The sequence below is a fragment of the Pongo pygmaeus genome, chromosome 18 (assembly GCF_028885625.2).
Source record: "Pongo pygmaeus isolate AG05252 chromosome 18, NHGRI_mPonPyg2-v2.0_pri, whole genome shotgun sequence".
In the NCBI taxonomy this organism is placed as follows: Eukaryota; Metazoa; Chordata; class Mammalia; order Primates; family Hominidae; genus Pongo; species Pongo pygmaeus.
Window position 1 is genome coordinate 24,388,760 of NC_072391.2, and position 144,179 is coordinate 24,532,938.

General features: G+C 47.2%; 1 protein-coding gene across 2 annotated transcripts; it reads right to left on the reverse strand.

Moving 5' to 3' along the window:
* Positions 1-6,367: 6,367 nt before the first annotated feature.
* Positions 6,368-116,307, reverse strand: LOC129016290 (amiloride-sensitive sodium channel subunit beta). 2 transcript variants are annotated; one of them, XM_054455592.2, is made up of 13 exons: positions 92,087-92,230; positions 41,120-41,438; positions 36,879-37,152; positions 34,456-34,646; positions 22,056-22,159; positions 18,634-18,797; positions 18,226-18,333; positions 14,569-14,686; positions 13,198-13,273; positions 13,052-13,109; positions 11,556-11,617; positions 7,509-7,584; positions 6,368-7,252 (listed from the first exon to the last, which is right to left on the reverse strand). In XM_054455592.2, exons 2-13 carry the CDS (start codon positions 41,428-41,430, stop codon positions 6,872-6,874), a joined length of 1,923 nt encoding a protein of 640 aa, XP_054311567.1. In that variant the 5' UTR covers positions 41,431-41,438; positions 92,087-92,230; the 3' UTR covers positions 6,368-6,871. The 2 variants fall into 2 exon arrangements, with proteins under 2 accessions (XP_054311567.1, XP_054311568.1); XM_054455593.2 differs by lacking the exon at positions 92,087-92,230 and adding an exon at positions 116,282-116,307 and having other exon boundaries at positions 6,379-7,252.
* Between the last annotated feature and the right edge of the window lie 27,872 nt (positions 116,308-144,179).

Genomic DNA, 144,179 nt, shown 5'->3' on the forward strand with positions numbered 1-144,179 from the left:
CCCAGGCTGGAGTGCAGTGGCACAATCGCAGCTCATTGCAGCCTCAAACTCTTGGGCTCAAGCAACTCCCCCGCCTCATCCCGTTAAATAGCTGGGACTGCAGATGGGGGCCACCATACCTGGCTAATTTTTTGAAACATTTTTTGTAGGAACGGGATCTTGCTTTGTTGCCCAGGGTGGTCTCGAACTCCTAGGCCCAAGTGATCCTCCTGCCTTGGCCTCCAAAGTGCTAGGATTACAGGCATGAGCCACTGTGCCTGGCCCACATTTTTTCTTTTTTAAAATGTGTGGTGTATGAACGTCAGTGTTAAGATTATATTTGGCTATAAGTAATGGAATAACGTAATTTGAGTGACTTAAACAGAAATTAATTTTTCTTGATAACAAGAAATAAAAAAGAAGTAAAAAGTGGCTGGGCATGGTGGTTCACGCCTGTAATTCCAGCACTTTGGGAGGCTGAGGCAGGCAGATCACCTGAGGTCAGGAGTTCGAGACCAGCCTGGCCAACATGGCAAAACCCCGTCTCTACTAAAAATACAAAAATTAGCTGGGCATGGTGGTGTGTGCCTGTAATCCCAGCTACTCTGGAGGCTGAGGCAGAAGAATTGCTTGAACCCAGGAGGCAGAGGTTGCAGTGAACCCAGATCGCGCCACTGCACTCCAGCCTGGGTGACAGAGTGAGACTCCATCTCTAAAAAAAAAAAAAAAGGTGGTGGCTATAAGCACTGATTTAGTGGCTAGTTGGAGTCAGGCCCTGTGATTTGAAACTTTGCCCCATGTGCTGGAGGCCTCATCGTGGCAGGTGACTCTTGCAACTGCAGGTACTGCATCTGCATTCAGGGAAAAAGGAAGCAGAGAAGGTAGAGCAACAATTCTGTCCCTTCTGTTATGCAAGTGGCAGCTTCCCTGGAAGCCCTGGCCAACCTTCTCCTAGCCCTCACTGGCCGTTTCTCAGTCATGAGGCGTCCCCGCTACAAAGGAGGCGGGAAAGCCCAGGCTGGCTTCTACCAGCGTTTCAGCCTTAGCTACTGACGTTTTGGGCTGTACAGCTCTGTGTTTGACGCTGTTCTGTGCGTTGCAGGCTGTTTAACTTTCCTGACCCACTAGATGCCAGTAGTATTTTCCTAGTTGTGAAACCAAAAATGTCTCCAGAAACTTCCTCCAGTTGAGAAACACTTGCTTAGACCAATCAGGATTTATAGCCTGAGCTTGGGCTTATTGGCTGCCTTGATTGGGTTTCTGTTAACAAGAAAGAAAAGGGATGGCAGAGGTGCCTGTCACAGGGGCTGTCATTGGAATTGAGCCCTGCCTGGGTCTCAGGGGCTGGGCTGAGCTCTGCCTCTCTCTGGGATGTCTCACTTAAACCTCACCACGGACTGGGCATGGTGGCTCACGCCTGTAATCTTAGGGCTTTGGGATGCTGAGGCGGGAGGATCGCTTGAAGCCATGAGTCTGAGACCAGCCTGGGCAACATAGTGAGACTCTGTCTCTACAAAAAAAATACAACAATTAGCCTGCAGTGGTGCGCACCTTTGGTTTCAGCTACTTTGGAAGCTGAGGCGGGAGGATCGCTTGTGCTTGGGAGTTTGAGGCTGCAGTGAGCCAAGATTGCACCATTACACTTGAGCCTGGGTGATAGAGCAAGACTCATCTCTATAAAAACTTTCTAAAAATTATCTGGGCTTGGTGGTGAGGCACCTGTAGTCCCAGCTACTCAAGAGGGTGAGACAGGAGGCTCACTGGAGCCCAGGAATTGGAGGTTGCAATGAGCTATGATCTCGCCACTGCCCTCCAGCCTGGGTGACAGTGAGACCCTGTGTCAATCAATATATAAATAAATAAACAGACCTCACTCTAGCCTTGGGAGGCAGGGTGTCTTATCCACAGTATGGCGAGGTTTAAGGACTTTCCTAGAGCCATTCAACTACCACGTGGCAGGGCTGGAGTTCAGAGTGAGCCTGGTGACCACGGCTCCTGTACTCTTGCCCGGCTGTCAGGCAGCCTTCCTCATGTGGGACACAGTGGGCACGTGATGGGACACCTCATCCCAGCGGACCAGCAGGTCACCCAGGCCAGCCCTCTGGAGTGACCCTGCCATCCCCAAGGCTGGTTTTTTTTTTTTGAGATGGAGTCTTGCTCTATCGCCCAGGCTGGAGTGCAGTGGGGTGATCTCAGCTCACTGCAACCTCCGCCTCCTGGGTTCAAGTGATTCTTGTGCCTCAGCTCCCCGAGTAGCTGAGATTACAGGCACATGCCACCATGTCTGGCTAATTTTTGTATTTTTGGTAGAGACGGGGTTTCATCATGTTGGCCAGGCTGGTCTTGAACTCCTGACCTCAGATGATCTGCCTGCCTTGGCCTCCCAAAGTGCTGGGGTTACAGGCATGAGCCACTGCACCCAGCCTCCAAGGCCACTCTTGAACCAGCCCCACTGGCCTGCCAGGGCCAGTGTCCCACTGGCTCTGTCCTCACAGGGCTTCCCACACATGCCATCCTCACATCCTCAGAACCAGTTTGGCTGGCCCCGACAGCATCAGCTTCAAACCCACACGAAGAAAAATATTTTGGTTTCTCATGTGGTGGATCACAGGCTGTTCCTGGCAGGGTTTGAGCCTGGCTATTGCCTCGAAGAAGCGAGAGCCAGAAACCTGGAAGGTGACACATGCTGTTCGAAAGTGGAAGCTTTGTGGTGAGCTTTGTGCTGGGCTCATGAGAGCTACTGGGCTGTGGAGTGGGACAGGCTTGGGCTTGATTCAACGCTTCGCCACCTCCCAGCTGCTGTGTGACCTTGGAAAAGTCACCTCACCTCTTTGCGCCTCATTTCCTAATCTGAAAGCTAGGAGTCAAAATGGTACGTAACTCATAGGGTTATTTGAAGAGCCACTGAAATACAGTGGTGGTGGCCACATGTACACAATGTTCATTTCTTTTTTTTTTTTTTTTTTTTGGAGACAGAGTCTCGCTCTGTGGCCCAGGCTGGTGTGTAGTGGTGTGATCTCGGCTCACTGCAACCTCTGCCTCCCGGGTTCAAGCAATTCTCCTGCCTCAGCCTCCCAAGTAGCTGGGATTACAGGCATGCGCCACCACATCTGGCTAATTTTTGTATTTTAGTAGAGATGGGGTTTCACCATGTTGGCCAGACTGGTCTCAAACTCCTGACCTTAAGTGATTCGCCCACCTCAGCCTCCCAAAGTGCTGGGATTACAGGTGTGAGCCACCGTGCCCAGCCCACAATGTTAATTTCATAGTCTTCTGGCATCTGTAACCCACCTTTCCTTTTGGAGTAGAGTTGGGAATTACAGAATGCTGTTTTTGGGCAATTTGGATTCTGCCAGCCTAAGTTTCCAGCTGTAAAAAAGGGATCTCAGAGTAGGAGCAGGACAGCATTCCTCTCTGCTAGCTCCTGAGGGCAGGGGAATGACTTGGAGCCTGCTTTTAGCGATGAGGCCGTTGCACCACAGCCTGGCCCTCACGGCCCCCTGAGAGCAGGGATGGCAAGCTGATGCTCACCCTCAGCCTGGTCCTGACTTCACAATCTACAGGCAGCTCCACAATGTCTCTGGACAGGACCTCTTACAGGTGTCTGTAAAGGGCCGCCCTCCATAGATTCACTCAGGGCCAGCCAGGCAGCATCTCCATCCATTCCCTGTTGCCGTGACCTGTTCAGGATGATCGTGGGCCCTGGGTGGGTCCAAACAAGCCTCGTTCTTGGGGCTATTCCTGGGAAAATGTTCAGGAAGAGCTTTCTTCCCCCTGGGATTGCTGTGCTGAGGGGACAGGGCTGCAACTGCAGGTGTAAAGAGATATTCAGAAAGAACAGCACATGGAGGAAACCTTTCTAAGAAGGATGGCAACACAGAATCACCAGATAGGGCCAGGCATGTTGGCTCACACCTGTAATCTCAGCACTTTGGGAGGCCGAGGCTGGTGGATCGCTTGAGCCAAGAGTTCAAGACCAGCCTGGGCTACATGGGAAGACACCCTCTCTCCAAAAAATACAAAAATTAGCCAGACGTGGTGGTGCATGCCTGTAGTCCCAGCTACTCAGGGAGGCTGAGGTGGGAGGATTGCTTGAGCCCGGGAGGTCCAGACTGCAGTGAGCCGTGATTGTGCCACTGCACCGCAGCCTGGGCAACAGAGTGAGACCCTGTCTCAAAACAAGAAAAAAAGAAACCTTAGGCCGGGCATGGTGGCTCTTGCCTGTAATCCTAGCACTTTGGGAGGCCGAGGTGGGTGGATCACCTGGGGTCAGGAGTTCGAGACCAGCCTGGCCAACATAGTGAAATCCCGTCTCTACTAAAATGTAAAAATTAGCCAGGCGTGGTGGTAGGCGGCTGTAATCTCAGCTACTTGGGAAGCTAAGGCAGGAGAATCGCTTGAACCCAGGACGTGGAGGTTGTGGTGAGCCGAGATCGCACGATTGCACGCCAGCCCGGGCAACGAGCAAAACTCCAACTCAAAAAAAAGAAAAAAGAAACCCCAGATCTAGGCAAGCCCCTGCGTACAGCCATGCCTGAAACCCTTTTACTACAAGAGCTAATGAATTCCCTTTGTAGCTTAAGCCTGTTCAAATTGACATGTAACTGAAGAGCTGTCATGCGGGCTAGATAATAATGCCCCATAGCTTCAAATAAGACAATAAATACGAAAGCTCTGGGCTCCTGTAAGGGACTGGTATTGTTATGACCATTGGCACCCACAGGGTGAGGCTGGGGTCTCAGCTTTGTCACGTAAAAACCTCGAGTACCTTACTTCACCTCTTAAGCCTCAGGGTTCTTACCTGTGCAATGGGATGCTATTATACTATTTCTCAGTGGTTATGAGAATGAAATAAGATTTAAAAAGTTATTGGCATAGTGCCTGGCATATGATAAGTACTTGATCCAATGTAGTCCTTGTTTAATAACAACAAATGGTAACAGTGATTGTGGCCACAACTACTACTGCTAGTAATAAAAGTGGTAATCACAGTAGTAAGTGTGGTAACCACCGAGAGTTGTGGGCCCAGCCTGTGGACTAGCCAAGCCCAAGCTGGGAAACCCGGTTTCCTACTCAGCCCTCCCTACTCAGCCCCTAGCAACGTTGCCTTTGACTGAAGTGGCACCGACTCTGTGGCACCTCCTTCTTCCACAGGTGCCATCCTGAGCACTTGATGGGAGGCCAGCTTGTTTACCTTCCCGACCAAGGGATGCAGGTGACCTAGGCCAGGAAGGCTGGGCCCTCAGAGGCTCAGGCTCTAAGTCAGCCTCTTCTTCATCACCAGGGGCCCGGTAGGTGACAGCAGGGTGCTGCAGTGCTGTGTGTGCACCTGCCAGACCGTACTCTGGTGACAGCTCCCTGATCTCTCTTTGGGGACCTTAAGATTTTGGGGGACTGTATTTAGCAATTAAAAATACAGAATAAAAAAATTAAAATTAAATGTTTATTTAAAAAAATTAGCCAGGCATGGTACTACACACCTGTAATTCCAGCTGCTTGGGAGGCTGAAGTGGGAGGATGGCTTGAGCCCAGGAGTTTGAGGCTACGGTGAGCTATGATCATGCCGTTGCACTCCCACCTGGGCGACACAGTGACACCCCATCTCTATAAAAATATATATTATAAAATGCTCAAGAACAACAACAAATGATTTATTTGTATGTGTCTCTAGTATTGCATGGATGTACATATACTAAAAAATCAGTTTTTCGGCCGGGGTTGGTGACTCATGCCTGTAATCCCACCACTTCGAGAGGCTGAGGCGGGTGGATCGCCTGAGGCCAGGAGCTTGAACCAGCCTGGCCAACATGGTGAAACCCCGTCTCTATTAAAAATATGAAAATTAGCTGGGCATGGTGGCATGCACCTGTAATTCCAGCTACTCGTGAGGCCAAGGCACGAGAATCACTTGAACCCAGGAGGCAGAGGTTGCAGTGAGCCAAGATCGTGCCACTGCACTCCAGCCTGGGCAATGACAGTGAGACTGCATCTCAAAAAAAAAAAAAAAAAAAAAAAAATCAGTTTGTCTATCTGAAATTCAAATTCAACCAAGCAGCCTGATTGTTATCTGGCAACCCTGGGTACTGTGCCCCCAACCGCCCTTGGACCATGTGATTCTCCTGGGGGCCAAACTGGCTTCAGGTCTGGGCAGATGAATTCAGGTGTGACCAATCAGAGCAGCTTATCTAACTGGCCACACTGACTGGGTCAGAGATGGGCACACAACCCAGGCAGGGATCAGTGAGTGTTGGCCTGGGAGCTGGCAGTGGAAGGAGGGGCTTGAGACCCTTTCCCTTAAACCAGTTTGGGTCTCTCTCAAGCCACTATGGATGCCCTTCCACCATCAGGGCACCTCAGCTGCCCAGTCAAACAAACAACACAGCTGGACTCAGTATTTTCTACTTTTATTTTCTAGAGTAAATCAGGTACCACTTGGCAGGGTCACCACACCTGATGCCCTTCCATCTCTCCACCACCCCTGCCCCAGAGGCCAGCCAAGGCCAGGAAGGAGAAAACCACATGGCCCACCCGCCTGTTCCTCTCTGGGGTGGATGGAGACTGGCACTGGGAGGGAAGTGGCCTGCCACCAGGAGAGGGTGTTCCGAGGGGTCTCCAGGGCCTGGCCGGGACCAGGATCAGGACAGGTAGGGACGAGGGTAGCAACCAGGTGAAGATACAATTAATTCCTGCATCCTGTACCAGCACCGTGATTCTACACAGCCCTTGGCCAGGAACGGGCCAGTTGCTGCTGGCCTCTCTGTTGAAGGACGCAAGCTCTGGCCTGGAGAGCTCCCCTCCCAACCCTTCGGAGAGGGCACCATACAGTGAAGCTTCGGGCAACAGTCTTGGCTGCTCAGTGAGTTCGAGCCGCCCGGGATGGGCAGGAGCAGGGTTAGATGGCATCGCCCTCACTGTCAGACTCGATGACGTCCAGCGGCTGCAGACGCAGGGAGTCGTAGTTGGGGGGCGGGGTGCCCGGGATGGGCAGGGCCTGCTCACTGGGGTAGGGCCCGGTGTTGGGGCTGCGGGGGGCCATGTCAGGCTGGAAGCCGAAGTTGGTGTGGGCCTCCACCAGCTCAGCCACGGTGGGCGGTGGGCCGGTGTAGCTGGCTTGGGCTCGCCGCTGCCGTAGGCTCTTGGCCAAGGCCACCAGCTTGATGATGGTGATCCACACAAAGTCGATGATGATCTCCCCAAACTCGATGAGGCACAGCACAGAGCCCCCCATCCAGAAGCCAAACTGGCCACCCAGATTCGAGAGCAGCCAGACGATCTGTGGGGAACGGGGAGCTGGGGTGGGCTCAGGCCACACATTCTTGCCTCTAGCCCAGCCTCACAGCTTCCTGGGAGGTGATTCTTGGGTGGGAACGGGAGGGGGTGACCATCTTGGCCCAGGGGAATAACTTGGGACTGCCTTAGGGATCTTCCTAATTCCTCCCTAGGGCTCAGAACCCTTCCCCCACCCTCAGGGTGCAGGGGTCAGGGCAAGGCAGGGCAGGGCTGGGGTATCGGGAGCCTCCTAAACTCACGTTATTGGCTGCTGATTCTTCAATGGTGCGATAGTTAAATTCTTGGAAGTAGATGTTGAGCTTGACAATTCCCTTCCTGCAGGAGGCAGTGAGAAGGGCCAGGACTAATGTATCCCCCTTCCAAACAGACAGACAGACACACACACACGCACATAGACACATGCACACACATGCATGTGCACACACCCACATGTATGCACACACATGCACCCACACACCCGTGCACACATGCACATGTGCACACACGCCCACAGGAAGGCAGCCAGGGATGGCCGCCCCAGCCCTCCTCTGTCCTGAGCTTCTCTCATGCATGCTCCCATGAGTGGGGAAGTCCAGACGAGAACTGCAAGTGCAGCCCTTCCCAGCCCCTCTGGGCATCTCTGCCCAGCACCCATCCTATGGCCCCCTTTCTCCATCCCTTGCCTACCAGTTCCCTACAGGACACTCTGGCCTGGGACAGCCCCAAAGATCTGCTCTGAGCTCCCCACTTTGTACCCTCAGGGTGGCCTGGGCTATACACAGTGACTCTGCACAGAGCTCTTCACTGAGCCTTGAGCACCTTCACTGCACCTGGGACAGAGAAGGGTGGCAGTGTGGGCTTCCGCTCCCACCTGGTGGTCCTCAGAAAGGCTGTGCTGTCTCGTGCCTCCAGACTTTCAAGCTTTGTCTTCTGCCTGGACATTGGTACCTCTTCTTATTTGAACAGTACTTACTCCTCCTTGGAGAGTTCACTCAAAGCCACCTCCCTACGCAGACCTCCCTTATCTCTCAGGCAGACTGAGGCTCCTTCCCTGCTGTACTCCTAGAGTAGGGGGCTTGTACAGACCCTCCTCTCCTTAAGCCCTTTTTGCATATGTTTGCCCCCTAGACTCCTGCCAGCTTGGACTGTGTGTCTTTCTTGTGCTCAACTAGTGTTTGTGTTGAGTGGATGGAGAGATTCATGAATAAACAGAGGATGGCTGGGTGTGTGGGTGGGAGAATGGAGGGGTGGATGATGGAGGATGAATGGGTGGAGGATGGCTGGGTGCGTGGGTGGATGATGGAGGATGAATGGGTGGAGGATGGTTGGGTGTGTGGGTGGGAGAATGGAGGATGAATGAGTGGAGGATGGCTGGGTGTGTGGGTGGATGATGGAGGATGAATGGGTGGAGGATGGCTGGGTGTGTGTGGATGATGGAGGATGAATGGGTGGAAGATGGCTGGGTGTGTGGGTGGCAGAATGGAGGATGAATGGGTGGAGGATGGCTGGGTGTGTGTGTGGATGATGGAGGATGAATGGGTGGAGGATGGCTGGGTGTGTGGGTGGGAGAATGGAGGATGAATGGGTGGAGGATGGTTGGGTGTGTGGGTGGATGATGGAGGATGAATGGGTGGAGGATGGCTGGGTGTGTGTGTGGATGATGGAGGATGAATGGGTGGAGGATGGCTGGGTGTGTGGGTGGATGATGGAGGATGAATGGGTGGAGGATGGCTGGGTGTGTGTGGATGATGGAGGATGAATGGGTGGAAGATGGCTGGGTGTGTGGGTGGCAGAATGGAGGATGAATGGGTGGAGGATGGCTGGGTGTGTGTGTGGATGATGGAGGATGAATGGGTGGAGGATGGCTGGGTGTGTGGGTGGGAGAATGGAGGATGAATGGGTGGAGGATGGTTGGGTGTGTGGGTGGATGATGGAGGATGAATGGGTGGAGGATGGCTGGGTGCGTGTGTGGATGATGGAGGATGAATGGGTGGAGGATGGCTGGGTGTGTGGGTGGATGATGGAGGATGAATGAGTGGAGGATGGCTGGGTGCGTGTGTGGATGATGGAGGATGAATGGGTGGAGGATGGCTGGGTGTGTGTGTGGATGATGGAGGATGAATGGGTGGAAGATGGCTGGGTGTGTGGGTGGGAGAATGGAGGATGAATGAGTGGAGGATGGCTGGGTGTGTGTGTGGATGATGGAGGATGAATGGGTGGAGGATGGCTGGGTGTGTGGGTGGGAGAATGGGGGATGAATGAGTGGAGGATGGCTGGGTGTGTGTGTGGATGATGGAGGATGAATAGGTGGAGGATGGCTGGGTGTGTGGGTGGATGATGGAGGATGAATGAGTGGAGGATGGCTGGGTGTGTGGGTGGGAGAATGGAGGATGAATGGGTGGAGGATGGCTGGGTGTGTGTGTGGATGATGGAGGATGAATGGGTGGAGGATGGCTGGGTGTGTGGGTGGATGATGGAGGATGAATGGGTGGAAGATGGCTGGGTGTGTGGGTGGGAGAATGGAGGATGAATGGGTGGAGGATGGCTGGGTGTGTGGGTGGATGATGGAGGATGAATGGGTGGAGGATGGCTGGGTGTGTGGGTGGATGATGGAGGATGAATGGGTGGAGGATGGCTGGGTGTGTGGGTGGATGATGGAGGATGAATGGGTGGAGGATGGTTGGGTGTGTGTGTGGATGATGGAGGATGAATGGGTGGAGGATGGCTGGGTGTGTGGGTGGGAGAATGGAGGATGAATGAGTGGAGGATGGTTGGGTGCGTGGGTGGATGATGGAGGATGAATGGGTGGAGGATGGCTGGGTGTGTGGGTGGATGATGGAGGATGAATGGGTGGAGGATGGTTGGGTGTGGGTGGGAGAATGGGGGATGAATGAGTGGAGGATGGCTGGGTGTGTGTGTGGATGATGGAGGATGAATGGGTGGAGGATGGCTGGGTGCGTGGGTGGATGATGGAGGATGAATGGGTGGAGGATGGCTGGGTGCGTGGGTGGATGATGGAGGATGAATGGGTGGAGGATGGCTGGGTGCGTGGGTGGATGATGGAGGATGAATGGGTGGAGGATGGCTGGGTGTGTGTGTGGATGATGGAGGATGAATGGGTGGAGGATGGCTGGGTGTGTGTGTGGATGATGGAGGATGAATGGGTGGAGGATGGCTGGGTGTGTGGGTGGATGATGGAGGATGAATGGGTGGAGGATGGCTGGGTGTGTGTGTGGATGATGGAGGATGAATGGGTGGAGGATGGCTGGGTGTGTGTGTGGATGATGGAGGATGAATGGGTGGAAGATGGCTGGGTGTGTGGGTGGGAGAATGGAGGATGAATGGGTGGAGGATGGCTGGGTGTGTGGGTGGATGATGGAGGATGAATGGGTGGAGGATGGCTGGGTGCGTGTGTGGATGATGGAGGATGAATGGGTGGAGGATGGTTGGGTGCGTGGGTGGATGATGGAGGATGAATGGGTGGAGGATGGCTGGGTGCGTGGGTGGATGATGGAGGATGAATGGGTGGAGGATGGCTGGGTGCGTGGGTGGATGATGGAGGATGAATGGGTGGAGGATGGCTGGGTGCGTGGGTGGATGATGGAGGATGAATGGGTGGAGGATGGCTGGGTGTGTGTGTGGATGATGGAGGATGAATGGGTGGAGGATGGCTGGGTGTGTGTGTGGATGATGGAGGATGAATGGGTGGAGGATGGCTGGGTGTGTGGGTGGGAGAATGGAGGATGAATGGGTGGAGGATGGCTGGGTGTGTGTGTGGATGATGGAGGATGAATGGGTGGAGGATGGCTGGGTGTTTGTGTGGATGATGGAGGATGAATGGGTGGAGGATGGCTGGGTGTGTGTGTGGATGATGGAGGATGAATGGGTGGAAGATGGCTGGGTGCGTGGGTGGATGATGGAGGATGAATGGGTGGAAGATGGCTGGGTGTGTGTGTGGATGATGGAGGATGAATGGGTGGAAGATGGCTGGGTGTGTGGGTGGGAGAATGGAGGATGAATGGGTGGAGGATGGCTGGGTGTGTGGGTGGATGATGGATGATGAATGGATGGCTGGTTGGATGGACAGTGACAGAGGGAAGCACAGGCTCCTCCTTAGCAGGTGGTAGACTCAGAGTCCCCGTGGCTGCCTTTCCTCTCTCTCACTCCTAGTGCCTCCTCCTCGAGACTTGCTCCTGGGTCTGACCCATGTGAGAAGTTGTCTGAGGAGCTGTCCTGTGTCCAAACTCCTGCCCCAAGTTTCTGGACCCTTCCCTGTCTTCCCCAGCCCCGCCCAGGCTCAGGCTCACCTGCTCAGGGTGATATTGGTGCTTTGGTCCCGCTCCTGAGACAAGACGTGGAAAATCCAGTCCTGGAACCCAAGAAGGCGGCTGCAAAAGTTGCCATCTGCAGCATCCCTCCCAGTCGTGGCCCTGCTCCCTGGGGGAGGTAGACCACAGCCCTGTCCCTTCCCGAGGCCCCCGGGGGAATCACAATTTGGATGAGGAGCAGGAGGAAGGTCATAGTGGAAGCTGTGGCTGCTGTTCTAGGGAGAAAGGACTCGGGCCTCCAGACTCTTCCCCGGCGGGCCTGGCCACCCTGCCCGGCTCTCTCCCGCCTCTGGTCCTCACACTTCCTGCTCCGTCTGCCCAGAATCCTCCCCAGCTCTGCCCATGACGGCTCAGCGTCTGCCTCCAGGTGTCAGCCCCAAAGTCACCTTTTTAGAGAGGCCTTCCCTGACCACTCTACCTAACATGCTTTCCCAGAAGCTGGGCACGGTGGCTCATGCCTGTAATCCCAGCATTTTGGGAGGCTGAGGTGGGAGGATCGCTTAAGGCCAGGAGTTCAAGACCAGCCTGGGCCACATAGCGAGACTCCATCTCTACAAAAAGTGTAACAATTAGCCAGGCCTGGTGGCATGTGCCTGTGGCCCCAGCTGAGGCCCACAGCTGAGGCAGGAGGATCACTTACGCCCAGGAGTTCGAGGCTTCAGTGAGCTGTGATCATACCACTGCACTCCAGCCTGGGCGACAGAGGAAGCCCCTGTCTCCAAAAATAAAAAATAAAGTAAAAATACAAAAATAAAGTAGTTTCCCCCAGTTACTGTCTCCCATAACCTGTTTATTTATTTCACAGCCATAATCAGACTTTGAAATGATTTTATTTCTGCTTGTGATCTTGGCCCTCTCCTATTAAAAGGATTATGTCTGTCTAATTCTGTGCTGTGTACATAGCACAGTGCCTGGGAGAATACTGGTGGAAGGAAAGAAGGAAGGAAGGAAAGAAGGGAGGGAGGGAGGAAGAAAGGAGGAAGGAAGGAAAGAAGGAAACAGGAAGTGGGGAGGGAGGAAAAAAGGAAGGAAGAAAAGAAGGAAGAAAGGAGGAAAGAAGGAAGGAAACGAGAAGGGAGGGAGAAAAGGAAGGAAGAAGGGAGGGAGGAAGGAAGGGAGAAGGAATAAGGGAAGGAAGAAGGAAGGAAGGAAGGAGGAAGGAAGGGAGAAGGGAAGGAGGGAGGAAGGAAGGGAGAAGGAATGAAGGAAGGAAGAAAGAAGGAAGGAGGAAGGGAGAAGGGAGGGAGGGAGGAAGGAAGGGAGAAGGAAGAAAGGAAGGGAAAAGAGAGGAAGGAAAGAAGATGGAAGGAAGGAAGGAATAAAGCAGAGAAGGAAGGAAGGAGGGAAAGAGAGAAGGAGGGAAGGAGGGCGGGAAAAAGGCACCCCCTCCAAATTTCCAAATAGCCCACATCTTATGCCCAGACTTGTCCCCAGCCAAAGGTGGGGGCCAGGAGCTTGGCCCCCAACTGTCTCACCTCGGAGGCCTCAGAAGGCCAGTCAGCCATGGAGATGGTCATCTTGTACTGGGTGTCACTGAAAGAGAAGGCCAGGCCTGTTGTGATCCCTGTCAGTGATGTCCCTCCATGCCTGCCCGCTGCTGTGCCCGCCCACCCGCACTCACTTGCAGGACTCCTTGCACATGCCAATGCAGGTCTCTCTCTGCGCCACGCTCATCTGCAGATCTGAGTAGCAATGGGCTGCGCAGGAGACAGAGAGGCGGCCAAGAGATTTAAGGGGGCTTTCTAGGTGCCCCTGTCCCCTGCTGAGCCTCTGGCTGGCCCCTCTGCTCTCCTGGCCTTGTGGTTAGGTGGCGGGAGGAGGTGTCATGAAAAATCACGGCTCCCCACCCAGCTCCCGACCTCCAGCCATTTCCAGCCTGGCCTGGGGCCCAGCTCAGGGGGGTCAGGAGGCTCAGGGCTTTCCCTTTGCCGGCCATCCCCATCCCTGCCTGGTGGACAGAGTTATGGGGTCATGAACAAAGGGGGGGTGACTGGAAGGAATAACGTTTTCCCATTTAGTTTGTGTTGGTTGTAAGTGGTGAGTCTCTTGCTGACAGCATTCTTTTTATTCTCTCTCTCTTTTACTTTTTTTTTTTCTTTCTTTCTTTTTTTTTTTATAGACGGGGTTTTGCCATGTTGACCAGGCTGGTCTCCAACTCCTGGCCTCCAGTGATCTGCTCGCCGCAGCCTCTCAAAGTGTTAGGATTACAGGCATGAGCCACTGCACCCTGCTGACAACATTCGTCGGTGGTTGGACTCCAGACCGCCAGGGCTCCCAGGCCCCAGCTCCAATTGGTTGTGAGCCCAGCAGGGCTCTTCTTCCTGCTGTGACTCCAGGTTTCGAGTCCTTGGAGGCCACCATCATGCTAATGTCTTCCTCACCCTCCCCTCCCACCCAGCGCCTTGCAGAGAGACCCAGTGAGCCCACATAGACATGAACACACCTGCTGAAGATGGACACGTGGCCTTATACATACATGCGCGTGCACACACACACGCAAAGTGCCCAAAAGCCAAAGTGCACAAATGCAGACCCTGGAAGTGATTTGTGCCTGTGCATAAACTACATACAGCAACCCACCGCAGTCACGAACGGCTCCTCTGCATTTGGACGCAAGCATGGAAATGCCTTTGCACTTGTGCACTTGGAAACATGAGAGCAGGCGCACACTCGCCAGTAGCCACATGCCCAGGGTTGCGCATGTGCGAGCATTTGTGTGGCACACAGACACAGGCCCACAAGGACACGTGCATCCTATGCCTATGTGTTTCAAGCCCATGCTTCATGAAATTGAGGAGCAGAGAGAAGGCTGGGTTCCTGCAGAAAGGAGGCCTGGGTTCCTGCAGTAGGAGGGACCTCAGACTGTGGAGGAGCCACCCTGGGCACATCTCTGGACTCTGCTGAGGGCACTGAGCTCTGTCTCCTCCTCTGTGGTCAGAGCCTCTGTGGCCCCAGCTGGCTGGAGTGCCGATCCCCCTGTGCCCCTGCTCACCCCAGTCTGGGAAGTCCCGGTTGTTGCAGTATTTCTCCCCACGGGGCAGTGGGTACAGGTAGTGGCCACAGTTGCAGTTACGGATCATGTGGTCTTGGAAGCAGGAGCGAAGACAGGCCTGGGGAGGGTAGGGGGTTCATAAGGAGAGAACACAGGCATGGTCAGTGATGTCCCCATCCCAGCACCAGGGGTGTCCAGAGAAGTGATGCCCAAGTTAAGGGAGCTAGGGGAGCTGGCGGAGGTGCTCCAGGGCTGAGAAGTTGTGGTGAGATGACTGGCTGCAGCTACAGACCCCACAGTCCTGGATGCTTTTGGGCTTCCCAGCAGGTCCCTGGACCCCGCAGAGCGACCCAGGCCAGACCGCGGTATCCCAGGTCCCACCATTCAGAGCTGGAGTCCTCACCCTTCAACATGGGGAAGAGCGGCTTGCCCCTAATAATAAAGCCAATGCTCAGAGAGCTCTCACTATGAGAATGCCAGCCTCCATCCAAGCACTTGACACAGAAGCACCCTGACAGGCCACCGAGGAAGCCAGGCAGGCTGGCTCTGTGCTCCTTCCTCCCAGGGGGAATTGCCCAGGGAAAGCCAGGAGAAGGATGATCTCTGAGCTTCCTGACGCACAGCCGATGACAGAGGAAGTGAGTGGCCCGCTGGTCTGCAGAACATCTCCTGGTGGGGCGAGGAAGAGGAGGGCTCCCGGGCAGCCTCCAGGAGGCTGGACGTGATGAGTCTCCACTCACTCGGCCCCAACATACTGGGCTTTCAGGTCATTCTGACCTGGTTTCAGTCCACTCAGAGACCAGCTATGTGGCCTAGGGCGAGTCATGACCCTCCGGGGCTCAGTTTACTCATAGGTGAAACAGGGTGCTGAGGACACCTGTCTCCTGAGGTTGGGAGGGAGGATTCAGGGCCGCATCAGGTGCTCAGGAAGCGCTGCATGGATGGAGGCAGTGGTTCCTGGTGTTTCATTGCCTATCCAGTTTCCTAGGTCCTGACTACCCTGGGCTCCTGGATACAGCCCTGGCCAGCTCCTCCCTACCTCTCTCCACTCGGCCCCGCCCCTCCACACCTGCGCCCCCGAGTCCTCTTCTGTTCCTCCTGTGGCTTCGGGCTCCGTCTCAGGTCCCCGTGTCCTGCCTTTCTATCACCCCTAACGAGTCTGTGGCTCTCTGAGGGCAGGAAATCAGGGCTGGAAGGCAGATTAAATGGCATGGCCAGGAGGAGCCAGAGCTGGGTTTCGGGCAAGTGTTTTACATTCTTTTTTTTTTTTTTCTTTCTTTTTTTGAGATGGAGTCTTGCTCTGTCGCTCAGGCTGGAGTGCAGTGGCATCTTGGGCTCAAGTGATCCTCCCGCCTCAGCCTCTGAGTAGCTGGGACTATAGGCATGCACCACCACGCCCCACCAAGGCGTCTTACATTCTTGCAGACCTCTCTGTCTCATCTGGAAAGTGCGAGTCCTTCCAGGCCCTGTGATGGAGGCTGGGGTGGGCTCAAGCCTGCTCCTGGTTGGGGTGGCCGTGGGGATGGGCAGAGCAACTGATCAGGGCCTGGCTCTTGGCTAAGTTTTCTGGCCTGGGTGGCTACTGCACTGGAAGAAACGAGAGGCGCAGTTTTTCTGGAATGAGGTTTCTGGGGCTGGTACCTTCTTCTCTGTGTTTCCCACCTCCCTGTACTGCCCTGTCTGTCTGTCTGTCTCTCCAGAGGCTCAGATAATGGCTAGAGTTCTCCATAATGGGCAGAAGTCCCTCCAGACTCGAGGTGGCCAAACCAGCCAGGCAATGGGTGGGCAGCTGGGCGCCAGGAGGGTCATTTCCTGTGACTAAGGGGAAAGGGCAAACCATGCCATGCTCGGGCACCCAGACACTGAGGCAGGCACTGGGCTGCCCTCTTGTTATGCCTCAGTGCACTGATGTGCCAAGGCAGACTGGGCTGGAGAGGAAGTATCAGCAAGTGGTCATTTTTATCACCTTCGCAAGGATTCAATCTGCCCTCTCCAAGGGGGCCAGGACTAGAGGCAGGTCTGGGTTAACTCTGGAGATCAGGACGAGAAGGAAGCCTCCAGCTACAGCAAGGGGGATTGAGGGCAGATACAAAGAGGGACTTCCAGTGGGCGCAGTGGCTCATGCCTATAATCCTAGCACTTTGGGAGGCCAGAGTGGGAGGACTGCTTGAGCCCAGGAGTTCAAGACCAACCTGGGCAACATAGCAAGACTCTGTCTCTGCAAAAAAATTTTAAAAATTAAGAAATTAGCCAGGCACAGTGGCTCATGCCTGTGGTCCTGCTTACTAGGGAGGCTGAGGCAGAAGGATTGCTTGAATCCAAGAGTTTGAGGCTACAGTGAACTATGATGGCACCACAGCACTTCAGCCTGGGTAACACAGCAAGACCGTGTCTCTCTTTTTTATTATTTTATTTTTTTGAGACTAGAGTCTCACTCTGTCACTCAGGTTGGAGTGCAGTGGTGTGATCTCAGCTCACTGCAACCTCTGCCTCCCAGGTTCAAGCAATTCTCTTGCCTCAGCCCCTTGCAAAGCTGGGACTACAGGCATGTGCCACCACGCCTGGCTAATTTTTTTTCTTTTTTGTATTTTTAGTAGAGACGGGGTTTCACCATGTTGGCCAGGCTGGTCTTGAACTTCTGACCTCAAGTGATCTACCCGCTTCGGCCTCCCAAAGTGCTGGGATTACAGGCGTGAGCCACCATGCCCAGCAATCTCTTTTAAAAAAATAATAATAAAGGCCGGGTGCGGTGGCTCATGCCTGTTATCCCAGCACTTTGGGAGGCCGAAGCGGCTGGATCACGAGGTCAGGAGTTCAAGACCAGCCTGGCCAACTTGGTGAAACCCCGTCTCTACTAAAAATACAAAAAAATTAGCCGGTGTGGCGGCGGGCGCCTGTAATCCCAGCTACACAGGAGGCTGAGGCAGAGAATTGCTTGAACCTGGGAGGCGGAGGTTGCAGTGAGCCGAGATCATGCCACTGCACTCCAGCCTGGGTGACAGAGCGACAGAACGAGACTCCATCTCAAAAAAAAAAAGAAAAGGGACTTCTCAGGTAAACTGATGATGCATTTGAACTGGGGTCTGTCAATTCCAATTTCCTCATTCCCAGAATGGGAATGATAATAGCATCTACATCTTAGGGTTGTTGTGAAAGTTAAATGATGCAATATATATGTAAATTACTTACAACAGTGACTGCCTAACACATGATAAGCCTGCTATTATTAGTTTATCAATAAATGCTGCTGTCATTACTATATTATGGATTCGTGGGGGGAGGGGGTTGAAGGATTAAATGACGATGGAATGTGTTCCAGCCCTTAGCACAGCATTTCACACACAATGAAAGCTAGATGGTGTTAGCTGCTATTTTTTGTTTTCATCTTGGGAAACTCTGGAGTAAGATCCCCATAATCCCCTGGGCTTCCCCAAGGGTACACCTGCCCATGTGGGGATGAGAAGTGGCCAGCCCTAGGCCCTGGTGAGAGAGCCCAGGAAAGTGACTGGTCCCACAGGACCAGGGGTGCCCCATGGCCACCTACAAAAGCCCAGCAGAGCCAGCCTTGCTGGGGCCAGTTCTCCCGGAGGACTGAGGCCTCGGCCACATAAACCCAGACAGGGGCCCCGGGGCATGAGGCGTGCACTGCCTTCCCACCTGGATGGAGTAGGTCGTGTTGTAGTCACTGTAGAAGTTTTGGACAGGGACCTCGGAGCCGTTCACGGTGCATGGGCTGTAGGGTTCCCCCATGCGCTGAAGCTTGTCCTGTGTTTAGAGGGGTTGCTTGAGGGGGACTCTGGTCACCCCAGGAAGCCCTTTCTGCACCTCCCTTCCATCAAGCATTCAGGGATAGAGGGCTGTGGACCCCTGCAGGTGCCAGAGGGGGCGCCAGAGGGCTCACCTTCCCCTAAAGCTTGGCCACTCTGGGGGGGTTCCAGCCAAAAGGAAGGAAGGCCAGGGCTGGGGGGCCCAGATCCCCTCCTCCCAGGCCAAGGGAAGTTGGCCCTGGACAGGTGGGCTCCCACCCTCAGACCCTCTAGGACTGCCCTTGGGCTCCGGCCATACCACGAGTACCCCGATGGACGTCTCCGTCCCCGACATAGCATAGATGCCCTCATCTCTGATGAAGGGGTATGACCTCTGCTCGTGAAGCATCAGCCTGACCCCGGCTGTGGACGCGAGGAAGGGGACGTAGTCTTCCTGTCCTATGTCCAGGATCAACTTCAGGCCTGTGGGGAGGGTGGGGTGAGGGCTGCCTGAACTTGCTCCTGAGGCAGAAAGGAGACCCCACTACCCACTTCTCCAAGCTCCCTCCAGCCAGGGGACCTCCAGGGACCGCCAAGGAGGCTGGCTCCACTTTGCAAAAACTCAGTCCTCAAATATTGCTTGCCTTCTGCAAAGCTCCCATCATCTCCAAGGCAGGCTCTGACGTAGCCTCCTCCCTAGGTGTCTCTTGCCTCCCGTGATCTCTTTTCTGATCAGGAGGTAGATCTAGAAGGCACAGCACGGCCACAGCCCACCCATGCCACCCCGCCTCACACCACAGGTGCCCTCGCTGTCCCCGTTCAATGCCTCCGAGCTTCTGCACACCTTCTTCCTGCTGTGCCTTTGCAAATGCTATTCCCTCACGTGGAATGCTGTTCCCTCACGTGGAATGCTGTTCCCTCACCTGGAATGCTGTTCCCTCACCTGGAATTCTGTTCCTCGATCTGGAGTGCTATTCCCTTGCTCTGGAATGCTGTCTCTGCCCCTTCCCTTCCCCTAGAAACACATTCTCTTCCTTCAAATTTCAACCAGCATCACTTCCTCCAGAAATCTTCCCTGATGGCTCAGACGCGGTGTCAGGGTCTTGGTTGGACACTTTCCTAGCCCCGGAACTTTCCTTCTGAGTACCTGCCTCATTTGTGTGATTGTTCTTTTATTGTCTGTCTTCCTTCCCCACTTGACTGTTCTCAAGGGATGGGACTGGACCCAGTCTCCCACGCACCACGGTTCTGAGCTATGTGGAGTTGAGTCCCTCTGGTTAGGACAATAAGGGCTAGTTGAGCACTTGCTACCTGCTGGGTGCTGTGCTAAGGGCTTCATTAAACATGAGCTCCTTGGCCGGGCACGGTGGCTCACATCTGTAATCCCAGCACTTTGGGAGGCTGAAGCGGGCAGATCACTTGAGGTCAGGAGTTCAAGACCAGCCTGGCTAACATGGTGAAACCTCGTCTCTACTAAAAATACAAAAATTAGCCAGGCATGGTGGCGGGCACCTGTAATCCCAACTACTCGGGAGGCTGAGGCAGGAGAATTGCTTGAACCTGGGAGACAGAGGTTGTAGTGAGCCAAGATTGCACCACTGCACTTCAGCCGGGACGACAGAGCAAAACTCCATATCAAAATAGAGAGAAAAAAAACACAAAAATTAGCTGGGCATTGTGGCGCATGCCTGTAGTCCCAGCTACTTGGGAAGCTGAGGCAGGAGAATCACTTGAACCCAGGAGGCGGAGGTTGCAGTGAGCCGAGATTGCGCCACTGCACTCCAGCCTGAGCGAGAGTGAGACTCCATCTCCAAAAATAAAATAAACATGAGCTCCTTGGATGCTCACAAGGGCCACATGATGGAGGTACTAGTATTGTCCCCATTTTACAGATGGAGAAACTGAGGCACAGAGAAGTGAAGGGACTTGTCTGAGGTCTTCCAGTGAGGAAGTGCTTTTGCTGGGCTTCTGATACAGCAGCTGGCTCCCTGACTATAACCATCTGCCTCTGGGAGTAAGTTGACTGGCACCTCTGTGGCAGTGCTCTCAGCAGCATGGGGGCTAAGTGAAAGGCACTCAGCTCACCTGCCCCACTCTTGGCCAGCGGCCCCGATGGTCGCTGAATGACAGCCTGCCTCTTGGTGGCTGCAGAGGTCAGAACCTGAGAGATGGGAGGAGGGATCCACTCCCACCTGTGCCCGGCTCACAAGCCCCAAAACCACAGCCAGCCTGAGTCCGCCAGCTCCTCTCTAGGGGTCAGTGCAACACATGAGCCCCAAGGGAGGGGGATCTGTCATCCACCATGTCCCACTTCCTCACTTCCATGGACTCCTTCAGCTTCTCTCTGTGTGTCTCTGTCTTTCTTTAAGAACTGTACAGCCGGGCGCAGTGGATCACATCTGTAATCCCAGTACTTTGAGAGGCCAAGGAGGGCAGATTGCTTGAGCCCAGGAGGTCAAGACCAGCCTGGGGAACAGGATGAAACCTCATCTCTACAAAAAATTAGCCACCTGCAGTCCTAGCTCCTCAGGAGGCTGAGGTGGGAGGATCACCTGAACCCAGGAGGTCGAGGCTGCAGTGAGCCATGACCGTGCCACTGCACTCCAGCTTGGGTGACAGAGTGAGACCCTGTCTCAAGAAAACAAACAAAAAAACAAACGAAATGAAACTGTCCACCAGAGAGGCAGAGAGACTAAGAGACTGTTATGTATTTCTTTTCTAATTTGTATAAACGTAAGGGGTTCAAGCGCAGTTTTGTTACATGGAATTATTTTACAGTGGTGAAGTCTAGGCTGTTAGTGTAACCTTCACTGGAATCATATATACTGTACTCATTAATTTCTTGTCCCACATCATTTAGCTCCCACTTACAGGTAAGAACATGCAATGTCTTTTGGCCCATGTATTAACTGCGTGATCCTGGACAAGCTGTTTAAAAACTGCTCAGAATACTCAGCGTATATGGAGCAGGTCCTACTTCCTAGGCAGGTGAAACAATTTACCACATTACCTCGTACTGATTCACAAGGCCTATACTATTTACTCACCATTATGGCTCACAAGGTAGATACGATTTACTATACTAAATGCTCTGCTCTGCTACTATATACTAATCTTTGAATGGGGAAGCTAAGGCTTTGAGAAGGTTGCTCTGGAGCTCAGGAACACCACGCAAGTAAATGGTGGAGCTGCAGTGGTGTGATCGTGGCTCACTGCTGCCTTGATCTTCCCAGCTCAAGCGATCTTCCTGCCTCAGCCTCCTGAGTAGCTGGGACTACAGGTACGTGCTATCATGCCTCGCTAATTTTTGTATTTTTTTTTTAAGAGATGGGGTTTCACCTTGTTGCCCAGGCTGGTCTCCAACTCTTGGGCTTGAACAATCCTCCCGCCTCGGTCTCCCAAAGTGTTGGGATTACAGGCATGAGCCACCACGCCTGGCTGAAGCTTGAGCTCTTGACCACGAAGCTGTGCTGCTTCCAAATCCTCACTTTGCTCATCAGCAAAATGGGAACACCAGTTGCTACCCCAGGGATTCTGAGCATTGTGGGCGGGAATGGCTGAGGAAGCGCCTGGCCTGGCCTCCCCTGGCACACAGTAGAGCCTCAGTAGCGGCCACTCCTCTTGATGCTGGCCTCGGTCCCGCCTCAGTCCCACCCTGCAACAGCTGATGGTCTTTCAGTCCCACATCGTGGGGGTGGTTAAAGCCTCGTGGCTCTGGCCCCAGGATAAACCAAAACTCACCAAATTCAGTTCCAGGATTGGCCGAAGGAAGTGCCTTCTCTGTCATGCCCCAGTTGAAGATGTAACAGTTGCCATAGTGAGGGTAGAAGACGGACGTGAAGTTCCTAAAAGAAACAGCATCAGCTGCAGGGCAGGTTCCACCACAGACAATGCCTCCCCCGGCTGTCTGCTGTACACCCTTCATTTCCTCCTTGGAGGGGCTCCGAAAGGGAGAGGCGAGCAACAGGTCATTCTGTCCATCCTCTGGTCCAAACCAGAGGGGGGAATTCCCAGGCTCCCTTGGGAAAGCAGGGGAAGAGAGTTTCTCTGGAGTTGGGGCTCAGGCTCTCTGGTTTAGCCATGAGTTATGAAAAAGAACTTTCTGGCCGGGCGTGGTGGCTCACGCCTGTAATCCCAGCACTTTGGAAGGCTGAGGTGGGAGGATCGCTTGAGGCCAGGAGTTTGAGACCAGGTTGGGCAACATGATGAGACCCTCATCTCTACAAAAAATACAAAAATTAGCCAGGTGTGGTGGTGCATGCCTGTAGTCCCAGTTACTTGGGAGGCTGAGGCGGGAGGATCACTTGAGCCCAGGAGTTTGAGGCTTCTTGAGCTATGATTGTGCCACTGCACTCCAGCCTGGGTAACAGAGTGAGACCCTGTCTCTAAAAAACAACAAAAACAACAACGACAACAACAACAAAAACAAAAAAGAACTTTCTTAGATGTTTGCATCTGTCTCACATAAACCCTAAAAGAGGCACATCCGTGTCCTCACCCCTGGAACCTGTGAGTGTGACCTTATTTGGAAAAAGGGTCTTTGCAGATGTGACTAAGGATCTCGAGATGAAGTCATCTTGGATTATCCAGGTGGGCCTGAAATCCAATGACAAGTATCCTTAGAAGACACAGAAGAGAGACAGATACAGAGGAAAAGCTCATTGAAGACTGAGGCAGGGGCCTTCAGACACAAGCTGAGGAACGCCTGGGCCCACCAGAAGGCTCAGGGGAGAATTCCTCCTTGCCTCTTCTGTTGACTGGTGTGCTGGAGTTCATCAAACTCTGTTTGGTCAATGTGCATGTTCTGAAGTCTCCAAAGTAAGCAGCTTTAAAAAATATCTCTTGATGTTTTTGTGTTGTTCTTTTTTTATTTATTAAAAATAAGAGGAGGTTGGGAGTGGTGGCTTATGCCTGTAATTCCAGCACTTTGGGAGGCCAAAGCGGGAGGATCACTTGAGCCCAGGAATTTTGTTTGTTTGTTTGTTTGTCTGTTTTTGAGACAGAGTCTCACTATGCTGCCCAGGCTGGAGTACAGTGGTGTGATATCACTCCAGGCTGAGGAGAATCTCAGCGATTCTCCTGCCTCAGCCTCCTGAGTAGCTGGGATTACAGGCACCCGCCACCACACCCGGCTAATTTGTGTATTTTTAGTACAGATGGGGTTTCATCATGTTGGCCAGGCTGCTTTTGAACTCTTGACCTCAGGTGATCTACCCACCTTGGCTTCCCAAAGTGCTGCGATTATAGGAGTGAGCCACTGTGCCCGACTGAGCCCAGGAGTTTGAGACCAGCCTGGCCAACGAATTGAGACCCCGTCTCTACAAAAAATAAAAAAAAATAAAAAGCCAGGAGTAGTGGTAAGTGTCTGTAGTCCCAGCTACTTGGGAGGGTGATATGGGAGGATCACCTGAGCCTGGGGAGGTTGAGGCTATAGTGAGCTGTGATTGCACCACTGCATTCCTGCCTGGGCAACAGAGTGAGACTCTGTATCAAAAAACAATAATAATTTGTAAAAAATTAAAAATAAAACCAGGAAGGAATGAGAGTAAGTACATCAAATAATGCACACACACAAAACGTCACCTGCCATGCAGTATTGTCTTTGAAGCCTTATGATCCACAGCAAACATTCACTGAGTGACTTTTATGGGCCAGGCCTGTGCTGAATCTTTCTGTATTCATGATCTCACTTAATTCTCAAAATAACCCCATGAGGGCAGGTGTTATTTTCCCATGTTTTCAGATAAGAAAGCCATTTCCTGTATCTTTTGTCTCAGCCGGTGGACTTGCAGAATGACTTGGGTCCAGGGCAGGCTGTGAAATGGGATATGGGGGCCGACCCAAGCTCTGCCACTGTCAACAGATTTGAGTTGCTTATTCAACCTCTGAGCTTGGGTTTCCTCAACGGTGCAAGGGGAAGCAGGAAGAAACCACATTTTTCCACCCAATAAATGTTTGTTGAGGAGGGTGCTAGGCTAGGCACACCGAGCAAAACAAGACAGGGCTGCCTTTTGCAGCTTCCAGAGTGGCAGAGGACAGAGAGTGGAATCCTATCAACCCCCCTCTCCTTCCAAGATGTGACCTTTCTTCTTTCTTTCTTTCTTTCTCTCTCTTTCTTTCTTTTTCTTTCTTTCCTTCTTTCTTTCTTTTTCTCTCTCTCCTCTTCCTTCCTTCCTTTCTCTTTCTTTCTTTCTGTCTCTCTTTTCTTCCTTCCTTTCTTTTCTTTCCTTTTCCTTCCTTCCTCCCCTTCTCTCTTTCTCTCTTTTCTTTTCCTCCCTTCCTCCCTTTTTCTCTCTCTCTTTCTCTCTTTCTTTCTTTCTTGACAAAGTCTTGCTCTGTTGCCCAGGCTGGAGGGCAGTGGCGCGATCTTGGTTCACTGCAACCTCTGCCTCCCGGGTTCAAGCAATTCTCCTGCCTCAGCCTCCTGAGTAGCTGGGATTATAGGCAGGCACCACCACACCCAGCTATTTTTTTTTGTTTTTGAGATGGAGTTTCGCTCTTTCACCCCAGGCTGGAGTGAAGTGGTGCCATCTCAGCTCACTGCAACCTCTGCCCTCCGTGTTCAAGCGATTCTCCTGCCTCAGCCTCCCGAGTAGCTGGGATTATAGGTGCCTGCCACCACAACCAGCTACTTTTTGTATTTTCAGTAGATACGGGATCTCACCATGTTGGCCAGGCTGGTCTCGAACTCCAGACCTCAGGCAATCCACCCACCTCAGCCTCCCAAAGTGCTAGAATTACAGGCGTGAGCCACTGTGCCTGGCCTAATTTTTGTATTTTTAGTAGAGATGGGGTTTCACTATGTTGGCCAGGCTGGTCTTGAACTCCTGACCTCAGGTGATCTGCCCACCTCAGCCTCCCAAAGTGCTGAGATTACAGGTGTGAGCCACCACGCCAGGCTCCAAGATGTGACTTTAGTCTGTCCACCTGTCTCCACCTCAGACACTCCCGCCCTGGCCCAAGTCACCAGCATCTCATGTCTGGATTCTTGCTGGAGCCTCTGCCTCTGCTCATCGTTAAAGTCTTCCTTCCGCACAGCGGTCAGGGTGATTGTTTTAATTTGTGAGTCAGACCATAGTACTCCCTTTCTGAGAACCCTCCAAAGGCTTCTTGTCACTCACAGAATAAAGTGCAAAATCCCTATGCTGGCCTTCTATGTCTCGTTCCCTACACTCCAGCGACACTCTAGATGTTTCCAGGCTCAAGGCTTTTGCCTCTGTTGTCCTTTGTGCCTGGAATATTCTCTAACCAGCTCTTCAGATACTGGCTGCTCCCCATCCTTCAGCTTTTATCTGCTCTGAGGCCTCCCCTGAACACCTATGCAAAGTGATGGACTTGAACTATTAGTTAATAGTACTTTATTACTAACAGTAATAGACTTTTCTACCTAGTTACTCTAGATCTTTTCCACCAGTTTATTTTTATTTATTTATTTATTTATTTATTTATTTATTTATTTATTTTGAGATGGAGTTTCACTCTTGTTGCCCAGGCTGGAGTGTAGTGGCACGATCTCGGCTCACTACAGCCTCTGCCTCCCCGTTCAAGCGATTCTCCTGCCTCAGCCTCCTGAGTAGCTGGGATTACAGGTATGTGCCACCACGCCCAGCTAATTTTTGTATTATTAGTAGCGACAGGGTTTCACCATGTTGGTCAGGCTGGTCTTGAACTCCTGACCTCAGGTGATCCACCTGCCTTGGCCTCCCAAAGTGCTAGGATTACAGGGTGAGTCACTGCACCTGGCCCTTCCACCAGTTGATTATCTTCTTTATCAGATACATCAGAATCTGAAATCATCTTCCTTTTTTTTTTTTTGTTAGAGACAGGGTGTCACTCTGTTGCCCAGGCTGGAGTGCAATGGCATGATCATAGCTTACTGCAGCCTCAAACTCCTGGCCTCAAGATATCCTCCTGCCTCAGCCTCCTGAGTAGCTGGGACTACAGGCATGTGCCACCACACCCAGCTAATTTGTAAAATTTTTTGTAGAGATGGAGTGTTGCTATGTTGCCCAGGCTGGTCTTGAACTCCTGGCCTCAAGTGATCCTCTGGCCTCAGCCTCCCCAAATGCTGGGATTACAAGCATCCACCACTGTGCCTGGCCTGAAATTATCTTCTTGATTTAATTGCTCACTTAGCTGTCTCCTGCTTAGAACATAAGCCCGGGGAAGGAGCATGACCTTGTCTGTCTGGAAGGAGAAGAGCTCGGAAGGAGAAGAGCTCAGAGGTCAAGAGCACAGGATGCAGAGCCAGCCTGCTTGATTTCAATTCTGGCTGTGTCCCTTAGCAGCTGGTGAGCTTTGGGATGGTTACTTCACCTCTCTGTGCCTTTCCCCATTTGTAACACCAAATAATACTGGCACCCACCCTACATAACTGCGGCAAGGGGTGGATGCCTAGCATACTGTAATACTCAAAAAATCTTGGCTGCTACTGTTCACAGCTCCGTGCCCAGCGTCTGGTACAGAGCACACAGACACTCAGTAAATATTTGATGAATAAATTACAATAGGCGATAAGAGCATCGACAGAGATAAGCATGGAGAAGTGACACCCAAGTTCCAATGGAGAGTGGGGAGCGAGTCAGGGAAGGTTTCTTGGAGGAGGGGAGGCCTGAGCTGAGGCTTTATGAACAAGTAAGCGATGGCCAAGTCTACAGGGTGGGGAGGAGAAAGGGCTCACCAGGCAGGGACACAACACACGCAAAGCCCCAGAGGGAAGAAATAGCTCTGGGCGGGCACCATGGAGTCTATAAACTGTGTGGGATCAGGGCTGTGGCCACAAGAAAAGAACAGAGCAGAGCAAACCAGCTCAATCCAGGCCCTGCTCTTGAAGGAGAGACCTTGCCCCAGGGCGTGGGGACACAGTGTTCCCAAGGAACTGTCTTGGTCAGATGCAGCCCAGGATCGGGAGGCTGCATGGGGCGTGGCCGGGTCCCCTCCTGCCCGCACCATGCTCTTGGTCTCCACGTGCGTGCCAACTATTTGCTTGTTGATAATACTCTTCACCCAGAGAGGCTGCTCCCAGGACTGGCTGCCTCTGATTCCAGGGCCAGGTGTTTCCCTACAGAAATCTCTGCTGGGCTGGGAGCCAGGCATGCAGACAGAGACCAGTGAGCCTCCAGAAAAGACTGGGAAATAGAGCATCCTAGCGGGAAGCAGTATAACCACTGTTGTGTGGTCAGAGGTCAGGAAAGACTTTCCAGGGCAGAAACTAGTTGGATAATCCCTGAAATAACAACAACTATAGTAATAATAATGCTTATATATGCCCAGATCTTGGTTTCTTTATTTTTAAATTTTATTTAACTTTATTTTTTTTAAGATTGCCCAGGCTGGAGTGCAGTGGCATGATCTTGGCTCACTACAACCTCTGCCTCCCAGGTTCAAGTGATTCTCCTGCCTCAGCCTCCCTAGTAGCTGGGATTACAGGTGCATGCCAACACACCCGGCTAATTTTTGTATTTTTAGTAGAGATGGGGTTTCACCATGTTGGCCAGACTGGTGTCAAACTTCTGGGCTTAGGCAATCCTCCCACCTCGGCCTCCCAAAGTGCTGGGATTACATACATGGGCCACCAGATCTTGGTTTCTAAATACCATTCTTCAATTTAAAAAACCAGAGCTTGGGCGAGGCTTGTTGGCTCTCTCCTGTAATCCCAGCACTTTGAGGGGCTGAAGTGGGAAGATTGCTTGAGCCAGGAGTTTGAGACCAGCTTGGGCAACATCGGGAGACCCCATCTCTACAAAATAAAAAAATTAATCGGGCATGTGATTGTGCCACTGCACTCCAGCATGGGCAACAGAGTGAGACCCTATCTCAAAAAACAACAACAACAACAAAAAAAAAAACCAACCAGAGCTCTTTAGAGAATGGCTGATTCTAGGATGGGGGCATCCTGTAGTGCCAGAAAGTAGGCAAAAGTTAAAAAACCCACACAGGTGAGGACATATCAAAGGCACACAGGCGCTAACTGACAGAGTGGCCAAAGCTAGAAGAATTTAAGTAAGAGAATAGATAACACGGAACTGGATTGCAATCTAAATCTATAGGAGTCCATACTGTGTCAATAAATGATGGAATAAATAAATAAATGGAGGAGAAGAGATAAATGTTCCTTTACAGAAGAATTCCAAACAATATATATTCTTCTCTCTAGGAGGGGTGAAGCTCAATGCTCCTTTCCCGCTGGCCACTCCCTTCCCCTTCCACTGAGCGTAGTCTGAATTTAGTGACTCCTTTCCAAAGAACAGAGCAAAGGCCAGCACAGTGGCTCACATCTGTAATCCTAGTACTTTTGGAGGCTGAGGAGGGAGGATCACTTGAGTCCAGGAGTTGGAGGCTGTGGTTTTTCTGTAAATCTAAAACTATTCCTAAATAAAAAGTCTCTCTAGGCCAGGCGCGGTGGCTCATGCCTGTAATCCCAGCACTTTGGGAGGCTATGGCAGCGGATAACCTGAGGTCACAAGTTTGAGACCAGCCTGGCAAACATGGTGAAACCGTCTCTACTAAAAATACAAAAATTACACCAGGCGCGGTGGCTCCTGCCTGTAATCCTAGCACTTTGGAAGGCCGAGGCAGGTGGATCATGAGGTCAGGAGATCAAGACCATCCTGGCTAACACAGTGAAACCCCGTCTCTACTAAAAATATAAAAAATTGGCCAGGCATGGTGGCGGACGCCTGTAGTCCCAGCTACTCGGGAGGCTGAGCCAGGAGAATGGCGTGAACCCGGGAGGTGGAGCTTGTGGTGAGCCGAGATAGCACCACTGCACTGCCGCCTGGGTGACAGAGTGAGACTCTGTCTCAAAAAACAAAACAAAACAAAAAACAAAAACAAAAACAAAAAAACAAAAATTAGCCAGGTGTGGTGGTGCACGCCTGTCATCCCAGCTACTTGGGGGGCTGAGACGTGATAATCACTTGAACCCGGGAGGGAGAGGTTGCAGTGAGTGGAGATCACGCCATTGTATTCCAGCCTGGGGGCAAGAGCAAAACTCTGTCTCAAAAACAACAACAACAACAACAACAACAACAACAAAGTCTCTCTCTATATATTTTAGTCTCACTCTGTCACCCAGGCTGGAATGCTGGAATGCAGTGGTGTGTTCTTGGTTCACTGCAGCCTCAAACTCAAGTGATTCTTCCCCCTCAGCCTCCAGAGTAGCTGAGTCTACAGGTGTGTACCACCACACCGGGCTAATTTTGTTATTTAAAAATTGTTTTTTGTAGAGATGGGGGGGTCTCACTATGTTGCTCAGGTTGGTCTTAAACTCCTGGCCTCAAGTGATTCTCCCTCCTCGGCCTCCCAAAGTGCTGGGATTAAGTGAGCCACCACACCTGGCCAAAAGCCTTTTTATTTATTTATTTATTTATTTATTTATTTATTTATTTGTTTTTTTGAGATGGAGTCTCGCTCTGTCTCCTAGGCTGGAGTGCAGTGGCATGATCTCAGCTCACTGCAGCCTCTGCCTCCTGGGTTCAGCCTCCTACCTCAGCCTCCCACCTCAGCCTCCCGAGTAGCTGTGATTACAGGCGTGAGCCATTGCACCCAGCTAATTTTTGTATTTTTAGTAGCGATGGGGTTTCACTATGTTGGCCAGGCTGGTCTCAAACTGCTGACCTCAGGTGATCTGCCTGCCTCGGCTTCCCAAAGTGCTGGGATTATAGGTGTGAGCCACCATGCCCGGTCCAAAAGCCTTTTTTAAAAAATGCTCCCATCATGTTTACTGTGTGCCAGGCATTGCACCTGGTACTTTGCATATGTTCTCATTTAATCCCCCAATAATGCTATGCAGTTATTTCACTGTCCCCACTTTCCAGATGAGGAAACTGAGGCACAGAAAGGCTAAGTAGCATGCTCAGTCAGTCATATACTGAGCTGACATTCAAGTCCAGGCAGTTTGGTATTGGGGTCCACATGCGGCTCATATTTTCCTAATTCTGCAGCTGCTGCTTTTACAGCGTTTGTCGTGTTAGGAGGGGGACAGGATGGAGTCAGAGAGAGAGGGAGGAAGCAGGGGCCACAGTGTCCGGGGCCCAGCACCGGGAGAGCAGAGAGAGGCTGTGTCCAAGGCTGTGTCCAAGCTGTGTCCAAGGCTGACTCAGGAAGGCAGGTGACCAGTCAACTGTGGGAGTGAGGAAGAGCTCAGAGAGCAGCTGGCTGAGATCTCTATGCTAAGGTGCCTGGGTGGTACCTTTCACTGGGACCTGCCGAGGGCTGGGGAAATAGGCTTGGGAGAGGTGGGTAGGGAGGGAAGATGACGATCACCATGTCTGATGAGGCAATAGAGTGACGTGGGGTGGGCCTGGCCCAGACTGCTAGCTCTGCCACTCACCAACTGTGTGACTTCAGAGATGTTACTTAACCTCTCTGGGCAGGTTACAGCAACTATAAAATGATGGGGAAGGCTGGGCGTGGTGGCTTATGCCTGTAATCCCAGCACTTTGGGAGGCTGGGGTGAGAGGATCACTTGAGGCCAGGAGTTTGAGACCAGCCTGGGCAACATAGTGATACCCCATCTCTTAAAAAAAATAAGGGGAAAATAACAGTTCCTTTCTCATGGCTTTATTGCCAAGGTTAAAGCAATTTTAACACACAAAGTGCTTAGAATAGTGCCTGACACCTACAGGGACGAGAAAGGTCCAGTAAATGTTGGCATAATTAATTGAATTTCATTCCTTGTCAAATGGGAGTTTTTGTTTTTGTTGCTGTTTTTTAAGAGAGTCTCCCTCTGTTGCCCAGGCGGAAGTGCAGTGGCACAACCCCGGCTCACTGCAACCTCCACCTTCCAGGTTCAAGTGATTCTCATGCCTCGGTCACCTGAGTAGCTGGGATTACAGGCACGCGCCACCACACCTGGCTAATTTTTGTATAGTTAGTAGAGATGGGGTTTTGCCTTGTTGTCCAGGCTGGTCTCGAACCTCTGGCCTCAAGTGATCTGCCAGCTTTGGCCTCCCAAACTGCTGGGATTATAGGCATGAGCCACTGGGCCCAGCCTAAAATGTGGGTTATAAAAGTATTATAAAAATAATAGTTATAACTATTATTTATTGAGCCCAGTAGTAGGGTCAGTTACTCATGCATATTAATTCACTTAATATTCAAAGTAACCCTGTAGGGTAGGTACTGTTCTCTCCTCTATTTTACAGAGGAGGGAAACTGAGGCACAGCAAAGCTAAGAAACTTGTTCAAGGTCACACAGCTTGTAAGATGGAGCCAGGATTTGAGTCTAGGTGGTCTAACCCCAGACCCCAAGCCTTGACCCTTTCATTACACTTACCCCCTACCCCTCGCTACGGCTACATGGCAGAAGTTATGTGGCCAATATTTGGGGGTTTTAGAGGCCCATCAGCCAGCTATTTTTCCCTGTTTCTGCTAACAGTTCTTTAGCTTCCCTTGGGGGACCACCCGTCCCTCACCCTCAGCCCGTATGACTCAAATGGGGCTCCTTTCGGAGGGCGCCATGTTGACAACAGGCCAGCTATACCCAGCCCAGTCCAGCCCAGCTACCCATGAGGTGGCCGGCACAGCTTTCGGGGCTGGGCTGTGTGTGGAACACAGGCCCTTGAACACTGGGATCCCGTTGGATGGGTAGGGAGTTGACAGCAGGTTCACTTTCCTGTCCCACTCTCGCTCCCAGGTGTGTTCTCACTGAGCAGATGGGCCATGCATTTGAAGTTGTAGTGTTACAGCTCTCTTTCAGCTGAGTGGGTGAGATGAATGTGCTTGTGGACGTTACAGTAGTCTGTTTGGTATCCCTAACCTTATGGCAGGTGTGGTTGGCGGGTGTGCCCTGAGCAAAGGACACTGGCCAAGAGAGTGAGGTTGAAACACAGACTGTGACCAGCTGGCCATGGGGTGGCCCTCAAGGAAGAGGGTATCCCATCAGCAGGGCGCCATCAGTGAAATCTTTCACCTATGGGAACCACCTTTTGCTAATCTGTTCAATGGGACATATGTGCTGCTCTGCCCTGCTTAGTGGCCTTGAATTATTTGACATTGTGTGCAAGAGCCCTGCCCATGTGTGCCTGTGCATTTATTTTTTTCTTTTTAAGACAGAGTCTCGCTCTGCTGCCCAGGCTGAAGTGCAGTGGCGCGATCTCTGCTCGCTACAACCTCCGCCCCTGGGGTTCAAGCGATTCTCCTTCCTCAGCCTCCCAAGTAGCTGGGATTATAGATGTGCACCACCACGCCTGGTTAATTTTTGTATTTTTAGTAGAGACAAGGTTTCGCCATGTTGGCCAGGCTAGTCTCGAACTCCTGACCTCAGGTGATCCACCCACCTTGGCCTCCCAAAGTGTTGGGCTTACAGGTGTGAGCCACATGTCTGGTTGCACCTGTGCATTTTGAGGGGACAGAGGCCCCAGAGCTTTCTGAAGATTCTCATTAGAGATTCTGGAAGGTTCTGAGTTCAGAGAGCTGCCTGCAACCCCAGTCCCTGGGAGGTGAGCTTGGAAACCTGTCACGTGCCCATAGCATTAAGATTCAGCTAAAAGCTCTTTTCCACAGAGGCCTGAAGTGTGAGCATTGGAGGCCCCAGATCAAGGAGGATACCATCAAATCTCAGAAACAGGACTGGCTGAAACCCGGGGTGGGGCCGAGGTGTGTGTGGCATACCCCACGCCTGGAGGCTGGGTCAGGAGGCCCACGAGGGGCTCTGAGGCCTCAGCAGTGTTCCTGCTCATCCTCAGACCTCCTTCCCACGTGCTTCTGCCAGCTGAGCTCTCTGGAGGCTGTTAGGAGGGGACAGAATGGAGATTCCCCCCCACTTTCTGGTTGTCCTAGAGACTGGGACAACACCTGATGCTTAGACCCAGGGTTGGTTTGCCAGGAGCTGGGAGGCCAAAGAGGTGGGAATCTGTGAGTCAATTGCAAGAAGACCTAGACCTCCAGAGTTAACATTACCCTCATTCTGCCAGTCTCTCATATTAAAGGTTGTTAGGGAAAAAGAATATTTACAGGAAACACTTACATAACCTTTGGGTTTTTTTTTTTGTTTTTTTTTTTTAGAGACAGTGTCTCATTCTGTCACCCAGACTGGAGTGCAGTGGCGTGATCATAGCTCACTGTAGCCTTGACCTCCGGGACTCAAGTGATCCTCCCTCCTCAGCCTCCTGAGTAGTTGGGATTACAGGTGAGCACGACTATATCTGGTTGGTTTTTGATTTTTTGTAGAGATGAGGTCTCGCTATGTTGCTCAGGCTGGTCTTGAACTCCTGGCCTCAAGCGATCCTCCTGCCTTAGCCTCCCAAAGTGCTGGGATTTCAGGCATGAGCCACCACGCCCGGCCTCATAGCCTTGTTCTAGGTGCTGCCATGAACCTACTCATTTACTCTTCTCAATGACCCTATGAAGAAGCTACGATTATTGTTCCTGCTTCAGAGATGAGAAAACTGAGGCAACAGATGCCTGGGTGCCCACCCTGATCCCCTCATCGGGCTGGTGCACCCACCCCAGCTGCTAGGAGTGAGGTCCGGGAGGTTAGGACACCCCTCGTCAACCTGTTGGGAATGACCCACAGCCAGTGACCAACTCACGGGGCACGCAGAAAGGCCGGTCCCCTCCTTCAAATGAGGACCACTCTGGTTCAGTTTATGCTCCAGATTCTCCCACAGATCAAGCTGAGCCTAGACTTTACCTGAGACCACATCCTTGTTTAACTTTTTCCTCCTTCCTTTTAAAATTTAATTTATTTTACTTTTTTCTAGAGGCGGAGTTTCACTATATTACCCAGGCTGGTTTTGAACTCCTGGTCTCAAGCGATCCTCCCGTCTCCGCCTCACAAAGTGCTGGGACTACAGGGGTAAGCCACCTACCCACCACGCCCAGCCTTTCCTTTTTCTTTTTCTATTTTCTCCTTTTCCTACATGTTCCAAATCCTCCTTCCTTATCCCACTTTCCCTGCAGACTTTTCCTAACACAATCCTCTCAATGTTTCGCGAGCTCTTCAATGCATCCCTGCCTCAGGCTCTGCCTCCAGGAAACAGGACCTAAAAGACACCGAGGCACAGAAAACTGTGCTGCAGATAGCCGATAAGTGGCCAGGCAGGATTTGAACCCTGGCAGGCTGTGCTCCCAACTGTAACACACCACTGCCTCTCGGTGCAGGGGCCTGGCCGGGTGGGCTTGGGGTGGCTCTCACCGGTAGTTGCAGGGCTCAGCTCCGAACAGGCAGGCCAGGATCATCTGCTCGCTAGGGTAGCTCATCTCCACCAGCTCCTGCTGCGGCACCTGTGCAAAGATGTTGGTGGCCTGCAGGACATACCACTCTGTCACTGCCTGGGTAGCGCTGGTGAAGTTCCGGAAGGTGCACTGGGTCCCGTTGAGGCTACACTGTGGAGGCCAAGAGGGGTTTTTGTGGGTGGCGTGGGAGCTGCTAGCAGGACCCCAGCCACTGCTCGAGGGCCCTAGCAGGGCAAGAGCTGTGTGTGCTTTGCCAGCCGCCCTTCTGGCTGCAACTTGGTGGTGAGAAACGTTCACATCCATGCTCACACTTGCTCAAGGGCTGCCGCCTCATACACAGCTGCGTGCTGATCACAAGATCCCCTCATCAGGCTGGTGCACCCACCCCCAGCTGCTGGGGGTGAGGCCTGGGAGGTTAGGAGACCCCTCAGCAACCTCTTGGAAGTGATCCACAGCCAGTGACCCACTCATGGGCATGCACAGAGGCTGGTCCCCTCCTTCAAGGGAGGGTGACTCAGTGTCTCAGTTTACAGCCACCAGCCTCACTCCCACTCGTACCATTATGCATGAGCAAAAACACACACACATGGTCATGTGTGCAGAGGCATACACAGAAGACGCCCTCTGACCTCCACAGCCTCATGTCACTGTAACACACGTCCATCCTAGCCCTGAACCCCACATACATAGATTCACACAAGTGGCCGCAACACTTATGCTCACATACACACCCACACACACACACACACACACACACTTCTGATTCCTTTTCCAGCCTCTGCCAGACTTCCAGATGCAGCTACCCTGGAGGCCATGAAAACCAAGAAGAAACTCAGCACACAGGAAACGCTGCCTCTTATCTGTCCTGGGAAAGACACAGACCCAGTCACCCTGAGCCCACCACAGGGTGCAGAGTGCCCTTCCATCCGGTCACATCTGGCTTCTCATGACATCCAAGTCATCGCACAGGCATGTGACAGACTTGGCCCTGGGACTCTGGCCTTGGCCATGAGGCTGCTGCTGGTTCTCCCTGCTGGAACCCGGGAGGCTGGATAGAGAAGCTTCCCCTGGCATTCTTACACCACCCTTCCCAACACGCCTGGCCAGCCCACTCCTGGGGGCCTCCCTGCCTCCCCTTGGGGAGGTAATGGCAGCCCTTAATCCTTACCCTGTTCTGGGCTCTGTTCCCAGTGTCTTACATCTATAATCCCATTGAAGCTTCACAGCAATGCTAGGAGCTAAGTATCATTGTTATCCTCATCATCATGAAGAAATTGAGGTCCAGGAGGTTAAGGAAGGTGTGACCACAGCAGATCCCCCATATGACGTTGGCTAGTTTGTGTGAAGGGGTGGGGACAAAGCAGTTGTGGAAGTCATAATGCCATGAGTGTGAGCAGCAAAGCAGTGGCTCCCCCTCTGGGGAGTGTATGGTCCCCTCCTGGATCCCCATCCAAGACTGATTATCAGAATCACCAGGGAGCCTGTTGTCAATACAGATTCCTGGGCCTGGGCCCAGAACTGCTCACTCAGATTCTCCAGGAGTGGGGCCTAGGGATGTGTATTGTGACAGAGCTCCCAGGAGATCCTGAGACACGGGCAGGGGACCTTCTCCCCACTTCTAGGCTTAAGAACTAATGGCATACCAGCCTCCCAGTGCAGGGCAGTTGTTTCTTGGCATGTGACTGTACTGCACAGCTGTGGCTTTTCACCTGCCCAATATTTATGCCCCTATCTTTTGATAACAAGACTTGATTCCTCCCTCAGGGAACCACCTTCCCCCTTGCTCAGTCCATGTGGTCTCACAGAGGCTGACATCACTCCCAATTCCAGGGCACATGGCCCAGGACTGGCCAATCATGAGAGCCCCTGCTGTAGCCCACAGTGATTGGTTTAGGGGTGAGCATGTGACCTAAAGAGTCTTCTTAGGACCTTTGCTGGGACTATAGGGAAAGAGCTCTTTTTCTGGGACCACTGCTAAGCAAGGGCACTGAAGGGACCCTCCACATGGAGAGATCTTGCCTGAGAGTGAAGTCGCCTGACAGAAAAGTTGAACCAAGATGGAGAAAGATTCCTGATGACCTCATTAGAATACCTGGATCCAGCCTTGCCTGAAGGCATTATACCTCTGGACTTCTTAGTTATGTGAGCCAATGAATCGCCTGTTTTGCTTAAGCTAGTGTGAGCTGGATCACTTATACCAAAAGAGTCTTGACTAACATGCCAACAATTTCTATTTTTTTAAAATCTCTGCAAACAAGCAAAACAGGCTCTGGCTTTCATCTTGTCTTTCCCCAGCGAGACTCAAATTACTACGGAAAAGAAATACCCATCAGCCTCACTGAGTGGGGCCCATTGCTTGATATGTGCCCAGGGACTACTTACTAGTCTCATGGCCATTTTGCACCCCTGGGCATTACAGATCTTTTCTGATGCTGAGCTGCTTGTTAAGCCATTGTGGTTGTCTCCAAAGAGATCGAGGACCATGGGGTGGTGGGGGTTCCGTTCATCAATAAGGACCAGGGGTGTGTGGTTCCAGATGGAGAAGTTCAGGTTCCTGGTGGCACTGGCATGGCTTAGCTCAGGAGCCAGGATCCTCTCCAGGACAGCTTCCATCAGCTCATCAAGGTCCTTCAGCAAATGCTTGATTTTGGAATACCTGGATGGGGAGAGGGCTGGTTAGCGGGGAGGAATGAATATCTGTAAAGCAGAGCAACTGAAATCTGGGACCCACTCCGTAGTAGTCTGTTTTCACACTGCTATAAAGATACTACCTGAGACTGGGTGATTTATAAACAGAAGAGGTATAATTGACTCACAGTTCTGCATGGCTGGAGAGAGGTCTCAGGAAACTTACAATCATGGTGGAAGGTGAAGGGGGAAGCAAGGCATGTCTTACATGGTGGCAGGAGAGAGAGAGAGAGAGAGAACACAGGGGAGACTGCCACTTTAAAACCATCAGATCTTGTGAGATCTGATGTTTCACTATCACGAAAACAGCATGGGGGAAGCCGCCCCTATGATCTAATCACCCACACCAGGTCCCTCCCTCGACACATGGTGGTTACAATTCAATATGATATTTGGGTGGTGACACTGAGCCAAACTGTATCACACTGTTACTCCAGCATGGCTGCCACTATGTATAAGAGGAACACCCCACCTAAGCACCCACCTCTCCATCCACCCACCCACGCATCCGTCCTTCCACCACCCATGCACTCATTCATTCACCAAATTTTAATGAGCACCTACTATGTACCAGGCACTGTGCAAGGCACAGACGATACAGTAGCAAACAAGAGGGATCTGGTCTCTTTCCTCATGAAATTCACATTCGAGTGAGGAAGAATTGTAATGGCTCATGGTTATTGATAGCTTACCATGTGCCAGGTGCTAGGTGCTTTCCAGGTCTTATTTACTGTTTGCCACAAGTCTGTTACCGTCCCCATATGTAGATCAGGAAACTGAGGCTCCAGGAATTGGTGTGATTTTGCAAGCTCATTCCACTGATAAAGGGCAGAGGTGAGCTTAGAATCTGGGTTTGGTGGGCTCCAGTGGGTATGTTTATGGGGGTTCTGAGATCTCCATCCCAGGAGGGAGCAACTTTGGGAACAGGAGCCAGTTTCAGGAGAAGGAAAATGGATGGGACTGTGAGGCTGGCTCCAGTGTCTTCCCTCAGCCTTGTGGCGCTCCCATGTTGGACGTGGTGGCCAGTGAGAGATGGATCTATCAAGAAGTATCTCTGCCAGGCCCCGTGGGGGCCCGGGCCCTGCACCCGAGTCACTTCATGTCCAATTTACCCAAGACCCTGCCTCAAAGTGCGGTAATTGAGGCCACAAGTGCCAACTCTGGCTGGAGAACTTCCTGCAGGAGCATTAAATGCTGGACAGAGGCCAAGGTCCTGGTACAAAGGTGTACAGCAGCCGGAGCTAACATTGGCCTTTGATGCCAGTTCCCTGACCATTAAATCTGTGTACACAGGAACAGGAGGATCGGGAAGGGTGGCATCTGTGCAGGTGGTGGTGTTATTACAGCCTAGATGTCTACAGCTTCTGGGAAGCTTGATGGGGCACTGTATGGGCTCCAGGTTTGAATCCTGGCATGCCACTTAATATCTTGGGCAACTTAACCTCCCTGAGGCTCTGTTCTCTCATCTACAAAACAGGGGGATAAAAATAAGTACCCCAGAGAATCGTTGGGAAGATTCAGTGAGGTGCTGCTTATAAAGTGCATGGATCAGTGCCCAGATGGAGTGCTGTCGTTTCTATTATTATTAAAGGTTCTCTTGAGCAGCTCTAAGAACCCACCAAGGCAGGAAGAACCCTATTAATAGAAAGAAGGGACTTTCTGATAATTGGGAAAGTAATCACTGTGTGAGAATTCCCTTCCAGGACTTTTGAAAACAGAGATGCTATCTCACCATGTTGGCCATGCAGACCTTGAACTCCTGGCTTCAAGTGATCCTTAAGCCTCGGCCTCCCAACATGTTCTGATTTCAAGCCTGAGCCACTGTGCCCGTGCCCAGTCAGGACTTTCTCTTTCTTTCTTTCTTTCTTTCTTTCTTTTTTTCTTAAATTGAGACAAGGTCTTGCTCTGTCAACTAGGCTGGAGTGCAGTGGCGAGATCTCGGCTCACTGCAACCTCCACCTCCCAAGTTCAAGTGATTTTCCTGCCTCAGCCTCCTGAGTAGCTGGGATTACAGGCATGTGCCAGCACACCCGGCTAATTTTTGTATTTTTAGTAGAGATGGGGTTTCACCATGTTGGGTGGGCTGGTCTCGAACTCCTGACCTCAAGTAATCCACCCACCTTGGCCTCTCAAAATGCTGGGATTACAGGCGTGAGCCACTGTGCCCGGTCAGGACTCTCTTTTGGATAAAAATGTTTTCTGTGACTCAGCCCTTCTTTCAGTTCCTTGAATGCACCAAGCTTCTCACCAGCTGCACCTGCTGTGTCCACCACTGGGGGCACTCTCTTCACTCTACCTGGCCAACTTCTACTCATTCCTTAGGACACTTTTTTTTTATTTTTTGTTTTTGGACTGACTCCCTGTCTCTCCACAACCCTGACTAGGTTGGGTCTCCTCATGTGTCCCCTTCACAGGCCTTGGTATCAAGTGGAGAATGGAGAACAGGCAACCTGGAAGAGCTACTTAAAAAGTAGCAGCTCTGGGATCACGTCAGGCCTGGGTTCAAATCCCACAGTCGTCCACTGTGTGTCTCCAGGCAAGCTCACTTACTTCTCTGAACCTCCATCTCCTCACCTGTGAACTGTAAACTCCTCACCTGTCAACCTAGGAGTTCCCAATCCTAGGGTGGTTGTGTGGATTAGAATGACAACAGTTACCCAAAGAACACTGAACACAGTGCCTGGCATATCGTAAGCATTTGTTGAAGAGTTGTTTTATTTATTTATTTTTTAATTTTTGAGACAGGGTCTTGTTCTGTTGCCCAGGCTGGAGTGCAGTGATGCAATCTCAGCTCACTACAACTTCTGCCTCTCAGGGTCAAGAAATTCTTGTGCCTCAGCCTCCTAAGTAGCTGAGATTATAGGCATCGCCTGTATTTTTAGTAGAGATGAGGTTTCACTATGTTGGCCAAACTGGTCTCAAACTCCTGAACTCAAGTGATCTGTCCACCTCAGCCTCTCAAAGTGCTGGGATTACAGGTATGAGCCACGGTGCCTGGCCGAGTTGTTTTATTTTTTATCATCATAATGATAATGAATTTGATATTTGTGGGGACAACTTTGTGGGGCCTGTTTTCTCTGGCAGGCTGTGAAGAGGACAGGGACTGTGTTTTGTTCACTGTTGTATTTGTGTTGCCTAGAACAGTGCCTGGCACATAGTAGGTGTTCCATAAACACGCGTGGAATCGATAAATAGGCACCAGCCTGCCTGAGACACGCGTGGAATCAATAAATAGGCACAGAGGGTGCCCAAGGTTCTCTCTAAGCCTAGGACACTTATGATTTTTTTATTTTTAAGAGACAGGATCTGTTACCCAGGCTGGAGTGCAGTGGCATCTTCTTGTTTTTATTTTTAATTAATTATTTTTTCTTAGCCTTGACTTGAAACTCAAGTGGCGCCATCTCAGCCCACTGCAGCCTCGAGCTCCTGGGCTCAAGCAGTTCTCCCATCTCTGCTTCCTAAGCAGCTCAGACCACAGACATGTGCCCCCACGTCTGGCTAATTAAAAAAAAATTATTATTTTTTTAGAAGTGGGATCTTGCTATGTTGCCCAGGCTGTTCTCCAACTCCTGACCTCAAGGGATCCTTTTGTCTTTGCCTCTCAAAGTGCTGTTATTACAGGCCACTGCACCTGGCCAAAAGTTTATGAAGTTTGAATCTTAGTTGCTGCAAAAAGATGAAAGCAAATGGAAAGACAGAGAGGAGGAGAAAGAGAAAGAAGGAAGGAAAGAAAGAAAAGAAAAAAGAAGAAAGGGAAGAAAAAGGAAGGAAGGAAAAGTAATAAACAGAGAAAGGAAGGAAGAAAGGGGAGAAAGAAAGAGAAGGAGAGAAAGGAGAAAGAAGGAAAGGAAGGAAAGGAAAGGTAGAAGGGAAGAAAAGAGAGGAAGAGAACTGCCCGTCTGCTGAGGCCAGCTGTGCGCTCCGGGGCCACCTACTTGAAGGGGCTAGCATTGCAGATGGTGACGGCGGGGAAGTCCATGGTCTTGAAGCCTACGGAGAGGGAGACGCTGACCTCCCAGCTCAAGTAGGTCCTGATGAAAATGCCCCACTGCCAGCAGACGAGGGAGGCGAAGAGCAGGGTGAGCAGGAACCACATGGCTTTCTTCTTGGGCCCCTCACAGATGATGCGCTTGGGGCCGTGGGTGTTGGTGTTGTCGCAGTACCACACCAGCAGCTCCTTGTACGTGTAGCCGGGGCCCTTCTGCAGCCGATGCAGGCCCTTCAGCAGGTACTTCTTCACATGCATGGTGGCACCTGCAGAGAGGCATGGGGACGCACATCAGCTGGGACACCAGCCTTGCCTGCGAGGATGTCCCAGTCACGTCCAGGAACTGGTCGGCAGTACGTCCCCGTTCTTCCTCCCTCTTTACCTTCCTTCCTCCCTCCCTCCCTTTTTTCCTTCTTTTCTTCCTTCCTTTGGCTATCCATCATCAATCCATCTATCCATCTAATCAACCAAAATGCATTTATTGAATGCCTACTATATGCCAGGCACTCAAATGGTCCTTCTGGACTCAATGAGCAAAATGGACAAGGTTTTTTGCCCTTTGGGAATTCATAACCTAGTGAACAAGTGACTTAAACTCTCAACTCAGGTTCTCTGTGCATAAAATGTGGTATAGCAAGTCCTCAAACGACATCGTATTGTTCAATGTTTCATTGTAACGTTGATGAGAAAAGAAAGTAGATTTCCAGCCAGGGCCACTGTCTATGGAATTTACATGTCCTCCCCATGATGTGTCTGCATGGTCCCAGGTGAGGGAGTGTGACTGTGTGTGAGTGCTCTGCAGTGGAACGTGTCCTGTCTAGGGTGGGTTCCCGCCTGTGGCCTGAGCTGCGGAGATAGGCTGTGGCCACTGTGACTTTGAACTGAGTAAGTGAGTAAATAATGATCTTACTTGTTTTTTATTAATCTTTCGTTTTCTTTTTCTTTTTTCAGATAGGGTCTCACTCTCTTACCCAGCCTGGAGTGCAGTGGCGCAATCATGGCTCACTGCAATCTCTACCTCCTAGGCTCAAGCGATCCTCCCACCTCAGCCTCCTAAGTAGCTGGGATTACAGGCATGCACACCACCATATCAGTGAATTTTTGTATTTTTAGTGGAGACAGGGTTTCACTGTGTTGTCCAGGCTGGTCTCAAACTCCTGAGCTCAAGTGATCCACCCACCTCAGCATCCCAAAGTGCTGGCATTACAGGCGTGAACCACTGCACCTGGTCTTAATCTTTCTTAAATGTATGTATAGCTCATATTTATTTCAATGTTTAATATTAGAAGCATTTTGGTCTTTACTTAGAAATTTGGTGACTTTTTTTGTGACCAGAAATAGGCCGTAGGAGCTTAACTCTTGTGGATATCAATTAGCCTATGGTGAAACTGATTTCATTAGACATCTTTTAGCCTAGAGTTGCAGTTTCCAAGAACATATCAACAATGTTAAGTGAAGACTTACTGTAACAATTACATGTAACTTACAGGATTGCTGAGAGGGTGAAATTCGGTGATGCACAAAAAGTGCTATATACTGAGCCTAGCACAGGCCAGGTCCTCAGTATGCCAGTTTCCATTGTCACTAGCTGTCAGTGGGTAAGACAGATGTTAAGCAAAGAATCCATCAAAAATGCAGAGCTATGAAACATGACAGGAAAGATTGGGACCCCATGCCCTGAGATGCTAGAGGCATTAAAGGGTGGTGGTTTAGAATAAGGATTCTGTAACCAAATTTTCTGGCTTTTTGTTTGTTTGTTTGAGACAGGGTCTCACTCTGTCGCCCAGGCTGGAGTGCAGTGGCATGATCATGGCTCACTGCAGCCTCGAACTCCTGGGAAATTTCTGGCTTTGACTCTCAGCACTGCTGCTTTCTAGCTGTGTGACTTTGAGCAAATCTCCTTCTCAGTCCTTCAGTTTCCTCATCCATAAAATGGGGATAATTACAGCTTCCATCTGATAACAGTGTCATGGAGGCTGGCTGCATGAAAATATGGAGAGGGTAGATTCATGCCTGGCACCTAAGTGTCAGCGATTTTTATTAGAAAACGGAGGCCTGACCGGGTCTGAGAGTCCTTGGAGAAGTGATGGAGGAGCTGAGGTTAAAGGATAGGAGAGGGGAGGGGAAGGGGGAAGGCTGAAGTGGGGAAGGAGCCTGCAGGGGTGGGGAGGGAGCCTGCAGGGGTGGGGAGGGAGCCTGCAGGGGTGAGCAGGGCCAGGCCACACAAGGGCTTGTGGACTGTGTTACAGATTAGGGTTTCAATCCCAAGAGAACTGGAACCTTTGGAGGCATGAGGGTGTGATGCCATCAAAGCTGGGATTTGAAAAGGGCATTCCAGCCAGGTGCGGTGGCTCATGCCTGTAATCCCAGCACTTTGGGAGGCTGAGGCAGGAGGATCACCTGAGGTCAGGAGTTTGAGACTAGCCTGGCCAACATAGTGAAACCCTGTCTCTACTAAAAATACAAAAATTAGCTGGTGGCGGGCCCTTGTAATCCCAGCTACCCGGGAGGCTGAGGCAGGAGAACTGCTTTAGTCTGGGAGGTGGAGGTTGCAGTGAGCCGAGATTGCACTGAGCTGAGATCGCACCACTGCACTCCAGCCTGGATGACAGAGTGAGACTCCGTCTCAAAAAAAAAAAAAAAAAAAAAAAAAAAGAAAAGAAAAAAAGGATGTTCCATGGATACGAATTCGAATGGGGTGAGGTTGTGTCCGGAGCATTGAGGTTGGAGAGTATGGGTCGTGGATGAAGAATGCCAGAGTTTTCTGAGACTCTGCTTCCCATATGCATGAGAGGGCAGGTTCTTGTGAAGATCACCAGGTATTTGTTATGGCACGTGAGGGTTTCTAAGGACATTCCTGCTTCCCCCTCCCTTCTCTCTGGACACAGAGCAGGAACCTGCGGCAGGAGCATCCCAGCTCTATTCCTGGAGCCCCAGTTGTATTTGATCTTTAAGGTCCAGATCAAAGGCCACTTCCTCCATGAAGCTCTCCTGACTTCAGGCTGGACCCTCACCCCCTCTGAGAGCCTCTCCCTTCTGGGGGCACCATGCTGGGCAGTGTGGTTCCTCTGTGCCCAGCATACTATCCCCCTTGCTCTGAGGTTTCAGGTGAAGGTATCCCGCTGTCCCTTTCATCTCAGTTGGTGTGAGTTGCCAGGCTGATCTCTCCTCTTAGCTCTGGGAGATGTGCATGTGACTCAAACTGGAACATTAGGACTCAATTCTATTAGTTTATATTGGAATAACTGAAGGAGAGACCTCACTTTTAACTAAGCCTACTAAGCTAGTGGTATTTGGCAGCCCAAATGGGAAGGCTGCCTGAGAATAAAGCCAATACAGAGGAAAGAAGAGGCACGAGATGGAGAGAAATTTCTGACCGCCATTTGAACACCTGGATCCAGCCATGCCTGAAGCCATTCATTCCTGGCCCCATCAGATATGGAACCAATACATTTTCTTTCTTATTTATGCATATCCAAATTGGATGCCTGCCATTTGCACCCATAAGAAGCTTAACAGTAAAATAAATTGACCCTTGTTTTATCCTGTGTTCTAGTTTCTTGTGCCTGTGGCTTCTCCCAGGAGATCGCAAGCCCCTTGAGGGCAGCAGCTCTCTGTCCCTGACACCCCACAGTGCCTGACACCCCACAGAATATCCAGATGTATAAGGTCAGACCTTCACGTCTAAACAGAGATGTTAAACCTGCCCAAGCATATTCACTCCTGATCCAATTATCTGACACAGTAACATCTCTCACCTTCCTTCCCCAGAAGAGGTCTTGGCCAAAGCATGAAGCGCTTTCTTCTCCAACTCTGTTCTCTCTCTCTCTCTCTCTCTCTCTCTCTCTTTCTCTCTCCTCTCTCTCGACAGGCTCTTTCTCTGTTGCCCAGGCTGGGGTGCAGTGGCACCATCTTGACTCACTGCAACCTCCACCTCCCGGGCTCAGGTGATCCTCCCACCTGAGTAGCTGGGACTACAGGTGATCCTCCCACCTGAGTAGCTGGGACTACAGGTGCATGCCACCATACCCAGCTAATTTTTGTATTTTCAATAGAGACAAGGTTTTGCCATATTGCCCAGGCTGGTCTCGAACTCCTGGGCTCAAGCCATCCACCTGCATTGGCTTCCCAAAGTGCTTGGATTACAGGTGTGAGCCACTGCACCCCACCTCCAACTCCATTCTCTGATAGAAATTAAACTCTATGTGCCTGCCCAGGCCATCATGGCTGTAAGAGGATGTTCATAGACTAACCCCACTCCCAACTTTCCCCAGAAGGTCTAATCATTGCTCTGAAATAATAAAGTAATAACAGTTATTATAATAGCAACCACAAGAGCAACATCAAAGTACTAAATGTTTGCCATGACTCAAGCATATGGGAAGAACCAGGGCTTCGTCTGCCTTGTATAGTCTAGCACCCCAAAGCCACATACGTGAACATCACATTAGGTTCCAATAGGTAGTCGTAGAAGAAATAAAGGGCCTCTAGAATGTCTACCGTTTTCTATTCTCATGTAATTATTCTGATTTAGTCAAGGAGAAAGTCTCAGCTTGGTACCAACAGGTCCTTAACACCTCTCCAACCCTTCTAATCTCCAGGTTTAACAATGAGGCCTCGGGCTCAGACAACAGTATCTGGTTAGAATGGGTAACATTCTGTTTTCACTGGGCTTATTTTTAAGAGCCACCTTCTACTTATGGCAAGAGATACTGACTTTTGCTTTATGTTCATCAACGCACTTAAGTAAAAAAAGGGAAATTGATTTAAAGAAAAATGTTTAAGTAAACAACAGGACTACATGTAGCAAAGTTGTTACAATGGTAGGCAAATAGCAGAAGTGTGTTGAGTACTGGCTGAGCATCTAACTAGTCTGGCCCCTTGGGTCATTAGCCAAATAAAACTCAGTAAGTGCTGCAAACAACTTTATGATGTTCTGGTCAGATTTCACCCCCACGGTGATAGCTGGTCTGTGTTTGGAATGTATACACAGTTTATGGAGAAGGGATTGAATCAGTGTACAGCTTATCCCAATCCAAACAAGTAAAGTAGAGACTGAGTCCATGTGTGCACACAGAAAAGAGACACCAATTGTCATGCTTCAGAGTCACAGATTGCTGACTATACATTGGCCCTGAACTCACGGTAAATGTTCCTGGTAGCAAATGCAAAAACAATAAATGTGGAAAACTCTTTCTTTCTTTCTTTCTTACTTTCTTTCTCTCTCTTTCTTTCTTTCTTTTCTTCTTTCTCTCTTTCTTTCTTTCTTCTTTCTTTCTTTTTCTTTACTTCTTTCTCTCTCTTTTCTTTTCTTTCCTTCCTTCCTTCCTTCCTTCTTCTTTTTTTTGGCAGAGTTTTGCTCTTGTTGCCCAGGCTAGAGTGCAATGGTGTGACCTCGACTCACTGCAACCTCCACCGCCCGGGTTCAAGCAATTCTCCTGCCTCAGCCTCCTGAGTAGCTAGGATTACAGGCATGCACCACCATGCCCGGCTACTTTTATGTTAGTAGTGACAGGGTTTATCCATGTTGGCCAGGCTGGTCTCGAGCTCCCAACCTCAGGTGCTCCACCCGCCTTGGCCTCCCAAAGTGCTGGGATTACAGGCGTGAGCCACCGTGCCCAGCCCTGTTTCAGTTTTCTTATGAGACAGATTATCTTCTATGCTTTCTTCTGAGTGTTTTATAGTTTTATTAGGTCTATGAACCACTTGAAGTTAATTTTTGCATATAGCGTGGGGTAGGAGTTAAGATTCCCTTTAAAAAAATATGGACAACTATTTGTTTTAGCATTTTTTGTTGTGTGTTCATTTAAAGTGTAGAATTCACTGGATTTCAGTATATTCACATTGTTCAACTATCATCACAATCAATTTTAAAACATCTTTATTTCCCCTAAAGAAAACTCCATGCCCATTAGGAGTTATTTCTCATTCCTCTCTCCACCCTCCTCCTCCCCATCAGAAACTACTTATCTATTCTCTGTCTCTCTAGATTTGCCTGTTTTGGATGTTTCATATAAATCAAGCTTTTCCATCCTGCGGCCCGCAGGCCACAGGCAGCCCAGGATGGCTTTGAATGTGGCCCAACACAAATTCATAAACTTTCTTAAAACACTATGAGATTTTTTTTTCTTAGCTCATCAGCTATGGTTAGTGTTAGTCCATTTTATAAGTGGCCCAAGACAATTCTTCTTCTTCCAATGTGGTCCAGGGAAGCCAAAAGATTGGACACCCCTAATAAAAATGGAATTGCAGGCTGGGCACAGTGGCTCATGCCTATAATTCCAGCAATTTGGGAGGGTGAGGTGGGTGGATCACTTGAGGTCAAGAGTTCAAGGCCAGCCTAGCCAACATGGTGCAACCCTGTCTCTAGTAAAAATACAAAATTAGCTGGGTGTGGTGGCATGTGCCTGTAATCCCTGCTACTCAGGAGACTGAGGCAGGAGAATTGCTTGAGCCTGGGAGGCAGAGTTTGCAGTGAGCAGAGATTGTGCCACTGCACTCCAGCCTGGGTGACAAGAGTGAAACTCTGTCTCAACAAACAAACAAAAAACGGAATTGCACAATATGTGGTCTTTTCTGACTGGCTTCTTTCACTTAGTGTGTTTTGAAGGTATGTTGCGGCATGTATTAGTGCTTCATTTCTTTCTATTGCTAAATAATATCTCATATTATGTTGAGACTATATTTTATTTATCCATTCATCAGTTGATGGACAGTTGGGTTGTTTTTACTTTTTGGCTGTTATGATAATACTGCTATGAATGATCATGTATAAGTTTTGTGTAGAAATAGGTTTCATTTCTCTTGGTTATATATCCAGGAGTGGTCTCGATCTCCTGAGCTGAGTCCGATGGTAATTCTATGTTTAACCTTTTGAGGAACTGCAAGACTGTTTTCCAAAATGGCTGCACTACTTAACAATTTCACCTGGTGTGTGAGAATTCTAATCTCTCCACATCCTCTCCAAAACTTATTATCCATTTAAAAAAATTATTACAGCTACCTTAGTGGGGTGTGAAGTGATATCTTATGTTGGTTTCAATTTGTGTTTTCCTGATAGCTATGATGTTGAACTTCTTCTCACAGGCTTGTATATTGGCCATTAGATCCATTATATGGCCACTATAACTTCTTTGGAGAAATGTCTATTCAGATCCTTCATCATTTTTTAACTGGGCTATTTATCTTTTTATTACTGAGTTGCAAGAGTTATTTATATATTCTATACACAAGTCCCTTAACAGACAGGACTTGCAAACATTGTCTTTCCTTCTCTGTGTGTTGTCTTTTTACTTTCTTGATGGTGTCCTTTGAAGAACAAAAGTTTTTAAGTTTGATGATGCCGAATTTCTCTATATTTCTTTTTTGTGTGTGTGCTTTGGTTTCATATCTAAGACTCTACTGCCTAATCCAAGGTCCTGAAGATTTGTTTCTATGCTTTACTCTAAGGACTTTATAGTTCCAGCTCTTATATTTAGGTCTTTGATTCATTTTGAATTAATTTATGTATATAGTGTGAGATAGGAATCCAACTTCATTGTTTTTCATGTAGATATCCACTGGTCCCAGCACCCAGACTATTTTTTCTCCCATTTAATTGTCTTGGCACCTTGTCGGATTTTTTAGCATTTAAATGAAAAGAAAGCTTAGATAAATGGAGAGCTATACCATGCCCATGGATTAGAAGACTCAATATTGTTAAGATGTCAATTAACCTCTAGAGTCAACTCACTCCTAACCTCTAGAGTCTACTCAATTTCAACCAAAATCCCAGCGGAATTTTTGTAGAAATTGACAAACTGATTCTAAAATATATAGAGAAAAGCAAAAGAACTAAAACAGCAAAAACAAAACAAAATCAGACACACATGCATGTGTACACATGCACACACACACACTTCAAAACAAAATTTTAAAAAACTTATGAAAAATAAAAACAAGTTGAAAGACATTTCTATGTGATATCAACACTTACTGTAAGTTGCATTTATCAGGACAGTGTGGTATTGGTGTAATGATAGATCTACTGATCATTGGATTAAGGAGCTCTGATAGACCTACAAACTTGCCAAGGTAATTCAACGAAGAAAGTGTAGTCTTGGCCGGGCATGGTGGCTCACACCTGTAATTCCAGTTCTTTGGGCCAAGAAAGTACTGGGATCACTTGAGCCCAGGAGTTTGAGACCAGCCTGGGCAACGCAGTGACAACCTGTCTCTATTTAAAAGAAAGATTAAAACGTAAAAAAATTAAAAGTGTAATTTTTTCAACAACAAATGCTGAAACAAATAGTTGTCCATATGAAGGGAATCTTAACTCCTACCCCACACTATATGCAAAAACTAACTTCAAATGGTTCATAGACCTAATAAAACTATAAAACACCCAGAAGAAAGCATAGAAGAAAATCTGTGTAACCTTAGGATATGCAAAGATCTTCAGATAGGACACTAAAATCATGAATCATAAAAAACTTATAAATTGTACTTTATTAGAATTAAAATCTTCTGCTTTTCAAAAGACATGGTTGAGAAAATGAGAGAGCAAGCTCCTGGGAGAAAATACTTGGAATACGTACATCTGACAAAGAACTTCTATGCAGAATATATAAAGAACTCTTACAACTAAATAATAAGACAAACAGTTCAACAAAAAATGGGCCAATGATTTGAATAGACACCATAAAAGAGGAAATATGAATGGCCCATAAGCACGTGAAAAAATGCTCACCATCATTAGTCACTGGAGAAATGCAGATCAAAACCACCCACAATGAGCTATCACTTCACACCCACTAGAAGGACTGATAGTATCTAGTGTTGGTGAGGATTTGTAGCAACCGGAACTCTCCTACACAACTGGTTGGAATGCAAAATGGTACAGTCACTTTGGAAAGCAGTTTGATATAGTTTCTTATAAAGTTGCCAGGTGCGGTGGCTCACACCTGTAATCCCAGCACTTTGGGAGGTCAAGGTGGGTGGATCACTTGAGGTCAGGAGTTTGAAACTCTGTGGCCAACATGGTGAAACCCTGTCTCTACTAAAAATACAAAAAAATTAGCTGGGAGTGGTGCCACATGCCTGTAATCCCAGCTGCTTGGGAGGCTGAGACAGGAGAATCGCTTGAACCCAGGAGGTAGAGGTTGCAGTGAGTCGAGATTGTGCCATTGCACTCCAGCCTGGGTGACAGAGTGAGACTCCATCTCAAAATAATAATAATAATAATAAAAATAAAGTTAAGGAAGCCAGGTGCAGTGGCTCACGCCTGTAATCCCAGCACTTTGGGAGGCCAAGCCAGGAGGGTTGCTTGAGCCCAGGAGTTTGAGGCCAGCCTTGGTAACATAGTAAGACCCTGTCTCTATATTAAAAAAAAAAAAGTTAAATGGACACTTATCATATGACCCAGCAATTCCACTTTTACTTATCCAGGAGAAAAACATACGTTCACACACAGACTTGTACATATATGTTCACTTATTCATAATAGCCCCCACCTAGAAGCAATCCACACGTCCACCTACAGGGGAAGAAATAAATAAATTACGGCATATCCATAATGGGATTCCATTCAGTAATAAAAAGGAACCAACTATTGATACATAAAACATGGACGTATATAAAAATATTATGCTGAGTAAAAAGCTAAACACGTAAGAATACATACTATAGAATTCCATTATATGAACCCCTAGAAAATATGAATTAATCTATTGTGACAGAAAGCAGATTAGTAAATATCTGGGCCTTGGGTGAATAGTGGATTGACTAAAAGTTGTACAGGGAGCCTTTTGGAGACGATGAAAATATTCTAGATCTTGAATGGGATGGTGGTTCATTAAATACATACACTTGTGAAAACTCATCAAACAATATGCTTAAAAATGATGCATTCTATTATATGTAAATTATGTTTCAATAAAGTTTTAACAAAAGACTTTAATCCATTGCCATTTCAAAATGATGAGATTTCACATTTTTTTAAAAAGTGGATTTTCTTCATCTTTTGAAAAGTCAGAAAGATGTGACAGTTGTCCCCGCATGACCATGTTCTGCTAGATTTGACTAGCAGCTGCTCTCCTTGGATGGGTAATGTGTTCCCAGTTCACCCCAATTCTTCCCATTCCATGCTGTCTTATACCCAGCCCTCTTTACTCATTTTCATTAGCTGCTCTGGCTCATGTGGACATCTGACTTTGTGACTCCTGTAAATTGCAGGTCAGATGCTTTCATTAAAATCCCCTGTACTTATTTTTGTAGCAAAACCTCAATTATCCAAGATTACTGGGGAATACGGTTTCTGGTAGCTGGATTTTTAAAGTTAATTGAAGGTTAACCTGAAAGTGGATTTGACTTTGGTTATTGAAAAATCTTGCATGTTTCTGCCTCTGCAAGGGCAACCAGAGGACATGATTGACTCTTTATTCTCAAGCACCTGGCCAGGTGTAAGAGCCACAGGTGAGGATTAGTGTCCGGGCCAGAAAAAGTGAAGAAGAGTTTTAGGGGACCTGTCAGGATCTCTAGAGAAGCCAGGGCATACCTTGGACACAATTACTATTTATAAATTCAAATATTATGTGCATTCCCAGCACCAAGATTTTGGTCTCTAAATACCATTTTTGACTAAAAGAACCAGGGCTTCTTAGAAAAATGGTTGCTACCAGCTTTGGTGCAGGAAATGTATAAAATGAGCCTCTCTTTTTTGTTGTTGTGGTTTTTTTGACACAGAGTCTCACCCTGTCATCTAGGTTGAAGTGCAGTGGCATAATCTCAGCTCACTGCAGCCTCAACCTTCTGGACTCCAGCGAACCTCCCACCTCAGTGTCCTAAGTAGCTGGGACTACAGATGCGTGCCACCCGGCTAATTTTTGTCATCTTTTTTTTTTTTTTTTGGTAGAAATGGGGTTTTGCCACATTGCCCAGCTGGTCTTGAACTCCTGGGTTCAAGTGATCCTCCTGCTTTGGCCTCCCAAAGTGCTGGGATTACAGGTACGAGCTGCTATGCCTGGCCTATATGTTTTAAATGTTTAAATATTAACCATCTGGTACTTTAAAGAAGTTTGCTGATCTCTGATTTACTATGTCATATATATTTGCACTAAATAAGAAGAAACCTGGGGCCAAGCACGGTGGCTCAAGCCTGTAATCACAGCACTTTGGGAGGCCAAGGTGTGTGGATCACCTGAGGTCAGGAATTCGAGACCAGCCTGGTCAACATGGTGAAACCCTGTCTCTACTAAAAATACAAAAATTAGCCGGGCATGGTGACGGGTGCCTATAATTCCAGCTACTCGGGAGGCTGAGGCAGAAGAATTGCTTGAACCCGGTAGGGAGGTGGAGGTTGCAGTGAGCCGAGATCACACCACTGCACTCCAGCCTGGACGACAAGAGTGAAACTCCATCTCAAAAAAAAAAAAAAAAAAAAAAAAAAAAAAAAAAGAAAGAAAGAAAGAGAAAGAAACCTGGCCACTCCTGGTAGCTCATGCCTGTAATCCCAGCGCTTTGGGAGACTGAAGCAGGAGGATCACTGGAGTCCAGGAGTTTGAAACCAGCCCAGGTAACATATTGAGAGCCTCACCTCTACAAAAAACTTACAAAATTAGCTGAATGTGGTGGCATGTGCCTGTGGTCTCAGCTACTGGGGAGGCTGAGGTGGGAGGATTTCTTGAGCCCAGGAGTTGGAGGTTGCAATGAGCTATGATTGTATCATTGCAAGCCTAGCCTGGGTGACAGAGCAAGACACTGTCTAAAAAAAAATAAATAAATAGTAAAAAGAAATATTTCAAATGAGTATTTCATATAAATATTTATAAGTTTGATTTTGTTATTTCCCTCTAACTACCTGCTAATTCAATACTTTCCTAAGCATTGATCATTTGTATACCACTTTTGCAATTTTTGCTAAATCCATGTAGCACTTGTATCATTATTTGCTTACTAGATAATGCCACATCATCTCACTTTTTTATTTTTGGCTAAAATAAACTCAACTTCCTCCTAGGCACTACTATGAATACAAAGCAATATTACACCTGTGAAATAACAGGTTTGATGTGCTGAGCCATTTTTTCCTAATACACATGAACATACTTTCTTAACTATTCAGAAAAAGGTTCCTCTGAGAATCATTAAAAAAAAATCATCTTGGCCAGACGTGGTGGCTCATGCCTGTAATCCCAGCACTTTGGGAGGCCGAGGTGGGCAGATCATGAGGTCAAGAAATCGAGACCATCCTGGCCAACATGGTGAAACCCCGTCTCTACTAAAAATACAAAAATTAGCTGGCCATGGTGGCACGCATCTGTGGTCTCAGTTACTCAGGAGGCTGAGGCAGGAGAATTGCTTGAACCCGGGATGGGGAGGCTGCAGTGAGCCGAGATCGTGCCCCTGCACTCCAGCCTGGCGACAGAGCGAGACTCTGTCTCAAAAAAAAAAAAAAAAAAAATCATCTTGCTTACCACCCTTTGGGAAATGCCCTGTTAATTGTCTTTCACGGGCTGAAGCATGTACTGGTCCAAGGACATATGCTCTCTTCCAAGGCATTTCCTGGTGTGGCTTCATGCCATCCTTTTAAGTATGTTGGGGTGGGCATAATTATGCCCATTACACAGAGAATTTAGAGCACAGAGGGACTCAGAGGGACTTACCCACAGTCATGGTGAGTCAAAGGGCAGGTCTGAAAATAGAAACCAGATTGCCTGGCTTCCGGCCACCTCTCATCTATTAGCTCAGATGGGACACCTGACATCTTGCACCTGTTCTGGTGGGTGTTGGAGAAATCTGAAGTGGAGCCATGCAGCTGCCCACGTCCTCTGTGTGCACCTATGAACCTCCTTTGCCCAAGGCTGTGGTTCCCCGACATCTAGGGGGGCTCCCAGAAAGCCAAACACAGCATGACTAATGGAGACAATAGGAAAAGTGGCTTCCTCCACAGCCCTCTAAGATAAAGGTCTTATTTGAGCTGATCAGAGCCAGTGAATGTTGTCAACATATACAATTAAGTGAGAGCAAAGAAAGGGTAGGACAGCATATGAAGCCCGCATGCATTTATGTTTTAAAAAAAACAACCCAGGCCAGGCACGGTGGCTTACACCCGTAATCCCAGCACTTTGGGAGGCTGAGGCAGGTGGATTACCTGAGGTCAGGAGTTCGAGACTAGTCTGGCCAACATGGCAAAACCCTGTCTCTACTAAAAATAAATATTAGCTGGGCATGGTGGCGCACACCTGCAATCCCAGCTATTGGGAGGCTGAGGCAGGAGAATCGCTTGAACCTGGGAGGCGGAGGTTGCAGTGAGCCAAGAGTGCCCTCCAGCCTGGGCGACAGAGAGAAACTCCGTCTAACAAAAAAAAAAATAAAAGAGAATACAGGCTGGCACGGTGGCTCACTCCTATAATCCCAGCACTTTGGGAGGCTGGGGCAGGAGGATCTTTGAGTCCACGAGTTTGAGGCCAGCTTAGGCAACATAGAGGTATTTCCTTGTGTCTCTGCAGTCCTTCTACCAGGTCACACAAGAAAGTGGTAATATGAGTTGCCCTCAAGAAAGGAACTGAGTGGCTGGGGGAACAGGCAGAAAAGGAGACATAAAAAAATTATTTACTTCTTTTGCACCTTTTGAATTTTGCAGCATATCAATGTTTATTCAGTCAGCAAATATTGATTAACCATCCATTGTGTACTCCGCACTGTTCTAGGTGCTGGACATTCATCAGTGAACAAAACAGTCAGACAATGAATCTCTGCCTTTGTGTAGCTTACATGTCCACAGGAAAGAGAAAAAAAATATTGAAAAGAGCAATTAAAATTTAAAATGTGGACTGATTGGAGTTAGATCCAAAAAATTTGCATAGCAGTGATTAGATTTGCAAAGATTAAACTGTTCCGTAATACTAAGTATGGGCCGAGCTCTGGGGAAAAAAACACGTTTATGTGCCAATGGGGTTGAAATTGGTGCAGTCATTTGGACAGCAATCTGGCAGTCCCTACTACATTTAAAATGTGACAGCCCATGACCCCACAGTTCCATTTCATGTAGTAAGCGTGCTTTGGTGCATTGGTGCATGCACACCTGTGTGCACAGTTTAAGGATGTTGATTGCAACACTGTAATACTCTCAAATGGGAAACAGCTTGACCACTTAGAATGAGAAGGTTGCAGAGGGGTGAATGCGGTGCAAACAGCTTTACCACAAGAACTGTGGAAGCAAAGCAAAGCAAGGAAGAACAGCTGCTGCAGGTTAAGGCAGGACTAGGGCAGTCTGGACGGGTGTGCCTCAGGGTTTCAGGTGAGCCGAGGTGTCGATGTTCTAGACCTCTGGGTGGCTGGGGCACCCCTGTCCCCCACTGCCTGCCCTCCACTGCTGTTGGTCACATGCCACCTTGTCTCTTTACTGTAGCGTGAATTCTGCGCATACAGTATGCACGTATATACTCCATGACTCAAAAAAGGCTGGAAAGCACTGGTTTAGAAACACTTGATCATTCATTCCAGCCCTGAAATGCTAAGAATTTACAGCAATGTCATGCTGATGTCAACTCTGAGTTCTCCGGGGTGGGTCATGGGAGGTTCACTGTAAGGCAGTGTTGAGGCTGTAGCCACACTCCCACACCATGTGGAGATGTCCTCTGGGGTCGCCGCCCCATGTATTGGGTGGTGTCTGGGGGATGTGGCTGTCCACCCTGTTGGGGACATGTGGGTGGCTGTCCCATAGTTTCAGTCCATGGTGTGGCAATGGCAGAGTCACCCTCTCATTCTATGGGGCAGGGAGCACTCTTACATGGTGATGAGTCATTCCCATCCACATCTCAGGCAAGCACAGCACATCTGGGCGTTAAGGACCTGGATGTGACTAACATTCCCATTCAAGGGCAGACAGGGTAGGGTTTGGGAGTTAGGCCCCAGTTAGGGTCTGGTTCTGCCATCTCCTTAAGGAAGGGGCTCAATCCATGACATAAACAGGTCGGTCTCTCTGTGTCTTTATTTTTAAATTTTAACTTAATTTAATTTTTAAATTAGAGATGGGGTCTTGCTGTATTGCCCAGGCTGGTCTCAAACTCCTGGGCTCAAGCAATCCCCCTACCTTGGCCTCCCAAAGTGCTGGGATTACAAGTGCGAGCCATTGCATCCAGCCATGAGCCTTAATTTTTATCATCTGCAAATGGGAATAATAGTACCTGTGCCTTCTAGGTTGTTGTCAGGATTCAATAAGATAAGGCATGGGAAGCAGTTTACACAGTGCCCATCACAAAGTAAGTGTTCATAAATGGCAGCTATTGTTATTTTTAAAAATTATTATTCTTGTTATTAATATTTTATGGAAGGTGTAGAATTATTCAAAATGGCCCTGGGTGTTTACCATGGGTGGTTGGAACTGTCATTCACAGAGAAATGGCCAAGCAGAGAAGAGGTCTCCAGGCTCTGCTTCTCGTGGGACTGAGTCACTCCCTGGCAGGGAAATCCCACACTCCCCAAGGTCTCTAGTTGTCCCGAATTCCTCAATGGCTGGCAGCTGGCTTTCCCAGACAACAACTGCAAACAGCTGCATCTAAACCCAGCCTGCCTGGCCCTGGTGGCCATTTATGCTTCAGTAACAAGGCCTTTTTTCTTCCTTCCTTCCTTCCTTCCTTCCTTCCTCCCTTTCTTATTCTTCTTTTTTTTTTTGGAGTCTCACTCTGTTGCCCAGGCTGGAGTGCAATGGGGCGATTTTGGCTCACTGCAACCTCTGCCTCCCAGGTTCAAGCGAGTCTCCTGCTTCAACCTCCTGAGTAAGCTGGGATTGCAGGCTCCTGCCACCGCGTCCTGCTAAGTTTTTGTATTTTTAGTAGAGATGGGGTTTCACCATCTTGACCAGACTGGTCTTGAACTCCTGACCTCGTAATCCACTGCCTCGGCCTCCCAAAGTGCTGGGATTACGGGCATGAGCCACCGCGCCTGGCCAACAAGGCCACTTTTCTACACTTGGCTCCTTTGAAGGAAGACCTGTGAGGCTGGGGTCACTCCACTAGGATGGAATCCTCACCATGTCAGCAGGTGCCCTGGCCCTGGCAATGCCTATCTGTGGGATTACAGGGAGCCTAGGAGACAAAAAACATCTCTGACCAGGCATGGTGGCTCATGCCTGTAATCCCAGCACCTTGGGAAGCCAGAGCAGGAGGATCACTTGAGCTTAGGAGTACGAGATCAGCCTGGCAACATAGTGAGATCCTGTCTCTACAAAAAATAAAAAATGAGGCCGGTGCTGTGCTTTACTCCTGTAATCCCAGCACTTTGGGAGGCTGAGGTGGGTGGATTACCTGAGGTCAGGAGTTCAAGACCAGCCTGATCAACATGGTGAAACCTCGTCTCTACTAAATATACAAAAAATTAGCTGGGCATGGTGGTGGGTGCCTGTAATCCCAGCTACTCGGGAGGCTGACGCAGGAGAATCACTTGAACTCGGGAGGCAGAGGTTTCAGTGAGTCGAGATCACGCCACTGCACTCCAGCCTGGGCAACAGAGTGAGACTCCATCTCAAAAAAAAAAAAAAAAAAAAGAGCTGGGCATGGTGGCATGTGCCTGTGGTCCCAGCTGCTCAAGAGGCTGAAGTGGTAGGATCATTTGAGCCCAGGAGGTTGAGGCTGCAGTGAGCTGTGATTGCACCACTGCAATCTAGCCTGGGAAATAGAGCAGGACCCTGTCTCTAAAAACAACCCAAAAAACAAAAAATAAGAGATCCCATTCCTCAGAGCTCAGCACACCTTATCACAAACAAACAAATAAACAAACAAACAAAAACCCACCCCCACACAAAATAGCCCTGTGGGTTTCCTTATAATGCCCTGTCCTTAGCTCACACTTTACATGGCCAGTGTTGATCCTACTAAGAGGCCCCTGTTGAGACAGAACTCAGACCTGGAATAGATGCCCCTCTTCCTGTGCTAATACTGAGCTATGCTGGTGCTGTGGTCTGAATGAATGTGTCCCCCCACTAAATTCATATTTTAAAATGAATTCATATGTTGAAATGAGGCTGGCCTTTGGGAGGTGTTGAATCATGTATCATGAGTGGGATTAGTGTACTTATAAAAGTGACCAGGAGGCCGGGCGTGGTGGCTCAAGCTTGTAATCCCAGCACTTTGGGAGGCCAAGGCAGGTGGATCACCTGAGGTCAAGAGTTCGAGACCAGCCTGGCCAACATGGTGACTCTACTAAAAAAAATACAAAAATTAGCTGGACCTGGTGGCGGGTACCTGTAATAGCAGCTATTTGGGAGGCTGACGCAGGAGAATCACTTGAACCCAGGAGGCAGAGGTTGTAGTGAGTAGAGATTGCACCACTGCACACCAGCCTGGATGACAAAGTGAGACTCTGTCTCAAAAAAAAAAAAAAAAGTGACTAGGAAAAGCTCCCTAGTCCCTTCCATCATGTGAAGACATAGCAAGAAGGTGTCATCTATGATCCAGCAAGTTGGCCTTCACCAGACACTGAACCTGCCAGTGCCTTGATTTTGGACTTCCCAGCCTCCAGAACCATGAAAAATATCACCCACTCAGTTTATGATATTTTGTTATAGCAGCCTGGATGGACTAAGATAGTGGCATGGGTTTCCTATAAAAGGCTGGTTGCAACAAGCTGAGGGGCAGGGGGACCCCATCCTGTGTGCACTCCTCCCTGTACTTTTTTTTTTTAAACTTCAGGACATCCTGCCGATGACTCAGGTGCCAGCACTTTCTCTTCATCCCCAAGCAAAATGAAACCATTTCTCCGAAGAGAAACCTTGAACTTTGTCATCTGGGCTGTTGGGAAAAGAAGGGAGTGCTTTAGGCCAAACTTGCAGGTGCTACACACCACCCAGGAGGGCTGAGAAAGAGGGGAGTGATTCTGACAGGAGCCAGTGGGGAGTGTGAGCAAGTTGTGTGGGGCAGAGACCTGCCACCCTCTTCAACACAGCCCTGCCCTCCTGTGGGCTCAATGCAGCTCGGCTGTGCCCATCTAGCTGGTCCTGAGATGGAAGATGAATCATGGCAAGTATCAGATAAGAGCTCAGATGAAAGCTGCTGGCTGGTGATAAAGAACGCTGGCCACACCTTTCAGGGAGCATGTGCCAGGGTCCTTGGAAAACCTTGTCTGGTCTCCAGATGTGAAGCCATAACCCAGGTTATCTCCATCTCCTGCAGCTAGTTCCAGGGAAGCCTCGACTGCCCTTAAGAGATCTCGGCCGGGCATGGTGGCTCATGCCTGCCACTTGGGAGGCTGCAGCAGGAGGATCGCTTGAGGCCAGGAGTTCAGGAACCTGGGCAACATAGCAAGACCCCATTTCTAGAAAAAATTTACAAATTAGCCGGGTGTGGTGGCGCATGACTGTAGTCCCAACTGTTCAGGAGGCTGAGGAGGGAGGATCACTTAAGCCCAGGGGTTGGAGGCTGCAGTGAACTATGATCGTGCCACTGCACTCCAGCCTGGGCACCAGAGCAGGACCCTGCTCTAAAACAACCCAAAAAACAAAAAGACAAGAGATCTCATTCCTCAGAGCTCAGTACAGCACACATCCCTGCCCCTCAGGCACTGCACAGAGAGCAGGCTGCAGGATCCAAAAGCGAGGCGCTGGGGGAAATGCCCCTCAGAATCCTGTCTGGCCTCTTTCCTGTTCCTTCCAAGGCCCTCATCTCTCTTAGCCTGCTTTTGTCAATCCCAACCCCACACGTGGGCCAATGCTCCGAGCAAAACTGCTATAGCCTCAGAACAGCTGCCTGTGCCTGCTTTTCTTCCTAACCATCAAGGGAACAAGGGAATTGCTCAGGTTGGGCGCATCCAGGTTGGAGGATGCCGGACAAGAGCTGAAGTCCAGCCCATGCTCCACCTGCTGAGTCGGGCTCCCCGGGCGCTACAGCCACACAAAGAAGTAACTTTTCCTAAGGCCCTCAAAGGCGACACATGCGTAGCTGCAAAACATGGGCTTCTGCCTGGAGCCACAGTCAACAATGTTTGGCTGAGCTGGGCCATATTTTCTTTTCTTTCTTTCGCTCTCTCTCTCTCTTTTTTTTTTTTTGAGACAGGGCCTCACTCTGTCACACAGGCTGGAGTGCAGTGGTGCAATCGCAATTCACCGCAGCCTCCAACTCCCTGGGCTCAAGTGATTCTCCTGCCTCAGTCTCCCATGTAGCTGAGGCCACAGGCACATGCCACCATGCCCAACTAATTTTTAAAATATCTCATAGAGACAGAGTCTCACTATGTTGCCCAGGCTGGCATATTTTCAAAAGAAGAAAGCCTTCTATCGCTTGGTTAGAATGTGAGTGTGCATGACCCCCAGTATGGAAAAAAAGATGCAATAAAGATACAGTTTGAAGGAAAGGCTTTACCATGATTCCCCTTACTGGGGAGTTGGTCAGAGCTTGGTTGCTGGAGCCAAGCTTTGGGTGTGAATGCTCAGCTGTGCCATACAACCCTGCACAAGCTACATGGTATCTCTTTGTCTCTGTCTCCTCATCTGCATAGAGAGGACAGTATTACACCTACCTCCGAGGGTGCTTAAAACAATGTGTAGTTCACAGCACTATGGGCGTATCAGGTCTTATTAGCTGTGGTTCACTTCATTATACAAGTAGAAAAATTATTGTCTTCTAAATACAAAAGGAAAACTGTAGCGTTTAAAATAAACAGGCCGGATACAGTGGTTCCCAACTGTAATCCCAGCACTTTGGGAGGCCGAGGTGGGAGGATCGCTTGGGCCCAGGAGTTTGAGACCAGTCTGGGCAATACAGTGAAACCATGTTGGTAAAACAAAAAAATACAAAAATTAGCCATGTTTGGGGCACATACCTATAGTCCCAGCTACTCAGGAGGCTGAGGTGAGAGGATCCCTTGAGCCCAAACCGATGAGGCTGCAGTGAGCCAGGATTGCACCACTGCACTCCAGCCTGGGCGACAGAGCAAGACCCTGCCTCTAATAATAATAATAATGATAATAATAAACAAGCTAGGCATGGTGGCTCATGCCTGTAATCCCAGCACTTTGGGAGGCCAAGGTTGGAAGATCGCTTGAGCCCAGGAGTTCAAGACCAGCCTGGGCAAGACAGCGTGACCGTCTCTCTACAAAAAAAAAATCTTAAAAAATGAACTGGTTATGGTGGTGCATGCTCGTAGTCGCAACTACTCAGGAGGCTGAGGTGGGAGGATCACTTGAGTCCAGGAGTTCAAGGCTGCAGTGAGCCATGATCATGCCACTGCCCTCCAGCCTGGGTGACAGAGACAGACCCTGTCTCAAAAAACAAACAAACAAAAACTCACTTCAAAAATAAACGCTCAGGGTATAGCATGGGTGGCGAAACCACCACCCTCGATTCAGAGGCATTTAACCAAATTGCTGCAGGACAGGACTTCCATGTTTGAAACTGACCTGACCCACTTCCGGATTTGAGGAACTCAGATGTTGCATCTGTGCTGACTGCCTGTTTCCAGTACCTCCTGGGTTCTTGAGTCCAGCCCATGCTTGTTAAGAAGCTCTGAGAAGCTGTCTCTGAAAACAGAGGCCTCTTGTAGCGAAGGCAGACCAAGGATTGGAGCGAAAGATTGCTGGCTGTCTTTCTATTCTCAGGGACTAAGTACTTAATGCACAAGGGCTGACTTTGAGATGTACAAGGATGGACTTTGTGCCCATTATGATCTGGGTTGTCCCTGGGAACCAATTATACTCTCATTTACTTAATATCTTTCTTTAAGTTGACTCACTCTTGTTTTTTACTTAAATACCTACTTTAGTTTTGTCCTAAGCAAGAATGTCCACAAAATCACAGGTTGGATGCTACTAATTGTATGTTTTCTAATATCCCTCAACATAAATAATTACTAATGAGATGAAAAGCAATTGTCTGTGCACTATCTAAAAGCCATCTGCACATGCCACTCTGCATGGGGTGACAGATTCAGCAAAGATCCTTTCTTGTCTTGTAAACTCACCAGATTAGATAAAACACCTTCCCACTTGTGACTCAAAGACAACTGGCCCTACTGACCCCTCAGCCCCAGCTGCCATGCCTGGTGTCTTCCTTATAAGACTCGTTCTGTGGGTTTCTCCACTGCTGGCTCTAGGATGATATAGGCCTCCATCCCAGCAGCCTGATACATGTCTTGCCAACTGATCCAGAAGACCCCAAACTCTAAGACAGAAAAAGTGGTCATAGCTGCGAGGAAAACCTTCCTGTTTATTCTTTTCTTTGTGAATGTCCTTTTCAAGGAAAAACAAGTATGCATCTGGCCTTTGGAGGACCCATCTTGTCATGAGGCCAGAGGGGCTCCTGGTTTGTCATTTTCTTGTTCACCTGCTAGCCAAGCACCACATTTTGGTTTGAGAGGTGACCACATTTTGCGATGGCTAAATACCCTCTGCCCGGCTTCTCTGTATGGATATAGACGCTTATGGCAAGAAACCTTAAACATGTAAGAGCAGAAGGGTTCCACAAACTACGATACAGGCACACGATGAGGTATTGGGGAGCCATTAAGAAAAATGGTTAGTTATTATTATTATTATTATTATTAATTATTATCATTTTTGAGATGGAGTCTCGATCTGCCTCCCAGGCTGGAGTGCAGTGGTGCAATCTTGGCTCACTGCAACCTCTGCCTCCTGGGTTCAAGTGATTCTCTCTGCTTCAGCCTCCTGAGTAGCTGGGATTACAGGCGTGCACCACCATGTCCGGCTAATTTTTGTATTCTTAGTAGAGGTGGAGGTTTCACCATGTTGGCCAGGCTGGTCTTGAACTCCTGGCCTCAGGTGATCCGCCTGCCTTGGCCTCCCAAAGTGCTGGGATTACAGGCGTGAGCCACCATTCCCAGCCGATTATTTTTGTTTTTTAAAAAAAACTATGTTAGGCCAGGCATGGTGGCTCCTGTCTGTAATCCCAGCGCTTCGAGAGGTCAAGGGGGGAGGGTCACTTGAGGCCAGGAGTTTGAGACCATCCAGGGCAATATAGCGAGATCCCATCTCTACAAAGAATAAAAACATTTGCTGAGCATAGTGATGCATGCCTGTAGCCCCAGCTTCTTGGAAGGCTGAGGCAGGAAGATTGCTTGAGTCTGGGAGTTTGAGGCTGTGGTGAGCTGTGATTGCACCACTGCACTCCAGCCTGGGCAATAGCAATAAAAGAACATAATAATCACTGGAGACTTGAGAGAGTAGGAGCGGGGTTAGGAATGAGGAATTACCTGATGGGTACGCTGTACACTACTGGGGTGACAGTTACACTGAAAACCCAGACGTCACCACTAGGCTGTATATCCATGTAGCAAAACTGCATTTGTTCCCCATAAATTTGTAAAAATAAACAATAATGACTGAGTGTGGTGGCTCACACCTGTAATCCTAGCACTTTGGGAGGCCGAGGCAGGTGGATCACTTGAGGCCAGGAGTTCAAAACTAGGCTGGCCAACATGATGAAACCCTGTCTCTACTAAGAATACAAAAAAATTAGCCGGGCGTGGTGGCACACACCTATAATCCCAGCTACTCAGGAGGCTGAGGCAGGAGAATCGCTTGAACCTGGGAGGCGGAGGTTGCAGTGAGCCGAGATCACACCACGGCACTCCAGCCTGGGTGACAGAGTGAGACTCTGTCTCAAAACAAACAAAGAAACAAAGCAAAAAAACCAAAAAACCATGTGGGTTTATATGCATCTATGTACATAGGAAAAATAATACAGATGGCATTAACCAGAACGTTTATAACGATTATCTCTGGGTAGCAGGATCTTGAGTTATTTTTAAGAAATTGTTTTTAGTTTATCTGTGCTTTGTAACTTTCCTACAATGAACATATATTCCTTGCATCATAAAAATAATAAATGAGAAGATAATTTTTAATAGCAAAATGGAAAAAAGCTTATAATAGAATGCTGCTTGAAAAAAACCAAGATTCTAAGTGTATGAAAAAATTGATCGTTAGGCAAAGATAGTTGTAGGGAAGCAGGAAATACAGACTTAAAAAAAAAAAGTTAAGCTTCCAAGAATTTTTTTGTTTTGTTTATTTTAGAGACAAGGTCTTGCTCTGTTGCCCTGGCTGAAGTGCAGTGGTGCAATCATAGCTCACTGCAGCCTCAAACTCCCTGGCTCAAGAGATATTCCCACCTCAGTCTCCTGAGTAGCTAAGTAGCTGAGACTACAGCTGTCTGGCTTTTATTTATTTATTTATTTATTTATTAGAGACAGGGTCTCACTATGTTGCCCAGGCTGGTCTCAAACTCATGGGTCTAAAGAAATCCTTCTGCCTCAACCTCTCAAAGTGTTGAGATTACAGGTGTGAGCCTCCATGTCCAGCCTCCTTCCTTGAATTTAGGTACAACCCTGGTGTAAGGATCTGGGGAGATGCTGGATGGTTTGGAATTAAGTTTCTACTATTTGGCAGAACAGGGGTTTGTACAAGAAGTTAAGATCGGATGCACACTTCAACTTGCATTCTGATATTTGTACCTGTTTTCCAAAATTGTATTACTTTTATAGTTTAAAAAAAAAATTCAGAAAAGAGGCTGGGCACGGTGGCTCATACTTGTAATCCCAGCACTTTGGGAGGCTGAAGTGAGCAGATCACTTGAGGTCAGGAGTTTGAGACCAGCCTGGCCAACATGGTGAAATCCCGTCTCTACTAAAAGTGCAAAAATTAGCTGGGCGTGGTGGTGCAGGAAGGTAATCCCAGCAACTCGGGAGGCTGAGGCAGGAGAATCACTTGAACCTGGGAGGCGGAGGTTGCAATGAGCTGAGATCGCGCCACCGTACTCCAGCCAGGGTGACAAAGTGAGACTCCAGTCTCAAAAAAAAGAAAAAGAAAAAAGAAAAATGCATAAAAGCAACCAAAACGGAGAGTGTTCAATCAACTAGAAAAATCTGCCTTGGGTCTCTAGCAGCCTGACAACTGTTTTCATAATTTCTAGACCTGTCCTGCTGGGGACAGAGTGAACCAAAGAGGGATTTCAGAGGAGGTGGCTGCACCAGAGCTTGCATTTCCTGAATGGCTCCTTTCTCCCATACCCTTGTTGACAGAGTCTTATTGCTGTGTTTGCTTTCCTTATTGCCAGAGCACTCAGCTGCACCGGGCTTTATCCTGTACAAGTACAATTACACAGGAAAACACCCCGCCCACCAGGCCCCATGCCAGGAGCCATGTCATTGTGTCCCAGTGGACAAGGAGGACTTGGGGGGGTGCCAATGGTGAGCACCTAAGCCCATGGCCCTGCCCATCCCCAGAAATGGAAGTGGCCACTTGCCCAGGATGGGTGGTGTGTGTTGACAGCCAGCAGGGAAGAGTGTGATCAGTTTCATCTGCTCCCTCTCTGCCAATGCTGGAGGCAATTTGGAGAGGGTAGTTTCTGCCAAGCCTTGGAAGATGCCAGGGGCGTGTGTGTGTGGGGTGGGGTGGGATGGGTAGAGGTGGAGAAGGGAGGTGGTTATTCCACTGAGGATAAAATGCGGTCTTCCAGAATAGAGTCAGAAAAGTAAGGTCAACCTGATAATGTTTGGAGGCTCATGTAGGAGGACAAGCTATAGTTTCTCTTTCTCTGTTTCACTTTGGGAAACAGGAATGATCCTATTATTATTAAAAATGTGCCAGGGGCCAGTGGCTCAGGCCTGTAATTCCAGCACTTTGAGAGGCTGATGTGGGAGGATTGCTTGAAGCCAGAAGTTCCAGACCAGCCTGGGCAATATAGTGAGACCACCATCTCTAAAAGCAACAACAAAAGAAAAAAAAACCAAAAACAAAAAAAAACAAAAAACAAACAAACAAAAAAACCCAAAAGAAATTAGCTGGGTGAAGTGGTGCATGCCTGTGGTCCCAGCTACTTGGGAGGCTGAGGTGAGAGGTTCACTGGATCCCAGGAGTTCCAGGCTGCAGTGATCTATGATTGTACCACTGCACTCCACTCTGGACAACAGAGCGAGACCCTGACTCCAAAAAAAAAAAAAAAAGTGAGCTTTTGAGTTAGACAGACTTGAGTGGCATCTTCATCACATCTTTTACTGGCTGGGTGGCTGTGTGATCTTGGCAAAATCGCATCACCTCTCTGAGCCTCAGTTGTCTCATTTGCAAATGAGGCCAGCAATAGTACCTCCCTCCTTGGGTTTTTGTTTTGTTTTCAGTGAGGGTTAAAATGCATATAAAGCGCTCAGCATCCTGTTGAATGAATGTTGGCTACTGTAATTCATTAGGGAGAAAGAAGGATGAAATGTGTAGGTGGTTGCTGAGTTTAGATACTTAATTGCAAGACTGCCTTAGAAAGGACTGATGCTGGAAGGGGAATTTCCCAGCTTGGTAAATGAAAGATTCAGTCTTTGGCCTGCACTTCCCTGAGGCTTAGCTGTCTATGTCACGCTCCTGTCAGAAACTTTCAAGGGCTACTGGTGTCTATAGAATAAAGGCCCCTCAACCCTTAGCTGGCTTCCAAGACACCTTGCAACCCGGTCCCAGCCTAGATGTCTCCTTTAATTCCTTGCACTTTCCTTTACAATGGGGTAGTGGTTAAGAAGTTGGGTTCGAACCCCAGTTGGGTCACTTACTCACTGTGTGACCTTGTGGAATTTACTCACCCTTTCTGTGTCCTGGTTTCCCCATCTGTAAAATGAGGGGAAAATAGTACTGACTTCATTGAGTTGATGTGAAGATTAAATTGTAAATATGAAGCACCTAGCACAGTGTCTGGCATGGAGAGAGATCAGTGCCTATGAGAGGCTTCTTACTTGCATATACCCATGCAACCACGTGCTGGAGCCCATGGGTACCGTGGGAATTCCCACCACCACACTTTCACTCATTCTGTTACTCAGTCCTGGAGTGCAAAACCTTTACCTCTACCCACAAATCCTCTACCTTTTTCCAGGCCCAGCTCCACTGCCACCTCCTCCAAGAAGTCCTCTGTGAATGGAGGTCATCCTCCCTCCTCCGTAGCCCCAGTTTTTTTTTTTTTTTTTTTATTGAGACGGAGTTTCACTCTTGTCACCCAGGCTGTAATGCAGTGCTGTGATCTCAGCTCACTGCAACCTCTGCCTCCCAGGTTCAAGCGGTTGTCCTGTCTCAGCCTCCCAAGTAGCTGGGATTACAGGCATGCACCCATGGTGATGCCCAGCTATTTTTTTTTGTATTTTTAGTAGAGATGGGGTTTCACCATGTTGGCCAGGCTGGTCTCGAACCCCTGACCTCAGGTGATCTGCCCACCTCGGCCTCCCAAAGTGCTGGGTTACAGATTACAGGCGTGAGCCACCGTGCCCAGCCCCCAGAATATTTTTTGAGGACCAATAATGTGGATGGAGTTAAGACCACTGAACTGCACACTTAAAAATGATCACAGTGTAAATTTTGTTATACACATGTATTTTCCACAATTAAGTATTTTAAAAGACATATTGAATATTTAAAAACTCACAAATCATTTTTAATATTGATTATATGTTGAAGTAATATTTTGGATATATGGGTTCAATGAAATATATTAATAAAATTAGTTTGATTTTTACTAATAATTAATTTTAATAATTAATAAATTAGTTTGATTAGTTAGTTTATTTTTAGTTTTTAAAGTGTGGCTATGACAATTTTACATTGCTGGACTGGGCACAGTGGCTCACTCCTGTAATGCTAGCACTTTGGGAGGCCCAGGCAGGAGGATCACTTGAGGCCAGGAATTCAAGATTAGTCTGGGCAACATAGCAAGACCCTGTCCCTACAAAACATATAAATTAAAAAAAAAAAAATTAGCCAAGCCTGGTGGTGTGCACCTATAGTCCCAGCTACTCAGGAGCTGAGGTGGAAGGATCGCTGGAGCCCGGGAGGTCGAGGCTGCAGTGACCCATGATCGTGTCACTGCACTCTAGCCTAGGTGATAGAGTGAGACCTTGTCTCAAAAGAGAAAATAAAAAAAATTTAAATTGCTTATTCCATTCCGATCTGTGGCTTGTGTTGTATGTATGTTGGATAGTGCTGACCTAGACCAATGGCCGGCACACTTTAGGCACTTAAATGTGGGTTTAATATGGGAATGAATACAGTTGCAGCCAAATAGGTGCTTTTCAGGCATAAAACAAACAAACAAACAAAAACTGTTGTATCTGGAAGGCTCCAAGGGAATGGGAGAGAGTTTTGTGTCGGGGTAGTTTACATAACCAAATCATCATAATTAATATCTATTATTATTATTTGAGACAGGGTCTCACTCTGTCACCCAGGCCAGAGTACAGTGGTGCTATCTTAGCTCAGTGCAACGTTTGCCTCCCGGGCTCAAGCGATCCTCCCACCTCAGCTTCCTGAGTAGCTGGGACTACAGGTGCACACCACCATGCCCAGCTAATTATTGTATTTTTTCTGTAGAGGCAGGGTTTTGCCATGTTGTCTAGGGTGATCTCAAACTCTTGGACTCAAGCGATTCTCTTGCTTTGGCCTCCCAAAGCGCTGGGATTACAAGTGTTAGGCACTGCATCTGTCCAATATCTATTATTATGCTGATGATAGCAGCCACCATCCGCTGAGTACCTAATGTGCCAGGAACTGTCACGGCACTTTAAGCCGTCATCTCATTTAATCCTTGAGTCAATGCTCCAGGGGGTCATTGCCTCTGCAGCATAGACAGCTGCCCAAGGTCACCCCGCTGGAGAGCGGAGAGCAAGGGTTTGCCTGAGGGCTGGTCCAAGCCTCCTAATACCCCTGCCTTTCCCAGGGTCCAGGCTCTGTGTGCTGTCTTGTCCTATGGGACTTGATGGCAACTGCCTGGGATGGAGAGCAGACACCAGCCCTGCTCACACACCCACCCACAGGTGGGGCCTTCAGAGGAACAGGGAGCCCCAGCCAGAGGCAAGCAGATGATGCTGTTGACAGTCTAGGAAAAAGGCCAGGCGCTGTGGCTCATGCCTGTAATCACAGCACTTCGGGAGGCTGAGGCAGGTGGATCACTTGAGGGTAAGAGTTTGAGATCAGCCTGGCCAACATGGTGAAACCCTGTCTCTACTAAGAATTCAAAAATTAGCTGGGCATGGTGGCATACCCCTGTAATCCCAGCTACTTAGGAGGCTGAGGCAGATTAATCACTTGAACCTGGGAGACGGAGGTTGCAGTCAGCTGAGATCATACCACTGCACTCCAGTCTGGGCGAAAGCGCGAGACTTTGTCTCAAAAAAATAAAATAAAATAAAAGTCCAGGAAGAGAATTCAGCAATTCATAATCTCTGATCTCCTTAAGCTCACTCATCCAGATCCGGCCACCACCACTCTCAAGTTCAAGGACTCCGGGAAACCGGCTGGGGCTTGGGTGGTCATTCTCGTTCAAGGCAGTTGAGGAGATGGCTCTGGGCCCAGCCTGACCCAAGAGAGGGCCCTGCCCCTGTCCCTGACGCTGCAGCAGCCACAGCTCTCTGTGGGGGTGTGGCCTTTCCCTCCCATCCCTGGGGCTCCAGGCCTGAAGCTGAAAGCCAGGGCCTACCCAAGACCTCATACCTGGGGCTCAAATTTGTTTGTATAGAGGCCCACGGTGGTGTCTAATGTGCGAGCTCCTCAGGGGGCGCCTCGGCTGTAAACTGCATAGATCAGAACCCCCTGGAATGGGGAAGAGGTTTGCAACACATGGACGAGAACTTCTGCTGTCTCACAACTCCAATCATGTCTGTAAGTCGTGGGTTTGAACTTGAGGAAACCCCTTGAGTCTGGTCAGAGACAGTTGACTGAAGAAGCCAACTGAGACCTAATTCCCTCAGTGAGAACTGGGTGTCAAGGAGTCTGGCCTCAGAGAGAGTAAAAATCCCACCTTGTGTGGACTGTGGGCCCCCCCCCACCCTTGAGGAGAGTCAGTGCAGAGCTGAGGGCAGTGGTTCTCCAAGTCTGGTCCCCAGACTGGCTGAAACAGCATCACCTGAGAGCTTGTTAGAAAGGCAAATCCTCAGTCTTCCCCCGAGGCCTCTGGGTTTTAACTAGCAGTCTGGGTTTTAACAGCCTTCCAGGAGGCTCTGGCCATGCTAAAGTTTGAGAACCACCAGCCCGCCACCTTACTCTTCCAAGTTGGGCACCAGAACCAGCAACACTGGCATCATCAGCCTGTTAGAGACACAAAAGCTGGGTCCCACTTGACCTGCTGAATCAGAATCTGTATTTTAACAAGACCCCTAGCGACTCATGTGCATGTTAACATTTGAGACGTGACCGGGCAAGGTGGCTTATGCCTGTAATCTGAGCACTTTGGGAGGCCGAAGTGGGAGGATCACTTGAGCCCAGGAATTTGAGACACCCGTCACTACAAAAAAATACAAAAATTAGTCGGGCATAGTGGCGTGCGCCTGTTATCTCAGCTACTCAGGAGGCTGAGGCAGGAGAATCGTCTGAACCCAGGAAGCGGAGGTTGCAGTGAGCCAAGATTGCACCACTGCACTCCAGCCTGGGCGACAGAGCAACACCCTGTCTCAAAAAAAATAAAAAATAAAATGTTTCCTAGATAATTTGTTAATATGTGCAGCAGAGTTTGGGAGCCACAAAGCTAGAGCAAGTCAGCAAACTTTTTCGGGAAAGGGCCAGGCAGCAGTATTTTAGGCTTTGTGTGCCATACAGTCTATGTTGTAGCCACTCAATGCTGCCATCATAGTGCAAAAGCAGCTGTAGATAACATGTAAATGACTGGGCATGGCTATGGTTCAACCACACTTCACTTATGAACACTGAATTTTGAATTTCATTTGATTTGCATATGTCATGAAATGTGATTTTTTTTCCAACCATGTAAACCATTCTTAACTCACAAGCTGCACAAAACACAGCTGGTGGATCAAACACCGGCCTTTGGGCCATAGTATGCAGACCCCTAGGCTGGAGGAATTAATTGAGGGCAAGGAAGCCCAGATTGGGCTGAGTGCAGTGGCTCACACCTGTACTCCCAGCGCTTTGGGAGGCCGAGGCAGGTGGATCACGAGGTCAGGAGATTGAGACTGAGACCATCCTGGCTAACATGGTGAAACCCCATCTCTACTAAAAATACAAAAAATTAGCTGGGTATGGTGGCACATGCCTGTAGTCCCAGCTACGCAGGAGGCTGAGGCAGGAGAATTGCTTGAACCCAGGAGGCGGAGGTTGCAGTGAGCCGAGATCGCGCCATTGCACTCCAGCCTGGACACAGAGTGAGACTCTGTCTCAAACAAAACAAAACAAAACCAAACCCCCAAAAAACAAAAAACCAGATTGCAGGCCTCCTCCTCCTTCCTGGTGTTTGCACATAGAATCGCCCCTGCACAGTCTCAGAAAACTTAGCAGCACTTGATTATGAAAAGGTTATGTTGACAAGGCCCAATCAAGTACCAACTTGATCTGGCCCTAGGCCAGAGACTTCAGGTTGGGCCCCAAATCCTCCATCATGCTGGCAGGATTTCAGGGAGCTGCCTTCCTATGGGTGACTCTGCGCCCCACCTTTCTGGCTGGCTATTTCGTTGGCCCTTAGTGATCTTTTACTGTGCAGCAGGCACTGTGCTTAGCTTTACTCACATTATCTCATCTCCTTCTTATAGCCACTCTGAAAGACAGGGAGAGCTAGAATACACTCATGCATATTATTGTAGTCTTTATTTTATTTTATTTTATTTTATTTTTTTCTTTAGACAAAGTCTCACTCTAACACCCCGGCTGGAGTGCCTTGGCGCAATCTAGGCTCACTGCAACTTCTGCCTCCTGGGTTCAAGCAATTCTCCTGTCTCAGCCTCCTGAGTAGCTGGGATTACAGGCATCCGCCACCACATTCGGCTAATTTTTGTATTTTTAGTAGAGACAGGGTTTCACTATGTTGGCCAGGCTGATCTCAAACTCCTGACCTCAGGTGATCCACCAGCCTCGACCTCCCAAAGTGCTGGGATTACTGGCATGAGCCACTGTGCCTGGCTGCATCTTAGTATACACCTGTTTTTTAGATGAAGAGACGGAAGCACAGAGAGGTCAGGTGATTTGCCCAAATCACACAGTGAGAGTAAGTAGCAGAGCAAAATTGAAACCATGTCTGTTTGCTCCAGAGCCTGCTCTCATAACCACTTTGCTATATTGTCTCCTGATAATCTATATTAAGGACAATCAATAATCTACCACCATCACCAGTCACCACAATGCCCAGACACAGTCGTCTCCAGAACAAGCCCTGGGCAGCAAACTTGGGCCATTTGCATCTTGATTGGCATTTACACTCAACCTTTCTCTGCCTTGAGCTGCAGCTAGAGCTGAGGCACTCAAAACAGTTCTGTACCTTCTGCAGGAAGAAGGAGGCTGGCAGGGCAGCCCTGTGTGGTTGTGCAGGCTGTGCCCTATACAACCCCAAGGAGCATCCTTCATCATGTATGTAGTCTGTGTGATTGACAATGACATCCCTGGAGTTGGCAGCACACATACCCCACAGGCATTTATGGCAGCCCTAGAGGCTGGAGGCAAGACACTCAGGATTCCCTGGCATAGCATTGCCCTTCGGTGCCCACCTTTACTGCTATTTAAAAGCAAATCATCAAAAAGGGAGATGAGCCCACAAGGAAATGCCATCATGCATGGTGGAGGTGTGTGCCAGCAGCTCTGGGGAACCCTTTGGGACAGGAGCAGGAAGGAGTTTTCCCTGAGAGCTCCTCCATGCAGCCTGGAAAAGGATCCTGCTCCCTGCTCTCTCTCAGACCGGATCGGCGGCAGCATCAGCTCTGAACTCTCGACCCTGTTCCACACAAAAGCTCCCCTCCCATCCCTCCACACCCTGGCTCCTTGAGAAGAAAAAAAGGCCCTTGAGTGGTCTCTCCAGTCATGTCCCCACACTGCTCTCCAGTGCCCGTTCTCACACTGGGCAACACCTACTTCTTGCAATCCGAAGATTGAGCTGCTGGGAACTACCAACCAGACGCCCTGAGTGATTCCCTTAACTGCTGCCCCCTTTGCAGAGTGTTTGTTTTTTCCTTTTATGATTTCAGCCAGGCCCTGTGCCAGGGCCTCACAGGCATTAGCTCATGTACCTCTCACCACAGCCCTGTGAGGAGGAACTGTGATCATCACCATTTTACAGACAAGGCCGCTGAGGTTCAGAGAGGTTAGGTCAATTGCCTGAAGTCACACAGCTCAAAAGCAGCAGAGCTAGGAATCAAATTTAGGTCTTTCAGGCTTTAGAGCCGAAATTCTTAGCCATCTTTCTAGGGGATGATGTGTCATCATGTCCTTTGGGTCTGTTACCCCATCTGTGGGCTGGGTCTTGGGTCTGGGAAGCCATGTGGGTGACCATAATGTTGCTGCTGGTGGTGATGGTGATGATGGTGAGAATGGTGATGGTGATGGTGATAATAGAGGTGATGGTGAGGGTGATGGTGGTCATGATGCTGATGATGGTGATGATAATGGTGATGATGGTGCTGAGGATGGTGATGGTGATGATGATGGTGATGATGGAGGTGATGGTGAGGGTGATAGTGGTGATGGTGATGATGATGATGGTGAGGATGGTGATGGTGATGATGGAGGTGATGGTGAGGGTGATAGTGGTGATGGTGATGATGATGATGGTGAGGATGGTGATGGTGATGATGGAGGTGATGGTGAGGGTGATAGTGGTGATGGTGATGATGATGATGGTGAGGATGGTGATGGTGATGATGGAGGTGATGGTGATGGTGGTGATGGTGATGATGATGATGGAGATGATGATGATGGTGATGATGGAGGAGATGGTGAGGGTGATGGTGGTGATGGTGATGGTGATGATGATGATGGTGATGATGATGGTGATGATGGAGGAGATGGTGAGGGTGATGGTGGTGATGGTGATGGTGATCATGATGGTGATGATGGTGATGGTGGTGAGGATAGTGATGGTGGTGATGGTGAGGATGGTGATAATGGTTGTGATGATGGTGGTGATGGTGATCCTGATGGTGGTGATGGTGAGGATGGTGACGGTGATGACGGAGGAGATGGTGATGGTGATGGTGGTGAGGATGGTGATGGTGATCATGATGGTGATGATGGTGATGGTGGTGAGGATAGTGATGGTGGTGATGGTGAGGATGGTGATAATGGTTGTGATGATGGTGGTGATGGTGATCCTGATGGTGGTGATGGTGAGGATGGTGACGGTGATGACGGAGGAGATGGTGATGGTGATGGTGGTGAGGATGGTGATGGTGATCATGATGGTGATGATGGTGATGGTGGTGAGGATGGTGAGGGTGGTGATGGTGAGGATGGAAATGGTGATGGTGATGATGGGGATGATGGTGGTGATGATGATGGTGGTGGTGATGGTGAGGATGGTGATGGTGAGAGGTGATGAGGGGGATGGTGGTGATGGTGACTATGAGGATGGTAATGGTGATGATGATGGTGATGGCAAGGATGTACCTACTTGATAGGGTTATTATGTGCAGATTAACTGAGAGGACTCAGGCAAAACATTGCTCCCTATGCCTGTACTTTGTTTAAGACACAGGGACTCACTCTGTCACCAAGGCTGGAGTGCGGTGGCACGATCATGGCTCATTGCAGACTTGAACTCCTGCCTCAAGTGATCCTCCCACCTCAGCCTCCCAAGTAGCTGAGACTACAGTTGCCACAACATGTGGCTAATTAAAAAAAAAAATTATAGAGACAGTCTCACTATGTTGCCCAGGCAGGCTGGTCTCAAACTCCTGGGCTCGAGCAATCCTCCCACGTTGGCCTCCCAAAGTGCAGGGATTACAGGCATGAGCCACTGCACTAGGCTCCCATGCCTGTTCTATAGTAAGCACTTATAGATGCTGGGTCAGCTGGGCTCCCTGTGCCCTCGGCCTCCAGAATGGGTTCCAGGGCATCGCAGTTTATTAAATAAACATGTTCTTTGCCAAACACCAGGTGGAAGGCATGAATCAGAGACAAGAAAGGGAAAGAATGGTGACTTTTTTTTTTTTTTTTGAGACAGAGTTTCACTCTTGTTGCCCAGGCTGGAGTGCAATGGTGCAATCTCGGCTCACTGCAACCTCTGCCTCCCAGGTTCAAGCGATTCTCCTGCCTCAGCCTCCTGAGTAGCTGGGACTACAGGCATGCACCATCACACCTAGCTAATTTTATATTTTTAGTAGAAACGGGGATTTCTCCATGTTGGTCAGGCTGGTCTCAAACTCCCAACCTCAGGTGATCCGCCTGCCTTGGCCTCCCAAAGTGCTGGGATTACAGGCTTGAGACACCACACCCAGCCGGTGACATGTTTTTCTCTTAGCCCCTTCTGTTTCCTGCTCTGTTTCCATTTCCTGCCAACCTCTGAAATCCAGCTTTGTCTTTCCAGGCCCTAGTCTGGTCCACGCGTTCCCCACCTTGTGCCAGAGTTGGGCTGGCATAGTAGCTGGCCTTGGATCCAAAACCTTGGGAGGGAGGCCCAGGGTCCATGGTCCCCTCAGCCCCTATGAAGGCCATCTGCCTGTAGGAAGCCAGGCCTCCAGGGAAATTTGAAGGCTGGGAATGTGGCGCCCTGAAGGCAAGGGGCTGAGTATCCTCTTTGTTGGGGGAGATTAGAATCTTCACCTGCACAGTGACCCAGGGTGGTTCCTGGCATTGTGAAAAGCCGAAACCTTACACTTGGCTGTGGGTGAACCAAAGGCTTCGAGAGCCATGTCACAGAGAAAAAAATTCCCCTCCTCCTCCACACTCACCTCTCAGATGACACCAAGAAGCTGAGGAGAGGCAAGCTGAGGTGAACAGAGTGGGATCTACAGTCAAACTGCTTGGGTTTGAATCCCAGACACACCATTTGCTAGCTCTGTGTGACCTTGGGCAAGTTACTTAAGCTCTCTGAGCCTATTTTCTTTTCTGTGAAATGCAGACAATTACATTATCTGTTTCACTGGATTGTTGTAAAATACATCAAAATCCTGCAGTGAGAGAGCTCAGTTTCTCTGTGTGTAAAAGGGGGATAATAATTGTACCTGGCCGGGCGTGGCAGTTCACACCTGTAATCCCAGCACTTTGGGAGGCCAAGGTGGGAAGACTGCGTGAGCTCAAGAGTTCGAGAGTAGCCTGGGCAACATGGCCAAACTGTGTCTCTACAAAAACAAACTGAATAAAAAAGTTAGCTGGCCGTAGTGGTGTGCACTTGCAGTCCCAGCTACTGGAGAGGCTGAGGTGGGAGGATCGCTTCAGCCTGGGATGTTGAGGCTGCAGTGAGCTGTGATTGAGCCACTGCACTCCAGCCTGGGCAACAGAGTGAGACCCTGTCTCAACAAACAAGAAAAATGTAAAAATAATATTAATAATTAAAAAACTGTACCTACCCCATATGGTTGCTGAAAGAATTCAATGAAAGAATGCACATGCCTGGCATGTAGTCATACTTAAAAAATGCTGCTGGCCAGGCGCGCTGGCTCATGTCTGTAATCCCAGCACTTTGGGAGGCCAAGGTGGGCAGATCACGAGGTCAAAAGATCAAGGCCATCCTGGCCAACATGGTGAAACCCTGCCTCTACTAAAAATACAAAAATTAGCTGGGCATGGTGGTGCGCACCTATAGTACCAGCTACTTGGGAGGCTGAGGCAGGAGAATCGCTTGAACCCGAGAGGCAGTGGTTGCAGTGAGCCGAGGTCGTGCCACTGCACTCCAGCCTGGTGACAGAGCGAGACTCTATTTCAAAACAAACAAACAAACAAACCACACACAAAAAAAAGGTGCTTATTTTTATTATTATTACTGTAGAGGAGAGAGCCATTTGGGCCCCATCAGAGTTGATTTGGCAAATGATAGCATGTGTTGAAAAAGAAACTGAGTCCAGTTCGGTCCTTGTATGTAAGGCAAACAAAACAACAGGGTTCCCAGACAAGGTGACCACACCTCCTCAAGTGAATGAGATCCTTTGTAGAGGGGTCTTCAGGACAGGGTTTTTAGCCAGCTGGATCATAAGATCCAACAAGAATACAGCCCTGCCCATTTCAGGACCAGCCACCATTGGTGGGGCCCTACTGGGAGTTCAAGATTAGGGGTGAAGATGGGGAGGGGACCAGAGAATGGGGGTCCATGGAGTTTCCTGGAGGATGAGAGATGTGGCTAGGTCACCACTGTATTTTTAGTGGCTAGCCCAATGCTGATATGCATCCATCCATCCGTCATTCATTCATTTATTCATTCAATAAACGTTCACTGAGCATCTACTGGGAACTCGGACGATAGCAGTAAACAAAACACATAGAACCTTGCCTCTAAGTGTTTCAGTTCCTGTGAACTAGTGTTATAGCACTCAGGAAACACTCCCTAAATACTTTTTGAATGAATGAATGAGTTGCAAAGAGAACTGCTTTGTATTGGGAAAGAAAGCATCTTCTCCCTTCCCACCCAAATGTAGGAAAATGTGCAGCCTCCTTCCCCTCCACCACAGCTCTCCTCCAGGTTCTGCTTTCTGTGAGGGTTGGGGAGGGGAATCTGCCCAGTGGGTTCACCATCCTGTGGCCAGGATGGCGCCACTCTCTATCATCTGGTGCCAAGGGATTGGGGGAGGTGAGGCCCAGCTAGGCTCCCATTCCAACAGCCAGCGACTTGTAACCAACCAGATTGTCATCCACTCGGACATCCGCCCTCCCTCCACTCACCCAAGGCCCTGATTCTGAGATTTCAATTTTCCCTGAATTCTGCAGATAAAGCCGTTTCTGGCTTCTTAGCCCAGAGCTCTCCCATCATTGCCCTACCCTCGTCCCTTCTCCAAGCAGGGCAGGAGCAGCATAGCAGCCATTTGGAGGTTATCAGAGCAAAAGCCAGGGTGGGTCCAGTGCCTGGGGGTCAGCATGCTGTGCACTTGGCTTGCTAATGCCTCATGATCCCCCCAAATTCCCCCCACCAAGTTATCCTGTGGACAGGTGGGGGTCCACCTGTCCCGCAACTGAGCTCCAACTCCAGCCTGCCTGACTCCCAAACTCTTAACTGTTAAACAAATAGCCTGTCCCGGTACAGCTAAACAGACTGGGAGACTTCAGCACCCAAATCTTGCCCTTAATGCTTTAAGGAGCCAGGCGAGGTGGCTCATGCCTATAATCCCAACACTTTGTGAGCTCAAGGTGGGAGGATTCCTTGAGCCCAGGAGTTCGAGACCAGCCTGGGCAATATAGTGAGACCCTGTCTACAAAAATGAAAGAAAGGAAAGAAAATGTTTTAAGGACAGGAATCGACTCCCCAGACAGCCTGGGGTAAACCAGAACTCTCCTGGTCCCTTCTCCTAGGGCAGGCAAAGCTCTGCCTCCAATGTAGTGGGGTAATGAAGGCCTCCGCCTCCCTACATCAGCCTCTGCTCCCCCACCGCATCCCCAAATGCAACCAGGGAGGGAGGGTGGGTGTTGGGTGCTGGAGGCAGGGGTCTCTGCCGTGTACAGGCCCATGGACATCTCTTGGGGCTTTCTCTCTCTTCCTAAATCTCCCCCTCTTCCCTATCTCCTTTCCTCTCCAACACTCCCCTCCTGGCCCCATTAATGAGCCAGGCATGTACCAGGCATGTTTCTAAACATTTCACATTTCTCCCTCAATCTCTAAAACAATCCTTGAAAGCCTGCATTGAAGTCCACAGCCTCAGACCGCAAGCCTCCTCGTGGTCTCTCTCCCTAACCCAACCTGCCAAAGCCTCTCTCCAACTCCTTCTTGCTGGGGTGCAAACTTAGTCCTTGAGAAAGACAAAGGTAATCCCCTCCTGGGGTGGGGGTAAGGTGGGGTGGTGGTGGTGTTTTCCAATCAGGATTCAAATGTTGAGCTCAATTAGAGAATCAACAACCTCCACACATAGACGTAGGTGAGACACCCACCTAGGAATTTCAGGAATCAGCCGGTGGGTGAGACAAAGCTAGTTTTGGGAGGGTGCAACCCAGCCCCTGCTTAAGGTCCTCAAATGAGTCCAATCAGGAGTAGCTCTTGAGAGAGGCTACAGAAGACTTTCCAGATCTTAGTCCTCCTTCCAGACCTTGGCTAAGGAATGAGCTCCCTAGCATGTGGAGGGGAACAAGGCGGCCTACATTGATCCTGGAGGTCTGAAAGGAAAGGGCCACATCTGCCAAGGGGCCACCAGTGGCCCCAATCACCAAGATTTTCCCAGCCAGTAGGAGGCCAAGGTGGGCGGATCACTTGAGATCAGGAGTTCGAGACCAGCCTGGCCAACATAGTGAAACCCTGTCTCTACAAAAAATACATAAATTAGGTGGACATGGTGGTGCACACCTGTAATCATAGCTACTCGGGAGGCTGAGGCAGGGGAATTACTTGAACCTGGGAGGCAGAGGTTGCAGTGAGCTGAGATCATGCCACTCCAGCCTGGCAACAGAGTGAGACTCTGTCTCGAAAAAAAAAAAAATTCCCAGTCAGGGAGGCACTGGGGAAGAGAGAGTTGAGGTTGAAACTCAGGTTCTGTTTTTGCTGTGTGTCCCCAGGGCAAGTTTCTGAACCTCTCTGAGCCTCAGTGTCTTGTAGCCTCACCTCATCAGCTGAGCATCCCTTCCCTGTTTTTGGCCTCCTCAAGCCACCTCTCATCCAACCTCCAGGTTCATTTCAGCCCCATGACTATATTTTGGCTAGGACACTGTTTTCTTCACGTAAAAAATAAATCACTGTTTTGAAAACACAAATGCTAAGACTTTCAGGGTTGGTCAGGTGCAGCGGCTCATGCCTGTAATCCCAACACTTTTTGAGGCCGAGGCGGGCAGATCAGTTGAGGTCAGGAGGTCGAGACCAGCCTGGCCAATGTGGTGAAATCCCATCTCTACTAAAAATACAAAATTAGCCTGGTGCAGTGGTGGGCGCCTGTAATCCCAGCTACTGGGGAAATTGAGGCATGAGAACTGCTTGAACCCAGGAGGCAAAGTTTGCAGTGAGCTGAGATTGTGCCACTGCATTCCAGCCTGGGTGATAGAGTGAGACTCTGTCTCAAAAAGAGAAAGAAAAAAACAAACAAACAAAAAGCCCCAACTTAGGCCAGGCGAGGTGGCTCATGCCTGTAATCCCACTTTGGGAGGCCGAGGCGGGCGGAGGTCCAGAGTTCAAGACCAGCCTGGCCAACATGGTGAAACCCAGTCTTTACTAAAAATACAAAAATTAACTGGGCGTGGTGGCACGTGCCTGTAATCCCAGTTACTTGGGAAGCTGAGACCTGAGAATCACTTGAAATGGGAAGGCAGAGGTTACAGTGAGCCAAGATTGTGTACTGCACTCCAGCCTGGGCAACAGAGTGATACTTTGTCTCAAACAAAACAAAACAAAACAAAACAAAAAGACTTTCAGCCTTATTTGATGTTCATTTATTTAACACATTTATTTAGGCCTTACTGTATGCTGGGCACTGTTCTAAGCACTTGACACATTTAATCCTCATAACATTCCTAATGAAGTGAGAATCTTATCATTTCCCATTTACAGATGAGAAAACTGAAGGACAGAGAAATTAAGTAACTTGCCTGAGGTCACCCAGCTAATAAGTGGCAGAGCCAGCAGTCCAGGTTAGCAGCCCCCAGGTAAAGAATCGCTGCATCTTTTATGTACTCCCATCAGCCAACAAGATTTTGTTCAAATCTACATTTTGCAATTTACATTATGGAAACACAATTTCTTTTTAATTTTGTAAATACAAAGTGATAAAAAAAATCCAGACTTGATCTTTTTTTTTTTTTTTTTTTTTTGACACAGGGTTTTTTTACTTCTGTTGCCCAGGCTGGAGTACAGCAGCATGATCTTAGCTCACTGCAACCTCTGCCCCCGGGGTTCAAGTGATCCCCCTGCCTCAGCCTCCCAAGTAGCTGGGACTACTACCACCACACTTGGCTAATTTTTGTATTTCTTGTAGAAACAGGGTTTTGCCATGTTGCCCAGGCTGGTCTCGAACTCTTGGGTGCAAGAGATCAATCCACTGCAGCCTCCTAAGTGCTGGGATTACAGGTGTGGGCCATTGTGCCCAGCCCAGACTTGATGCTTTTACAGATTCGCTAGGTCCCTGCTCCACTCGAATCTGCTGGCCTTAGTATTTGGTCCAATTGCTGATTCCAGCCTCCCTACTCTCCTAATCCTGACCTCCTACAAGAGCCTCAGGCATGCAGAGAGAGTATTTTGTATGGATGAAGTAATTGAATCCCTGCAGGATTTTTGTGAGGCCAGCACTGTTAGGCAGCCCCATTTCACACATGGGAAAACTGAGGCTTAAAGAGGTAGAGCCACTTGATCAAGTACACACAGCTGAGAAGTGATAGAACCAAAGAATAGAGCTCAAGCATTCTGATGTCAAAGCCTCCAGTTGTTTGTTTTTTTTTTTTTTTTGCATCTCCCAATTTTTTTATTGTGGCAAAATATATAACATAAAATTTATCATTTTAACCAACTGTAAGCATACACTTCAGTGGCATTAAGTACACTGCAACCATGATCACTATCCATTTCCAGAACTTTTTTTTTTTTTTTTTTTTTTTTTGAGATAGGGTCTCACTCTGTGGCCCAGGCTGGAGTGCAATGGTGCTATCTATCATGGCACACTGCATCGTCAACCTCCTGGGTTCAAGCGATCCTCCCTTGATCCAGCCTCCTGAGTGGCTGGAACTATAGGTGCACACCATCACATCTGGCTAATTTTTTTGTACTTTTTTGCAGAGATGAGGTTTCACCATATTGTCCAGGCTGATCTTGAACTCCTGGCTCAAGTGATCCGCCCACTTTGGCCTCCCAGAGTGCTGGGATTACAGGCTTGCATTTCCAGAACTTTTTAATCATCCCAAACAGAATGAGACTGTGTACCCATTAAGCAATAACCCCCCCATCCCCCAGCCCTCATAACCTCTATTCTATTTTCTGTCTCTATGAATTTTCCTATTCTAGTTACTTTATATAAGTAGAATCATATAATATTTGTCTTTTTGTGATGAAAGCCTCTACTTTTTAAAAAGCTAGTATTTTTAAATTTGAAAGCATAATGTATAATTTGAGTGGTGTCAAAAGGAACTCATCTTATTTCTTTTGTCTTTTTTTTTTTTTAAAGACATAGTCTCACTATGTTGCCCAGGCTGTTCTCAAATTCTTGGCCTTAAGCAATCCCCCCTCCTTGGCCTCCCAAAGTTTGTTGGGATTACAGGCGTCAGCCACCACACTCAGCCACCTTGTTCCAACATTATGCTTGTTTTATTTTTATTTACTTATTTATTTTTATTTTTTTGAGATGGAGTTTTGTTCTCATTGCCCAGGCTGGAGTGCTGGCATGATCTCAGCTCACTGCAACCTCTGCTTCCCGGGTTCAAGCAATTCTCCTGCTTCGCCTCCCAAGTAGCTGGGATTGCAGGTGCCTGCCACCATGCCCAGCTAATTTTTGTATTTTTAGTAGAGATGGGTCTTCACCATGTTGGTCAGGCTAGTCTCGAACTCCTGGCCTTAGGTGATCCACCCGCCTTGGCCTCCCAAAGTGCTGGGATTACAGGTGTGAACCACTGCACCTGGCCATTATGCTTGTTTTAAATAAGAAGGTGTGTGGCTAAAATTTATAAGTATAATATAATAAACATATGGGGCAAAAAAATATGAAGAATGCCAAATTGTATGTAATGAAAGATTAGTCTCCTTTTCACCTAAGACCCACAGTTTCACCTATGCAAAGGCAAACACTATTACCAGCTTCCAGTGTGTACTCCAGATTTTAATGTGCATGTATATATACACATTCTCTTTTAGCAATACATCTGGAAGATTGTTTCACATCACTTTTTTTTTTTTTTTTTGAGATGGTGTTTCACCCTGTCACCCAGGCTGGAGTGCAGTGGCACGATCTCAGCTCACTGCAACCTCCGCCTCCCTGGTTCAAGCGATTCTCCTGCCTCAGTCTCCCAAGTAGCTGGGATTACAGGCACCCGCAACCATGCCTGCCTAATTTTTGTAGTTTTGGTAGAGACGAGGTTTCACTATGTTGGTCAGGCTAGTCTCTAACTCCTGACCTCAGGTGATCCACCCATCTGGGCCTCCCAAAGTGCTGGGATTACAGGTGTGAGCCACCGGGCCCAGCCTCACATCACTTTATAGAGAGCTACTGTTTTCTTTTTAATGGCTGCCTCCCAGTCTTTTATGTAGCTGTTCCAACACTTACAGTATTTAGTTCCTTTCTGGTGGATATTTTAAATAGTTCCAATTGCTTGTTCTCACAGTGCTGAATATCCTTGTCCTAATAAGTTGTGCCCAATGCAGAGATAACCACTGGGTCAATTCCTGCAGGTGAAATGGCAGATTCATAGGGTATGTGCATCTTCAGTGTTGACATGTTTGCCTAACTGCCCTCAGAGTTAGGCCAAGAGCTTGCACCAATTTGCACCCTGACCACTGGCCTAGGCCATTCACTCCCTGGGCTCCCTCATCCGAGGCTGGGCCATGGTGTGAGTTAGGCCAAGAACTTGCACCAGTTTGTACCCTCACCAGCTGAATTTGAGAGTCCTGGTTTTCCCGCATCTTCATCAACACTGAGTGTTACTCGACAACCTGACAGGTGGAAAACAATCATTGTGGGTTTCTTTTTTCAGGGTGCAGTTGAGAATCTTTTCATCTGTGTGAATTCAATATATACTTCTTTTCTTGTGATCAACCAAATTATAGCCTTTGCTCTTTAACTTTTTGGATGGGTATTCAGTCTTTGATTTGCAAGAACACATTTCTTTTTCTCCCGAGACAGGGTCTCGCTCTGTTGCCCAAGTTGGAGTGCAGTGGTGCAATCATAGCTTGCTGCAGCCTCCAACTCCCGGGCACAAGCCATCTTCCTGCCTCAGCCTCCCAGGTAGCTGGGACTTGTGCCATTATGCCTGGCTAATCATTCTTTTTTATAGAGAGGGGGTCTCACTATATTGCCCAGGCTGGTCTCAAACTCCTGGCCTCAAGCAAGCAATCCTCCCTCCTTGGCCTTCCAAAGTGCTGGGATTACAGGCATGAGTCACTGTGCTCAGCCTGCAAGAACCCTATCCATAACATAATTCTTGGTCATAACAGTGGCAAATATTTTAACTAGCTTGGAATGCCTAAGTTTATGTGGGTTTTTTTTTTTTTTTTGGTCATGCAGAACATATTAACTTTTATGTAGTCAGACCCAGAAATCTTGAAGGCCTTTTATTATTTTTATTTTTAAAATAGAGACAGGGTCTCACTATGCTGCCCAGGCTGGTCTCAAGCTCCTGGCCTCAAGCAATCCTCTCGCCTCAGCCTTCCTGAGTGCTGGAATTACATGTGTGAGCCACCGTGCCTTGTCCTTCTGACTCTTAATCAGTGCTTCAAAGAGGATGTGTGGAGGGGCGTGCTTCTTGATTTGAAGTCATCTGCAGGATATGACTGTCCCCAACCTGAGCTTGACCTGGGGCCTCCTTAATAGTCCTCTTGTAGAGTTGAGATCATTCCTCACTGCCTAGGACTTGTGCCTTGACACATGCTCTCATGGGGGCCAAGAGAGAAGGCCCACAGGCACAGAGGAGCCTCTAAGAACAGGCTCTTTATAAGGTGGCTGTGATGGTTAATACTGAGTGTCAACTTAATTGGATTGAAGGATGCAAAGTATTGATCCCGGGTGTGTCTGTGAGGGTGTTGCCAAAGGAGATTAACATTTGAATCAGTGGGCTGGGAAAGGCAGACCCACTCTTAATCTGAGTGGGCACCAGCTAATCAGCTGCCAACACAGCTAGTATATAAAACAGGTAGAAAAATGTGAAAAGCCTAGACTGGCCTAGCCTCCTAGGCTACATCTTTCTCCCATGCTGGACCCTTCCTGCTCTCAAACATTGGACTCCAGGTTCTTCTGTTTTGGGACTCAGACTGGCTTCCTTGCTCCTCAGCTTGCAGACAGCCTATTGTGGGACCTTGTGATCATGTGAGTTAATACTTAATAAACTCCCCTTTAGCTATCTATCTGTCTATTATCTATCTATCTATCTATCTATCTATCTATCTATCATCTATCTATCTATCATCTATCCATCCATCCTATGAATTCTGTCCCTCTAGAGAACCCTAACTAATACAGTTATAGTGGGGTGGAAGCAGGTCTTCAGCTGTCAGGGGCAGTCCTCACTAGAAAGCAGCTCCTCTAAAAGTCAAGTTTGCCCCAGGCCCTCAAGTGGGGGCAGACTGGAAGCTCTAAGTATAGGATGGTGAGCAAATTTGGAAGAATAATAGTTTAGGAACTCCACCAGCTCCCTTAGCAACTTTTCTATCTGAAAAAAAATGGTTTCTTCCAAGCTCCAGGACCAAGAGGGACATGCTTTATCTTATGATACACCCTCTAGATTATGTCTTTGCTGAGGACAGAACTCTGCACCATCCACCCTCCCTTCTAGTGCAAGTCGGACACAGACGGCTGGAGGAGTTCTCATTTGAAGTTTTATGCTAGGCCAGTGATTCTCACACTTGACTGTCCATCAGAATCACTAAGAGAGCTTATTAAAATACAGATTGTGGCCAGGCATGGTGATTCACACCTGTAATCCCAGCACTTTGGGAGGCCGAGGCAGCCACCTGGCCAACATGGTGAAACCCCATCTCTACAAAAAATACAAGAATTAGGTGGGTGTGGGGGCAGGCACCTGTAATCCCAGCTATTTGGGAGGCTGAGGCAGGAGAATCACTTGAATCCCAGAGGTGGAGGTTGCAGTGAGCCAAGTTCGTGCCACTGCACTCCAGCCTGGGTGACAGTCAGATTTTGTCTCAAAATAAATAAACAAATAAGATAAGATAAGATGAAATAAAATAAAATAAAATAAAATAAAATACAGATTGCGAGGCTCATTCTGAGAGTCTCTGATGTGGGAAGTCTGGGATGGGTGTGAGAATCTGCATTTCTGTTTTTTAGAGACAGGGCCTTATTCTGTCACCTAGGCTGGAGTACAATGGCATGATCATGGCTCACTGCAGCCTCAAACTCCTGAGCTCAAGCAACCCTTCTGCCTCAGCCTCCAGAGTAGCTAGGACTACAGGTGTGCACCACCATGCCTGGATAATTTTTAAATTTTGTACAGAGATGGAGTCTTGCTATGTTGTTCAGTCTAGTCTTGAACTCCTGGCCTCAATTGATTCTCTCACCTCAGCCTCCCTGAGTGCTGGGATTCCAGGTGGGAGCCACCGCACCCAGCTTGTACTCTGCATGTCTTTCTTTCTTTTTACTTTTTTAGAGACAGAGTCTTGCTCTGTCACCCCAGGCTGGAGTGTAGCCTGATGATCATAGCTCACTGCAGCTTCAAACTCCTGGGCTCAAGCAATCCTTCCACTTCAGCCTTGTGAGTAGCTGGGACTACAGGCATGCGCCACCACACCTGACTGAGAATCTGCCATTTCTTTCTATCTTTTCAATGAATTCATTATTTTTTGAGAAAAGGCCTCTCTCTGTTGCCCAGGCTGGGATGCAATCAGGTGATCAAAGCTCATTGCAGCCTCAACATCCTGGGCACAAGCAATCCTCTCATGTCAGCCTCCCAAGCAGCTGGGACTACTGGCATGTGCCACTATACCAGGCTAATTTTTGAATTTTTTGTGGAGTCTTGCTATGTTGCTTGGGCTGGTCTCAAACTCCTGGGCTCAAGTGGTCCTCCTGCCTCAGCCTTGCAAGCAGTTGGGATTACAGGCAATAGCCACTGCGCCTGGCATTTCCAACAAGTTCAGGTGATGATTATGCTGCTGGTGGGGGGACTACACTTTGAGACCCACTGGCTTAGGTCATTCACTCCCTGGGTTCCCCCGTCTAAGGCTGGTCTACCAAGTGAGTTAGGTCAAGGGGCCTAAAGGAGCACAGGGGGCCAGGCGAGGCGGGTCACACCTGTAATCCCAGCACTTCGGGAGGCCGAGGTGGGCAGATCACCTGAGGTCAGGAGTTCGAGACCAGCTTGGCCAACATGGTGAAACTAGCTGGGCATGGTGGCGGACTCCTGTAATCCCAGCTACTTGGGAGGCTGGGGCAGGAGCATTGCTTGAACCTGGGAAGTGGAGGTTGCAGTGAGCCAAGATCACACCATTGCACTCCAGCCTGGGTGACAAGAATGAAACCCCGTTCCCCCCACCACCCCACAACCGCAAAAAAAAAAAAAAAAAAAAAAAAAAAGGGAGCACAGGCTTCATTCCGGTCAAAATAATGGCAGCAGTTGCTGTGTGCTAGATTCTATGCTAGGAACTGTGCAATGCATTCACTCTGTCATTGAACCCTCCCAGCACACCTGTGGAGTGGGTTTTTTAGTACTAGTTCCACTTTACAGTGAGAAAACTGAGGCTCAGCAAGGGCTCAGGGGCTTTGAATCAGACAGATTTGGTGTCCAACTCCAGCTGTACCACTGACCCACTGCAAGATTTTGGGCAAGTGGTTTACTCTTCTTGAGCCTCAGTCTAATTCATCTGTAGAACAGAGATCACAAAACTTGACTCGCAGGGCATTATGACGACTACAGGGGTGATGATTACAAGAGAACCTGCACACAGTAGTTACTCAAGAAATGCTCATCCCTATTCCTGCCTCACGCCCCATCACGGCCTCAAGTTCCTTTTCTCACTCTCCAGATACATCTTCCTATCTTTCCTCCTACTCACCCTACTACAAAGTGACAACAGACTACATCACTTCTTAAACATACTTCCTTTGGTCATTCCTCTAGACTTTTGTAAAGGCTGTTTCCTCTGTGTGGAATGCTTTTCTCACTCCACTGTTCCAGAAGAACTCCTATTCATCCTTTAAAACCCACCTTAAAAATCCCTTCTCTTTGAACCTTTCCTTTAAATGTTCCCTTCTTGTCCTTGGCCAGAAAACATATTGCAGCATCTTACTTGAAGAAGGGGCTCAAAGAGTTACTTTCCTTCCTTCCTGCCTCCCTTACCTGTGTTCCTACCACATTTTATAAGGAGTATAATTGGAGTATAAATCCACTGTTACAGGGGCCAGGCAGGTAGGTAACACCATCATTATTAGCGTCAGCATCAGCAATGGTTAGAGAGTGTTTACTTGAGTCAGGCACTGTGCTAAGGGGTTCATGTATGTTGACTCATTTAATGCCCAACATAACCATTTGAGGCAAGTGCTATTTATTATGCCTGGTTTACACATAAGGAAATGGAGTCACAAAAAATGCTAAACAATTTGCCTGAAACATAGGTTTCTTTTCTTTTTCTTTTTCTTTTTTTTTTTTTTTGACAGAGTTTCGCTCTTGTCTCCCAGGCTGGAGTGCAATGATGCAATCTCGGCTCATCACAATCTCCGCCTCCTGGGTTCAAGCGATTCTCCCACCTCAGCTTCCCAAGTAGCTGGGACTACAGGCACCCACAACCATGTCCAGCTAATTTCTGTATTTTTAGTAGAGATGGAGTTTCACCACGTTGGCCAGGCTGGTCTCGAACTCCTGAACTCAGGTTATCCACCCGCCTCAGCCTCCCAAAGTGTTGGGATTACAGGTGTGCACCACTGCACCTGGCCTGAAACTTGTAACTAATCCACTCCATAGCTGGGAGCTAGAGACTGACTGTGGAGTCTGTGGTGTTACCTTTTATATTAGCTGCTCTTTATGAATGAGGGGTGGGCCAGGTAGGGACTGTCATGCCCTGCAGGGTGCCTGCTCCATGTAAGGGGGCAGCTGAATGTCCTGCCTGAAGTTGTTAGCTTTTCTTTTCTTTCTTTCTTTTCCCTTTTTGAGGCAGGGTCTCACTCTGCTGCCCAAGCTGGGGTACAATTGTGTGATCACAGCTCACTGTAGGCTCAACCTCCTGGGCTCAGGGGAGCCTCTCACCTCAGCTTCCCCTGTAGCTGGGACTGTAGGTACATGCCACCACACCCAGCTAATATATATAATATGTGTGTATATGTATATATGTGTATACATATATGTGTGTATATATATGTGTGTGTATATATATACATATATATATACATATATATATATTTTGTAGAGATGGGTTTTTGCCATGTTGCCCAGGCTCGTCTTGATCTCCTAAACTCAAGCAACCCATTGGTCTTGATCTCCTAAGCTCAAGCAACCCACCCTCCTTGGTCTCCCAAAGTGCTGGGATTACAGGTGTGAGCCACCATGCCTGGCTGTTGCCAGCTTTACTGATATCTCAAGAGGATCCAGAAATATGGAGTCTTATATGAAATGATTTTTAAAATCTTGGGAATAATCTAAAAATTTAAAAGTCCACAGGCCTTCTTTTTGACTTTTGCTGTCTCCTGTATTCCAAATGGGAGCACCTCAGCTCACTTCGCTTCTGTGTCTTAACTCAGGACCAGGCACGCCTTAGGCCTTTTGTAAGTAACATGACAGTTCTGGACTCCACAGTAAGCTGGGCTTGGCTCTCAACAAGCAGAAATCTCTTCTTTGGCTCAGGACTCAGTGCAAAGGACCCTCTGGTCTGTACTTGGGGTGTGGATGAAGTCACAAACAGTGGCTCTAGGCATCACCCCTGTACTCCCCCACTGCCCCAGGGCCATCTCCAGGTCTCCCCTGTTCAGGAAAAGACTTCCTGCTTACTGATGCTGATGAGTCCCTAAGCGTTTTGTTTACATCACCCCACTAATCCACCTAACAGTTTGGGGAGGGTGCCATTATTATGATGCCCATTTTACAGATGTGAAAACTATGGCTCAGGGAGGGGAAAGGAATTGCCTGAACTAGGAAGGGGTGAAGCTGGGGTTATAATGTAGTGTCTCTGATTCTAGCTTTTCATCAACCCAGATTATGGGTTCCACCAAACTTTTAAGGGTCCCGTCAGTCTACAGCAAACACACTCTCTTAATGCCACAGCCTGGACCTACAGTTTGTGGTACACAAACAGGACCCTCGACAGTCCAATCTGCCAGTCCGTGGTTCTCAACTCCTGTCTGCTATTGGAGGGTGAGTTTGGCTTTGGAGGGCATCTAGAGAGAACCCCTAGAGGTGGCCCCGATGGAACCTCTGCCCACTGGGGCATGGCCAGGCAGAACTTGTGGCCTGGCTGAGTCTCAGCCTTAGGGACCAGCAGAGACTGCAGCTAGAGAAAGTGTATTGTTTGTCCTTGGCCATAGACAGAATAGAGGTGTGTGCACACATCTGTGTATGTGTATGCATGCATGTACACATGCTTGTGTGTATGTCTCATGTATGTGTGCCCCTGTGTGCTTGTGTGTGAACATGCATATGTACACATATGTGTGCATGTGTGTGTATGTGTGTGTGTGCATGCATGCATGGGTCTGTATGTGAGCAGTGGAAAAGAGAGGACCTCATCCCCTAAATTTAGATCCTGTGAAGTTAGTTTAGGATAAAGAACAAGAAATTGAACTTAACCCAGAGATAACAATTTATAGAAGACGCTGAAATAAAAACCAACCTGAAAATTTTTGTCACCTAAATTCCCATCGGTAGGCATTATCCACGGCGGGAATCCATGCAGCAGTTTAAATCAATAAGCTGGGCTTATATGCAGCAGCATGGATAACTGGTGATGAGAGAGCTCCAGTTGCAGAATGACATAGGTGGGTTGTACCATTTCTACTTCTAGTTCTATTTTTTTTGAAACAGAGTCTTGCTCTTTCATTCAGGCTAGAGTGCAATGCTGCCATCTCAGCTCACTGCAACTTCCACCTCCCGGGTTCAAGCAATCCAGCTGTGTCAGCCTCCTGAGTAGCTGGAATTACAGGCACATGCCACCATGCCCGGCTAATTTTTTTTTTTTTTTTTTTTTTTTGTAGAGATGAGGTTTCACCATGTAGGCTGGGCTGGTCTCAAACTCCTGACCTCAAGTGATCCGCTCTCCTCAGCCTCCCAAGGGTTGTATCATTTCTATTAAATATCCACCTACAACATTACTACATTACTAAGTATTTTACATATTTTCTATGACTCTGTATATATGACTGTGTAGGTGGGGGAAAGGGTCTAGAAGGAAACACTCCAAATTATGAAGGTGGTTACCTTTGGGGAGCTGGGAGGGCAGGGGTGGAAGATTACAGAGGAACAAGAATGGATCCCTGTGTTCTGCATGGAATTACACAGTTCAATGGGTAGGCAGGTTGGGTCCCTCACGGATGCTGGGATCTGAGACAGGGATGCTCAGGTCTCTGGGAGCTTTCAGACCCATCCACCCGGCTTTGTGAGAGCTGGGCTGCCAGGGACCAAAGCCAGTCTTGGTTGTTCTGCCCCCACTCTCTGGTGGAGGTGAGTGGGAAGATGTGCCTTTTGTGGACTGGAGGTCTCTGCTGCTTCCTCCCTAAACTCTGTGCCTCATTTTCCCCCCTCCACGCTAGAGTGAGAATGTCCCTGTACTATATCCCAGACCCTTTCCCTCCACAACACACCTAAGTCATATGACATTGTCTAGACATCAACTTAGCACTTCAGAATCCTCAGCGCCGACAACTGCAGGGCGTTCGGATCTGGCCTCCTCCACATCACACCAAATGAAACCCATGTTCCCCGGACGCCACTGACAGCCCGCGAGGTAGGCTCCAGGGTCGGACTGCCTGTATTCAAATCTGAGCTCAGCAACTTCTTCCTGGGACCAAGGGAAGCTTCCCCACCCTCTGACCCTCAGTTTGCACCTCTGCAAAATGGCTACAGCAAGAGAACCACTCCACAGGGATGCCCTGTGAGCGAAGTTAGGTCGTTTGAGCAAGGCGCTCTGCCGCGCTGTGCCCAGCACGTAGAAAGCGCTCTCGAGTTTCACTGTTGTCACCTCTTGAACAACCTCTCACCCCGCCCACTCCGTGCCAGGACTTTGCCTCCGTCTCTGAGGTCCCAGACACGCCGGGGACCCTCGCTCCGTCCGCCTCCCGCACCCTGGGGGCTTTTCCCAGCCTCCAGCTCTCCCCTCCGCCCCCCACCGATTCAGTCCCCAGGCCGGGTCCCAGGCGCCTCAGACAGGCACCCAAGCGCCCTCCCGTGGGAAACTGAGGCCGGGACAGGAGTGCGCGGGCCGGGGTTGGGCAGGAGAAGGCGCGCGCGCAGGGACTCCGGGCAGCGCGCGGGAGACCGGTTGCGAGCCAGGGGTCGCCGTCATACCTGCTCGGGCGGCGGAGCCGGGACACGGAGGATATGCGCTGTCGGCGGTGGCGGAGGCGGCGGTGCGCGCCAAGCTGGCGGCGGCGGCCGAGTGGTGGTGACACTGGGACACCCGGCGAGCGCGGCGAGACCGACTGGGAGGCAGCAGGCTCAGGGGCGGGGAAGCACGGGGAGCGCCCGCGGGTGGAGCTTACTGGGCGCTACCGGCCTGGCCACACGCGCGGTCCCGGCTCCCCCGGCCACCTCCCTCGCCTCCCAATAAGCTCCAGCCCCCACACGGCAGGTGCAGGGACACTGGACGCCCCCCGCACGCACACGCTCCGCATTCTCCCTTCGCACCTCGGGACACCAGCGATACCCACATGCGCCACGAATATGTCCACAGACCCCTCATCCGAGTGTACCCCACGTCCTCTCAGTACATATCACATGCCACATATATGAACACTCCATCCCACCCCACGCGTGTACCTGTCCCGTTCACCTCAGCGAAGCATCGCGCTCACCTGTACAGGCGCGCCCCCATCACATCCACACCCCTGCAGACACAGTGTCCTCTGGGCAAGTTGGTGATTTTAGGGGGACATATCCACTTTTCACAGGAACGTTCTTCCCTCCGCCTCTTCCACCTCCACCAAGGTGGAGACCTCCCAGATCTCCATCATCCCCGATAGGTCCGATCTTTGCATTAGAAATTCAAACAGCCCACCCCAAGATTGGGACCTCTGGCCCCCCTCTGGAGTGCTCGCTATACCTGTGCTCCAGCCTCAGGGCACTGGCGGGCCTTGCGCATTTCCTCCAATCTTCCCTTCCTTTTCTTTTCTCTTCTCATCAAGTCGAGGTTTTAGGACTATCATTTCAGCCACTTTCTTGCCAATATCCTTAACACTTCGTTTCCTGTGTATTTCTCCATAGATTGTCCTAATGTAGTCATTCTCAAAATTTTTGGTCTTAGGAATCTTTTGTATTTTTCTTTTCTTTCTCTTTCTTTCTTTCTTTCTTTCTTTCTTTCTTTCTTTCTTTCTTTCTTTCTTTCTTTCTTTCTTTCTTTCTTTCTCTTTCTTTCTTTCTTTTTCTTTCTTTGTTTTCTCTCTCTCTCTCTCCACCTCCCTCCCTCCTTCTCTCTTTCTTCTTCTTCTTTCTTTCTTTTTTTTTTTTTTTTGGTCAGAGTCTCACTCTGTTGCCCAGGCTGGAGTGCAGTGGTGTGATCTCAGCTCACTGTAACCTCCACCTCCTGGAATCAAGCGATTCTCCTGCCTCAGCCTCCCTAGTAGCTGGGATTATAGGCATGTGCCACCATGCCCGGCTAATTTGTTTGTGTTTTTTGTAGAGATGGGATTTATTCATGTTGGCCAGGCTGGTCTGGAACTCCTGGACTCAAGTGATCCACCCGCCTAGGGCTCCCAAAGTGTTGGGATTACAGGCGTGAGCCACCATGCCCAGCCAGGAATCTTCTGTACTTTAAAAAATTACAGAATACCTGAGACTTTTTGTTTATGTGGAATACACACACACACACACACACACACACACACGTGTGTTTTTAACACATATATGTTATTTTGTTTATATAATGATACTTTCCATATGAGAAATTAAAACTGATACCTAAAAATATTTATTAATGCATTACACTATAACTAATAAACCCACTACTTGCTGACATAAATAAAAGGCTTTTTATGATTTTTCTCTTTTTTTTGGTAAAGGGAGACAGGGTCTCAATTTGTTGCCCAGGCTAGAGCGCAGTGGTGTGATTATAGCCCCCTGCAGCCTCAAACTCTTGGGCTCAAGCCATCTTCCTGCCTTAGCTGGGACTACAAGGTGCGTGCCACTGCTTCCGGCTAATTAAAGAAAGTTTATTTTTCTGGAGACAGAGTCTTGCTATGTTACCCAAGCTGGTCTCAAATACCTGGCTTCAAGCAATCTTCCCACCTCAGCCTCCCAAAGAGCTGAGATAACAGGTGTGAGCCATCATGCCTGGCTGAAAAATATTTTTCAAAGAAAAAAAATCAGTGGGAAGGGCACTGTTTAGCATTTTTGCAAATCTCTTTAATGCTTGGCTTAATAAGAGACAGCTGGATTCTCGTATTCAGTCGGCTGCAATCTGTTGTTTTAGTTGAAGTAAATGAAGTAAATTCAGCTTCATATAACTTGACCCACCATTGCTTTTTTTTTTTTTTTTGAGTCTTTTTTTTTTTATTATTATACTTTAAGTTCTGGGATACATGTGCAGAACGTGCAGGTTTGTTACACAGGTATACAAGTGCCATGGTGGTTTGCTGCACCCATCAACCCATCGTCTACGTTAGGTATTTCTCCTAATGCTCTCCCTCCCCTAGCCCTCCACACCCCGACAGGCTCCGGTGTGTGATGCTCCCCTCCCTGTGTTCATGTGTTCTCATTTTTCAACTCCCACTTATGAGTGAGAACATGTGGTGTTTGATTTTCTGTTCCTGTGTCAGTTTGCTGAGAATGATGGTTTCCAGCTTCATCCATGTCCCTGCAAAGGACATGAACTCATCTTTTTTTACGGCTGCATAGTATTTCATGGTGTATATGTGCCACATTTTCTTTATCCAGTCTATCATTGATGGGCATTTGGGTTGGTTCCAAGTCTTTGCTATTGTGAATAGTGCCTCAATAAACATACATGTGCATGTGTCTTTATAGCAGCATGATTTATAATCCTTTGGGTATATACCCAGTAATAGGACTGCTGAGTCAAATGGTACTTCTTGTTCTAGATCCTTGAGGAATCGCTACACTGTCTTCCACAATGGTTGAACTAATTTACACTCCAACCAACAGTGTAAAAGTGTTCCTATTTCTCCACATCCTTTCCAGCATCTGTTGTTTCCTGACTTTTTAATGATTGCCATTCTAACTGGTGTGAGATGGTATCTCATTGTGGTTTTGATTTGCATTTCTGTAATGACCAGTGATGACCTACCATTGCTTTTGCACTGTCAGGGAAAATGTCCACAGGTGAAAAAGGCAAATAACATCTTAGGATTATTATGAAAGTGATTTTGACCTCACAGTTCCTCCTGAAAGGATCTCTGGGACCTCCCAGGGGTCTGTGGACGTCACTTTGAAAACCAGTGCTTCCCAGGTGTATTTGGTTGTGACCATATAAAATTGTTGATATTTGACTATTATTGACCTATGAAAATAGCCATTTCAGCTGGGTGGGGTGGCTAATGCCTGTAATCCTAGCACTTTGGGAGGCCAAAGTGGGTGGATTGCCTGAGCTCAGGAGTTCGAGACAGCCTGGGCAACATGGTGAAGCCCCACCTCTACTAAAATACAAAAAATTAGCCAGGCATGGTGGTGCGCACCTGTAGTCCCAGCTTCTCAAGAGGCTGAGGTGGGAGAATCACTTGAACCCAGGAGGTGGAGGTTGCAGTGAGCCAAGATTGTGCCACTGCACTCCAGCCTGGGTGACAGAGTGAGACTCCATCTCAAAAAAAAAAAAAAAATAGCAATTTCATATGGTTCAACCCAATATGTTATTTTTGAAGGTTTTCTTTTGGGACCCTGTTGGACATTTTTAGAATGGGTTCCCTGTGGAACTGTGCTGTTGTGACCAGCTTTATACAACTGACATCTTCATTCTGTGTCATGATTTCCATTGTTGGAGAGTTGGAGTTTTGGGATGTCTGGGAACTCCAGACTGGTTGATGTTAGGCTGGCAAGTTTTAAGGCATGAATGTTTAAGCAACTATGAACAAAGAGTGTTGTGTTCTGTAGTTAACTTGGCCTCCTGAGGAGAAAACCAACTTCTTTCCCCTTTTTGTTAGGGTCTATAGTCTGACACCATTAGACAGCATCCACATGGACTTTAGCCAGCTGTTTAGAACTGTGGATCGTTTTGAGATAGGAAGTAGGCAAAACTTGACTCTGGACAAGTTTGAATAGTGGCCAAACGTGGAAGAGGCACCAACAGCACCTCTCCATAAAACATGGCCATCAGTGCCATTACAGTTTACCATCGTCATGGCAACGCCCGGAAGCTACCACCCATTTTCTAGCTATCTCTGAATAACCTGCCCCTTAATTAGCATGTCATTAAAAGTGGGTATAAATATGACTGCTAGGCTGCTCTGGCCATCATGGGGTAGCCTTGCTCTGCAGGAACAGGGACAGAGCCCTAACACTGCTGCTGCCTCAATAAGGCTGTTTTCTTCCACCATCAGCTAGCTGGCTCTTGAATTCCTTCCTGAGTGAAGCCAAGAACCTGCCCTACATTAATTTGGCCAAATTTTAAAAAACTCTTTTTATGGATGAAGATTTGTGGGTTAAATTATGGCACAGTCAGATTAATTCATGTCTGAAAGGATTTATGACTGGTGTGGGAGGTCTCTCAGGCCCCCCCCAAAAAAAAGTTCTATTGAATATTTTTGTAGTGTTGTGGAAAGATAGTCCTTTTGCTTTCTTTGGGTTAGTGCAATTCTAGAAGATGAGATCAGCCAATCTAGCCCTAGAAATCTGTGAGATGTCAGATGTTGAAGCCATATTACCCTTTATAACCACCATCTAACACAATACTTTGCAAAGAAGACAAGGTGAATATTCTTTTTGGGGGTGTGGGAGAGTTGGGGACACCAAACATCCATTCATTCTACTTCAAGTAACTGCACTTGGTTTAGCTCTGGAGTCACCACTCCTTTTTCACCCCTCGTCTGTATTTTGATCTTAGGGGTGTTAACTTCATTCATTACCACCCCATTCAGGGTGGATATGGCCCAGGCCTATTAATTAGCATTTTGTATTCCTCTTGGGATAGTAATTTGTTCATATATGGGACATGACCCAAGTCAGATTAACTATGGTTGGTGAAACTCTATACAAGGACTCTTTCATTGAGCTCTCAGGGAGTTTCGCTGGCTTGGGAGTTGTTCAGATGGGGAGCTATATTTTGGAAGAGGCTGTATAATAATGGATTCCACCCAGAAAGATGACAAAGAGAAACTAGGTCCTGATATCATTGTTTGACCCAACCAAAAACATACCAGAAGTTAGCCCTACCTCCTGCACATTTCAGATGCATAAGAATATAAATTTCCTTTTTGCTAAGCCATCTTGGGGTATCTGTTGCTTGCAACCAAAAGACTCCTGGCCGATTCTGGTGAAAATTGTATCCAAATTGCAAAAGAAGGAAGTGAGGAGGAATAGCTAATACATCCATTTGCAGAATCTTGACAGACTGGAATGTCTGGCTCTAAACTGAGAATGTAAACAACAACAAGCACAAATGTTAAGTCCAACAGTGAGTGAGGCTCAGATAGGCAACTGCCTGCCTAAGTCCTGAAAGGGAAGCCATGGCTTGAGGCATGTGCGGGGCCCCCGAGACAGAGGGTTAAGGAAACTCTCAGAGATGCAGTGCCACCTACAGGTCCAGAGGCCCCCAGGCGCTGGGTCTCTGGCTTGGTTGGTGGAATCCTTATTCCATTGATCAAAGGCAGATCCCTGATCTTCACTTTCTCTCTCTCTGTTTCTTTCTTTCTTTCTTTTTTTTTTTTTTAGATGGAGTCTTGCTCTTTGGCCAGGTTGGAGTGCAGTGGCGAGATCTGGGCTCACTGCAACCTCGGCCTCCTGGGTTAAAGCGATTCCCCTGCCTCTGCCTCCTGAGTTGCTGCGACTACAGGTGCACCTCACCAAGCCCAGCTAATTTTTTGTATTTTAGTAGAGACGGTGTTTCACTATATTGGCCAGGATGGTCTCGATCTCCTGACCCCATGATCTGCCCACCTTGGCCTCCCAAAGGGCTGGGATTACAGGCGTGAGGCACTGCGCCCGTCCTCTGATCTTTAATCTCATTGCCCGAGGCCACAGCAAGCTCTGGGTGCTTCCCTGCCCGTGACCAAAACACGCCAGCTGACACGATCCATGTCCTTTTTGTTATCCCTCTTTCTGTCTCCAATATTCCCCAGCCCTTTAAATTTTTGTTCCCATTTCACAGACCTGGAGGTGTCAAGGAACTTGCCCAAACAGCCACAAAGCCCAAAGAACAAAACCAAAGTCCATGTTCTGAAATGTTTTGCTAAACTGCAGAGTTGCAAACTGACAGCCCTCGAGTGGGGTGGGTAGGGGACAGGAGAGATCCAGCTTTTGTTAACCCGGTACATTTTAGATTTTCAAACCAATGTTTAAAAATCAGAAAATAACATACGAAGGCCAATTTCCCGATTTTCTGGAAAATAAGCAGTCAGGAGACTTGGTGAGATGAGAGGCTCCTATTCCTGCTTGGCTTGGATGGCCTCAGTTCTCTGGATCCCCGTGGTGCCCCCCCTCCCTGAGTCCCATACCCAGCCTGGGCCTCTTGTTTCTGCCCCAAGGGGAACTGAGTGTGGGGCCTCTACTCCCAGTATGTCTGGGTCACCTCAGCCTGACTTCTCCCACAGCCCGGCCAGTTGGCCACAAAAGCCTCCAGCCACTACCAAGCTTGGCAGTTTTTTCACATTGTTCCCAGAAATCCAACCACAGAGCCCCAGATCACACAGGGTGCAGCCAGCCTGATGCTCAGGACTCACCTGGCAGCTCAGAGCACATACTTTTCCATTTTTCTCTTCCCGCTCGCTCAGACTAAAAATTTAATCAGCTCCTAGGCCCTTGACCTGGGGAAGAGGAGGATCTGGGAACAAACTGATTTTGCCATGGAGGTTTTCAGTTGCATCTGGAAACCCTGAGAAAGTTCAGGTTGAGGCTTAGAGACTTTAAAAGGCTCCAACACTGTACTACGCTAAGAACTTCCTAAACGTGCAGGGGTGAAATGAATGATAATATTTATTCTGTCATTTTCAAACTGCTGAATTCTCTGAGGTAATAAAAAAGAACGAAGTAAGGCCAGGGCTGGGTGCAGCGGCTTATGCCTATAATCTCAGCACTTTATGAGGCTGAGGTGGGAGGATTGCATGAGGCCAGGAGTTCGAGACCAGCCTGGGCAACAAAGTGAGACTCCCTATCTCTACAAAATTAAAAAATTTAGCTAGGCACGGTGGCATGTGCCTGTAGTCCCAGCTACTTGGGAGGCTGATATGGGAGGATTGCTTGAGTCCAGAAGTTTGAGACCAGCCTGGGCAACACAGCAAGATCCCACCTCTACAAAAAATAAATTGCTGGGCATGGTGGCACACTCCTACAGTTCCAGCTACTCAGGAAAGCTGAGGTGGGAGGATTGCTTGAGCCCAGGAGTTGGAGGCTGCAGTGAGTTATGATCACACCACTGCACTCCAACCTGGGTAACAGAGTGAGGCCTGGTCTCAAAAAAAAATGAAGTAAGGCCAAATATTAATGATCACTGATTATGTGTTCTGGGCACTAGAGACACACTGGTCAGCAAGGCAAAAACTCTTACCTTTGTGGAGCTTGCATTCTAGTGAGAGGAGACAGACAAAACACAAGCAAGATAAAGAACTTCTAGATGGTAGTAATGGCTATGCAGAAAAACAAATGCAGGCCAGAGGAGATGAGTGGAGGTTGAGGTTTTTTTTGTTTATTTGTTTATTTTGAGACAGTCTTGCTCTGTCGCCCAGGCTGGAGTGCAGCACTGTGATCTTGGCTCACTGCCACCTCCGCTTCCCTGGTTCAAGTGATTCTCCTGCCTCAGCCTCCTGAGTAGCTGGGATTCCAGGCGCACGCCACCATGCCTGGGTATTTTTGTATTTTTAGTAGAGATGAGATTTCACCATGTTGGTCAGGCTGGTTTTGAGCTCCTGACCTAAAGTGACCCACCCTCCTCGGCCTCCCAAAGTGATGGGATAACAGGCATGAGCCACCGTGCCTGGCTGAGGTTGAGCTTTAAATAGGATAATCAGAGAAGGGGACTCACGAACAAGGACCTAAAGGAGGTATGGAGGTTGGCTCTGCAGATATCTGGGAGAAGAATGTACAGGCAGAGGAAACAGCAAGGGCAAAGGCCCTGTGGTGGGGTGTGTGCTGGGTGTGTTTGAGGAGTAGCAAGGAGACCAGTGTGTCCAGATAGGAAGTGAACAAAGAGAAGAGACTAAGAGGGGACTTCAGAGAGGTAATGGGGGGATGGGAACAAAGTTTGGGGGAGAGTCTTATAGGCCAGTGTAGGGACTTTGGTCTCTTTGTTTGTTTTTTGAGACAGGGTCTCACTCTGTTGCCCAGGCTGGAGTGCAGTGGTACAATCTCAGCTCACTGCAAACTTCACCTCCCTGGTTCAAGTGATTCTCATGTCTCAGCCTCCCAAGTAGCTGGGATAACAGGTTGCACGCCACCTCGCCTGGCTAATTTTTGTATTTTTAGTAGAGACTAAAAATACAAAAATACCCTGTCTTTTAGTAGAGATGGGGTTTTGTTATGTTGGCCAGGCTGGTCTTGAACTCCTGGCCTCAAATGACCCACCAGCCTTGGCATCCCAAAGTACTGGGATTACAGTCATGAGCCACCACATCTGGCCAGGACTTTAGTCTTGAATCAGAGTGAGGTGGGATCCTTGAGAACGTTTGGGGTGATGTAATCTGACTGGAAAATTTTTTATATTTTTTTTATTGTGGCAAAATACACATATATGCATGACATAAAATTTACCATTTAACCATTTTTCTTTTTTTAAGACAGGGTTCCACTCTGTTGCCCAGGCTAGAGTACAGTGGCAAGATCATGGCTCACTGCAGCCTGCACCTCCTAGACTCAAGAGATCCTCCTGCCTCAGCCTCCTGAGTAGTTGGGGACTACAGGTGCATGCCACCATGCCAGGCTAATTTTTTTTTCTTGTAGAGAAAGGGTCTCCCTATGTTGCCCCGGCTGATTTCAAACTCCTGCACTCAAGTGATCCTCATGTCTTAGCCTCCCAAAGTGCTGGGATCACAGGCATGAGCCACCATGCCCAGCCCATTTAACCATTTTTAAGTGTACATCTCAGTGGCATTAAATACATTTACAAGGTTGTGTAACCATCACCACTATCCGTCTCCAGAACTTTTTCTTCTTTCCAAATTGAAACTTTATACCTATTCAACAATAATTTCCCAGCCCCTGGCAGCCATTCGACTTCGTGTCTCTATGATGTTGACTACCTTATGGACCTGGTATAAGTGGAATCAAACTCGTTTTTGTTATTTTGCATATGGCTGATTGCACTTTGCATAATTTCTTCAGGGTCCATCATGTTGTAGCATGTGTCAGAATTTTCTTCTTTTTAAAATGCTAAATAATATTCCATTGTGTGTAGAGACCACACATTTCGTTTGTCCATTTATCTGTTGATGGACATTTGGTTTGTTTCCACTTTTTGGCGATTGTGAATAATGCTGCTATGAGTATGGGTGTTCACTGTTTGAGTCACTGGTTTCGATTCTTTTGGGTAGGTCTGATTGAAAGACTGTAAGTCTTACTTTTTTTTTGAGAATGAGTCTCCCTCTATTGCCCAGACTGGAGTGCAGTGGCGCAGTCTCGGCTCGCTGCAACCTTCACCTCCCGGGTTCAAGCGATTCTCATGCTTCAGCTTCCTGAGTAGCTGGGATTACAGGTGCCCACCACCACCTCGCTAATTTTTGTATTTTTAGTAGAGACGGGGTTTCACCGTGTTAGGTGGGCTGGTCTCGAACTCCTGACCTCAAGTGATCCACCCACCTCGGGCTCCCAAAGTGCTAGGATTACAAGCGTGAGCCACTGCACCCAAACATTGTAAGCCTCACTCTATTAGAATTGCTGGCCGGGCACAGTGGCTCATGCCCATAATCTTAGCACTTTGAGAGGCCGAGGTGGGCGGATCACTTGAGCCCAGGAGTTCGAGACCAGCCTGGGCAACATGGCAAAAATGCATCTCAACAAAAAATCAAAACATTAGCCAGGCATGGTATAGTGTGCCTGTAGTCCCAGTTACTCAGGAGGCTGAGAGATGGAAGGATTGCTTGAGCCTGGGAGATTCACTGCAGTGAACTATGATTGCACCTCTGCATTCCAGCCTGGGCAACAGAGTGAGACCGTGTCTCAAAGAAATAAAAAATAAAAGGGATTAGCCAAGCGTGGTGGCTTATTCCTGTAAGCCCAGCACTTCAGGAGGCCAAGGCGGGCAGATCACGAGGTCAGGAGATCAAGACCATCCTGACTAACACAGCGAAACCCCGTCTCTACTAAAAATACAAAAACAAAATTAGCCGGGTGTGGTGGCAGGTGCCTGTAGTCCCAGCTACTCAGGAGGCTGAGGCGGGAGAATGGCGTGAACCCAGGAGGCAGTGCTTGCAGTGAGCCGAGATCGCGCCACTGCACTCCAGCCCGGGTGACAGAGCGAGACTCCGTCTCAAAAAAAAATAAAAATAAAAATAAAAAAATAAAAATAAAATAAATAAATAAATACATAAAAAAATAAAATAAAATAAATAAAAGGGATTGCTGAGAATGAACTAAGATGAACTAAGGGTGCCAAGGGCAGAGCAGGGGTCGGGGTGAAAGCCGTGGAGGTGCCCAGATTCTGGATACAGTGCCCAGGAAGAGTTGACGTAATTTGCTGAGGAATTGGATGTGGGGTGTGAGAGAAAAAAACAAGTTGCAGAGCAACGGCTACAATATAACATGACAGTATTTACACAAAACCTTGTAAAACAATATAATACATTTAAATGGGTATATATATTTATTTATATAAATGCAGAGACACAGGTTGGGCCAGGTAGCTCAAGCCTGTAAACCCAGCACTTTGGGAGGCCGAGGTAGGAGGTTGGCTTGAGTCCAGGAGTTCAAGACCAGCCTGGGCAACATGGTGAAACCCCGTCTCTACTGAAAAAAAAAAAAAAAAAAGAAAATTAGCTGGGTGGTGGTGGTGGGTGCCTGTGGTCTCAGGTATTTGAGAGACTGAGGCAAGAGGATCGCCTGAACCTTGGAGGTTATGGGTGCAGTGAGCCGTAATCTCACCACTACACTCCAGCCTGGGCAGCAGAGTGAGACCCTGAACCTCGGAGGTTATGGGTGCAGTGAGCTGTAATCTTACCACTACACTCCAGCCTGGGCAGCAGAGTGAGACCCTGTCTCAAAAAAATATAATCAAAAATAAATAAAATAAATGCAGAGACAATGTTTTAGAAGGATACAAATTGAATATTTAATGGGCATGTATACTTACACACACACACACACACACACTCACACACACACATATATATATGGATACATATGAAAATGTAGAACAAAAATTACAGTAGGATACATATCAAATTCTGGAAAGAAAGGGAGGGAATGGGGATAAATATGTGGTTGGGCTGGGGGCAGTGGCTCATGCCTATAATCTCAGCACTTTGAGAGGTTGAGGCAGGTGGATCACTTGAGGTCAGGAGTTTGAGATCAGCCTGGTCAACATGGTGAAACCCTGTCTCTACAAAAAATACAAGAAATTAGCTAGGATTGGTGGCATGCACCTGTAGTCCCAGCTGCTTGGGATGCTGAGGCAGGAAAATTGCTTGAATCTGGGAGGTGGAAGTTGCAGTGAGCCAAGATCACACCATTGCACTCCAGCCTGGGCGACACAGCAAGGTGCTGCCAAAAAAAAAAAAAAAAAAAAATGTGGTAAAGAAGAATTTGATCCTTAGACTTAAGAATTTTTTTTAAGGAGTATGGTCAGATATCACTTAGGTAATTAACAAATTAAAAACCCTATTAAACAGTGCTTACGTCTTTAAAAAGAATAGGAGGGGCTTGCTTTAATTTATGACCAAGTCTTTCAGACCATTGTATGCTTAAGAGTCAGATTCACTTTCGAAACTTTCGAAACTTTTAATTGCTACTTAAGTGGCTGAAATCACTGGTTCATGCTGGGAAGGAAAATAAGAGACCTTCACTAGGTTTGGTCTACTAAAAGAGAACACCTTTCTAGCTAGTGTGGGTTTACAGCTGAAAATGAGCCGGAAAGTCTTTTTTTTTTTTTTTTTTTTTAATTAAAACTAAACTTTTTACATATAGGGGTTTAGAAATAAACAGTCTTAAAGAAGTCAACAATTATGGGGCCTTAAAAGCTAGAGTTTAGGAGGGGTGCAATGGCTCATGCCTGTAATCCTGGCACTTGGAATGCCAAGGCAAGAGGATTGCTTGAGTCCAGGAGTTTGAGAACAGCCTGGGCAACATAGCAAGACCCGGTCTCTACCACAAACAGAAAAAGTAGCTAGACATGGTGGTGCACACCTGTAGTCCCAGCTACTCGGGAGGCTGAGGTGGGAGAATCACTTGAGCCCAGGAGGTTGAGGCTGCAGTGAGCCATGATTGGCGCCACTGCACTCCAGCCTGGTGACAGAGCGAAACCCTGACTCCAAAAGAAACAAAACCTAGAGTTTGATCACATAAGTGTTGCTAATAATAATTTCAATAACAATAATAGTAGCAGCAGCAAGTGGCAAGTGCTAACACTTAGGTAGCACTTAACTGTGCCAGCCATCGTCTTAAACATTTTCTATCTACTAACTCTCTTACTCCTCACAATAGCCCAGTGAGACAGAGACTATCATCCTTATTTTATAGGGGAAAAAACGGAGACGTGCAGATTTCTACTGGGTGCATGTTCTAAAGGTCAAATCCATTGTCTGTTGTTTTTCCCCAGCCTGTTTCTTGCCTTTTTGCTTCATTTGTGAGGTTTTGATCATATTGAAATGTTACATATTGGGGCGGGTGCAGTGACTCATGCCTGTAATCCCAGCACTTTGGGAGGCCGAGGTGGGTGGATCATTTGAGATCAGGAGTTCGAGACCAGCCTGGCCAACATGGTGAAACCCTGTCTTCTACAAAAAATACAAAAATTAACCAGGGGTGGTGGCGCATGCCTGTAATCCCAGCTACTCAGGAGGCTGAGGCAGGAGAATCACTTGAACCCTGGAGGCAGAAGTTGCAGTGAGCCGAGATCGTGCCACTGCACTCCAGCCTAGGTGACAGAGTGAGACTCTGCCTCAAAAAAAAAAAAAAAGTTAAATATTGGAGTAGTAAACAATAAAGCTGTGGGGATGCCTATAGCAGGTCCATTTGATTCCATCCTTTCTCTCTGGCTCTATATTTGAGGTTGGGGAGGGATTTCTTTTTTTTTTTTTTTCTTTGAGATAGGGTCTGAAGCTGTCACTAAGGCTAGAGCGCAGTGATGTGACCATAGCTCAGTGCAGCCTCAAACTCCTGGGCTTAATTGATCCTCCGGCTTCAGCCTCCTGAGTATCCAGGACTACACACCACCATGCCCAGCTAATTTTTAAAAATATTTTGTACAGATGGGATCTTGCTAATTGTTGCCCGGGCTGGTCTCAGGCTCCTGGCCTCATGCAATCCTCCTGTCTTAGCCTCCCAAAGCACTGGGATTACAGGCGTGAGCTACCACACGCAGCCTCCACTGGTTTAGAGTCTCCACACACAGCCAGAATAATCCTTCTATGACTCAAACCATATTAAAGAAACAGAGTGACACTCCTCAGTCATCTTTGAAGGATGCTAGGTGTGGCCGGCAGGCTCTAAGGTGCCCCCAGTGATTCTGCCTGCTGGTGTCAACACTCCTGTGTGGGGAGGCTGATCTAGTGGCTTGCTTCTAATCATCGAAGATGGCAAGGGTGATGGGATGTCATTTCTGTGATTAGGCTATGTAAGTTGCTTATTGCTGTCTTGCTAGCACCCTCCTTTGCTGCCTTTGATGAAGCAAGTTACTATGCTGGGAGGGTCACGTGGCAAGAAACAGAGTAGCTTCTGGGCAAAAACCAGACAGGAACTGAGGCCCCGAGTCCAATAACTCTTGAGGAACTGAATCCTGCTAATAACCACCTTTCCCCAGTCGAGCCTTTAAACGAGACCCAAGTCCTGGCAGACATTCACTCTATCACCCAGGCTAGAGTGCAGTGGTGTGAGCAGAGCTCACTGGAGCCTTGACCTCCCCATCCCAAGCAATCCTCCTACCTCAGCCTCCTGAGTAGCTGGGACCACAGGTGGGTACCACCACACCTGGCTCATTTTTTACAATTATTTTTTGTAGAGGCAGGGTTTTGCCATGTTGCTCAGGCTGGTCTTGAACTGCTGGGCTCAAGCAATCCTCCCACCTTGGCCTCCCAAAGTGCTGAGATTTACAGGTGTGAGCCACCACACCTGGCCCCGGCAGACACCTTGATCTCAGCCCCATGAGAGACCACGAAGCAGAGCTCACAGCTAAGCCTTGCTGGGGTTCCTGACTGGCAGAAACTGTCACGTAATAAATGAGTAATGTTTTAAGCCACTAAGTGTGGTAATTTGCTATGTGGCAATAGTCAGCTAATACACTAGGGAACTGACTTATTATTTTGAAAATTTGTAATTAAAAGGAGAGAGTCAAGCATGTATTCTGGCTGTCCTATACAAATGGAATCTGAGGGTAGTCATATAACTGATATGGGGGCAGTTTTCTTTTATGGATATATCCTAGCTAATAAAAGAAGAAAAAAATATCAATACTTTGCAACTTTTTTGTTTTTTGAGACAGGGTCTGGACAGGGTCTCACTTTGTCACACAGGCTGGAGTAAAGTGGCACAATGTCAGCTCACTGCAGCCTCAACCAGGGCTCAAGCGATGCTTCCACCTCAGCTCACCAGGCAGCTGGGACTACAGGCACACACCACCATGCCCAGCTAAATTTTTTTTTTTTTTTTTTGTAGAGATGGGGTTTCACCATTTTTCCCAGGATAGTCCTGAACTCCTGAGCTCAAGCAATCAGCCTACGTTGGCTTCCCAAAGTGCTGGGATTACAGGTGTGAGTCACTGCTTCAACCCAGGAATTAGGAGACCAGCCTGGGCAACATAGCAAGACCCCATCTCTTAAAAAAAAAAAGGAAACGCTACTTAGTCACAATACCATCATGTCACAAAACAAAATGAGCCCCAGATCTTTTCTATTTTTAGACTGAGTGTCACTCTGTCATTCAGGCTGGAGTGTGGTGGTATAATCATAGCTCACTGCAGCCTCAACCTCCCCGGGCTCAGGTGATCGTCCCTCCTCATCCTCCAGGAGGTGGATCTGTAGGCCACCCCCTGGGACTACAGGTGCATGCCATCACGACTGGCTAATTTTTGTAGTATTATTTTTTATTTTTTGTAGTGACAAGGATTTGCTGTATTGCCCAGGCTGGTCTTGAACTCCTAGGCTCAAATGATCCCCCCACCTCAGCCTCCCAAAGGGCTGGGATTACAGGATCTTTATTAACATGTAATTCTTCATATTAGCATTTCCCCAGTCACCCTCAAAATGTCTTTTACCATTGGTTTAAACCAAGACCCAGTCAATGTTCACAAATCGCATTTTATCATCTCTCTCTCTTTTTTAAAAAAAATAATTTTTGGCAGGGCACGGTGGCTCATGCCTGTAATCCCAGTACTTTGGGAGGCTGAGGCAGGCAGATCACCTGAGGTCAGGAGTTCGAGACCAGCCTGGCTAACATGGCAAAACCCCATTACTACTAAAAATATAAAAATTAGCCAGGCATGGTGGTAGGCGCCTGTAATCCCAGCTACTCGGGAGGCTGAGGCAAGAGAACCACTTGAACCCTGGAGGCGGAGGTTGCAGTGAGTGGAGATCATCTCATTGTACTCCAGCCTGGGTGACAAGAGCAAAACTCTGTCTCAAAAAAAAAAAAAAAAAAAAAAACAAACCCAGCAACAACAACAACAACAAAAAAAAAACTAAAGAAAATTTACTTTTAATAGAGACAGGCTCTTTCTGTATTGTCAGGGCTGGTCTTGAACTCCTGGGTTCAAGCAATCAGCCTGCCTCAGCCTCCCAAAGTGCTGGGATTACATGTATGAGCCACCTGTAATCAGGCTCCTGGCTTGATTCCATCTCTTAAGTCTTTCTAAATCTAGACTAGCCTCCCTCCCTGTTCTGCCTCCTTTTTCCAGGTCATTGGGTTGTTGAAGCAACTAGGACCATTGTCTTGCTGGTAGAATGGTCTACCTTCTAGAGTTTGATTGATTTCTTGTGGTGTATTTAATTTGTCCTTCTATCTCCTGTATTTCCTATAAACTAGAAGCTAAATCTATGGTTTGATCAGATTTTGGCTACACATTATCGGCAAGAATTCTTCCTGGGTGGTGTTATAAGTGTGCTCTTGCATCACACCAGAAAGCTCAAAATGAAAGGCTGTCTCATTAGTGAAGCTAAGATTGATTCATGGGTTCAGGTGGTGACAACCTGATCCTTCCATTGTGAAGTCGTTTCTTCTCTTAGAACCAGTAAGTTCTCTATGGCCTGATGACTTGGCTGCTTGTGAATCGCAGGAACCCAGGAGGTGGAGGTTAAATATCCAGCCTCCCTTGAACCTTTCACCTTGCAATTTCAGCATCCGTTGATGATCATTGTCTGAGTCAATCATTTTGTTCGGAGTTGCAATGCTCTCATTCCTTTGACATTTGTGAGCTGGCATTCTTCCTTAAAGAAGAGCTTCTTTCCCTCACTGACTAGGGTAGAATACATTCTTTCCTTATTATCACTACTATTTTTAGAGTAAGGACTTGATGCAACTGCTGCCTCCAATGATGACAAATAGTTCCTTCTTTTTTGTTTTCTCTTTCTCTTTTTAAAATATCATTATTAATTCATTGATCTTTAAAAATAGATTTAGTGTGTTTCATTCAATGGTATTTATTATTTTAAGACAGTGTCTCTCTCTGTTGCCCAGGCTGGAGTGCAGTGGCTCGATCTTGGCTCACTGCAACCTCTGCCTCCTGGTTTCAAGTGATTCTCATTCCTCACCCTCCTGAGTAGCTGGGATTATAGGCATGCACCACCACGCCCAGCTAATTCATGTATTTTTAGTAGAGATGGAGCTTCGCCATGTTGCCCAGCCTGGTCTCGAACTCCTGACCTCAAGTGATCCGCCTGCCTTGGCCTCCCAAATTGTTGGGATTACAGGGGTGAGCCACCGTGCCCAAACTATTATTATTATTTTTTATTTATGCTAATTAAAAATTTTCTGTGCAGATAGAGTCTTGCTATTTGGCCAGGCTGTTCTTCAACTCCTGGGCTCAAGTGAGTCTCCTGCTTTGGCCTGCCCAAGTGCTAGGATTACACATATAAGCCACCATGCCTGGCCCATTTATTGTTTTTTAAAACAAATTTTTTTTAGGCTGGGTGCACTAGTTCATGCCTGTAATCTCAGCACTTTGGGAGCCTGAGGCAGAAGGATCACTTGAGGCCATGAGTTTGAGACCAGCCTGGACAACATAGGGAGACCCTATCTCTACAAAAAATAAAAAATTAGCTGGGTGTGGTGGTGCACACCTGTAGTCCCAGCTACTGGGGAGGCTGAGACAAGAGGATAGCTTGAGCCCAGGAGACTGAGGATGCAGTGACCAATGATCACACCACGGCATTCCAGCCTGGGTGACAGAGTGAGAGTCTTAACTTCTTAATGTCTTACATGACCATATGGTACCTTTGACAAAAGTGAGAAACCAATGTTCATACATTACTATTAACCAAACTCTAGACTTTATTTAAATGTTACCAGTTTCTCCACTAATGTGGTTTTTCTGTTCCAGGATTATTCATTCTTTCTTTTTGATACTAAAAAATGGTCCAAATTGAGCAAGTGGGAGCCCTGCCAGGCTACCTCTGTGTCCTTCTGATGGGACCATGACCTCGCATAGTCTTTGATAAGCTTCTTTGCTTTCCAGCCCAACAAGATGCCCCAGGCTCATTTGGATTTGATTTGTTTGCCAACATTTAAAAAGTAGCAGATTAAACTTGAAAATCAGGATTTTCTATTTCTCCTGAGAAGTCAGCAGATCTGGCAACGCCGAATTTGCATTCCTTGGCAGAAATTGGCTGAAGGTGACTTAGTAGGGCTGCCCCATTTAGACACGGGGTGTGCTCTCCAGTTTGACATGGTCCTCACCTCTCCCTAGAACAGGTTCACTCCATGCTTTTGTATGCTCTGTCTGGCTGCTGTAGGCATCTGAGGTTGCTCCCTCTGGGTTAAGAACACAGACTTTAGTGTTTGTCTGCCCTTCCCTCTGCCTCCTAGCTTTCTGTCTATTTATGGAGTGCCTTCGTTGTGCCACAGACTATGTGAGGTGCTGGAGTTCTAACAAGACCAACATGTGGGTTGTTGACCTGTTTGATCTTAGATCCATTCTCTGCCATTTTATTTTATTTATTTTCTTAATTTATTTTTATTTATTTATTTATTTATTTTTAGACGGAGTCTTGCTCTGTTGCCCAGGCTGGAGTACAGTGGCACTGTCTCTCTGCTCACTGCAATCTCCTCTTCCTGGGTTCAAGCAATTCTCCTACCTCAGCCTCCCGAGTAGCTGGGATTACAGGCATGTGCCACCATACCTGGCTAATTTTTGTATTTTTAGTAGGCACAGGGTTTTGCCATGTTGGCCAGGCTGGTCTTGAACTCCTGACCTCAGGTGATCCGCCTACCTCAGCCATCCCAAGTGCTGGGATTACAAGTGTGAGCCACTGCACTTGGCCATCCCTAACATTTCTAATGCAAGGTACATTTCCCAAGCTTTACTGCCAACTGGTCAATTGACTTCTATCTAAATTGGGCCAAAAAGAGGCACTGGCAGGAGATTGGATGGTGGGACAAGGGGAGGAGCCAGGGCGGTCCTTCGTTCTCCAAATTCAGAGAACATTTCCCAACAGAGGCTGCACCTCCTTCATAGTTTAGCTTCTCACTGGGCAGCTCCTGCTGTGGTTCTAGCTCCTTCTAGGTGGACCAAGCTCTGGGCATGACCCAGCTCTGGGCACTGGTAACACCACATCCTCCCTGTGTCCCTCCAGCCCTACCTGTGAGAGTAGCTTCCTGATGTTGCTGAGTCCAGGATTGCTTCATCATCTCCGGCTTGGCTTCTCAGCTGTTCAATCATTTGTATAATTAATTTCTTGTATCAAATTCCCTCTATTTGAATTGCCTAGAATGGTTTTGTATTTCAGGGACAACGCAGACAATCCCTGATTTATAATGGTTCAATTTAGGATTTTCTGACTTTACCATGGTGCAAATGCCATATATATTCAGCAGAAATTGTACCTGGAGTACCCATACAACCATTCTGTTTTTCACTTTCAGTGCAGTATTCAGTACATTACACAAGATATTCAACACCTTCTTATAAATTAGGCTTGGTGTTAGATGATTTTGCCCAATTGTAGGCTAAAGTAAGTGTCCTTTTTATTTTTGGAGATGGAGTCTTGCTCTGTTGCCTAGGCTGGAGTGCAGTGGCATGATCTTGGGTCACTGCAACATCTGCCTCCCAAGTTCGAGAGATCCTCATGTCTGAGCCTCCCGAGTAGCTGGGACCACAGGCATGCGCCACTGCACCCAGCTAATTTTTGTCTTCTTGGTAGAGATGGGGTTTCACCATGTTGGCCAGGCTGGTCTTCAACTCCTGACCTCAGGTGATCCACCTGCCTCAGCCTCCCAAAGTGCTGGGATTACAGGTGTGAGCCACTGTGCCCAGCCTAAAGTAAGTGTTCTGAGCTTAAGGGGAGCTAGACTAAGCTATGATGTCTGGTAGGTCAAGTGTATCAAATGCATTTCAACTTGATGCAGGATAGGCAAGCCCCCAAGTTGGGGCTTAACCTAGGGGGGTTCTTGGCTTTGCCCAGGAGAGAATTCAAGGTCAAGCTGGCAGTGTTAAACAGCAACTTATATTGAAGCCACAGCATACAGCAGCAGCAGAGGGACTGTTTCTTGCAGAGCAGGGCTACCCCATAGGCAGTGTGCCCAGAATAGCAGCTCAGGGGCAGGGCTGCACTTGTATTTATACCCACTTTTAATTACATACAAATCAAGAGGCAGTTTATGTAGACAATTCTAGAAAAAGTGGTGGTAACTTCTGGGTTGTCAGGTTGTTGCCATGGAAGGGGGCAGGCGTTGCCATGGCAATAGTAAACTGACATGGCATACTAGTGGGTGTGTCTTATGGAAAGTTGCTTCTGCTCTGGCCCTGTTTTAGCTAGTTCTCAATTTGGTCCAGTGTCCAAGCCCCACCTCTGGAATGGAGTCGTGCCTCCTATCTCAATTAAGATATTTTCAACTCATGATGAGTTTATCAGGATGTAACCCCATCTTAAACCAAAGAGGAGTATTCATAGATTCCTATCTTTATCTGTACTTACATGCTTTGTGAATCTTGGCAAGTTACTTCATTTCTCTTAGCCTCAGTCTTTATATCAGGAAAATGGGATAATAATAGTGCTATCTCATGTTATTGTTGTAAAGATTAAATTCGAAGATACATAATAGATGGTTAGCTCAGATCTTGGCACCTAATAAATGTTTGAAAACCCTATCTATTCTTCCCCCTCATTTTGGGGGGCACTAATTCCATCATTGTTTTTATTTATTGAAATTAAATTTTCTATTTTTATGGATTTATGGGTACAAGTGCAGTTGTACATGGATATAGTGTGTAGTGGTGAAATCTGGCTTTTTAATGTACCCATCACCCAAATAGCATATGTTGTACCTAATAGGCGGTGTTCCATCCTTCATCCCTTTCCCACCCTCCCACCTTTTGAAGTCTCCATGCCAGGCTAATTTTTGTATATTTTCGGTAGAGACGGGGTTTCCCCATGTTGCCCAGGCTGGTCTCGAACTCCTGGGCTCAAGCAATTCACCCACCTCGGCCTCCCGAAGTGCTGGGATTACAGGCATGAGCCACTGCACCCAGCCAGTAAGTATTACTATTATGATCCCCAGTTTTCCACATATAAACAAGCACAGAGAGGTTAAGTGATTTGCCCAAGGTCATACAGCAATTAAATGAATAATTAGGAGGCAAACTCAAATATGTCTGATTTTCATACAGTCCATACATCAGTTAAATGAAGAATCAGGAGGTGAACTTAAATATGTCTGATTTTCAAGTCTTGTGTTTTGGATGAATAAAACCAGGACGTGTCAGAAACTTCCTCCTCTGTATGTCCATGTGTACCCATTATCTAGCTACCACTTATAAGTGAGAATATGTAAAAATCCTTATCTATTCTTATTCTAAGTTACAGAGTGCCGACTGTACCTGACCCCACCAGGGACAGCCAGGGACTTCTTTCCGTGTGTCTCCATGGACACACAGCTAATGTTTACTGAACAGCTGTTATGTACCAGAGTCTTAACTTATTCCATCGTTTTTGTTTGTTTGTTTGTTTTGAGACAGAGTCTTGCTCTGTCACCCAGGCTGGAGTGCAAAGGTGTGATCTCAGCTCACTGCAACCTCCCACTCCTGAGTTCAAGTGATTCTCCTGCCTCAGCCTCCGGAATAGCTGGGATTACAGGTGCCAGCCACCACGTCCAGCTCATTTTCCTATTTTTAGTAGAGATGGGGTTTCACCATGTTGGCCAGGCTGGTCTTGAACTCTTGACCTAAGATGATCCACCCACTTTGGCTTCCCAAAGTGTTGGGATTACAGGCGTGGGCCACCGCCTTATTTAATCTTAATAAAAATCTTTATGGAGTAGCTATTACTGTTCTTCCCATTTTCCAGATGAGAAAATCAAATCACTGGGTCTCAGGGCTTGTATAGAAGAGGAGGCACAATTTGCGCCTAAGCAGTCCACCTCCAGGGTCCATGCGTTTTAACCTGTACTCTAAATTTTTCTGGCGTGTTGGACATCATTGTTACAGGATGTAAGGAAGTGTCTCTCTCCTCAAGTAGCCCACAGCCTGAGCTGGCTCATTAATTACTAAGCACAATGCAATGTGATACTTGCAAAACTTTTGTGTGCTTGTTAATTTATTCAGTCATTCATCCATTTATTCATTCAGGAAGCTCTGAACACCAATTATGTGCCAATCCTGTGCTAAGGGCTGGTGAGGAGGCACATGGTCACTTGGGGGACCCAGACCACACCTTCTCTAGCCACTGACTGCATAGTGGTGAAAGAGGAAGCTTCTGACATTTCCTGGTTTTATTCTTCCAAAGCACAAGACTAGAAAGTCAGACATATTTGAGTTCGCCTCCTGATTATTCATTTACTTGCTGTGTGCCCTTGGGAAAATCGCTTAACCTCTCTGTGCTTGTTTAATACATGGAAAACTACAGCTCATAATAATAATACCTACCGGCCAGGCGTGGTGGCTCATGCCTGTAATCCCAGCACTTTGGGATGCCAAGGCGGGTGGATTGCTTGATCCCAGGAGTTCCAGCCTAGGCAACATGGGGAAATCCCATCTCTACCAAAAATACAAAAATTAGCCGGCATAGTGATGCACACCTGTGGGCCCAGCTACTCAAGAGGCTGAGGTGGGAGAATCACTGGAGCCCGGGAAGTTGAGGCTGCAGTGAACTGTGATCGTGCCACTGCACTCCAGCCTGGGTGACAGAGTGAGACTCTTGTCTCAAAAAAAAAAAAATTAAAATTAAAAAAATAAAAATAAAAATGATACCTCCCTCTCAAGCTTCATGTAAGAGCAAAAAAGATGATGAACGCAAAGCCCCTGGCAGAGTGCTGGGCACACGGGAAGGACTGAATCCACTGTTACAACTATCTGTTGGTGACGGTTGTTAACTGCGCACGACCACCAATAATGGAAGATTGTTGTTCTAAAAACTGCATCCCTTAGTTTGGCAAAAATTTGGTGGTGCTAGCAAACCAGGTGCATTCCTTCTGGCTTTTCAACCGACAAGTCTCAGCAGGATGAAAACAGTGCTAGTAGGCATGACAGATGCATCTTTATTGAATACACAAAGTCAGCTGTTGTTCTCCAGGGGCTCTACAGAAACACTGGAGAGAGCTCGGAGCTCTACAGGCTTCCTCCACCCTCCCAGCAAGCCTGGCCCTGCCTGGCTCCAGATCAGTCATGCCTGGCTGGGTTTAAAGAGCTGCAACCCATCTGAACGTAGAAGGTACGAATTTCACTCCATAATCTTGGACGTGCAACACATAAAACTGTTTACTTTTCTGTAACAAAGTAATTTGTATTTCTGTCCTCTTCAAAAAAGAAGCAGAAACTTAAATATCAGCCAATTCTGAGCCTAAAGATAAGCTATATGCGGAGAACTCCCAAGTTTCTTCAGCATTTTCACTGAATTCCAAGCACATCTATCTGTGTCCTTGACAATCTCACTTGGATGTTCATTAGACATCTCCAAATTAAGAATCATCCAGCACTGAACACCGGAAGCTTCTCCCTCACCCTCCTCCTTCTGTAAGTTTTCTCCATCTCAGTAAATGGCAACCCCGATCTTTAAGGTTTCAGACCAAGGCTGGGCGTGGTGGCTCACACCTGTAATCCCAGTAGTTTGGGAGGCTGAGGTGGGCAGATCACTTGAGCCCAGGAGTTCAGGACCAGCCTGGCCAATATGGTGAAAACCCGTCTCTACTAAAAATACAAAAATTAGCCAGACATGGTGGTGGGCACCTGTAATTATTCCAGCTACTTGGGAGGTTGAGGCAGGAGAATTGCTTGAACCCGGGAGGCAGAGGTTGCAGTGATTGCTCCACTGCACTCAAGCCTGGGTGACAGAGTGAGCCTCTGTCACACACACACACACACACACACACCCACACACACAAAGTTTTCAGACCAAAGACTTTGGAGGCTTTCTTTCAACACCCACCCCACCTTTTTTTTTTAAGGTGAGATTCACAGAACATAAAATTAGCCATTTCATTTCATTTTTTATTTTTTTAGAGGCGAGTTCTCACTCTGCCATCCAGGCTGGAGTGCAGTGGTGCAATCGTAGCTCACTGCAGCCCCCAACTCCTGTGCTCAAGTGATCCTCCCACTGCAGCCTCCCAAGTAGCTGGGACTACAGGTGCATGCAATCAAGCTGGGCTAATCTTTTATTTTTTGTAGAGATGTTGGGGGGTGGGGGTCTCACTATGTTGCCCAGGCTGGTCTTAAGCTCCTGGCCTCAAGCAATAAAATTAACCATTTTAAAGTGAACAATCCAATACCATTGAGTGCACTCAGATGTTACGCAACCATCACCTCTAATTCCAAAACATTTGTATCACCCTGTAAGAAAACGCCATACTCATTAAGCAGTTACCCCTCTCCCGTCTCCCACAACTCCCTGGCAATCACCAGTCTGCCTTCCATCTGCATGGATTTACCTATTCTGGACATTTCACATGAATTGAATCACACAATATGTGGACAGCCTATCCAGCCTGGGTGACAGTGTGAGACTCTGTCTCAAAACAAAACAAAACAAAACTACAGACCATCGCTCTCCAAATGTCCCATAGGCACCACAAACTTGACAAGCCCCAAGCGAAACTCACCCAACTCCCAAATAGCCGAGGTTGTTGTCCATCTTGGCAACAACTTAGAGGACCTGACTTCTTCCACTTAGCCAAGTGTTTTGAAGTTCAAGCATGTTTTAGCCTGTATCAGCACTTCATTCCACTTTAGGGTTGATCCTACTCTCTTAAAACGCACAGCCAATCAGCCAGTGAATCCAGCTGAGTCTACCTTCAAAGTATTTCTAGAATGGATTCACTTCTCACCATTTCCACTGCTGGCACTTCATTCCCCCTCCCCAACATAGCATCACCTGTCACCTGGATTTTCTTACTTCTGTCCTTCATGCTTCCCCCTCCCTCCCCACCCTGCCTGGTCCTTTTTTTTTTTTTTTTTGAGATGGAGTCTCAGTGGCACGATCTCAGCTCACTACAACTTCTGCCTCCCTGGTTCAAGCAATTCTCCTGCCTCAACCTCCCAAGTAGCTGGAATAATTACAGGAGGAGAATCGCTTGAACCCAGGAGATGGAGGTTGCAGTGAGCAGAGATTGCACGGCTGCACTCACTCCAGCCTGGGCAACAGAGCATCTCAAAAAATATATATATATACACACATACATATATATATGTTAAATTAATGAATTTTGGGATCTTCACTCTTTTCTCTTTGATGGTGTCTGAGTTCCAAAGGACTTACAAAGTACCAAGATGTCAAGGAAAGCTGTCTTCTATATATATATATTTTTTGAGACAGAGTCTTGCTCTGTTGCCCAGGCTGGAGTCCAGTGGAGTGATCTTGGTTCACTGCAATCTCCACCTCCTGAGTTCAAGCAATTCTCGTGCTTCAGCCTCCCAAGTAGCTGGGATCACAGGTGCGTGCCACCATGCCTGGCTAATTTTTGCATTTTTAGTAGAGACAGGGTTTCGCCATGTTGGCCAAGCTGGTCTCGAACTCCTGGCTTCAAGTGATCCACCCGCCTTGGCCTCCCAAAGTGCTGGGATTACAGGTGTTAGCCACTGCGCCCGGCTGCATCTTCTATCTTAAAATGAGGAATACCTTCCATTGACATGCTAAATTTTCCTCCGACACTGTTCTGAATTCTTTCATTCCTTCACAGCAATGCTCCCGATTGAGTGGCCTTCATCTCCCCTCCTCGTCAATCCCAGGCAATCTGGCTCTTACCAACACATCAACTTCCTTCCTGTCCAAAACTGATTGATGGTTTTCAGTCCTTGATTTAGTTTGCCTCTCTGCAAATGCTGTTGCCTGCACGTGCTTTTGTGAAATTGTCTCTTTCCTTCATCTTCATGATGTCATGCTCTCATTGTCTTGTCCTCACATGCTACACTGCTTTGTGTCAGATGCTTGTGTGAGCTCCACTTCCTCTGCTCACTCCTTAAATGTTGGCATTCCACAGGGTTTCAATCCAGGCCTTGTTCTTTCTCCTGTTTCTCTCCTTCCTCCTCTCCCTGGAATGAACTTATTGACTCTCATGACTGTATCCTCAGCCTGAATCTTTTTCTTGATCTCTAGGCCCATATATAATTGACTACAAGGCTGGGTCCAGCTTACATCTGTAATCCCAGCACTTTGGGATGCCAAGGCAGGAGGATTGCTTGAGGCCACCAGTTCAAGGCCAGCCTGAGCAACATAGTTGGGACCCCCTCAAAAATTTAAAAAATTAACTGGGCATGGTAGCACCTGCCTGTAATCTCAGCTGTTTGGGAGGTCAAGGCAGGAGGATCACTTAAGCCCAGGAGTTTGAGGCTGCAGTGAGCTATGATTACACCATTGCACTCCAGCCTGGGCAATGGAGTGAGACCCTGTCTCTTAAAAAGAAAGAAAGAAGCCAGGCACAGTGGCTGATGCCTGTAATCCCAGCACTTTGGGAGGCCAAGGTGGGTGGATCATGAATGAGTTCAGGAGTTCGAGACCAGCCTGGCCAACATGGTGAAACCCCATCTCTACTAAAAATACACAAATCAGCTGGGCATGTTCGCGGGCATCTGTAATCCCAGCTACTAGAGAAGCTGAGGCAGGAGAATCACTTGAACCTTGGGAGGTGGAGGTTGCACTGAGGTGAGACTGCACCATTGCACTGCAGCCTGGGTGACATAGCGAGATTCTGTCCTCCCTACAAAAAAAGAAAGAAAGAAGGAAAGAAAGAAAGAAAGAAGGAAAGGAAGGAAGGAAGGAAAGAAAGAAAGAAGGAAGGAAGGAAAGAAAGAAAGAAAGAGAGAGAAAGAAAGAAAGAAAGAGAAAGAAATAAAAATTGACTACAGAGCAATGCTCTCTAAATGTCCAGTAGATACCACAAACCTGACAAGTTCAAAGTGAAACTAATCCCATCCCCAAAACTGCTGGGATTGTTGTCTTTCTTGGCTAATGGAATCACCAACCATTCAGTTATCCCACAGGTAAACTCAGCCCTCATCCTTGTTCATCTCTTTTGCTTAGTTGCCCATCCCATCCATTATGAATCCTCTAACCCCATTTCCTGATATCTGGAACTCTCACTGCCCTCTGCAGCCACTCCTGTAGTTTAGACTGTCATCTTTTCTCACCTTGACAGCTGGTGTCCTGCCATCTTCTCTGCTTTTTCCCTCCGATCTATCCTCCATATACAAATGAAATAAATTTTTCTGGAATGCAAATTTATCCTGAATTTCAAATCCTTCCATGGCTTTGATCATTATTGGGATAAATTCCTTGACCCAGCTTATAACACCCTGCCCGGTCTAGCCCCTGTGATTGCTCCACCATCATGACTTGCCTTCTGCTCTCTAGATAGACAGAACATCCTTCTCGTCTTCAACATGCCATGATTTTCAGTGCTTTTCATTTTTGCTTACATTGATCTGTTTGTTGGCAACATTGCCCTTCCTTTCCTCCCTTTCCTTTATCCTGATAACTCTTACATATCTTCCAGGTATCAGCTTAGAAACCATTCTTCCAGGGAGTTTCCCCATCTTCCCAAGTGTGGTACAGCACGGACTGCTATGTGTTTACCAAACCCTGGTTCTTTTTCTTCTAGGACTCATAGTTGGACTACATTTCCCAGGCTCCCATGCAGATAGGTGAGACCATGTGACTGAGTTCTGGCCAATGGAAAGTCGGTAGAACGATGTATATCTATTCAAGGTCTGCCCTATGAAAACCTTCCATGTTATCTTCCACAGTGTTCTTTCCCTCCCCCAGGTGGATGCAGAGGATCTGACAGGGGAGGGCAGTGGAGCCATTAGATAGAAGGAGCCTGGGTCACTGAATGACTATGTGGAGCAGAGTCCCATCTACCCTTTCCTCAACCAGTATTAGATTGTAACATAAGTGAAAAATAAACTTTATTGTATTAAGACACTGAGATTGGAAGGTTGTCTGCTATAGCATTTAGCCTACCCTGATAAATATACCTGGATTATTTGTTCTCTCCTTCCCCACCCCCATTATCCTGAAGAATTCTTTCCTCCCCAACCACAGCACTGACTATATTGATAGCAACAGTCTCTCTACCTGTTTGCCTCTCTACCTGACCATGAAGGTGTGGGAGGACCTGGATCATGCCTGTCTCATCCTAGATAGAAACCAGCATTCAGCTCAGCACCTGGCCTGTAGCAGCCACTAAGTAAATATTTGTGGAATTGTTTCTGTGGTTGTAGAGTTATCTGTTCCTGAGTGCCTGTTTTGGTAACTTCCCTAGGACCAGATTCCTCCTACCTCTCACCAATCCTCTCCAAACACCCAGGTCCTGCCCTTGAACCAGCCCAGTAGCTGGAGCTCTCTGATATCACAGCTCCTGCAACTGATCCACCTCTTGAAATTCCAAATAGTGCCAGGGTTCCCAGGCCTGGGCCTCCACCCACCTGTTAGTATCCCTGACATGGCCTGATTTTCTAGCACCTGCTGTCTGGATGTTACATTTTTCTCTGCTGAACTGGACTTCTTTTCAAGTCCTGCAACTTTATTGGTTCAGAGCCTAGGCTCTGGCAATGGGATAATTACTAAGATGTGTTGTTAAATGAAACGAAGTCAGGGACAGGAAGCAGGGTTCATATTATGCTGTCATTTGTAAAATATAACAAACATAAATATATACTGGAGTTTCCATAAAACATTAGAACAGGGGTGTCCAATGTTTTGGCTTCCCTGGGCCACACTGGAAGAAGAAGAATTGTCTTGAGTCACACATAAAATATACTAACACTAACGATAGCTGATGAGCTAAAAAAAAAAAAAATTGCAAAAACAAATCTCATAATGTTTTAAGAAAGTGTATGAATTTGTGTTGGGTTGCATTCAAAGCTGTTCTGGGTCGAATGCAGCCCATGGGCAGTGGGTTGAACAAGCTCACATTGGAAGAACACATCGGAAATCGGAAATAATGGGTGGGTGGAGGATTAGAGTCCTCGGAGTCATTGAGGGAGGGAGATTTATCTTTTGTTCATTTGCACTTTGTATAGGGTGAATAAGGACCCCTCAAAGATGTGCATACCCCAGTTCCTTGAGCTGTGAATGTATTACCTCACATTGCAAAAGAGACTTTGCAGATGTGATTATTAAGAATCTTGGAATGGGGGCATCATCTTGGATTATCTAAGCAAGCTCAATATAATCGCAAGGATGGCTGCAAGAATGGAATGCAGGCAGCCTCTAGGGCTGGAAAAGTCCAGGAACAGTTTCTTACTAGAGCTTCTAGGAGCAACACAGCCATGCGCACCCCTCAATTTTAGGACTTCTCATCTCCAACACTGTAAATAATAAATATGTGCTGCTTTTTTTTAAAAGTATTTTTACTTTTGTTTATATTTTATTTTATATATTTATTTATTTTTTGAGATGGAGTTTCGCTCTTGTTGCCCAGGCTGGAGTGCAATGGCATGATCTCGGTTCACTGCAATCTCTGCCTCCTGGGTTCAAGTGATTCTCCTGCCTCAGCCTCCCAAATAGCTGGGATTACAGGCATGTGCCACCACACCCGGCAAATTTTGTATGTTTTAGTAGAGACGGGTTTCACCATGTTGGTCAGGCTGGTCTCGAACTCCTGACCTCAAGTAATCCACCCACCTCGGCCTCCCAAAGTGCTGGGATTACAGGCATGAGCCACCTTGCTCGGCCTTTTGTTTATATTTTAGAGACAGTGCTTTGCTATGTTTCCCAGGCTGGTCTCGAACTCCTGGGCTAAAGCGATCCTGCCACCTCGGGCTCCCAAAGTGCTGGAATTACAGGCATGAGCGAACCCACCCGGCAACTCGTGCTGTTTTAAACCACCATATTTGCCACATTCGCGGTAATTTGTTGTAGCAGCAATGGGGAATTAATATTTGAAATTGTAATACTTGGAAACTTATGCTCAGAATGTTTTTCTATGTTTTCAAAATTTTAATGAAAATACATATGCAATACAGAAATCCTACTCTTTAGGCTTCGTCCCCTAGAAAGAACAGCATCAGGACCCAAAGACATGAGTACCAGGAAGTTACTGCAGCATTGTTTGTGGCAAAATGTGGAAACAGTGACTGCCCATCAATACAGAGTGGGAGAACGCATACTGGTGCATCCATTATGCACCGTTATTTGTACCACGGAATGTTATGCTGCCACGTGTTATGCTACCACCAAATGTTATGCTGCCACTACAATGTTGGATTAGAGTCACACTGGATAATCTGAAGGATTTCCACAAGGCATCATTGAGTGGAAAAATGAAGAAAGGAAAAAGTGTGTATAAGATGAATCCATATTTTTGTTTAAAAAAGGACACAATTACAAAAGACTTGTGTATGTATATGCAATGTGTGTGTATGCGTATGCATGTGTGTAGGCGTGTGTGTGTGTGTGTTAGAGAGAAACAGAGGGAGAGGTACTGGGGGGATGAGAAGAGAATAGGATTATATAAGAATTAAGAAAAATGGCTGGGAGTGGTGGCTCACGCCTGTAATCCCAGTGCTTTGGGAGGCCGAGGCAGGTGGATCACCTGAGGTCAGGAGTTGGAGACTAGCCTGGCCAACATGGTGAAAACCCGTCTCTACTGAAAATACAAAATTAGCCAGGTGTGGTGGTACATGCCTGTAATCCCAGCTACTTGGGAGGCTGAGGCAGGAGGATTGCTTGAACCCAGGAAGAAGAGGTTGCAGTGAGCTGAGATCGTGCCACTGCACTCCAGCGTGGGTGACAGAGTAAGACTCTGTCTCAAAAAAAAAAAAAAAAAGAAAAAGAAAAAGAAAAATAGGCCGGACACTGGCATTGTTGCTCACACCTGTAATCCCAGCAATTGGGAGGCTGAGGCAGGTGGATCACTTGAGGCCAGGAATTCGAGACCAGCCTGGCCAACATGGCGAAATCCCATCTCTACTAAAAATACAGAAATTAGCCAGGCGGGGTGGTGCACTCCTGTAGTCCTAGCTACTAGGGAGGCTGAGGAAGGAGAATCACTTGTACCTGGGAGATGGAGGTTGCAGTGAGCCAAGATCCTGCCACTGCACCCCAGCCTGGGTGATAGAGTGAGATCCTGTCTTAAAAAAAAAAAAGGAAAGAAAGAAAGAAAAGAAAAATATAGAAGGTCATGCACTTGATTTTTATAAGTTACCTGGGAGGGACCCATGGGAAGAGGAGGAATGACAGAGGGAGAAGGAGCCAAGAAAGTAAGAAAAAAAAAAAAGCGTGCTCTAAAAAAGCACTCATAGGATTACACTTCTGAACCTATGTACAATGATGCATGAATGTGGATATACATATCGAAGGAAAAAATTCACTTCCAAGAGAGCCTACCAAAACAAACAGGACCATAACAACCATAAGATGTTTACCTTGCATGCAGGATAAAGCAAAACCCAAAAGACCACAACAGTTTAAAAACTCAGGAATGTAAATCACAGTTCAGCTACTGTGGAAAGCAGTTTGGAGATTTCCCAGAGAACTTAAAACAGAACTACCATTTCACTCAGCAATCCCATTACTGGGTACACACCCAAAGTAATATAAATCATTCTACCAAAAAGACACACCCATGTGTATGTTCATCGCAGCACTATCCACAATGGCAAACACACAGCATCAACCTGGATGCCCATCAACAGTGGAGTAGATAAAGAAAATGCGGTATATATACACACCATGGAATACTATGCAGCCATAAAAAAGAATGAAATTATATCCTCTGTAGCAACATGGATGCAGCTGGAAGCTGTTATCCTAAGCAAATTAACACAAGGACAGAAAACCAAACACCACAAGTTCTCACTTATAAAGTGTTATCTAAACATGAAGTACACATGGACACAGAGGGAAACAATAGACGCTGGGGCCTGCTTGAGGGTGGAGGGTGGGAGAAGGGTGAGGGTTGAAAAACTACCTCTTGGTACTGTGCTCACTACCTGAGTGATGAAATCATTTGTACAATTGTTCAAACCCCAGCGACCACAATTTACCCATGTAACAAACCTGCAGACATACCTGCTGAACCTAAAAGTTGAATAATAATAATAATAATAATAGAAGCTCAGGCTCCAGAAGATGGACTGGGATTATTATCTGGTTCTATCTATACCTTTCCTACTGGGAGATTCTGGACGAGTTCTGTAATTTCTCCAAACCTCAACTCCTTCCTCTTCTGTAAAATATGGATCATGGCTGGGCGTGGTGGCTCATGCCTATAATCCCAGCACTTTGGGAGGCTGAGGTGGGCGGATCACCTGAGGTCAGGAGTTCAAGACAAGCCTGGCCAACACGGCAAAACCCATCTCTACTAAAAATACAAAAATTAGCCGGGCATGGTGGTGGGCACCTGTAATCCCAGCCACTTGGGAGGCTGAGGCAGAAGAATCGCTTGAGCCCGGGAGGTGGAGGTTGCAGTGAGCCAAGATTGCATCATTGCACTCCAGCCTGGGCAACAAGAGTGAGAATCCATCTCAAAAAAACACAAAAACAACAACAACAAAAAACTAGATCATAACAGTATCTTCTCCAGAGAGTTGCTGAAAGGAGTGAATATGAAATGAGATTGTAACTGTAAAACACTTAGCTCCATGCCTGATTGACCATAAGTGGGCAATAAATTGGGGTCATAAACATCTCAGTGCTGGTCTGGCAAGAATGCACCAACATAGCATGGGGGTGATTTGACCAGTGGACAGGAACCTGGAAACATGGCTCTCCCTGTTCATGCTAAGGACCAACATGTGATCAGTGAAGGTGTGGGTAGGAAAAACACAATGTCCCCACCAACTACTGGCTGAGCCAAAGGTTTAGGCAGAGCAGGTGTGGGGCTGAGTTGTTGGGAGGGGATACTTGATCTTAAGGGAGGCACCAGGTCCTGTCCTGGTGGTTCTCTGTGACTGGTGTCTCTGGCTGGGAAGTCCTGGTCATAGATTGCATCTTCCCTGTGTTTCAGTTGATGCAACCTGGGTTCACAGTGAGGAAACCTCCTCGGAGCCAGCATCACATAGGAGGGTCAATCCAACAAGTCTGGACACAGGAGAGAGCCTGCTTGTCACATTACATGGGACAAACTAGGACAATATTTAGGAACAGCTCAGTGGACAGTGGAAGGCTTCTGTTGGCTTAGTATTATTTCTATCAAGCTTTTAACATCCACATTGGTCTCCATTCCTGGCTTCTCGTAACTGGATTCACTGATATTCCCCAACCCAGAACCAGATCCACCCCCGTTCCTGTACCAATCCTGATCTCAACCTCATTTGCTTTCATTTTCTCGGCATTTGCCTGATGCTTTTCCCATCCTTTTATTTTCAAAACTTCTTTTATTTTAAAAAATGTATCTCAGCTGGGTGTGCTGGCTCATGCTTATAATCTCAGTGCTTTGGGAGGCCAAAGCAGGAGGATCACTTGAGTCCAGGAGTTCAAAACCAGCCTGTGCAACACAGTGAGTTCCTGTCTCTACAAAAATAAAAATAAAAATATTAGCAGGATGTGGTGACATACACCGGTAGTCCCAGCTATTTGGCATGCTAAGGCAGGAAGATCGTTTGAGCCCAGGAGTTCAAGGTTGCAGGGAGCTATGATCACACCACTGTACTGTAGCCTGGGTGACAAAGTAAGATTCTATCTCTAATTTAAAAAACAAATCAAAACAAATGTGTGTGTTGTTTGTATGTGTATATATATATACATATATCTTGTAAGTAACATGTAGCTGATTTTGCTTTTATAAAACAAAAGTCAGAGCATCTCCGAGAGTCTTTGACTTTACATGAGGGAATTTAACCCATTCACATATACTGTAACCATTGATAAGTTTCATGGTGTCCTTGTCATCCTATTTTATGTTTTCTATTCATTTTGCATAATTGATTTTTATCCCTTTTCTAGTCACTTGGAAGTTCCACATCTTATTTTAATTCTATTAGTGATTATTATTTTTTTTGAGACAGAGTCTCACTCTGTCACCCAGGCTGGGGTGTAGTGGCATGATCACGGCTCACTGCAGCCTCAACCTCCCAGGCTTAAGCAATCATCTCACCTTTCAGCCTCCTGAGTAGCTGAAACTACAAGTGCATGCCACCACGCCCAGCTAATTTTTTTTTTTTTTTTTTTGGTATTTTTCATAGAGATGAGGTTTCGCCATGTTACTCAGGCTGGTCTTGAACTCCTGGGCTCAGGTGATCCTCCTGCATTGGCCTCCCAAAGAGCTGGGATTAAAGACATGCACCACCATGCCTGGACAGTGATCATTAACCTTAAATTCTTTTTTTTTTTTTTTTGAGATGGAGTCTCACTCTGTTGCCCAGACTGGAGTGCAGTGGCACTATCTCGGCTGGGGTGGGAGGATCTTTTGAGCCCAGGAAGCTGAGGCTGCAGTGAGCTGAGACTGTGCCATTGCACTCCAGCTTGGGTGACAGAGCTAGACCCTATCGAAAACAAATACATAAATAAAAAACCCAAAAAACCTAGCCAGTCCTAAACTGTTTACCCTGCTCCCTTTTTCCTGTCCTGGGGAAACCCTCGCTCCTGCCTTCTGTCTCCTGACCACCCCGAGGCTTCCCCACATGGCCGTGTGTGACAAGCCTTGCTTCTTGTTTCCAGAACCTGTGAGTATAATAAGCTTTGTTCTCCTAGGCCTCCACTATGCTCCTTGTGGCTGCACCTGACCAGCACATAAAAAAACACAGAACCACCTTCCCTCATGGGAGCACTGACTCAAGCACACGAGGTAGACATTGATAAACTATTATGCAACTAAACATAAAATTATAACCACGTGGAAATTATATGAAGATGAGGTTCATGGTGCACTGAATGTTTGAACAGGGAGACGTGAGCTAGGGTTGGGAGGTCAGGGAAGGCTTCCTTGAAGAAATGACATGTGGGTGAGATCTGAAAGGATAAGCATTAGAAATTAACCAGACAGAAAGGTGGCCAGATACAGTAGCTCAAGCCTGCAATCCCAGCACTTTGGGAAGCCAAATTATGGGGATAGCTGAGCTATGATTTTACCACTGCACTCCATCTTGGGTGACAGAGCGAGATCCTATCTCACAAAAAAAAAAAAAAAAAAAAAAAACCACCAACAACAAAAAAACTGCTGGAAGATTTCCCAGGCAGAAGAAACAGCATGTGCAGCAGCTTCGAACCTGGAGGGGGCATGTAGGGTAACCAACCATCCCAGTTTTCCTGAGGCTGAGTGGGTAGCGTGGGTTTTGGGCACTAGATTTTCAGTTTTTTGTTTTTTTGTTTTTTGAGACTGAGTCTTGCTCTGTAGTCCAGGCTGGAATGCAGTGGCGCAATCTTGGCTCACTGCAACCTCCATCTCCCGGATTCAAGCGATTCACCTGCCTCAGCCTCCCAAGTAGCTGGGATTACAGGCATGTGCCACCATGCCCAGCTAATTTTTGTATTTTTTAGTAGAGACGGGGTTTTGCCATGTTGGCAATGCTGGTCTTGAACTTCTGACATCAGGTGATCTGCTCACCTCAGCCTCCCAAAGTGCTGGGATTATGGGTGTGAGCCACTGTGCCTGACCTAGACTTCAGTTTTATTTTATTTTTAATTTAATTAATTAATTAATTAATTTATTTATTTATTTGAAATGGAGGCTTACTCTGTTGCCCAGGCTGGAGTGCAGCAGTGTAATCTCAGCTCACTGCAACCTCCACCTCTCAGGTTCAAGAGATTCTCGTGCCTCAGCCTCTGGAGTAGCTGGTATCACAGGCATGCGCCACCATGCCCGGCTAAGTTTTTTGTATTTTTAGTAGTGATGGGGTCTCAGCATGTTGCCCAGGCTGGTCTTGAACTCCTGGTCTCCTGTGATCAGCCCGCCTCAGGCTCCCAAAGTGCCGGGATTACAGGCATGAGCCACCGTGCCTGACCTAATTTTTCAAATTTTTTGTAGAGATGAAGTCTTGCTATGTTGTCCAGATTGGTCTTGAACTCCTAGGCTCAAGCAATCTTCCCATCTCTGCCTTCCAGTGTGCTGGGATTATAGGTATGGGCCATCCCTCCTGGTGCATATGTATATATATGTAAAAAAGGGTCTTGCACTGTTGCGCAGGCTAGAGTACAGCGGCTAATCACAGTCGTCAGGCACTGATGGTGGCAGCTGGGAGAATGGAGAGGACAGACTCTAGGGACATCCAGGGGACTAAAGCAACAGATCTTGGTTATTGGTCTGGGATATCCAGGATATTGGCAGTGGAGTGAAGGAGGGTATTGGAGCCAGCCTCCCTCCAGGAATCCTTGGACTTGCTTTAAAGACTTTTTCTTTGGATAGCTGGTGCCCTGATGTGGACCAAACAGCCTAGAAAGTTGTCTGCAACCAGTTTGGCCACGAAAATGACCTTAAGCTGATCTTGCCTTCTGGCTCACCTGTTTCCACATACTAAGATGCTTATTGCATAACCATAAACCTTTTGTTGAAAATACAGCTGGAAAATACAAATGTAAGGTAACTGTGCAAAGCATTCCTCTGATCTCTTAGCACAAGAGCATGTCTCATAAAAAAGACCAGGGGTGGTGTGAGGCTGAGAAATCAGATGCCCAGAGCTTGTCACCTTGAAACAAACACCCTGATCCTCACGACTAAGCTGTCCCAAACATCGGATGTTCCTTAAATTTCCACCTGTTTTTGCGTCATATTTTGTTTTGTCCACTGTGTGGAACAAAGGATGGATTTACCTACTCTGTGGAGGGAAGGGATTAGGGAGGGGTGGAAAAGCAATGTCACACTGGTAGTTTTCCAGTTGTCCTTGGTTTTAAGAAGGCAGGTATAAACAGAAAGCACCAGATGGTGGTGGTGTAGTTTCATGAAATTGGAACTTCCCCACCTCTGCTCCCAGCATCATGACAGTCTTCCTCTGGAGGGGACTTTGGCCCTGATGATAAGCAAGAAGATGGGGGAAGGTCATTATGACCAGACCATGCGAATGACTAGAAAACCAAATTGAGCTTTAATCTCCATTGGTATCTCTGAGCCCAAGCTATAGCGTTTCTCATTGTCATCTCCAAACAAAAGCTCAAACTGGAACTCTCAGGGGAGTTGTGGATGGTGCCCAATGGCCCATGCCTCCTGGTATCCATGTCCTTGGGTGGTCTCCTCCCAATTGGTCTGTGTAGGCCATGTGCCATGGCTCATGCCTGTAATCCTAGCATTTTGGGAGGCTGAGACAGGCAGATCACTTGAGGTTAGGAGTTTGAGACCAGCCTGGCCAACATGGTGAAACCCTGTCTCTACTGAAAATACAAAAATTAGCCGGGCATAGTGATGGATGCTCATAATCCCAGCTACTTGGAAGGCTGAGGTGGGAGGAGCAATTGAACCCAGGAGGTGGAGGTTGCAGTGAGCTGAGATTGTGCCACTGTACTCCAGCCTGCGTGACAGATCGAGACTCTCTTTCAAACAAACAAACAAACAAACAATTGGTCTGTGTGGCAGGCAGAATAATGGCTCCCAACGATGTCCACATCTTAATCCTGGGAACCTGTGAATATGTTCTGTTCCATAGCAAGGGGGAATTAAGGTTGCAGATGGAATTAAGGTTGCTAATCAGTTGATTTGGAGATGGAAGATTTTCCTGGATTATCTGGGTGAGCCCCGTATGATCACAGGAGTCCTTAAATGGGGACAAGGGAGGTGAAAGGGTTATCGCCAGAGGAATGGCATCATTAGAAAGATACAATGGGGGAATTTCTGGCTTTGAAGATGGAGGGGGCCAAAGAACACAGGCAGCCTCTAGAACTGGGAAAGGCAAGAAAATGAATTCTCCCCTAAAGCCTCCAGAAAACATGCAGCCTGGTTGACACCTTGGTTTTAACCCAGTGTGACCCATTTCAGACTTCTGACCTCCAGAACTTAAAAAATAAATAAATAAAGCTGTGTTGTTTGAAGTCACTAAGTCTGTGGTAGCTTATTACAGCAGCAAAAGGAAACTAATTCAGCAGGGGCCACTCCACGAATATTTGTGGCATTGAAAGAGTAAAAGGTCTCTCCTACTCCAATCCATCCCTGCCTTGTTACAGTGATAGCTTTCTAAAATGAGGATCAAATCTCATCATCTCCCAGTTCATGTGACTTTAACTGTCTCCCTTTAACCAAAGAGATGAGTCAAAGCCCCTTCAAGACCCTCTCGACCCTCAGCCCATCATTCCAGCCTCATCTGCTTCCCTACTTATGAGAGTCCATTTGGACATTTTGCTTCACCACAAGTTGGCCATGTCCTTCTGTGCCTATGTACATTTTATTTTATTTGAAATAATTTTTTTTTGTAGAGATGGAGTCTTGCTACGTTGTCCAGGCTGGTCTTGAACTCCTGGGCTCAAGAAATTCTCCCACTTCAGCCTCCCAAAGTGCTGGAATTACAGGCGTAACCACTGTGCTTGGCTCCTGTGTGCATTTTCATATGCCCTTCCCTCTTCTTGGGCTCTCATGCCCCACACCTGGTGAAAGTCTCATCATCCTTCAAGATTCAGCTCAAATGTGACCTCTGGAAGACTTTCTCTAGCGACTCAGGTGAGAATGAGAAAAGAAAATGCTACTAAGAAAATCAAGAGGGTCTGGGCATGGTGGCTCACTCCTGTAATCTCAGCACTTTGGAAGGCCGAGGAGGATGGATCACCTGAAGTCAGGAGTTCCAGACCATCCTGGCCAACATGGTGAAACCCAGTCTCTACAAAAAATACAAAAATTAGCTGGGGGTGGTGGTGGGCACCAGTAGTCCCAACTACTCAGGAGGCTGAGGCAGGAGAATGGCTTGAACCTGGGAGGTGGAGGTTGCAGTAAGCTGAGATCATACCACTGCACTCCAGCCTGAGTGACAGGGTGAGACTCTGTCTCAAGAAAAAAAAAAAGAAAGAAAAGAAAATCATAAGGAAGAGAAAATCTGTTTATTATTCATTAAGTGGAAGTAGATCATCATAAAGGTCTTCATCTTTGTCATCTTCACAATGAGAAGGCTGAAGAGGAAGAGGAGGGGTTGGTTTTGCTGTCTCACAGGTGGCAGAGGTGGAAGAGGTGGAGGAGGTGGAAGAGGTGGAGGAGGTGGAAGAGGTGGAGGAGGTGGAAGAGGTGGAGGAGGTGGAGGAGGTGGAGGAGGTGGAAGAGGTGGAGGAGGTGGAGGAGGTGGAGGAGGTGGAAGAGGTGGAGGAGGTGGAGGAGGTGGAGGAGGTGGAGGAGGTGGAAAGATGGAGGAGGTGGAAGCGGAGGCAGGAGAGGCAGGCACACTCCATGTAACTTTTATTGAAAAAAAATTTGTATGTGAGTGGACCCACACAGTTCAAAGCCATGTTGTTTAAGGGTCAACTATACATAATCTATTTATATATATACATATCACCTATATATCTATATCTTGATGATCTAGGTTGTATCACAAACCTTCCTTTTTACCCCACTGCCCATATCCCAGATCAATAACCATAGGAATTTTCAGCACCCACCTATGTCCTGAATTGATCAGCCTGCATTGTACTAAGCCTCCTGCCTGTCTGCCTCCAATACCATTGGAATAGATGGCGAGCCACTCTCATGTATGGCTGGTGTCTTAGTTGTCTTTACAAGCACTTAGGGTAAGGACCTTGGGGAGGAAACATCATCATTCCCAAAGATTAAGGACAAGCCCAGGCATCCTAGTTTTATCCTCATTTGATCTCTTCTCCAGAGATTTTTTTTTTTGAGACAAAGTCTCACTCTGTTGCCCAGACTGGAGTGCAGTGGCATGATCTCGGCTCACTGCAACCTCCACCTCCTGGGTTCTCATGCCTCAGCCTCCCAAGTAGCTGGGATTACAGGCGTGCACCACCACGCCCAGCTAATTTTCATATTTTTGATAGAGACGACATTTTGCCATATTGGCCAGACTGCTCTTGATCTCCTGACCTCAGGTGATCTACCCGCCTCAGTCGCCCAAAGTGCTGGGATTACAGGCATGAGCCACTGCGTCTGGCCCCAGAGATTAAGTTAAACCTCTGAGTCACCTCTTTAAAAAAAAAAAAAAGACAAAATGTAAATCACCTTTTCTTGATTATAATAGTAATAGCTCATCCTTGTCCAGTATTTGGGAAATGTAGAAATCTATGCAGAAAAAAATAAACTCCCACCCAGACCACCACTGCAATCCATCAACCTATCTCGTATTATAATGGACAGCTAACATTTCTCCATCATTAACCCTACATACAGATGGAGAAATTGAGGCTTTGCGGGGTTAGGCGAGAGAGCCACAGTTTATATACTTGTGTCCTTCTGGGTCCAAGCCTGATGTCATTAACAGGCAGCAGGACTTATCTATATACTACATCTGTTTTTTTTTTTTTTTTTTTTTGGTCTGTTTTTTGTTTTCAATTTCTGATGATCATGAACTGGACTTGAAAGGATGATTTGTATTACAGGATGCAAACTTAGAGGCCTCCCGGGGACAGGTGGGTTCCTTAATGGGCAAAGGGGCCAGGGAGGATCTGATAAATATGCTTTCCCCCAGTTTACAGCTTAGCTTTTAATCACTTTGTTTATGGTATCTTTTATCAGGTGTAAGTTGGAGTTTTCATGTCATCAAATCTAGGCTCTTTGTCTTTTATGGCTTTGGAACTTCCTGGAAAGCTTTGCAAAAGCCTTCCTTTCCCCTGGGTTATAAGATTACCTGCCTCTACTTTCCTCTAGCTCTTTTGTGTTTTTATAGTTTTTTTTAACGTAAAAATTTAAATCTGACTGGTCTTTTAAAATATTTGAGGGTGGGATTTTTTTCTTTCTAAACAAAAAGTCAAATATCTCTATACTTTTATATAGCATTTTACCACTGATGTGAAAAACCACTGTTTATAAAGAAAGCTTTTTAATTATGAGAAATGTCAAATTATACAAAAGTAGCATAACGGTATAATGATCTTCTGACTTCAGCACTTATCAGTGTGGGACCAATCTTTTTATTTAAATTGTGGGAAAATGAAACATATAAAATTTGTCATCTTAACTATTCGGGTATACAATTCAGTAGTGCTAAACACATTCAACCAATCTCCAGAAAAGCCATTTTTATTTCCTTTGTTTTTTGAGATGGAGTGTGGCTCTGTTGCCCGGGTTGGAATGCAGTGGCATGATCTCGGCTCATTGCAACCTCTGCTTCCGGGGTTCAAGCAATTTCCGGCCAATTTTTGTATTTTTAGTAGAGATGGATTTTCACCATGTTGGCCATGCTGGTCTTGAACTCCTGACCTCAAGTGATCCGCCCACCTTGGCCTTCCAAAGTGCTAGGATTACAGGCATGAGCCACCACTCCCGGCCCCATATTTATTTCCTAATAGCCTTATGCATATAGACTAGCTCTGATTTCAAAGATTCTATTTGTTTATTATTATATTACCACTAAACTGCTTTGTGTATTTTATTTTTAAGATTATCGTGTAATAAAATTAACTGCATACAGTTTCATGAATTTTAACACACGTTTGTATTTGTGTAACTACCACTACAACTATCACCCCAAAAATCTCCCTCAGGCCACCCCTACATAGCCACATCCTCCCTCTGTAACCCTGGTAACTAATCTGTTGTCATTAATATAGTTTCTTTTTTTCCAGAATGTCACATAAATGGAATAATATAATTGGTAACCTTTCTGGATTGGCTTCAATTACTCAGTGTAATGTCTTTGAGATTCCTCTAAGTTGTTGGGTGTATCAATAATTTGCTACCTTGCCAGGGCGTGGTGGCTCACAGCTGTAGTTCCAGCACTTTGGGAGGCTGAGGCAGGAGGATCGCCTGAGCCCAGGAGTTTGAAACCAGCCTGGGCAGCATAGTGAGACCCTGTCTCTACAAAAAATACAAAATTAGTTGGGCATGGTGGGGTGCATCTGTAGCCTCAGCTACTCAGGAGGCTGAGATGGGAGGATCACTTGAGCCTGGTCAGTCGAGGCTGCAATGAGCCATGATCATGCTGCTATCCTCCAGCCTGGGCAACAGAGTGAGACGCTGTCTCAAGAAAAAAAAAATAGTTTGCTTCCTTTTATTGCTAAGTGGCATCTCACTGAATGACTGTACCACATACAGCTGCTATATGACACTGTTTTAGCGACTGTGACTTTGTAGTGGATTTCTCTCTTGGGTATGGTAAGTTTCCTGCCCACCAACATCGCTCCTGTTTGTTTCCCAAAAGTGTCTTGGCCGCCCCAGTGTACTGATTCCTAGGTATTTTGTAGCCTTCATTGCTATTGTGAGTGATTCCTTTATCCACCCAGTTTTCCAAGCTAGAAGACTCAAAGATATCTCAGGAACAATTGTAACAAAAAACTGTGCAAGACCCTTCTGAGGAAAACTACAAACCTGTACAGAAAGGCTTGAATAAAGACTTCAATGCTTAGGACATGTTCCTGAATGTGGCAATTCAATATTGGAAAGATGTTTATTCTCTCCAAATTAATTGAGATGCTTTGTAAGTTTGATTGATTTTGATCTCTTTCTTTCCCCTTCCTTCCCTTCCTTCCTTCCTTCCTTCCTCTCTTTCTTTTCTTTTTTCTTTTTCTTTATTTTTTCTTTCCCTTTCTTCTTTCCTTCTTTCTTTCTTTCTTTCTTTCTTTCTTTCTTTCTTTCTTTCTTTCTTTCTTTCTTTCTTTCTTTCTTTCTTTCTTTCTTCTCTCTCTCTCTCTCCTCTTTTCTGTTCTGTTCTGTTCTTTTTTGAGACTAAGTCTCGCTCTGTTGCCTAGGCTGGAGTGTAATGGCACGATCTCAGCTCACTGCAACCTCTACCTCCTGGGTTCGAGTGATTCATCTTTCTCAGCCTCCTGAGCAGCTGGGACTACAGGTGTGCACCACCACGCCCAGCTAATTTTTGTATTTTTAGTAGAGACGGGGTTTCACCATGTTGCCCAGGCTGATCTTGAACTCCTGACCTCAAGTGATCCATCTGCCTCAAGTGATCACAGTGGTGCAATTGTAGCTCACTGCAGCCTCCAATTCAAGCGGTTCTCCTGCCTCAGCCTCCCAAGTAGCTGAGATTATAGGTATGCACCACCACAGCTGGATAATTTTTTAATTTTTTGTAGAGAGGAGGCCTTACTTTGTTGCCCAGGCTGGAGTCCTTTATATTTGGCTCCACCACTCCTGATGGATTCCTCTAAATGGACCCTCCAAGCTCAGCCTCTCTCCTATTCCATGTACCTTATTACTCTCATACTCATCTCATCCTCTTTTTCCAGCATTTCACTATTAGATTGATTATAATAATTATATTAACCGTCATGCATCATATTTCTATAATATTTGTAAGGCAGAGGAGAAGGGAAGTAACCAGATGGGAAATACACAAATATAGGATTTTTATAAGTGGGTTAAGAAGAAAGAGAAAGTTTGTAACCAAAGTTTGTAACCATAATTATACACACATGTGCACACACACACACAATTTTATTGATGAGTCCTTTCAAATAAACAGCTCTTGGTCTCTTCCTTCCTTCCTTCCTTCCTTCCTTCCTTTCTTCCTTACTTCCTTCCTTCCTTCCTTCCTTTGTTCTCTCCCTTCCTCTCTCACTGCCTCCCTCTCTCTCTCTCTCTCTTTCATTTCCTTTCTTTCTTTCCTTTCCTTCCTTCCTTCCTTTTCTCCCTCCCTCTCTCTCTCTTTCTTTCTTTTTCTTTCTTGACAGAGTCTTGCTCTGTCACCCAGGGTAGAGTGCAGTGGTGCTATCATGGCTCACTGCAGCTTCCACCTCCTGGACTCAAGCAATCCTCCAGCCTCAGCCTCTCGAGAAGCTGGGACCACAGGTGCAAGCCACCACACCCAGCTACTTTTTGTATTTTTTTGTAGATATGGGGTTTCACCATGTTGCTCAGGCTGGTCTCAAACTCCTGGGCTCAAGCAATCCTCCCACTTCAGCCTCTCAAAGTGCTGGGATTACAGGCATAAGCCACCACGCCTGGCAGGTCTTTCCTGTATCAAGTCTGCCCTTTTCCCTCTTTCCCTTCTCCAACTTCTGTTTCTAATTTTACATATTTTCTCCTTATACTTTCTTTTGATTTCTTTTGTTTTACTTTTCCTAATTTCTTGAGTTGAATGCATAGTCCACTTAATTTAGAATTTTTTTTTTTTTATTAACAAAAGTATTTAAGGCTAGGCATTTTCCTCTGAATACCACCTTGGCAGCATTCTCCAAAACAGTTGATGTGCACTTGAATGGCATTACTTGAGGTCAGGAGTTCAAGAACAGCCTGGCCAACATTATGAAGCCCTGTCTCTACGAAAAACATACAAAAAGGTGGGTGCCTGTAATCCTAGATACTCTGGAGGCTGAGGCAGGAGAATTGTTTGAGCCCACGAGGCAGAGGTTGCAATGAATCGAGATCCTGCCACTGAACTCCAGCATGGCCAACAGAACAAGACTCCGTCTCAAACAACGCAGAACAAAAATCCCCATATATTCTGTATGAATGGGGACTCATTCACTTAATGTGACAAAAACCTGACTCAATCCAGCCTAAGCCAGAAAAAGGAAACTTATTGGAATTAATTGATATTTATCATCATAGGGAATATTGGTATCCATGTGTCCACTGGATCCGGCACTGTGCTGACGTCCACAGAAGCTGTTCCTCATGTCTCCACCTGCTGGCTCTGTTCTCTGAGTTGCCCTTCCCTCCAGCCAGTGTGCAGTTCCGCAAACCTCTTTCCCAGCCTCTCCAAGGAAAGCCCCAGCCCTGACTCTCCTTTGTCTGGCAATCATCAGGCCTAGAGAAACAGGGCTGGGTGTGGTGGCTCACCCATGTAATCCCAGCACTTTGGGAAGCTGAGGTGGGGGGATGGCTTGAGGCCAAGAGTTTGAGACCAGCCTGGACAACATAGTGAGACCCCATCTCTATAATGAGAGAGAGAGAGAGAGAGAGGTAGAGAAACAGGATGATCTGGTTAGGGTTGTGGATGCTGGGCTGACAGAACACCTGGTGTCCAGTACCTGGTTTATGTGGCCACCCTCTTCCTAAACACCTCTATAAGCATGGCCAGGCCCATCTCAAAATTTTACTGTCTCCTTAACAGGGTATAAAATGTGTTTCGTCACTTCATCCCAGCCTCTCTTTACAGCCTTGGCTTCCCGCTGTCTTCCTTTCTCCCACACCCTGTGTTCTAGCTACAGCAAACTACTCCTCATTTCCAAACAAATGTGTGCTTTCTTTCTCTGCCTTCGTACATGCTGTTCCTTTGGTTAGGAATACCCTTTTCCCCCTTAGTCATCCTTTAAGATCCTAAGTCACGCCCGAGAATCACTTGGGCACAGTTGGGGCACTTCCTCTCTGAGTTCCTACCTACTGCTGCTGTTGCACCTTGCGTCCTGAACAAGACTTACTCATGTGCAATTGTCTCCCCTTCAAGACATCAGGACCAGGCCAGGCGTGGTGGCTCTTGCCTGTGATCCCAACACTTTGGGAGGCCAAGGCAGGAGGATTGCTTGAGCCCAGGAGTTCAAGGCTGAAGTAAGCTGTGATCACACCACTGCACTCCAGCCTGGGCGACAAGAGTGAGATCCCGACTGTGGGGAAAAAAAAAAAAGACATCAGGACTGGATCACTGAAGGCAAAGACTGTGCCTGGACAATTTCCATGCAGCATCTATAATGTAATAGATATTCAGTAAAAGTCTGTTGAAAGAATGTGCAGATGCTCTCAGCTCTCCTGTACTCTGAATTATTTTACCATTTTTGTGCACTGTAGTTTTCTGTGTACTTTTCCTCCCAATGGCCAGTACCTTTGGCCTTCACTGGAGGGCTGCACCTAGGCTGCTAGGACCTGCTTTTCCTGCATGTTCAAGAAAACCAGAAATACCTGAAAGTTTTCATGCCCCGGGGACAGCCCTTAACTCATGACTGACAGTGTGGAGATAGAAATCCTCCAGTTCCTTTGCCCTAATGACCCACAGTGTCCCAAAGCTCCCCTGGAGGGTCAAGCCTCAGTTACCCTCTGTGTGACTTTACTTGATAACACTCCTTTGTCCAACCTTCTTTCTTGCCCCATTCCCCTTCTCCACTTCTCTACCAATTTTCTCTGGTAACACTTATAAATCACTTTCACACAGCCTGGCTTTGTGGTGTCCACCTGCTGCCCGAGCTACTCAGGCTGAAGTGGGAAGATCTCTTGAGCCCAGGAGCTTGAGGCCAGCATGGACAACATAGCAAGACCTCATCTCTGAAAAAAAAAAAAAAACCCACAAAACCAAAAACCAAAAAAACAACAACAACAACAAAATCACTTTCATATAAATTCTCTGTCTCAGATCCCCAGATCTGCTTTTGGGGAACCAAATCTAAAACAGAGTTAATGATTCAACGAACAGAAAGAAAAGAATAATAGCTGAGTGTGGCAGCTCACATCTGTAATCTCAGCACTTTGGGAGGCTGAGGCAGGAGGATGGCTTGAGCCCAGGAGTTGGAGGCTGCTGTGAGCTATGATTGTGCCACTGCACTCCAACCTGGGTGACAGAACAGGACCCTACCTTAAAAAAAAAAAGAAAAAGAAAAGAAAGAAAGAAAGAAAAATAAAGAAAGAAAGAAAATAATAATGAATCCAGAAACCAATAAATATTTATTGATCACCAACTGCATTGGAAGAAACAGGAGCAGGAGGAAGTTCTTTGCCAGGATTTATCTTCTTAAAGAGATAAGATTTGCACATTTAGAAAATGAACTAGTCTATAAATATATATTTAGTACATGAAATGAAACGTGAAGGGAAGCAGGGACATGACTTGAGAAAGGGGGACTGAGTGTGAACATGGGGATGTCAGAGACTAATGAGGCTTCAGAGGTGAAAGTGGGACTTGATTTGGGGTTTGAAGGGAGGATGAGATGGAGTAGGCAAAGACCCAGTGAACACAGTGGTGGGACCAGAGTAAAATGATGAGAGTTTAAGGCCGGGTAATGCAGACTTGGAATCCATTCAAATAAGTCTGGACTTTATCTCACAAGGTGATGGTGGAGGGTGGTCAACATTTATTTCTTCATTCAGCAAACATTTATTGAGAGTCTATAACTTGTGGCACACCCAGACAGGAACAAGGTGTACTCTTAGAAGGGTGTTCCTTAAGTGAACTGCCTGTTCTGGCCACAAGAATCTTGACTGTATTTGTTTGTAGGATCCACCTATAATTTCTGGAGAGATTTTTTTTTTTTACACACACTTTTATCAGGTGTATATCTATTCTTCTGATTATAGGGAAAAGATCATCATTATCACTACAAAAATTCAAATATTTGGAGAGCTCTGCACCATGGAAAAGGAACGTCTTCTATTCAAGAGAGAGGACTAGAAATCTTTTTCCTATGTTTCAAATAACTTTTATTTTCTCAAATAGAACCTTACTTGATAATATTATTTGATTCCATGCTTATATAATATTTTATTTTATTTTTATTATATATTTTTTAAGACATGGTCTGATTCTGTCACCGAGACTGGATCATGCCTCCCACTGTCCTCCCACCTCAGCCTTCCAAGTAGCTGCGACTACAGGCGTGAGCCACAACACCCAGCCAATTTTTGTATTTTTTTTAGAGATGGGGTTTCACCATGTTGACCAGGTTGGTCTCGAACTCCTGGGCTCAGCTTCCTAAAGTGCTGGGATTACAGGAGTCAGCCATCATGCCTTTCCAGGCTTATATAGTATTTTTATTTATTTATTTATTATTATTTTGAGAGGGAGTCTCACTCTGTTCCCTAGGCTGGAGTGCAGTGGTATGATCTTGGCTCACTGCAACCTTCGCCTCCTGGGTTCAAGCAATTCTCCTGCCTCAGCCTCCCGAGTAGCTGGGATTACAGGCACACACCACCATGCCCAGCTAATTTTTGTATTTTTACTAGAGATGGGGTTTCACCATGTTGGCCAGGCTAGTCTCGAACACCTGACCTCAGGTGATCCGCCCACCTTGGCCTCCCAAAGTGCTGGGATTACAGGTATGAACCATCACACCTGGCCTTATATAGTATTTTAAAAGTAATTGTTATATGTTTTTGTTTTATTTTTTATTTTTTTTAATTTGGCCAGGCATGGTGGCTCATGCCTGTAATCCCAGCACTTTGGGAAGCTGAGGCAGGTGGATCACTTGAGGTCAAAAGCTCGAGATCAGCCTGGCCAACATGGTGAAACCCCATCTCTACTAAAAACAAAAACACAAAAATTAGCCAGGTGTGGTGGCATGAACCTGTAATCCCAGTTACTCAGGAGGCTGAGGCAGGAGAATTGCTTGAACTGGGGAGGTGGAGGTTGCAATTGTGCCACTGCACTCCAGCCTGGGGGACAGAGTGAGATTCAGTCTCAAAAAAAAAAAAAAGTTTATTTTAGATTTAGGGGTTACACGTGCAGGTTTGTTACATGGGTATGTGGCTTGATGCTGAGCTTTGGGTGTGATTGAACCCATTGCCCACATAGTGAACATAGTACCCAATAGGTAGTTTTTCAACCCCTTGCCCCACTCCCTCCCTTCCCACTCTTAGAGTCTCCAGTGTCTATTGTTCCTATCAACAGTGGATTAGATAAAGAAAATGTGGTACATACTCACCATGGAGTACAACACAGCCACAGCCATAAAAAAAGAATGAAATCATGTCCTTTGCAGTAACAGGAATGCGTCTAGAGGCCATTGTCCTAAGGGAATTAATGCAGAAACAGAAAACCAAATACCACACGTTCTCACTTATAAGTGGGAGCTAAACATTGGTACACATGGAACTTTTCTTGAATGCAGCTGGGCTCTCCCTTACCCTGTGGAAACCTGTTGGGAAGTAGAAAATCTCCGCGGTTGGTTTAGGCATGAGCCACCATGCCTGACCAAATTAAAAAAAAAAAAAGAATAAAACAAAAACATATAACAATTACTTTAAAAATACTATATCCCCCAGGAATAATTACCTGCAGGAACTGTGTCAGCCAACGTCTACCCTGCATTTCTGTTTTTCCCCAAGCCTTCAGTTAAATTTGGCTCAATACCTTCATTATGCTTCCAAAGGAGGTTAAAGTGAAGTTTAAGCCTGTGTCTATAATTGGAATGGTGTGGGGACCACAGAGCCGATGACTCAAGGTGAACCGCAAAGTCCTGAGCAGCCACAGTTCAGAGCAAGGCTGGGGGCACTGGCAAGTGACATAGGAATGGAACGTCTAAGCATTCCTTGGAGAGTCACATAGGTCACAGGGCAGACCGCACTTTCTACTTTCTGGGAAAGCTGGGCATTGTAGTCATTACAGCTTGAACATTTGAAAAAATGCAGCTTTATTTGGTAGACATGGTCTGTTGATGTCTGGAAAGCCCCTCATCTCATATATTATATATTTTCATAGAGAATGTGAGGAGCCCTCTGCAAAGGTTTTATCCATTTATAGAAATACCAACAGCTAACTGGAAAGCCTGTTCCTCTTTATCCTCTCAAATACTGGGTATTACCAAATTTTATTATTTGCCAATCCAATAGGTGAAATTTAACGAAATATATGACTGGCATATATTTAATCATTAGTTAAGTTTGAACATCTCTTATATGTAAGGTTTGAGCATCCCACATATATTATATAATATGTATTACATATATTATATATGTATTACATATATAATATATAATAATGCATTATTATAATTAATATATGATCTTGGCTCTGCAAGATCTGCCTCCCACTATCCTCCCACCTCAACCTTCCAAGGAGCTGGGACTACAGGCGTGAGCCACAACACCCAGCCAATTTTTGTATTTTTTTGTAGAGATGGGGTTCCACCATGTTGCCCAAGTTGATCTCAAACTCCTGGACTCAAGTGATCTGCCTGCCTCAGCTTCCCAAAGTGCTGGGATTACAGGTGTAAGCCATCATTATAGTATAGTCCCCAGTGTTTATGATTCCTCTCCTATCGTTCTTAGTATATTATATATAATCATATATTATATTATTAATATAATAATATAATTAATATATTATATTAATATAATAATATAATCAATCTGATTAATATATAGTAGAGTATATAATAAAGTATTATGTATATTATATATAATATGCATTACATATAATATATAATATATATTACACATATACTATATATAATATGTAATACATATATACTATATATAATATGTAGTACATAATATAATATGTAGTACATAAATTATATATAATATCACGTATATTATAGATAATACACATTACATATATTATATATAATGTTTTACATGTATTATATAATATAATATGTATTAAATATAATATATATAATATATAATATATTACATATAATATATTATATATAATATATATTACATATAATACATATATAATATGTATTATATAATATATAATATAATAATGTATTGTATTATATATAATACGTATTATATATAATTATATATAAATATATAAGTATATTATAATATATATTATATATTATATATAATACGTATTATATATATAATATATATATTTTGGAGATGGGGGTCTCACACTGTTGGCCAGGCTGGAGGTCAGTGGCACAATCATAGCTCACTGCAGCCTCAAGCTCCTGGGTTCAAGAGATCCTCTCGCCTCAGACTCCTGAGTAGCTAGGACTACAGATGTTAGGAACCATGCCCAGCTAATTTTGTTTTTGTTTGTTTGTTTGTTTTTGGAAAGACAGGTTCTCACTATGTTGCCCAGGCTGATCTCGAACTCCTGGGCTGAAGTGATCCTCCCATCTCAGCCTCCCAAAGTGCTAAGATTACAGGTGTGAGCCACCACACCCAGTCTTTTAGTATATTTTTTAGTCATTTTTATTTCTTCTGGAGTTGACTGGTCATGACCTTGACAGTTTTGGTCACCATTTGTTTGTACGTTTCTCATTGACTTGTAAGAGCTCTTGATATATAAGCAATATCATCTATTTTGCTTGACATATCCTGCAGGTGGTATTCCCAGTGGAATATAATTAATGATCATGAGACTGTTTCTTTCAGTTTTTATAACATTTACTGCACCTTATTTTTTTAGCTTTGGTTTAAATCCTTACCTTCATTTTCTTTAGACCTAGTTCTGGGCTTGCTGGGGCATAGCACTCACTGCCAGTCCTGTCACATTAGATATTCTATGCATTCGATCTTCATTTTGGTTCATTTTCCAACTGGCTGCATTACGTCTTCAAGTAGATTTTTCCAGATGAGTGATAATGTTCTGATACTTGAGTTATTCCACATTTGAGAATGTTTTTCAGTTCTCTTTACACGTGAACAATATTCTAACTGTATATATAATTCAGCAATCTATTGATATTGCTCTTACATTCCAGATGGATGTAACAGTGGGGTAATGAAGAATAGAGGGAGTGAACTGTGTGAATCAGAAATGAATGGAAGATATGGCCAGGCGTGGTGGCTCACACCTGTAATCCCAACACATTGGGATGCTGAAACGGGCGGATCACTTGAGGTCAGGAGCTTGAGACCAGCCTGGCTAACATGGTGAAACCCTGTCTCTACTGAAAACACAAAAAGTAGCCAGGCGTGGTGGTGCCTATAATCCCAGCTACTTGGGAGGCTGAGGTGGGAGGATCACTTGAACCTGGGAGGCGGAGGTTGTGGTGAGCGGAGACTGTGTCACTGCACTCCAGCCTGGGCAACAAAGTGAGACTCCATCTCAAAAATAAATAAATAAGAAGATAAAAAAAAAAATGAATGAAAGACAGAGCTGGAGACGGAGGCTGTGGACAGGTTTTGGAGGCCCTTGAAAGCCAGCACAGAGGGCACTGAAGGCCTCTGGTCACAGGGAGGACATACACACAGACAAGTTTTGGGAAGATTAGTCTGGCAAAGGTAATGCCAAGATTTAGGGGAGAGGTAAGGGACTTATCAGTTAGGAATAAACTTGGCTACAAGATATAGAAAGGTGTAAATAGAGATTCACTTATACCACATAATAAGAAGTAAAATAATAGCAGGTACTAGTTGGTGTAGCTGCTCATTGATGTTGGGGCTGATGTCATTGTGCTGCCCTTGACCTTTTCCTGATGGTCACAAGATGGCTGCTGCAGCTCCATACATCTCATTTGCTTTCAAAGCACATGATGGAAGGAAGGGGAAGAAAGGCCACAACTCACTCATTTTATTAGGAGAGCAAAAATTCCCCAAAACTCCTGCACACACAGCAGGCTTCTGTTTATATTTTTTTCACCAGAACTGTGTCATATGGCCATTGTAACTACAAGGAGGCTAGAAAGGCAAGTTATTTAGCCAAGTACATTCCAAAAGAAAAATGGGGAATGGATATTTACTGGCAACTTGAAGTGTCTTCTAGAACACAAAAAGCAGCAAAACCAGCACCACCAAACTAGAACAAAACAAAACAAAACAAAAACAAGATAAATTGGACTATGTTAAAACTAAGAATGCCCATCTGTTCACCAAATAACATCATAAAGAGAATTAAAGGGGCCAGGCATGGTGGCTCATGCCTGTAATCTCAGCACTTTGGGAGGCCAAGGTAGGAGAATCGCTTGAGCCCAGGAGTTTGGGACCA

Excerpts from the sequence above, each read along its gene's own strand:
- LOC129016290 (XM_054455592.2), bottom strand. The coding sequence starts at position 41,430 with ATGCATGTGAAGAAGTACCTGCTGAAGGGCCTGCATCGGCTGCAGAAG. Across the intron at positions 18,798-22,055 it reads CAATCCTGGAACTGAATTTG|GCCTGAAGTTGATCCTGGAC; the intron begins GTGAGTTTTGGT and ends CCCTCCCCACAG. Across the intron at positions 7,253-7,508 it reads AAGAATCAGCAGCCAATAAC|ATCGTCTGGCTGCTCTCGAA; the intron begins GTGAGTTTAGGA and ends CGTTCCCCACAG.